We start from the raw sequence: 131,122 nt of genomic DNA, 5'->3' as shown, positions 1-131,122 counted from the left end.
ACACCCCACTCTCTCCCCACAGCCCCTAGCACCGTCACCTAGGGCTAACTTGTTTAAGGCTACAAATTACAATAAACACTAGCTGCAAATATCTGGGAATGTCCAGTGATATTTAGAGAAGAGGAAGGAAGGAGAAACATATACACACATACACACACAAATGATTAGGGGAGTAGGAGGCTAGGAAGTTGTGGCTTATTGAATATAAGGTACACTAGCTGGCCTATACCATATAAGAAGCTAGACCTAAGTTGTGTATGTGCAAGCATACACAGGTATGCTTGTTTATTCCCTAGCTTTAAGCCAGTGCTATGCAAGCTTAATAAAATACTTATCTAGTGCAGGTACTCTCCAGGTGACTCTGCTGAGGTCACAGGAGCTAACAGTCTGTTGGTAATTTTGATTTTATATTAGAACAAAATGAGACATTTGTAGGTCATTCAACAGTTAAAAGATTTCCTTAGCCATAGCAAGAGAGGAATATTCAACAAGAATCCACATTGAAGACACCTGGAGTTGATTCAGATAAGTGAAGCACCCTTACCTAAGGTTCCCATTGTAAACACCAGCCAAGCATTAAAGAGAATTCCTGGAGCAACTTGTGACCATTTTATTTTCAGACAACCAGGAAATGATGTCAGCAGCCTGAGCCTTTAGTCCTCTCAGCCAACCAAGTTCTTGAAGATGGTTTCAATACCTTTTAATGAAAAAATAACCTAATTTACATGAGGGAAATAGGATAATTGTTTCTATCACACTCCACCTCTGGTTGGTAACATCTTCTAGACCAGTTGTGTCAAATTCAAATTAAAATATGGCCACTTAACTGTACATAAAGATCCCTATGCACAGCATATTGACTTGGGACAGCACAATACGATTTTCTATGTTGTATTATATTTTTATTATTAAATATTTCTCAATTACATTGCTTTTTTCAGCCAGAGACAAGGTTTATTAAAGATCTACCATATTAGCCAGACTCAAAGAAACTGAACATCTGTGAGCTATTGGCTAGATTGTAAAAATCTGAGCCTTTGGCTAGATGTTAAGAATCTGAGCACCTTAATAGAGACAAGATGGACCTTACATACAGAAAAATTGTGGGAGGATCTGGATGGGAGTAGCCAGTAAGCTGGAGTGAACAGAACAGCCAGGGACCTGGACCACCTGGCTAAGGGAGAATGGAGTCTAGATAGGATTAAGGGAAGTGGCCAAGGGCAATTTCATGGTAATAGAAAATGAAAGGCCAGTTGATAGGATTATATCTGGTGAATGCCAGAGATTTGGCCAGATGGGAAAGTCCAGGGTTTTTCCTTGTTGGGGTCCAGATCCCAAAGACATGGTTTTTTCCTTTTAGGGATTCAGATCCCATCCTCATCATTCCCCCTCAAACAAAGGCGACCCAAATTCTTTTAGGGTAAAAGACAAAGGTCTTGGCTTCTGAAACTGCTTCCTGCTGGGCAAGGGGTGTAGAGCTGTCCTTGCCTCGAGGGGGTCTGAAAGAGGTTGATCCAGGGGATGATGGGGGGATATTGGCTGGTACCCACTGTTTGCTACCAACTGTAGGTGAATGGCCTGTTGTCTGGAAGACACAAATCTGACAGAAAAGACTGCAGGGCCCAAATATAGGGAGAAGTAAAAGTGTAAAATAATTTACATTTGACCTGCAGGATTTTCTGATCTTGTTACTTTTTCAAAAGTTTAAGTAACACTTTTGCAGGTAGAAGTTTTCCACCCCTGGGTTCAGTAGTTATACAAATGAATTTGCTACGGGCTGACTTTCACTTCAATTATCACTCATTCTCCTCCCCAAAACAAACTGGAAATGTTTCTGATTTAATTTCAGTTGTTTGGGGGTATTGAATGACTACACATTCAGGTCAAAACAGCAAGATCTCACACATTTGCATTGATCTTTTACTGACCACTTGCTCTGATTATAGAAATTTGTTATAAAAGAAAAAAGCAGGGACCAGATTTAGGGTCCAAATATTTCAGGATAAAACATCCTTAGCTCTGCTTGAATTCAGATAATTCAGTTTTCCAACCATGCAGTATCAAATCCACCTCATAGCCAGACTCAGGAATAGCTAGGTGGGTAGCATTTTTTTTCAAAGGAACATAATAGGGAAACTGAGCCATGAGGGTCCTCTCTTAGGCTGAGGCTAAAATTGTCCTCTCAGCTTTTCCTAATGCTGACTTCCAAACCAGTATCACATTCTCTCTGATTAGCTTGTGGCATTTCTCTCAGATGGTGGATAATGGATTATTATGACCATCAGACAACTCAAAATAAAATAATTTACGATCCCATGAGCTTTTACCTCAAACAGCAAGTTGCACTAATCACAGCTTAGGAAAAACTTCTCTAGGATTTACATCTCAAATTTAAGTTAGTCCTGGTGTAAAAAGCTAATCATTAGAGATTATTTCTATACACTTGCAAATTCTCAGCAAGCCATAACCTAAACAAGCTTTTTGGCAAGTTTACACATTAAAACAATAACCAACAATAGCCAAATTGTTTTAGCTGTAACCAAATTATGAAAATTTGTTTGACATAACTGATACAAAAAGTTCACCAATTTGAAACTTGAAATGAGCCCATTACTAATCAGGTGACTTCAGTTTTATTTAATGCATTTCCAAATTACTTTACACAGAAAATCAACATCTCATTATTAGCAGTTAAAACTACTATTTTAAAAGAGCGTGCTTACCCAAGTTTGGAGGTTAGCTTTCTTTTTTTTTTTTTATACCTTGGGCAGGATGTGGTGAACCTGGGTGATGCTTCTAGGCAAAGCTTGCCCCAGGGCCCAAGGCCATTGCCACTGAGGCCCGTGTGGTAGAGGGCAAATTCAGAAATGGGGGGAGGGGGGAAGGTGAAACTCCCTTGTCCTGTGAGAAGGATTAACAGATATCCCCTTGACTGAAGGGAAGGGAATAGGAGAAGGGAGTGACCAGGGTTGTGAGGAAATGTTTCAAAACTCCTTAATGATCAATCACAAAACTTCCAGAATCTGATAAAAAGTTTTTAGCTGTTCTAACTTCTCCCCGTAACCACCAAGAAGGAGGATTCAGGGGTGTAGAGAGAGGGAAGTAAGTAAGCCTCAGGGAACCAAAAAGCACCTGCAGTTTTCCCATTTCCCCATGCCAAGAGAATTGACAGAATTGGGCATATGCTTCTGGAAAAAGTGTCTGTCCTTGTCCTCTATGATGTGGAAGATGTACCCACGTCCATGGCCTTGAACCAAACCAGTGGACTGAGAGCCTGAGAGCATCAGGCCGAGTGTAAGACAGCCTCATAACTGCCTGAAAAATAACCTCCAAGCCTTCCTAGGTGCTTGGAGAGTGACCCCAACTGCAGGGCAAGAAAGAAAGAGGGGAGGCTTACATACCTTCCAGTCTTGGCTGGAGAACTTGGGGTTAGGCAGCTTCCCTGTAAGGGCCACCAAAATGTTGAGGTTTAGGGCAATGGGACCCTAAAATCACAATATGTGGGTCCTGCCCTAAAGAATTTGACCCAAGCCTTCTTTCAGGCAGAGACTGGGTTTATTAAAGATCCACCATATTAGCCAGACTCTTAAGGAATCTGAATATCTGTGAGCTATTGGCTAGATTGTAAAAATCTGAGCCTTTGGCTAGATTTTAAGAATCTGAGCCTCTCAATTACATTTTAATCTGGTTGAGGCTGCACTTGGAGCCCACAGGTTGCATGTTTGACACCTCTGTCCTGGATGACTTTCAAGTACTTAAATAAATTTTGAGGTATTATTGGTTGACCTTCTTCATATCTGCCAATGTGTTCTTCATAAGTGTCCAAGAAAAGCGATGCAGGCAGCACTAAAAGAGGAAGAGAAAAACCAAAGCAAACAGAGCAAAGACAAAACAAAACAATGTAACATCAACCTGAAGGAGTGACTGAAGCTTTTTTAAAAAGTCTTATTGATTTTACATTACAAACATTTGCATATTACTTCCACTCCTTGAGAAGTCTCTTATGACAAAATAAAACAATTAAACAAAACTAACAACCCAGTTACCTCATTTGAAAGTATATGCAACATCCAACATCTGTAGGACCTACCCACCTCAATGTTTTTCTAAAAAAAAATTTAATTAACAGAAGCTTATTTTCTCTCCCTCTACCCCGACCCTGGGGTAGCCTGGTTTGAGCACCAGGTCAGGAGTCAGGAAGACCTGAATTTGAATCCGGCCTCAGATACTTGCTACCTGTGTGACCCTGGACAAGTCACTTAACCCTATTTGCCTCATTTTCCTTCTCTGGAGAAGGAGGTGGCAAACCACTCCAGGGTCTTTGTCAAGAAAATCCCAAATGGGATCATGAAGAGCCAGAGATGACTGAAACAACTGAAAAAAAAAGTACCCCAACCTGATGGAAAAAAAAAAGAGAAATAAAATTCCCTTTTAATATATATTCACAGTGAAGCAAAACAAATTCCCTCATCAGCTGTATTCAAAAATATGTCTCTTCTGCCCCTAAATCCATCATTTCTGTTGTGAGGATACTATATTTCATTATTAGTCTCTGAAATCATCAATGGCCATTGTATTCATCATAGTCTTACAACTTTCAATATTGTTTATCTTTACAATGTTGTCACTGTAAATATTATCTGGTTCTGCTCATTTCATTCCTGATTAGTTTATATACATTTTCAAAATTGTTCAATTTTATAATGTTATGATATAAATTAATCTGGTTTTGCTAACTTCACTCTGTAACAGTTCCTACAAGTCTTTCTATTTATCTTTGAAATTATCTATTTCCTTATAGCACAACAAGGTTCATCACATTCATATGCTATAGCTTAACCATAGCTTGTTCAGCCATTCTTTAAGAGATGGGCAAGCCTTTAGTTTCTAGGATTTGTTTTTTGTTGTTTTTTTTTTAACCACAAAAATTGCTCACACACACACACACACACACACACACACACACACACACATATATGCATATATATGTTTTGCTATAAATATTTTTGTATATATATATCTATATATCTATATATCTATATATATCTATATATATATAAGACTTTTCCTTCTTTCTTTTATCTCTTTTGATGATAGGCCTAGTAGTAGTATAGCTGCGTCAAAGGACATGCACTTTTAGTAACTTTATGCTTTCCAAAATGGTTATACTCATTCACAGGTCCAATAAGTGCATCAGTGTACCCATTTTTCTCACAACTCCTCCAATGTTTATCATTTTCCATTTTTGTCATCTTTGGCACTCTGATGGGTATGACATAGATTCTCAGAACTGTTTTAATTTGCATTTCTCTAATTAGTAGTGATTTAGAACATTTTTTGTAGGGTATAGATAGTCTGGATTTCTTCCCTTGTCTCTAAATCCTTAGGCCATTATCAATTCAGAGAATAGCTCTTATTCTTATAAATAAACTTGAAGTAGTTATATATATATACATATACATATATATATTTATATATATACACATATATATTTATATATATATGTGTGTGTGTATAAATAAGACCTTTATCTGAGAAAGTGACTGCAAAGATTTACCTCTCAGTTAATTGTTTATGTTTTAATCTTAGCTTTATTACATTGCTTTGTGCAAAAACTTTTTAATTTTACATGCTAAAATCATGCAGTTTATCTTCTGCGATCTTCTCTAACCCTTGTTTTGTTTTATCCTTTTGTTTTATCCAAAGATATGATAGGTAATTTTTTTCATGTTTCTCTAATTTATTTATGATATGACCTTTATATCTAGGTTGCATATGAGTATGGAGCTTATTTTCATAGAAGGTGTGAGGTTTTGGTCTAAATCTAATTTCCTTCATATTTCTATCCAATTTTCCCTGTAGTTTTTGTCAAATCATGACAAAAAGTAGTTGGAGTCTTTAATCAATCTCCTTATTTTCTAACCAGCACTAATTTTTTTTTTTTTGAGAATTACTGCTTTGTAGTTTAGTCTGAGATTTGGTTCTGCTAGGATTTTTCCCTTGTCACCTCTTTTCATTATTTCCCTTGAAATTCTTGATCTTGATTTTTGCCCACAAATGAATTTCATTTTTATTTTTTCTACTTCTGTAAGGTAATCCTTTGATGGTTGATTGGTTTGGTGTTGAATAAATTCATTTAGTTAATATTTTAAAAATTTTAAATATTGATTTAAAAATTTTAAATTTTTAAATATTGATTTGTACTTTGCATATGCAATTAATATTTTCCCAATGACTTAGGGCTACTTTTGTAAACAGTGATTCATAATTGTGTTATATAGTTCTTATGTGTGTCATGGTAGGTCTAAGTATTTCTAAGTATTTTATACATTTTTTATATTTTATATTTATACTATAATATATAATAAATATATTATATGTAATATATTTATATTTTATACATTTTGTAGTTCTTTTATTTTTAACCTTCTAACAATTTATTTATAAATTTTTTTTGCTTTTTCTGGTGAGACAATTGCAGTTAAGTGACTTGCCCAGGGTCACACAGCTAGTAAGTGTCAAGTGTCTGAGGCCGGATTTGAATTCAGGTCTTCCTGACTCCAGGGCCGGCCCTCTATCCACTGGGCCACCGAACTGCTCCAGAACATTTTTTAAAAAAGATTTGTGTTCTGAATTTCTCTTTCCCTCTAGGCTCTCCCCTCCTTGCCTTGCCTTGAGAAGGCAAATAATATCATATCAATTATGCATTTGAAATCACGCAAAACATATTTCCACATTAGCTTTATTGCAAGAAAAATAAAGAAAGTAAAAAAATTATACTTCAATCAGCACTCAGAGTTCATTAGTTCTCTTTCTGGAGGTAGATAGTATTTTTCATCATGAGTCCTTCAGAATTGTCTTGGATCATTTTATTGATCAGAGTTGCTAAATCTTTCACAGTTGATCATTGTTATCTTATTGTTGTTACCATATACAGAGTTCTCCTGGTTCTGCTTACTTCACTTTGCATTAGTTTGTCTAAGTCTTCCCAGGTTTTTCTGAAATCATTCTGTTCATTATTTCTTACAGTACAATAGTATTCTGTCACTATTGGATACCACCATTTGTTCAGTCATTCCCACATTTTGTAGTTATTTTAAATGGAATTTCTCTTTCTATCTCTTCTTTGTGATTTATTGCTGTAATCTCTGCTAGTATTTCATTATAAATTTTTGAACCAATATCATTAGGGAAATTGGTCTAGTTTTTTTTTCTTTGTTCTTGCTTTTCCTGGTTTAGGTATCAGCACCATATTTATGTCATAAAAAGAATTTAGTATGACTCCTTTGCCTATTTTTCCAAATAGTTTGTATGGTATTAGAATTAATGGTTCTTTAAATGTTTCATGGAATTCACTTGTGAATCCTGGGTCTTGGGGATTTTTTTCTTAGGAAGCTCATTTATGGCTTGTTCAATTTCTTTTTCTGAGATGGGGTTAAATATTCTACTTCCTTTTCTGTTAATCTGGGCAATTTATATTTTTGTAAACATTTCTTCTATTCAATATTTTTGATCAATTATTTAGATGAAGACAGAGATGGTATGTTTAATCAAATCTGCAGATGACGAGAAGCTAGGTAGTATAGCTATTATGTTGAGTAACGTAATTGGGATAAAAAAAATGGTCTTCACTTACTAAAATGATGGGCAGAAGCTAATAAGATAAAATTTCGTATGCATACATGTAAAATCCTTCAGATGAGTTAAAAAGTCATCTGCACAAATACAGGATGGAGGAATTTATCTAATGAAAAAGACTGAGGGGCTTTAGTGGACTATAAGCTGAATTAGTAGTATCATGTAACAGACAAGAAAGCTGATACAGTCTCAGAATGTCTGAAGAAAGTGACCAGAAGGATGGTGGCAATAGTCTCCACTAGGGACGCTCCCCAGCCAGGCAGATATATCTATTCAGTTCAGTGCTATATAGCACATTGACAAGTTGGAGCACATCCAGAGGGCAGGAAGTGAAAAAAAAAATCATGCCATGCAAGGATTGGTTGAAGTGACCAGGGAAGTTTAGCTGAGAGAAGAAAGGATTTAGGAGGCGCCTGAGAACTCTCATCAAATATCTGAAGGGTTGCCTGGGGAAAACAGAGTAGGCTTGGTCTACTTGACCCCAGGAAAGAACTAAGAGCAGCGGGTGCAAAGAGGCAGATTATGGTTCAATATAAGAAAAACCTTCTTAAATATTAGATCTGTCAAAAAAACAGAACCAGCTGTCTTGGGAGGAATGGAATACATCTTCCTTAATTGATCGGCTTTTAGAAGGTTTACTCATGACAATCCACCCTGAATTAGCCTAGGTGCTCATGCATTAATGGGCCCGTGATGATTACCCCCTTTGGTCATTGTTGAAGCTGTGACAATTCTTCCCCTAAAATCACCCTTCAGATTCCTAAGGGTACTGTAATGGTGGCCAACCCCTCTTCACACAGTCAGTAACCACCAGCAGTGGATCTGTGTCTTCCTCAGGAAGTAAGAGCCACTATGGCCATTCTTCTTGCTCGCCTTCCTCTTCCACTTCTGCTTCAGGAAAAATGAAAAGCTGTAAATCAGAAGGTTCTTGAGGTTCCAAGATGAGTAGCAGTATGTTTTCCAGACAAGGGTATTCTGGGTCTAGCCAGTTAAAAAGTTCATCCCAGTCTGTAGGGAAACCAGGTTCTTCTCCCATTACCAAACATGGGTTCAGTAGGAGTTCTGGGAGTAACAAAGTGAAACCTCAAGGAAAGTCATCATCACTCATGAACCCCTCTTTGAGTAAACCAAACATCTCTCCTTCCCATTCAAGGCCACCTGGAAGCTCTGAGAAACTTGCTTCTCCAATGAAACCTGTACCTGGAACTCCCCCATCCTCTAACGCCTGCTCTGTGGGAATGGCAGTAGCCTATAGGACCAACCTACACCTGCTACCTAAAATCTGAGCACTGCCCTTCCTTGCCCTTACTAATGGCTGTCTGTGGACTAATCTACCCACTACCACATATAAAGGAGCTGCAATAGCACCCCTTTCCCATTCATCTCTAGGCCAACCAATTCCCACAGGCTTTCCCCAGGAACACTTGTTCCTTACCTTTAAGGTCAAGTGCTTAGTAGGTACTTAATAAATGCTTGTTTATCAATTGAGTAAATACATAGTGATTATTTTTTAAAATAGTGATTTATTTTTTAAAAATAAGATAACATGTAAAGAACTTTTCAAATCTTAAAGAACTGTATAAATGCTAACTATTAGTAGAAGGAACTTCACCATCACTTATATTCCAGAGCACTACAATCTGTGAACAGATGCTGGATTGCAAAAATTAGAATTTGGACACCTAATAGAACAGTGTCTTGTTATCAAAATGAGTGCTCACTCTGGAATTCTACCATGACACAGTTCTGAGGTAACTATGGTTTTTCATTCCTGTCTTTTTCCTTTGCCTCACACTGCATGTCATAATCCTCATAGTCAGCGACTAGGGGAATTAAATGTCACATGGGCCAGATTGCCACTTACACCACAGGCCGTGAAAGCAGTTAATAAAGGCAGGTTGAATTACTATCACTGCCCCAGGGATCCTTTACACAGAGGAGATTAGGTCTAACCACTCTTACAAAACCTGTGTATTGTGAGACTGCTCCAGAAGCTGGCAATAAAGGTCTGAGGCATGAACAGGATATAGCCAAAGCAGCAAAAGCATTTAAAACTGAGAGAGCTTCTACTTGTGATCTGTGTGACTTTGGACAAGTTATTAACTTTTCTGGATCTTGGCTATAAAGTGAGGGGGTTGGAAATAATAGAGAGTCATGGTTTCATATACAATCCTCTTTTGGGGCTGTTCTATGTACGTGGAAATGTTCAGGTTTTTTATGCTTGTCAAGGTCATAATAATTTTTAAAGTACAGTGAAGGGGTTGAAGTAGGTGACCTCTAAGGTCCGTCTAACTCTAAAATCTTTGATCTTATGAGCAAGTAGTGTGTGACATTGCCTGCCAGTTAGAATTGCCCTCCTCTGTTCTACTATGATTTGGATAAATGGGTTTCTTTGCTATTGTGTCTTCTCACTTTAGCTCTCATTCTCTTTCTTCTGGTCTCACAATTGGTCATCTTTGATACTGTACACTACTAAAAGCATGATGGTGGGTCACATTCAGGTTTTATACTAGCCAGGGTTGTAGAAAAATTCAGATACAGGTCATACCACTGGTTACAAGGGAAGACAGGCCTTTCCCCAGTGTTTTCCCTAATACATGTTTTTCTTATGCCCTTTATTATGGTAAGGGGAAAAAATATCCACCTTTCCTCACAAAATCCCGGAGTCAACTTTCCCTCTTCTCTCTTTTTTTGTTTGCTTTTGTTAGTTTTTAAAAACATTTTTATTTAAAGTTTTGAGTTCCAAATTCTGTCCTATTGAGGGCCAGAACTGGAAAATCTAAATATGGGATAAGGAATTAGAGCTTGACTCTTCCCTTTTCCTACCTGTAAGGGGTTAATTTTTCAGACCATTTGGCTCACCAACTTTCCCTGCCTAAGAGGTTACAATACTCTGACCCTTAGATCTTGATAGTAAGCAGGTGTGAACAATTAAGGATGCACATGAGGGCTGGGGTTAGTCAGGTAAGAATGGTGAGAATGCCTCGGGGATGATTATTAGCTTTCACTATATAATCCCGACCCTCAGAATAATAAATTGGCTCAGTCTTTCACTGACCCACCTGGCCCACGTCTCTTTATTTCACACTCCTCTGTTTGATGCAACACTTAGTCGTGGGTGACACTGTCCCTCCTTCCATCTGTCCCTCTCCTCTCCCCTCCTCAAGATGGTAAGCAATCAGATATAAGTTATACATGTGCAATTATGTCAAACATTTCTATATTAGTCATTTTGTATATGAAGACTCAAATGAAAGAAAAAAATTAAAGGAAGAAAGTGAAGAATAGCATGCGTTGGTGTGTATTCAGTCAATATCAGTTCTTCCTCTGGAGGCAGATAGCCAGTTCCAGACTGTTTTGATGATTACCACTTTGTAATACAGTTTGATATCTGATACTGCCAGGCTACTTCCTACACTTTTTTTTTCATTGATTTCCTGATGTTTTTGAACTTTTGTTCTTCCAGATGAATTTTGTTATTATTTTTTCTAACTGTATAAAATAATTTTTGATAGTTTGATTGGTATGCCACTAAATAAGTAGATTAATTTAGGTAGAATTGCCATTTTTATTATATTGATTTGGCCTACCCATGAGGAGTTAATATTTTTTCAATTGTTTAGTTCTGACTTTATTTGTGTAAAAAGTGTTTTATAGGTGTGTTCATATAGTTCCTGGGTTTATCTTGGCAGGTAGAAGATCAAGTATTTTGTATTGTCTACAGTTATTTGACATGGAATTTCTCTTTCTATCTCTTGCTACTGGACTTTGTTGGTAATATACAGAAATGTTGATGATTTATATGGATTTATTTTCTATCTTGCCAAAGTAGTTAATAGTTTCAAGTAGTTTTTCAGTTGATTCTCTAGGATTTTCTAAGTATAACATCATATCATCTGCAAAGAGTGACAGTTTTGTTTCCTCATTGCCTATTCTATTTCCTTTAATTTCTTTTCCTTCTCTTATTGCTATAGCTAACATTTTTAGTACAATATTAAATAGCAGAGGTGATAATGGGTATCCTTGCTTCACCCCCAATTGTATTAGGAAGGCTTCTAGCTTATCACCATTACAGATAATCCTTGCTGTTGGTTTTGGATAAATATTACTTATCATTTTAAGGCAATCTCCATTCACTCCTATGCTCTCTAGTGTTATTTAGTAGGAATGGGTGCTGTATTTTGTCAAAGGCTTTTTCTGCATCTATTGAGATAAATATATGATTTCTGTTGGTTTTGTTACTGATGTAGTAAATTATGCTGATAGTTTTCCTAATGTTGAACCAGCCCTGCATTCCTGGTATAGACCTCCCCTGGTCATAGTGTATGATCCTTGTGATATATTGCTATAATCTCTTTGCTAGTATTTTATTTAAAATTTTTGCATCAATATTCATTAGGGTAATTGGTCTATACTTTTCTTTCTCTGTTTTGGTTCTTCCTGATTTGGGTATCAACACAATATTTTGTTGTAAAAGGATTTGATAGGACTCCTTCTTTGCCTATTTTCCCAAATAGTTTATATAGTATTGGGATTAATCGTTCTTTAAATGTGTGGTAGAATTTGCTTGTGAATCCATCTAGTAGTGGGGATTTTTTCTTAGGAAGTTCATTGATGGCTTGTTCAATTTCTTTTTCTAAGATTGGGTCCTTTAAGTATTTTATTTCTTCTTCTGTTAATCTGGGTAATTTATATTTTTGAATTTATTATATATTATTATATATGATATATTGTATCATATACTATATATGTTATATAATACTATATTAAAATTGTATCATATATTATGTATGTGATATATAGCATACGCTACAATATATAGTATTATATTTTAATTTAGATTGTCAAATTTGTTGGCATATAATTGGGCAAAATAGCTCCTAACAACTGTCTTAATTTCTTCTTCATTGTTGGTGAATTCACTCCTTTCATTTTTGATACTAGTAATTTGGTTTTATTCTTTCTTTTTTAAAATTAAACTAACCAGTGGCTTATCCATTTTTTTTTATAAAACCAATTTCTAGTTTTATTTATTATTTCAGTGATTTTCTTATTTTAATTTTATTAATTTGTCCTTTGATTTTTGGGATTTCCAATTTAGTGTTTAATTGGGGATTATTAATTTGTTCTTTTTCTAATTTTTTTAGTTGCACACTCAATTCATCAATCTGCTTTTTCTCTGTTTTATTGATATAAGCAATTAGAGATATAAATTTCCCCCCAAGTATCTCTTTGGCTGCATCCCATAAATTTTGGTATGTTGTCTCGTTGTTGTCATTTTCTTTCATAAAATTATTGATTGTTTCTATGATTTGTTCTTTGACCCACTTGTTTTTTAGGATTAGATTATTTAATTTCCAATTAATTTTGAATCCTTTCCATTGTCCATTATTGAATGTAGTTTTTATCACATTATGATCTGAAAAAGATGCATTTACTATTTCTGCTTTTCTGCATTTGGTTGTGTGGTTTTTATGTCCTAATACATGGTTAGGTTTTGTGTAGGTGCCATGTACTGCTAAGAAAAAGAAAAAGTATATTCCTTTTTATTCCCATTCAATTTTCTCCAGAGATCTATCATATCTAACTTTTCCAGAATTTTATTCACCTCTTTAGCTTCTTTCTTGTTTATTTTTTGGTTAGATTTATCTAGTTCTGAGAGGGTAAAGTTGAGGTTCCCAATTAACATAGTTATATTATCTATTTCCTTCTGTAACTCATTCAATTTCTTCAAAAATTTAGATACTATACCATTTGGTGAATATATGTTTTAGTATTGCTCTGACTTCATTGTCTATGATACCTTTCAGCAAGATATAGTTTCCTTCTTTATCTCTTTTAATTAGATTTATTTTTGTTTTTGCTTTGTCTGATATCAAGATTGCTACCTCTGCCTTCTTTGCTTTAGCTGAAACACAATAGATTCTGATCCAGCCCTTTGCCCTGTGTGGATCTCTCTGCTTCAAATGTGTAAACAACATATGGTAGGATTCTGGTTTGTTTTTTGGGGGGAGGCAATCGGGGTTAAGTGACTTGCCCAGGGTCACACAGCTAGTAAGTATCATGTGTCTGAGGCCTGATTTGAACTCAGGTCCTTCTGACTCTAGGGGTGTTGCTTTATCCACCACACCACCTAACTGCCCCAGATTCTGTTTTTTAATCCATTCTGCTATCTGCTTCCATTTTATGGGTGAGTTTATCCCATTCACATTTATAGTTGTGATAACTAACTGTGTATTTCCCTTCATGCTATTTTTTCCCTTCTTTATCCCCACCCTCTTTCTTACCTATCCCTCTTTCCCTCCTCACAAGTGTTTTACTTCTGATCACCGTCTTCCCCAATATGCCCTCCCTTTTTATCAGTCCCTCCTCTCCCTTGTATGATCCCTATTCTTTTTTATTTCCTTGTAGGGTAAGATAGATTTTTTTAATCCAATGGAGTGTGTATGTTATTCCTTCTTTGAGCCAATTTTGATGAAAGTAAAGTTTAAGCTTTGCCCTCCCCACCATCTTCCCCTCCGTTATAATAGTTCTTTCATGCCTCTTCTGTGTGGGATAATTTACCCCACTCAATCTCCCACTTTCTTCTTCCAGTGCCATTTTCTTTCTCATCCCTTCATTTTGTTTTTTTTGGGGTATCATCCCATCAAAGTCATCTTATGTCCATACCCTTTGTCTGCATATACTCCTTCTAATTGCTCTTATAGTCATAAAGTTGTTAAGAATTACAAATATTATCTTGCCATATAGAAATACAAGCAGTTTAACCTGATTGAATTTCTTATGTTTTCTCTTTCTTGTTTCTTTTTTACCTTTTTATGTTTCCCCTGAGTCTTGTATTTGGAGGTCAAATTTTTATTCAGCTATGGTGTTTTGGTTAGAAATGCTTTAAAGTCCTCTATTTTGTTAAATATCCATTTTCCTCGCTGAAAGATTATATTCAGTTTTGCTGGGTAGGTGATTTTTGGTTGTAATCTTAACTCCTTTGCTTTGCTGTATATCATATTCCAAGCCCTCTGGTTCTTTAATGTGGAAGCTTCCAAATCCTGTGTAATCTTGACTGCAGCTCCATGATATTTAAATTGTTCTTTTTGACAGCCTGCAATATTTTCTCCTTAATCTGTGAGCTCTGGAATTTGGCTATGAAATTCCTGGAAGTTTTCATTTTGGGATCTCTTTCAGGCTGGGATTGGTGGATTCTTCCAATTTCTATTTTGCCCTCTGGTTCTAATAGATCAAAGCAGTTTTCTTTGATAATTTCCTTTTTTGTTTTTGTTTTTGTTTTCCCTAATTTATTTATTTATTTTTAGTTTTCAACATTCACTTCCACAAAATCTTGAGTTCCAAATTTTCTCCCCATCCCTTCCCTCCCCCTATCCCATGATGGCCTTCATTCTGATTCCCCCTTCACCTAATCTGTTCTCCCTTCTATCACCCCCCCACCCCACCTTTTCTTATCCCCTTCCCCTTCTATTTTCCTGTAGGGTAAGATAGATTTCTATACCCCTTTGCCTGTGAATCTTATTTCCTGGTTGCATTCAGAAACAATTTCTAACATTTGTTTCTAAAACTTTGAGTTCCAAATTCTCTCCCTTCCTCCCTCCCTACCCACCCTCATTGAGAAGGCAAGCAATTCAATTTAGGTTATACATGTGTAGTTACGCAAAACACTTCCATAGTAGTCATGTTGTGAGCGACTAACTATATTTCCCTTCATCCTATGCCACCCACATTTATTCTATTTGCTCTTTTGACCCTGTCCCTCTTCAAAAGTGTTTGCTTCTGATTATCCCCTCCCCTAATCTACCTTCCCCTCTCTCATCACCCCGCTCTCTTATCCCCTATTTGAAAGTCAATTTTTCTGTTTAACTCTGGCTTCTCAGAAATGCATTAAATTCCTCTACATCATTGAATATCAATTTTTCCCCCTCATTGATTACACTAAGTTTTGCTGGTTAGGTGATTCTTGGTTTTAATCCTGTCTCCTTTGATCTCTGGAATATCATATTCCAAGCCCTCTGATTCCTTAATATAAAAGCTCCTAAATCTTGTGTTATCCTGATTGTGTTTCCACAGTACTTGAATTGTTTCTTTCTGGCTACTTGCAATATATTTTCCTTGCCCTGGGAATGCTGGAATTTGGCTATAATATTCCTAGGAGTTTTCCTTTGGGGATCTCTTTCAGGAGGTGATTGGTAGATTCTATTAATTTCTATTTTACCCTCTGAGTCTAGAATATCAGGGCAGTTTTCCTTGATAATTTCTTGAAAGATGTTGTCAAAATTTTTTTTTTGATCATGGCTTTGAGATAGTCCAATAATTCTTGTATTATCTCTCCTCGATCTGTTTTCTGGGTCCATTGTTTTTCCAATGAGAATTTTCACCTTTTCTTCTATTTTTTACTTTTTAAATATTGTTTTATCGTATCTTGATGTCTCATAGAGTCATTATTTTCCACTTGTTCAATTCTAATTTTTAAGGAATTAATTTCTTCAGTTAGCTTTTGTATTTCTTTTTCTGTTTGGCCAATTCTATTTTTCAGGGAATTATTTTCCTTGGCAAATTTTTGTATATCTTTTCCCATTCCATTGCCTCTTTTTTTCATGATTCTTTTGCATTACCCTCATTTCTTTTCCCAATTTTTCTTCTACTTCTCTAATTTTTAAAATCCTTTTAAAATTCTTTCAGGAATTCTTTTTGGGCCTGAGACCAAATTCCATTTTTCTTTGAGGCTTCACAGGTAGCCATTTTGACACTATTGTCCTCTTTTAAGTTTATGCTTTGATCCTCCTTATCACTAGATAAATATTAATAAATCAATAAATCTTCTGTAGTCAAGCTCTTTTGGTTTTGCTCATTTTTTCTGACCTTTTTTGTGTTGGTGTTTTTATGTGAGAGTTGGGCTCTGGTCTTTCACTGTACCAGGTTTTTTGTGCTGGGGTTCTGGGTCTTACTAAAGGCTTTTACTGAGTTTCAGGGTATAGCTGCTTGGCTTCTTTGTTGGGTAGGTTTCCTTCTGGCTTGGACTAGGGGGTGGGGTCTCCCTGTTGGCCTCTCCTGGGTGTGGGGCCTTGCTGCTGGGTTGCTATGGTAACAGAGTTTCTGGTGGCTGGCCCTGGAGAAGTGATCTGGGTGCTGGTCTATTCCAGGGTAGGGTCGTCCTGCTGGGTTGCTATGGAAACAGGGTCTCTCAGTTGGTAAGTCCCAGGGGTGGGGTCTTACTGATGGCCAGCCCTGGGGCAGGGCTTCACTACAGGTGGAGCAGTGGGGTCAAGGCCTCCTTGGTGGCTTGTGCTAGGGGTGGCCTTGCTGAGCTGCACAGACTGCTCACTTGTCTAGGGGTCTGCTGGCTTGCAGGAGTGTGGGGCTTCACTGGTGGATTGCCCTAGGCTTGGAGCCTTGATGCAGGCCCCCTGCTGTGAGGCTGGCTGCAGCTCTTAGACCTTGTTCTCTTCCCATCCTAGTGAGGCAGACCTTTCCTGCTATGCTGGTAAACTGCTTCCCTGCTCCTAGGGCAGTTTTCTAGTTGTCTGGAAGGGATTTGGGGAGAGTTTCGGAGAGTTCCTTCCTTGCTCCGCCATCTTGGCACTGGAAGTCCAGAAAGGTTTTCTAGACTGCCAGGTGAATATCTACTTAGAATGTGTGCACGTTAGGACCCAAAATATTCATTCAAGCTAGATCTGTAGAGTTTAACAATGGCACCACTCCCACATGCCAACAGCTAAGGAGGCATGTGAGATTAGTCCACCCGGCATTCCTTTCAAACAAAGAACCAGAAGAGTTAGAGCTGGCATAGGTCATCTAATCCAACTGTCCTCATTATGTAGATAAAGAAATTCAGCCTCAGAGATCACACAAGTAGAAAGAGCTGAAATTCAAGCCCAGGTCTTTTGATTCCAAATGAACTAATGATGATGGTGATAATGATGATATCTATATAATAGTAATAGCTAATATTTACATAGGGAAACTATGTAGCGCAGTGGATACAGCTCCAGGCCTGGAGTCAGGAAGACTTGAGTTCAAATGTGACCTCAGATGCTAACTGTGTGACTCTGGGCAAGTCATTTAACCCTGTTTGCTTCAGTTTCCTCATCTGTAAAAGGACCTGGAGAAGGAAGTGGCAAACCACTGCAGTATCTTTGCTAAGAAAACCCCAGATGGGGTTAGGAAGAGTCAGACATGACTAGAAATGACTCAGCAACAACATTCATATAGTAATTACTATGTGCCAGGTGCTATGCGAGATGCTTTATAAATACTATCTTGTATGATCCTCACATTGCTTTCCTTTGCATAATTATAATGCTCATAGCATTTAATTATATGCTACCTGTTAGCCGTGTCCTATCAGCTAATCATATTTTATTGAGTACTTACAATGGACTAGGCATGTCGTACAGGATACTTCAGAAATCAAAGAAGAATAAGATAGACCCCTGCCACCCAGGAGTATGGAGGCCTACAGAAAAGTGACGAGGGCTCCTAAGGCCCACTCCCATCTTATCCAGAGTGGTGGCCCACACCATTAGTCTTCAGCATCCTTGTTCAGAGTCAAAGCTAGCTAAAATCATACCATTAAACAAGTGGGTTGCCTGGGGGAAAGGAGAGTCTGGGGGAGAGGAAGGGTGGGTAAGGTGGCATATAGGACAGTTCTACCTCAAGTACAGCTGTGCCAGGAAGGGACAGTGTGTCCTGAAGTTCGAAGTTGCACTTCTGCCTCTGGAGCAGGAGTTCTTTACTTTCATCTGTGAACTTGTTTTTCGAAAATATTTTTATAACTGTGTTTCATCATAAGTGATTTCCTTTATAATTCTATGTATTTATGTTATTCATTTAAAAATATTAATCTGAGAAGGGGTCTGCAGGCTTGACCAGATTGCCAAAGGAGTCCATGGCACAAGAAAGGTTAAGAGGCCCTAATCTAGAGGACCCTAATTAGTGTCAGAAAGTCTAGCAAAGAATTAGATGTAGAAGAAGAAATTCTGGTTTCTTCAAGCAAGGGAGTGACTTGTCCATCAGCTATGCTGCATTCAGAGGTAAACTTGGTGGAATGAATGTTTTGTGGTAACCACTTTAAGCTTAAACTCATTCTCCCCAGAAACTGAGGTGTAGAGGAGACAATGTGTCCTCCCAGCTCAGGTGAATCTGTCTATATGTATGTTCTTGCAATATCTGCTCAGTAAATATCTCTTCATAAAAGCTAATTGATGTTACTTGGTTAAATGTGAGAACTAATCAATATTATTGATGATATTGAAGAAATATTGATGGGCACTGGTTAGATGGTATTGAAGAGATAAATGGTGATTAATATTGGGGAGGTAGATTGGGCCTCCCTGCATTACCCTCCCTCCTTACCTTGCCATCTCCTCTGAGAACTTGCTACATCAATCACTCTCTTACTTTCTTTCATCTTTAGCTTCTCCCTCTTTATTGGCTACTTCCATTCTGCCTGTGAAATATGTTCAAGTTTCACCTAGTCTGCAAACACCTTCCTCCCCTGCTAACCTTTCAGGTTATCACCCTAGCTTTCGCCTCTATTGACAGACTTCTAAATATAATAATTGATGCTGTCATCACCCACTCATTCCTCAAACCCTGCAGTCTGTGACTTTCAACTCCATTACTGTACTGAAATTGTTCTCTTCAAGAAATTGTTCATGTTCCTTGACCTTTCTGCAGTTCCCTACCAAGCAGACCTTTTTGAAACACTCTCCTCCCCTGGCTTCCATGGCAATGTTCTCCTCTGGTCCTCCTTCCTATCTGAGCACTTCTTTACTGGCTGCCATCATCTTCCTCCCATATCCTAAGTGTGTGTTCCCCAGGGGTCTGTTTTTGGCCCTTTTCTCTATTTTCAATTCCCTGGTGGTGTAATTCTGCAACCCTTCCTCCAAGACTTCAGGGCTTAGTTCTATGTAGTTAACTCCTAAATCTCCCAAGATTACAATTCATATTGTGGACTCTTTATTTTACACACATTAATTTTAGTGTAATGGCTAAATTCTCAATCTCACTAGCAAGTTGATTCCCCAGAGTAAGACTACATTTCTCTCTTGGGTTCTGAGTACCCTTGAGCAGTTGGGGGTTGGTTCAAGCCTTCATTCTGGTACGTTCTCCCCAAGCAGCTTCTGAGTTCCTTCTAGCTCTAGCTGTATGATCCTGTGGCCTTCGTGAGCTCCCCCTTGCCAAAACCAGCCCTCCATCTGTACTCCACATCCTTTCCCTTGCTGTCCTCTATTTTTCTCTTTTCTTCTTCATCTTTTGGAGGTCTGGCCCCTTTTTGGTGACAGAGACAAAAGTCTACCCATCCAATTCCTTGAGATGCTACACAGTGTCCTCTTCATTTAGCCATTTTAACAGTTGGGGAAACTGAGGCCTAGAGAGGGAAAATGCCTTGCCCAAGGTTATACATGTAGTAGGTAGCAGTCAGGATTTGAACCTAGGTCCTGTGACTCTAAATGTAGTCTCCTCTGCCTCTGAATCTGTCCCACATTGTGTCAGGAGAGGTGATCCTACAGAGTAGATCTTAGGAATACCTAGAGCTCTTCTCTGAGCTGGCTGGAGACAAAGAGGATTACAAGTGTATGTGCCCTTTTCAGAACTCCTCAAGCTTGCAGTTAATGAAGACTCAACCAACTGGTGGTGCCTACCTGATCTCCATGTTGTCACACATCCGAGATGGCTCATGGTCAGAATTTATGTCCCAAGTGAAGGATGCCCAGAAGAACATTTACTGTATCTTTAGGATGAAGGTGTTTAAAGATTAGATTAGAGGACCTTGAAGGTCCCTGCCACCTCTAAATTGATGTTCCTTTGGTCCTTTGGTTAAGGGAAAGATTCTTAGAGTCCACCATATTGTGGATAAAGTTGAGACACTCAGAAAGAAGCTCAATGCAAGTGCTCACAATGGGCACACATGGGACATGCAACTTGATGTTTTGCTTGTTTTAAATTAACCAATCAATCAACAAGCATTATTCAATTCTTCCTATGGGCCAGGAATTGCACTAAGGTCCGGGGATATAGGCACAAAAAGACAAAAACACAGTCGCTGTCATCAAGGTGTTCATATTTTAGTGGGAGAGACACCATATGAAGTAATTGTGCATACAAGATATATATAGTGTAATCTCAAGGAGAAGGAACTGACTGTGGTGGTGAGAGTTGGAAGTGGTACACTGGGAAAAGCCTCCTGTACTTCCCCAAAATGTGGGATTTGGGCTGAGTCCAAGAAGTCAGAGGGATTTCACTGAGACACAAGCAATAGAATCTATAGCCCAAAGGGCTATAAAAATGTGCATATCTTTTGACCCAGCAATGGCACTTCTAGGGCTGTGTCCCAAAGAGATCATAAAAAATGGGATAAAGACCCACATGTACAAAAATATTTATAGCAACTCTTTCTGTGGCGGCAAAGAATTGGAAATTGAGAGGATGTCCATCAGTTGGGGAATGGCTGAACAAGTTGTGGTATATGAATGTAATGGAATACTATTGTGCTATAAGAAATGATGAAAAGGCAGATTTCAGAAAAACCTGGAAAGACTTATATGGACTGATGCTAAGTGAAGTGAGCAGAACCAGGAGAATGTTGTACACAGTAACAGCCATGTTGTGCGATGACTAACTTTGATACATTTAGCTCTTCTCAGCAATACGAGGATCTAAGCTATCTCCAAGTCTTAATGATGGAAAAATGCTATCCACCTATGGAGTTTGAATGCAGATCAAAGCATACTATTTGCTTTTTTTTTCTTCTGCTTTATTTTGTTTCTTCTCTCTTGTGGTTCCTCCTATTGGTTCTAATTCTTCTTTACAACATGACTAACATGAAAATATGCTTAATAGGAAGGTATATGTAGAGCCTATATCGGATTGCACACTGTTTTGGGGGAGGGAGGCAGGGAAGGATGAGGAGAGAATTTAAAACTCAAAAGCTTATGGAAGTGATTGTTGAAAACTAAAAATAAATTAATTAAAAAAAAAAGATGTAGTTGAGGAAGGTGAAAGCAATGAAAACAAGAAGAAAACCAAGATCAAAATGAAATCTATCAATCAGGAAAAGCTATGCAGGACCAGACCTATCTGAAGCTGCAACCATGATGGTATCAGGCAGGAGGATCCCAGAGGGTTAAATATGAGCTTCACCAATGATTGGGAAGACAGCAAAGAGAGTGGTGTCCTGAAAACCTAGAACAAAGAAAGGAAGAGAATATTGAGGAGGAGAGAGTGATCATCAGTGTCAAAGGCCATAGAGAGGTCAAGGAGAATGAGGATTGAGAAAAAGCCATTGGGTTTGGTAACTAAGAGATCATTCGTAAGTTTGGAGAGAGCAGTTTTGGTGGTATGATAAAGTCAGATGCTGGATTGTAAGGCATTAAGAAGAGTGAGAGGAAAGGAAGTAAAGGCACCGATTGTACACTACTTTTTCAAGGAATTTATCTACAAAGGGCAGAGGACATAAAATATGATAGTGTCAAGATATTCCAAGACACTCTATTTCCCAGAGCTAAGGCCCAGCAAGCAGGCTGTGCCCTGAGCGTGGCATATCTCACCCTCTGGCAAAGTGTATTGCTTTGACCAGAACCAGGTGTTCACTGAGAGATTTATGTTCCATATTAATCAATAACAGTTGTTCCATTATTGAAGCTCCCCCTATTTCCCCGGGGACCTGAGAGCTATCCATCTCACCTTTTCACATGCTTCACCAGTTTCTTGTAACAGCTTAGTGAACCGAAGCAGGTACTGCACTCCTGTTCCTGCCATGCTAACTCTGGTTCTGTTTGTGTCTGTGAGACAGTCAACTTGGAGACTGTTCCCACAGGACCCAGGAATGCCTGCATTGTCCACACATGAACCTGTCATGGTCCAACCCGCTTATATATATAAAGCACTGCCTTTGGCCTGACATGTTAAGCCCTCCTCCTCAGGAGGACTTCTGCTTACATGTGTTTCCTCACTTTGAAATTAAACTTCTGTTTGTGTCCTGACTCTCCTGTCTCTAGCGTTCTTTCTTCAGCTCTGGCTGTCCACAGGTTAGAGGACGGTTCTGGTCTGGTTGACAATAGCAAGTTTGGGAGAATCAAGTGAGGGTTTTTTGAAGATGGGGAAGCCATGATATATTTGTAGGCAGAGGGGAAGGAGCCAGTAGACAGGGAGAGATTGAATATAAGTGATAGATTGAGGATACTTGAGCAGGTAGAGGGGTTAGCCTTGGTAAGGACTAAGTCTCATCATGTGAGATTAGGGGTGAAGGAGGAGATAGTGGAAGAAGGAATATGACTAATATGAAATAAGGAAGAGCTCAGAGTTCATGGCCTTAGCTTTGTCTGTAAAATATTAGGCAAGGATCTCTGCTGGGAGAATTGGGGAATGGAGAGCCTGGTAGCTTTGAGGACGGATAGAAACGTTTGGAAGAGGGGGATAATAAAATGATGGGGGGATGTAGAAGGATTGCCTAGCAAGAGGGAGGGCCCAGTTGAAGCTGTAACATTCATTTGTAGTGGACCCAGTTAGAATGGTTGCATGATTTTCTCCACCTTTGTTCAGCAACGTGTGGATAGGAGCAAAGGAGGCAGATTATGGGAGTGATCTAAGGCTGGGACTTGGCAGGGAGCAATGATCAGAATGATAAGGGACTAGAGACTCAAAAGAAGAGGACAGCAGAGTTGAATTAGTTCACCAAGGAGGCAAGATGGCGAAAAACATGATCTTCCATGATCAGGATTGCATTATGGCTTCAGTCTTGCCTCTTTGGAGTTGCCACCTTTCTCTACCAATTTTTTCAAGAAGTGAAATGTCTCATTCATGGAAATAAACTCCAGGAAGAACTCAGAAGATTGTAATGAGTGGGGAGAATAAATAGCAGGCAAAATCTCCCTCATCAACTTATTATCCCACTCTTCACAACAGCTCTTCCAAACCTTTTCATCCCTTCTCAAAACTACCCTGGCTTCCCCTTCCCCCACCCTCTCAGCTGAGAACACTGCCTCATATTTTATAGAAAAAACTGAGGCCATTTAAATTTTGCGAAGTACTTTACAACATTATCTCATTTGATCCTCACAACAATCCTATGAGGTACCTCTGTGGGTAAAAGCACCGATCCCTCTGTGGCTTTTTCAAATTTAACTTGGTTGCTCTTTGGACAAGAGCCAGCCACTCTCCCTGTTGGGGCTGCATTTGAAGCCTTTTCAGCTTGGAGGATTAACATGTTAGAACCTGAGTTCTGATGACTAAGCTTTCAGGAAATCCAGGATCACCTCCAAGTCCCAGTTAGACATTGGAGTAAGTGTTTGGAGGAAGGTCATCATTAACTTTTATTGAAAGTCTACTATGTCCTAGGCACTGAAGACAAAAAATATGAATAACACACAATCCCTGCCCTCAAAGAGTTTATAATCTAGGTGGGGACATGGAATATATATACATATATATATATATATATATATATATATATATATATATATATACATATATATATGTTTTAGGCAATTGGGATCAAATGACTTGCCACACAGCTAGTAAGTATCATGTGTTTGGTCTGAGGCTGGATTTGAACTCAGTTCCTCCTGACTTCAGGGCCATCTCGCTGCCCCTACATGGAATATTCTTGTGAAGTTTTGATAGTATATTCACATAGCCTTAGGGGTAACATCCACAGAAAGGAAAAGAGGCTTTCTTCTCTTATTGTGTCTGGGGTTGTGGGAGTGATTGTATAAAATTTTAGCCTCAGGTTTTTTCATACCAAAAACTAGCAGAGTCATTACCTTCTCCCCACTTTTAACTCCTTGGATCACTTCCTAGTACTAGCATTATGGAACACCCCTAAGGGCATGGCCCGAGACAATTGCCGTAATTACCTTTTTGTGTGTCTGTAACTTGTTTCCACACTTAGCTATAAGCTTTTTGAGGGTAAGGACCATATCATATTTTTGCATCTTTCATAAAGCTCATAGCACAGTGTTTTTTTATATATAGGAGGTACCCCAATACGTATTTGTTGAATGAATAAAGCTGAATGGATCCAGCACTTGAGTCGCCATTTGTTTACATTGTGAGAGAGGAGTAGAGATAGAGCAAATCTAGGAAACAAGATGGGAATTAACCATCCATTTCGGGTTGGATTTCATGTGCTGCTGTAACCTCTTTATTCTAGTGCCTATACTCTCCTAGACTGTTTTTTGTTTATATTTTTCACTTATTCATTAACACACTCATCTGCATTTTAATTAAGCACCTACTAGGTTTGTAAGCACCTACTGTGAGTGGCTATGGGGAGTCATAATACTTGGCATTTTCTTAACAAGTACTTAATAAATAAAAAGTGCTTAGTGCTTGATTGATAAGGGTGGTTCTTGCTCCAAGGAATTTTCTGTCTGATAATTGTCAATAGTTTCTCAAGTCTCTGTGTAGTGCTGATACATTCTTCTAATTGATTCTGAGATCCTCAAACTAATGGCCCAGAATGGGGTGGTCTTTAGCCATGTCTTTTATCTATTTGATTATCCCACCTTCTTGCTAAAATTCTTTCAAAGGTTCAGTTAACTCCTGAACACAGTTTACTCTTTAGCCAGCATTCAAGGCCTCTGTGACTTGGCCTCGACCCACCTTCTGATCACTTTTCCTCTCTTCTACTAGGCAGATCATACTCCCTGATATTCCTTATACTATATGTGCTTTGGAGTTCCCCATCTTCATGTTTCTGGCTCACATTGGTTTTTCTGCTTCCCTGAATAGCTTTGCCTGTTTAATCCCTATCCATCTTTCAAGGCCCAGGTTAAATATCATCTGCTTCATAAAACCTTACCTGTGTCTCCCAGCAAGAAACAATCCTACCTGCTTTTTGGATTAATATCTCATTTTGTACCTCACATTGCATTTCCACATTCTACCACGTTATAGCTGTCGTATGTGTTGTCTTCCCCATTATAGACTCTAAGCTCCTTGAGGGCAGGTTTCATTTCTTCTTCTTTTATTTCCCAAAACATAGACCATAGAGCAGTTAACAAAAGTGTTTGAAGTTTTAATGGAATCCTATCCCTCTACTACCTTCTTATTGATTAACCTCCATATTGAGATCGCTGATTTCCATAGAACCTCTAGAAATACTTGTGCTGTAAGACAATAGCCAACCTTGTAGAACACATAACTGAAGAACTATATTATCTTACTGAAAAAAAAAAAGACACAGCCAGAGAGCAGTTACTACACCTCTCCCAGCATAGCGCCACTTTGAAAGCACTGAAAACTTGCAGACCCTCAGAACTAACTCTGAACAAGCCTGAACTTGGCACAGCGCCTCCCCCTACCCTGAGCTGAGCAGAGCCCGACTTAACATAAAGTTAAAAGTCAAGAAAGAGGCTGGAAAGCTGAGTAAGCAATGGCAACAACAACAAAGAGCCTGACCGTAAAAAGTTATGGTGATGACAGGGAAGATCAAAACAAAGGCTGCAACAATGGGGCAAACATTGTCGACTTCCCTGCCTTTTATTTTTTTTTCATATGTACAAGAGGAATACTGGCATACTGGGGAATGGATGGGGAAAGGGGAAAAGGAATAAGTATTTATAGAGCACCTACTATGTAGCCCGCACTGCGCTAAGCACTTTATAAGTATCATCTCACTGGTCCTCATGACAACTGTGAGATAGGTGGCATGATCGCCACTTTACAGATGAAGTTAACTGTGTCTAACAGAGATTGAGTGACTTGCCCAGGGCCACTTAACTTGTAAGAGTCCGAGGCCCATTTTAAACCAGGTGTTCTGGACGCCAGGCCCAGTGCTGTATCTACTGTGCCACCCAGCTGCCTCCAGCTACTGATGTGTTATGAAAAGTTCGGGATGTGAGCACTTATAGAGGAGTTGGTGTTAATGAGGTTATATGCTAAGACCTCTGAGGGTTTGACTCTAAGTAATTTGTAGCATGAATGACATGTCTGACATTTGCTTCTCTCCCATGTTATTTCCCCTGGATTGTAGTTATTTCAGATTGTCTTTGCCTATTAGAATATATTCTTTTTGAGCACAGGAACTCTTATTATTGCAACTCTTTTGCTTAGCACACCTGACACATAATCAGCACTTAGAAGCTGCCCATTCAGTCATCATCTTTGGTAATTTGTAGGCAGATGGGCAGAAAATGGCCAGGGGAAAAATTAGATCCAAACGGACCCAGGAACCCTTTTCCTCCTTGTGTGTCCTAGACAGTGTGTTTGCCCCACCGATGCAGTCTTTGGTCTGATCTTCCCTGTCATCGCAGTAACTTTTTATGGTCAGGCTCTTTGTTGTTGTTGCCATTGCTTACTCAGCTTTCCAGCCTCTTTCTTGACTTTTAACTTTATGTTAAGCCGGGCTCTGCTCAGCTCAGGGTGGGGGGGCGCTGTGCCAAGTTCAGGCGTGTTCATGCTGTTGCTTTCAGAGTCAGTTCCAAAGTGGTACTCTGCTGGGAGAGGTGTAGTAGCCGCTCTCTGGGTCTGTGAGCGAACACAAATGCTATTTTCTGCCCTGTAACTGCGACCAGAGTCTCTGCTTCCCCACAGCTAGGATCTCTAGTGTGCTGGTGTTCCTCCTCACCCTGTGACTGTGACCTGGAACTGAGTACAGGCAATGCAATAGAGCCCCGCACCCAGCACCGGCAAAAGGTCTCTTGTAGTCTCCTTCTGACCAGTTGTCGACCTCCTTACTGTCTGTGGGCTGAGAGCTCCAGAAGTAGTTGCTCCAGATTCAGTTGCCCCCAAGGCCTGCTGCTGGCTTGCACTGTGGTGAGGGGCCTCACATCTGGCTTGCTGGAAAGAATTTGTTTTGAGGAGTTATTTTAAGGTTGTTTGGAGGGGAAGTTGGGAGAGGTTAGGTGAGTTTCTGCCTTTACTGACTCTGCCTTCTCCTGATACAGTCTTAGTTGCAGAACCAACATGAACTGGTTAAACCAACAAGTTCATGGCTAGTCTCTAGACCTGAGTTATATCCTTCCAGGAAATAGAAGACTGAAAGGGATGGAGAAAAAGGAGTTCAGACATAGGAGAGAGAAGGTACAGACATGGATGCCATTTCCTGGAAAGAAAACTGCACAATCACACAGCAGTTTTCCTCCTCTCCACAACATGGAACCTTTTAGTTCCAGGGAAGCAATGGACAGAGGTGAAGACAGTGATGAGCTCCTGGGTCAAGATGGGCACTACAGAACATGAGCTGCTGCAGTTGGAGTTCTTGGACCAGTCTAATACTATAAGCAATTATAAGGTACCTAGGACATGTAGGAACTGTGTTAGGTGCTAGAGACACACACAAAAACAAAACAAAACCAGAAAATGAGCCATGGACCTGCTTGAAATTAGGGTTTCCTCCTTCTTTGCTTTCTCCAGTTCAGAAGGTACCCCACCCAGGATAGGGCTAAGACTATATGGATTGGTAGGGAAGACCACATTTCTCTTGTTTTCCTGGCTTTCTTTTTTAGGCAATTGGGATTGAGTGACTTACCCAGGGTCACACAGCTAGTGTCAAGTGCTTCACCTGAGACCGGATTTGAACTCGGGCCCTCCTGACTTCAGGGCTGGTGCTCCATCCACTGCGCCACCTAGCTGCCCCTCCTGGCTTTCTTTACTGTGTGTATAATGTGATTTTATTTCTGTTGTCCATAACTACAAGGTTGTAGTCTATGTTTGTCTTCTGGTGTTTTAATTCACCTTTCCTCTACTCAACCTTTTGCATGCCTATTACTCTATTGAAATAGTTCCCTCCCAGGTCACTGTGGTCTTCTTGGTTGCCAGTCACCAGACTTTTTTTTTTTCAGTCTTTATGCTCCCATTTCTCCTTGTGGCCTCTGATACCGATCTCCCTTCTTGAAACTTTCCAACTCCTATGATAGTACACTATCTTGGTTATCTTTTTTACATCTTTGACAGGCTCCCCCTTCTTGCTGTTTACCTTAAATGTAGATAAATGTTCCCCAAGGCTCTTCTCTCACTGAACTTTCTTGACCATTTCATCTCTCTCCATGGTCTTGTAAACCATTTCTATGTGGACATTACCTTCCGTTTACATTGTGTACAACTTATATGCACTATTCTTTGCATGTTGTCTCTCCCATTGAATGATGGTCATCTTGACATGCCCAGCATTTAGCACAGTGCCTAGCACATGGTAAGCACTTAATACATTTTCATGTCTGACTAATCCTAAATCTCTTATCTCCAGCCTTGAGCCTTTTTTCAAATTATAGTCCATATTTCTAACTGCCTGTTAGACAGTGGCACTTCAAGCTCATTTTGCAACAGGGAACAAATGATGTTTTTTCTTTTATTTAAACAGAAGAGTAACAAAGTCAGGCCTGTGCATTAGAAGATTATTTAGGCAGCTGTGTGAGGGATAGATTAGAGCGACAAGAAACTGGAAACAGAACAGTAAATGAGTCTATAACAATGGTTGAACTAAAAAGTGGTGAGGGCCTGACCTAGGTTGGTGGCAGTATGAGGAGAGAGGAGTAGAATGGTGGCAGACATGCTGTGGAGATAAAATAGGGGACTTGGCAATTGATTGGATGTGGGAGTGAAGAGGAAAAAGTCAAAAGATGAGATGTCAACCTTGAGTGACTGGGAATATGATGTACCGTCAACGGTAATATGGGAGTCAGGAAAAGAACCAGCACTAAGTGGAGGAAAAGCTTTCAGTTTGGGTCATATTGGAATGTCAGGTGTGGCAGGACATCTATCTAGGTGATGTTAAGCAGGCAACTGGAAATGTAGGACTGGCGCTGATGGAAAGAAGGGGCTAGAGATAAATATATATTTGGGAGTTAGGTGCACATACTGATAATTTAAGTCATGGGAGAGGATTATATGGGCAAAGGAGAAAGTGTAGAGAGTAGGGGACCAAGGACAGAATCTTGACTGAGGTGGAGAGTGGGTGTGTATGACACCTTTGTTCTCTTGGGGGAAGAAACCAGCAAAGAGAAAAAAGGAATAGGAGAACCAGGAAAGAACTTATCATGGAAGCCAATGGAGCAGGGCATACACAAAGAAGCAGGGCCAATCAATACTGACAAAAGGGACTCATCCAATCAGATCCTAAGTCCTTTTGATTCTACCTCTACAATAATTCTCCATTTCCATTTTCATCCTCTGTTTCAGGTCCTTATAACCTCTACAGAATGCCTTCAGCTCCACCTGTGTAATTTCTAGCTATACTAAAAAACTCAGTTCAAATGTCACCTTTTCCCAAAGTTAGTCAATACATGTTTATAAGCGCCAACCATGAGTGAGGCACTGTGCTAGGCACTGGGGATACAAAGAAAGCCCAGAGTCTAGTGGGGAGACAACACCCAGACAATTTTGTACAGATAAAATATATCTGGGATAAATTGGAGATAATCAACAAAAGCTTTCTTTGATGTGCCCATAACTACAAATAGCCTTTCACCAGAACTCTCATAATGCTTTATAATTTTCTAATGTACTTTCACGTTCTGTTTAGTGTCTTATCTTTTCCACTAGACTGTTACGTCTACTGGGGTGTGGAGTGCATTTTATTCATCTTTGCATTGCTCCCAGCACTTTGCACATATTAAGTGTTCAATAAATATTTGCTGAATACATACTAAAGGCTTGAAACAAGTAATCAGTGATGTTTCTTAAAACCACTGACTGGTTAAAAAATATTAAGTGCTGTTTAAAAAGGATGTTAATACATTATGCTTATTATTCAGTCTTTTTGCCTAAGGAAGAGGTCAGTCAACTGATACATGCCTGAGATGTTAGGAAAGTGACTACTTTAATGATAAACACAACACTGACTCCAAAATAAATCAATGCGGTAAACAGATCTGGGAGATCACATGCTTGTGGGTAAGAGATCTTAGTTTGTGAGAAAGTAGTGGAGCCTTTGGTAAAGGTAGATAGTGGAAGTGCTGGAAGTTTGCTCTGGTGTTTCCTCGAGGTCAGGGGCTTTGAACAGGTCCCTCTGTGTGCCCACTCTATTTCTCCTAATACACTGTCCATACGTTTACAGTGAGATAAGAGAAAGTCTTAGTTGCTTTATTTAATGAGGCTGGGTGCTATGACTTAATTATATAAAAACCTCAGGTGTTTTAACACATTTTCTCAAGCACCAATCATCAGTAGAGCCATTTCTTCCAGGACCATCTGGCCCCTTGAATAATTGCTCCATGGGAATTCCTACGGCGTGGAGGTAGTGTATTATAGTGGGAAAAGCAATGAATCTGAAAGTGGGAGTATCTGGATTTGCTACTTACCTCTTATATGACTGCAGACAAGTTCCTTCCTTTTTCTGGGCCTTGGGGAGGGTCATCTATAAAATGAAGGAGTTATGCCAGATGATTCCCCAAAGCTTCTCCTAGCTCTGAATCTATGATTTGAGGATAAATGCTCATAAAATTGCTGATTTGTATAATCCTAAGACTTTCCAGAAGGGATTAAAGAGGGATTAAAGAGAATATTCAGAGAAAGATACTGAAACAGAATTATGTTTCTTCATGTATCTCATGTGCTGGCTAGAGGCTATAGGGGAACTTAGTTGGTTTTGTTGGCCTTACAGTTATGATTTTTGCTGTCTTCTAGGCTCCCACCTCTTGTCCTTGCACTGTAAGATTAAGGTGAGAGCTTAAATGACCAATAGGCATACAGGACAGAATCGAACGAAAGTGTTCCAGCAAGTAGATGATCAATGAATGATTACCATGGTTTTTACTCCAAATCCTTCCTCTTGGAGTGGTTCCCTTCCAAATCCTTTGAAGATTCCAAGTTTACACATGACAGTATACTTTCTAACACTGAGAGATCCTACTCTCTAGATGCTGGGAGGTCAATATTCATCATCAGTCTACATTCAAGGGATTCCTGGGGTCAAGGTGCTTTCTAGGCTACCTTTTCATTTAGGTCTGCTTCTGATCAGATGTGAGGAGTCAGTTTGAGTCACCTCAGGCCTGCCATAGTATGAATCTGATATTCTGAACTAGAGAGGAACATGTGACTTCACAATCTGAACTTCCTAGCATGGTCTGGAACCAAACTAGTCCCCAGGGAAGTTAGGGTGGGCAACAAATGATCTTCTTAGTGATGTCTAAATTGCTTTATGAACAAGTAGTGAAATAGCTAAAAGGCACGTGTCAACATATTTACAAATGGAGCAAATAATTTACAAATGAAACAATTAACCCAGAAGAGATTACGTGCAAACACCAAATTCTTAAAAAAACAAAATAACAAAACAAAAATAAATGAAATTTTGTTTTTGGTCTACACACGATTTCCATCTTTTTAATATTGTTCTCTTTTTGCTGGTTTGCTAGAGAGCATCTGAAGAATTACAAGTTGCAGGCTATGCAAATGGGAAGGGAAAGACACCCCCTGGGGATAAAATGTGTGTGTGTGTGTGTGTGTGTGTGTGTGTGTGTGTGTGTGCGCGCGCACGCGCATGCACATGCACTTTATTGGTAAAGGACTGTACAACAGAAGTGGCGTTAAAGATATTTTATGACTCACAAAAGGAGATGAGGTAGTTATGTAGTGACCATGAGGGACAATGAATGGTTGGACTCTGTCCCCTGTTGGTACTTCCAGTGGAAGAGATAGGGGAGGACATGAAGAGGAGACCACAGGATGCAAATGGCATGGCTGGACTGCATCCTGCATCTCTGTAGGGAGAGTTCCTATTACAGAATCACAGGAGCACTGAGGAAGCCCTGTAATTTTCCACTTTTGATTAGAATTCATTTACTGAGGACATGAAATTATATGAATCATATTGCAGGAGGTGACACTTAAATGACATAGTAAGAAAAAGATGATTTTTGAGGTAGTTTCCAAAATGTATGGCATATGTTTTATAAAAATTAGATTCATTAATGTTATTAGAAGGTTATAGCTATCCTCATTAAAATGCACAGTACTTTTATATTTGTAAACATTTATTCTTCTGAACTGAAAAAGGCTTGCATCAGCACACATTGTACAGCCTTGCAAATTACACAGAAATTGAAAAAAAGGTTGCTCGTTCTGCAGTGCAATGAATCTTTGATGTCCAGTGATCCTCTGCAAACAATGAAAACAAATTTAAACCATTTAGGAATTTTCTAGCACTTGACAAATGTATTTCCTTACAGTCAACAGAGATAAGATCCATATGGAGGGGAAGGCAAATAAGTGGCACAGTTATCTGGGGGACATATATTTAAAGATTCATCATTTTTACCCTTTGACTTAAAAGAAAAAGAAAAATAGAAATGATTGTAGTTAACTTTGTTCCTGTTAAAGAAGGATTCCTATTCCCCTTAGAGAATCTCTCTGCTAAATGGTTTGATTAAAATTAGTTAAGAACATAATTTATTTACAATTAACATTCACATTGTCTGAATATATTGAATGAGGAAAGGACTTTGTGAACAAATTCTATCATTACTGAAAAATGTGTGGTTGGAAATTCAGAGGAACAGGAATCTTCTATGTAAGGATTCTTTTCATTCACCCACCAAGAAAAAGAGAATGAATAGTTTTGGCTCAGATAATCTACCTCTTTCATCCTTCCCACATCCAAGATGGGTCATAGTGTCCTGGCTGCAAAAAGGATAGGAAATACAGCTTCCAATACGGCTATTTGTTGTGAAGAAAAATTTGCTGTACAATAGAGCTTTGGATCTGATACAAGAATTCAGAAATATAAAACAAAACAACTATAAAAGTTAGCGGCATTTTAACAGCATTCCTCAGAGAAAGCTGCTACTCTGTATCAGGTTGGTATGAATTCTGGTCATCTGGGGTCAACTGTGTATCTCTTTCCGTCCACCTTACTGGATCACTGGCCTTTCTTCGAATGCTATCACGCCATGACCAACTGTCCCAGGAGTCTCTATAATGTTAATAGAAGCTCCAAACATCAAGCTAATCAAGGACGGCAGAAGACAGAGGTGTCATAAAGGCTGACGGTCCAGTAGTAGATCTGCTACTGAGAACTTGCCCTTTCTAGGATATGAAAGTCATAGTGCTTCTTGCTTGTCCTCAGCTTAAACTTGTTAACTGAGTTAATTTGTTTCTTCAATGCATTTTGGGCAGCTGAAATGGAGGGGAATGTTGCTAGAACTGTGTATGTGGAGGCCAAGTCACTAGGTTTAGATTGTTCTGTCTTCACTGTGCCATCTCCACTGCCACAGTAAAGAGAATGGTGGCGCAGCGGTGTCTGAGACTGGGGATCCCGGAGCCAGCGGATCTTGGCACCAATTTTAAAGAGTTCTCCAAAAAGCTTCTCAGCTTCTATACGGGTTATCCCATCAGGTAGTTCTGTAATTTCTAAGACCTTTCCAACAGCTGCAATGAGAAAATTAAAGTGTTTTTGTTACCAAATGTGGAGAAGACTGCTGAACACAAATTCTGATCATGAGAATGGTCAGCTTTTCCAGATTAATCAATCATTCATATATATATATATATACATACATACAGATACATTATTTATATATGTATATATACATACATACAGATACATTATTTATATATGTATATATACATTTATATATAATTGCAAAGTACACCCAATGAAAGCCATCATTTTCTATCAATCCTGCTCAGTGCTTTCATACATCATGCTAAGGGCACTGACTCAGCTGCCAGTGTCATTTCTGTCACAGATGATGCTGGAGACCAGGGATTTTTCATCTTTTCTGGGTCATGGACTCCTTTGGCAGTCTAGTGAAACCTGTGGGCAATTCTTGGAACATTTACAGAAAATAAAATGCATAGAATTACAAAGAAGCCAATTATGTTGGGCAAGTTATCAATACACACCCCCCCCCCAAAAAAAAAAACCAAGTTCATGGACTTTTGGCTATAGACCAAAGGCTGGGGAAGTAGGAAAAAAAAAAAAGAAAAGAAAAGAAAAATGGAGTTGAGTCAGGAGATCTAAAGTCTTGTTCTTTCATTAAATTAAATAAATCAGATTTGTGACTCTGGGCAAGTCATTTATTCTTTATATACGTTTCCTCATCTGTAAAACCCTTATATTGGTTCAAATATGATCCATTCCCAAACAGAGTCCATAGCTCTAAAATGAAATCTCTTTGCAAGGATGAATGGAGTCATGTGCTGAAAAATAACACCAATGTTAGACTGCAGCTGAGTTTTTAACAAGTCAGATTTTGGGAAATGAATTGCCTGTTTTTAGACCAATATGGTAATACCTGTCCTAATTACCTCAACAAGGTTATTTTGGGATGGTCTCTTTTAATGACTGCTCCACCAGGCAGCAACAACAAAATTATTCCCAATTGCCCCCAAATGATCTACCTGCTTCTCCTGCGCCAAGGTCAGTGGAAGCAGCCTTTTTAGCTTGTTTCCTTCCTCGATTTCCATGCCTGCTTGCAGGCTGACACTGAAAAGTCAGAAATAGATCATTACAAACATTACCAACTTTTCAGAAAAAGTATATGTTCTTAATGTTTCAAAATAATGCAAGCTTAGGAAACGGTGTAGATCTAAATGAACTTTGGATTAAAAATTGTTTGGGAAAATAAGAAGTAGAAATTATATTCCTTCCATTCAAATCCAGGCCTTCCCTCCCACCCCTGTCTTAGTGGAAGGGCAGCTTCTTTCTTTCCCTATTATTAATGACCTCCCCTATGATATTCTTCATATTCTTTGGCTCCCCACCACATGGTAAGGCTGTGCTTCAAGCTGTTAGCCATAAGCAGTAAGTTTGCACCGAGCTGCCTCCACACCTGCCTCCCCGCAGCACCCTGCCCTGGGCTAAGCTACTCTCTTCCCCACCTGTTGGCTCGGAATGTGTCCATGCAGAATAGAAGGAGGGTTGTATTGCAGTGGTTGGCCAAGTAATGGATATCTGGAATCACCTGGAAAGCAATAAGAATTTTTTTTTCTATTTTTCTTTTTTAGATTATAATACCATTTCCAAGCTTTCTAATTAGAACAAGGGAAGATATTTTTTGATAGAAAAAGCATTGTAATATTGAAGAGAAAAATAAGTTAGGGTAAATAAAGAGGGGAAAATCATAAGGAAAAGCATGGTACAAATTCTTCACTCCGTCAGATGCCTGTTCCTCCCTAGGTATTACAGAAATGGTAGCTATGCAGTTCACTGACAATACTCAATAGCTATGATCTGTTGGTCTCTAGCCCACTGGCCCTGCAGCTCTGGTTGAAGAACACACACAGGCAGGCTTAGGTCAGAGAGGCATAGTTGCTGGCTAGGTAACAACTTCGGGGCAGGAACAGTGAGGCTGTAGTTTTTGAACACACTGAAGATACTTAAAATCAAAGTCAGAAAAGACTTATCTAAGGGTCAAAATGATTTTTTTTAAAACAATAAATATGGTTTAAAGAAGAAATAGACAAAGCTTCAAGAAAATTCACAAAACTACTGGACAAAGTATCTGAAGGTGAATTCTTTTTTGGACTGGACTTGTGTTATCTGTAAAAGGAACTCCCTAAACCCATGCAGAACGGCATCTGCTCTGCAAAACTTGGAGAGTGCGTGGGAACACTGAGAAATTAATCAGGCAGTCACAGTAAATAAACATTAAGCTCCTACTCTGTGCCAAGCATTGGTGATACAAAGAAAGGCAAAAGACAGTCCCTACACTTGAGGAGTTCATGGGCTAATGGGGGAGATAAAATGCAAATGACTATGTACAAATACAATGCAGTCAGGACAAACTGGAAGAAATCAACAGAGGGAAGGCATTTTAATTATGGGGCTTCAGGAAAAGCTTCCTGTTGAAGTCAGGATATTAGCTGGGATATGAAGGAAGCCAGGGAGGCCAGGAGGAGGAGATAAGGAGGGAGAGCATTCCAAGTCAGTGCTTAAAATGCCCAGAGTCCCTTGGGAGATGGAGTGGTTTGTTTTAAGAACAGCAAGGAGGCCAGTGTCACTGTAATGAAGAGTAAGTTGTGAGGAGGAAGCTATAACACTGGAAAGGGTGTGTGTGTATGGTGTTGTATTTGATCCTGGAGGTGATACGGAATCTCTGGAGTTTACTGAGGAGGGTGATGACATCCTCAGACATGCCCTTGAGAAGATCACTTTGACAGCTGAATGAACAATGGACTGCAGCGGGGAGAGAATTGAGGCAGGTAGACTCAGGCTATTGCAGGCTATTGCAATAGCTCAAGAATGAAGCAATGAGGGATTGCACCAGGGTGGTGTCAGTGTTAGAAGAGAGAAGGGGGAGTATTTGAGAGATGTTGCAATGGTGAAATCTACAAGCCTTGCAACAGCTTGGATATGGGAGGTGAGAGAGTAAAGGTCAAGAATGGTGCCATCAATAGTTATAGGGAAGTTTAAAAGAGAGTAGGATTTTTGGGGAAAGAAACTAAGCTCAGTTTTGGACATGACGAGTTTAAGTTTAGTGATCTGCCCAGGGTTGACCAGTCAATATGTGAGCGGATCTGAACTCAGGTCTTCTTGATTCTGAAGCTGGTTCTTTTATTCGCTACATCCTGGTGCCTCTCCTAAAGAAGGCAGTTAAGAACAGTGGCAGAATTATGTGACTATGGAACCACACAAAATCGGAATAGATTATTCTAATATAGAGATAAGAAGTTTTAAAGAATGTCAATTTGCATATGAAAGAGGTTTAAGAGCCATAATCTGAATATACTGCTTCAGGACAACAGATTCCAAAAACAAGAAAGAAGGGCCTCCTTTCAGTGTCTGGTAAGAATGGCACACTTTCTAGGGCACAAAACCCTGAACTGTCTTTCTCCATCTCTAAAAATAATACTAGGCACATGATGTGATATATCAGAAGATGTTTTAAAACAACAAAGTCATTTCTGATTTTTAGGGAGAAAGTACAGGGAGGCGAACAAAGATTAAATTAATTCAGGGTCCACTTGATGAACTTTGGAGTAACAGAATTTTAGAGTTGGAAAGAACCTCAGTGACTGTCTAGTTTAACCTCTACCTGAAAAGGCAGCCTTGCCACTGAGAAGTGGCCACCCAGCCTCTGTTCAGAGACCTAGAATGAAGGGAAACCTGCTATCTCCTGAGACAGACTAAATGGCCTCAGACGCTTGGGGTGTGCCCTAATTGTTAGAACATCTTTGACAACAAGGATAAATTTGCCTCTTTACAGCTTCTACCTATTGCTCCTGATTCTGTTATCTGGGGACAAACAAAACAAAGTCTAATTCCTCTTCCGTATGGCAGTCCTTTAAATACTTAAAAGAAGATCACCATGGCCCTGATGCTGGGCACCCCCAGGACTTCCTTCTCCTTTCCAGGTCAAACATTTCCAGTTCCAGCAACATGTTCTCAGATGACATGGATTCAATGCCCTTAATCATTCTCACTGCCCTCCCCTGGATACTTTTTAGCTTATTAACAGCCTTCTTGAATGGGATGCCCAGAACACAATACTCCAAGATATGGTCTGATGAGGGTAGAGTACAGAAAAACTCTTGCCTCCTTATTCTCCTAAGTTACTCTTTTCCTGGTGCATCTTTGCCTAGTAAAGTAGGTTAGGGGACTAGACTGGGGTGCTATTCCATTGGAAAATAAGGTGCTGGAGAAACAGAAGCATAAATGAAATAAACAACAAATTATTTGGTCATGGTAAACTTTAAGTTATCCAAGGCAATAACTACTTGTTCATGATCAAAGACTTACCTTGTCCAGGGACAAAAGGTCTAGAAAACTGGGGTACAATGGAAAGAGGTGCTAATGTGGGACAGATATTTTTCATATTGGAGAGCTGAGCTGGTGCTGGTGACTGGGCTGGTGAGGTAACCGGGCTACTAAGTTGAGGGCTGTGCTGTAACTAAAATGTGACAAGAAAAGACATGGAAAGATCAGAAGTTTAAGTAGCAAAAGAGTATCTAAAACATGAGAAAAAAATGGCCATAGGTTGTTAATTTTGGAAACATCCCTTTACAATATATGTCATGAATTGTTACAGCAAATGAGATGACATACAGTGCTTTGTAAATTGTAAAGATCCATAAGAAGTAGGCTATTATTGCTATTATTATGCAGTAAATATAAATGTTACAAAGTCAGCATCACCAGGAACAATGAACAGCAAACTTACCTGGACAACAGTTTCTAAATTGCTAAATTCTACTGACTTTTGTCCTCTTTGATGATCACAGTAGTATTTGTTTTGCTTCCACTGAGGGGGTGAGTGGGCTCGAGGTTGGGAACTGTTTGGTATATTTAACTGCATCATGACCACTCCTCCACCAGGTGGCGGTACAGCTACAAAACAGAAGGAGGACTCTTGGCATAATGTTCATTTTCATGTTTTGCTTACATTAAAAAAATTGGAACTAGGGCAAAAATTTAAATATCAGAACGAAGTGTTCTTAAGTGCTGTTATTTAATTGTAGATAATGAGAATTATTAACAGAATGTGTTCGGTAAGAGAAAGTAAAATTGATGAAGTAGATAAAAGTCATGTTTACCCTAAAAAACAGAATGTTCATTGTAAGTATGGTAATTTTAAAGCATGGTCCATTATTTTACTGTAAGACCCAACTGGGCAACATTAAAAAAATATTCAATTCAGTTGCACAAATACTGAGAAGGTACTACATTAGGTGCTGTTGACACAAAGACAAAAAAAAATGAAACAGTCTGTACTCTCAATTTAACAAATGTTCATTCATTCACTTAACATTTATTTACTATGTCAGTTTTGTGCCAGGCACTGAGCTAGATGCTTGAGGATAGGAAGTCAAACAAAAGGGAAACAGTTCCTGACCTCATGGAAATTACATTCTACTGGGGGAAAATAACATGGCCAATGATAAATACATATAAACAAGTAAATACAAAATAATATTTTTGGGGAAGAGGATTTGAGAGCACTGACGTCAATGGAAGGGAGAAGTAAGAGAGGCCTCCTGAAGACAAGGACATCTGAGCTGTGCTTTGAACGAAGCTAGGAATTTGGGAATTGTAGTGGGAGAAAGACAGTATTTCAGGCATGGTTTGGATGATGGTGTCCTTGACAGAAATAGGGAAGTTAAGAGAAGGGATATAGTTTAGGGGAAAGATGATGAGGTAGGTTTAGGGTTCTGGACATAGTCAGCATGAACTACTTTCGGGACATATAGGTGGAAGTATCCAGCAGGGAAAACACTTTAATAAAATAAACTTGAAATTAAATTTGCTATGGTCAGTGTTAAATACACCACCATTTGTAACGAGAAAAAAAAATGAAAAAATGAGAAACTTAAAAAAAGAATCGTTAAGCTACAGAGAGATTGGATCCTGGCTCTGCTGTTAACTTCTTGTGAACTTGGTAAAGTTAAGTAATTTTTCTGGACCATATTTTCCTTTGTCTCACTCACCATTTAAACACTTTCTAAAAAAAAAAACCCAACCCAACAAAACAAAAACAAAACAAAACACCAACACAAAAACCCCCCAAACACTATCTAATGTTTTTTTTTTCTCTCTCTTCTGGCTTACTCTTCTCATCATTTTAAATATATGTATTCATGGATTTGTACATGAGTGTAGATGAAGAGGGGAGAGGGTTATGCCTACATTTCTGGTCTAAATTCTGCTTCCAGGTACTCATGTTGCTAAGCTATAGAAGCAACAATAGTGAATGGTGCCCTTGGAGAGGCTGCTATCCTAAGTGACTATCTTCAGGGGCTGATTAAGTTTACTGGGTCTGGATGAATGTTGACATAAGTTATCAGATATGTTGCATAGTTAACTAGAATGGGTGCAGTGATAGGCACATTCTTTGTACGAATATGGGAGGTAACAAGATAAGAGTGGCTTTAAAGTGTTAAGAGTGATTTAGATGGCACCATTAATTGTATTTAAATTTATACATTTCTTATTATATATTCAAATTAATTTGGCCAATAATTATTAAACACTTACCCATTGTAAAGCACTAAGCTAGATGCTAGGATTAGAAAGATGAAAAAAATAGTCACTGCTTTACATCCTGGATATGTTGCATACATATCTTGGGAACTGGGGGACATGACCTGATATAAATATAGTACAAGGTAGAGTGTGCTAAAAGGGGAGGAGAGATGCAAAGTACTGTAGGAAAGAGAGAAAGAGGAAGAGAGAGAGAGAGAGAGAGAGAGAGAGAGAGAGAGAGAGAGAGAGAGAGAGAGAGAGAAAGACAGAGACAGAGACAGAGAGAGACAGAGAGAGACAGAGAGAGAAAGGAGAAACACTTTTTTAGTAGAATCAGGAAAATTTCATGGAGGTGGTAGTAATCAAGGTGACTTTTAAAGGAAGAGAAAGATTCTGGCAGATGGGGATTAAAATGCTTCAGTCCCTCAAGATACATTCTAGGCAAGAACAATGGGTTTTCTAAAATTTTAATGCATTTCATTTAGTTTTTCTTTTTCAAATGTGAAAAAAATCCCTAATTATAATTATTCAATCATCTTTCCATACCTGCACATTGGTGGCTTTGAAGCTGTTGGGAACTACATGGTGAAGAGGTTTGAGGAAACTGTATCTGATCTGATCCTAAAGGCTGCAAATAACCTACAGATGAGCTAGAAAAAAAAAAAGAACACAAAAGTACAGATGTGGGTGCTTTTACAAGATGTTCTGGCTTAAATTAGAAATTCAGGTAAAGACTTACTGAAAGTTGGCTTTAAATGCCAAAAATAAACAACTTTGCTATTCCTCCTCAAGCTACAAAGATAAAATATTATAAAAGCGCTGCATTTCATTTATTGTTTCAATAATTCTTTCAAAAAGCAAAACAATTATAAAAACTAAATATTAAAAAGCACTAGATATCTGAATTTAATAGAATATTTTTCCTTTAAACTAATAGCTTCCTATAGTATATATGGAAAATTACTTTAACAAAATAATGAGGTAATATAATTTAAAAGAATTTCCTAAAAATGCTTATCAAGACACAAGGTGCCCCTTGAATAAAAATGACAAATGTACTTCTTAATAAATTGTATGGATTATATACCTAATATCACTGATATATCCTAATCACTGATATAACTAATAATATGATTCTTTTAAGTACATTTTACTGGAAACCTGACACAAATGATGAAAAATTGTTAGATTAAGCAATTTATACACACTTTTTCTTTTTTTTGTATAGCAACTTCTACCAGGTTCCCTACTTCTGGAAGGTAGCCAACTTCAACTAATCTGAGATTTATGATACTTTGATTGTCATTAACCTTTGTTTTAGGAAATCTTTTCCTCATAGAAAGTCCAAATTCATAGTGTAAGCAAAATCACCAGGTATATTAAAATTATCTAGAACTATTTTTAAGAAACTTTAAATACTTCAGAAATACTTATTTATCAACAATGTATGACTTACAATAATTCTTACATTTTATTAAAGTACTCTAATCTCTACTTGGCAAGTTCAAGTTACTGTATATACCTGAATGTCACATAATTGTACTGTTTTTTAAAATTCTATAACAAAAACTTAATTTTCCCCAATTAATGTGCGTTATTGAGTTTTTACTGAATTCTGCCAGTTGTAATCTACTTCAATTCAACAGAAAAACCCAAAGGGAAAAGTAAAAGAGTGTAAATGGAGAATCAAGCTGGTAATTAATTCTATGAGCAAGGGTTAGTCTTGACAGAGGACCAAAATATTACCTAATTTGTTTTCTACAAAGACCTTCAGCAGAGTGAGAAAAGGTTAGATAAAAAGGAAGGCAAAGCAAGCAACCTTTAAATGACATTCTCAGTGTAAAGTTTTAAGTATTTTGGTTATATACTAGAAAAAGCTGACATTACTGTATGTAAGTATGACATCTAACATTTCTTGGGAGAGGGTGAAAAGAAAGGGAGAATTTTTAAAATGTAAAGGTCCAGGTCTCTCAGGGACTTCACATTACATAAAAAATTAACACAACTCCTTAAGGTTTTATGTTGTCTTCTCTGAACCCCAAATAATCATGTGAGTTGAGTGCCTCTTGAGACTGAGATAAGTTAGGGGATTTGTCCAGGGCTGAATAGCTATCATCAGAAGTAGGACTGGAAACCAGGTCTCTCCTGACTCCCAAGTCCAGCATTCGTTCCATTCTTATCTAGGAGTATTCAGCTGGATCTAGGAGGTTATCAATTTGGATGTTTCCTCCCAAGACACAACTCATTCATATCTGATGACTCTGTACAACTCCTGTTCATATTCTCCCATAAATTAACCACAGGATAAATTTCATAAACAATTCGTCTGATGGGCTGCTAACTTTTTTCACTTTCTCCTCACACCAGGAGGATACTAATGAAGTCCTCAAGCTATCTATCATCCCTTGCCACATAACCCCACCCATCTCTTGGTGAAAATGTCCCTTAATAAAATTTTATTCCTGTCTTCTCTGAAGTTTTTTATTTGTTACACAGGATGTCCCCAAAGTCTTAGTGTGCTTTAATAGCTCAAAGCTATTAATCTTCCATCATGTGCTTCTCCATTGTCTTCTGGGCAATACTCATTTTCAGTTATGTAGAGGCTGTCCATGTCTTGCAGTTAAAAATCACAGAATAATGGTATTATAAAAGTGGGTATTTGTTTCTAGAAGTCTGAGGTTATTAAAATTAAAATTTCCAGTTTCCTGAAGGATGGAATCTAGCTTGCTCTGCCCCTTCTAAATCTGCGACCAGTTCAGAATCTACCTTCTGAGAACCAGTCTAGCTAAGTTTGGAGAAGAATATCAATCAGTCACTGGCCACGAATTCTCAGCAAAGATAAACTCAAAAATATTTTTCTTCCTTAAGGCTACAGGTTAATAAGATAACCTACTCAAAGCCAAAGTGTGATCATAAATTTCATCCCACCATGTGTCAGTGATACTTAGGTCAATATTTTCCATGACCTTAGGGCAGGCCTGTACAACTTAAGCTTGCAGCCCACCAAAGGATTTCAGGTAGTCTGTGAAAAATGCAGAGGATGTAAAAGTAAAAGTGTAACGAGTGCTTTGTCTGTGCCCTGCTTAACTTGCCTCCCAGTAGTCACTACTGTGCCTGTCATGCAGCTTGGTGGTGGGTTGCCACTTGCTTACTATCTCCTGTTTGTCACATGGCCTGTGGCAACCAACCATCGTCAGCCTGTCTCTGGTCTGAGAGGTGCGAGAGTTGTGTCTTTTTTTTTTTTTGGCTAGGCAATGGGGTTAAGTGACTTGCCCAGGGTCACATAGCTAGTAAGTGTCAAGTGTCTGGTCTGAGACCAGATTTGAATTCAGGTCCTCCTGACTCCAGGGCCAGTGCTCTATCCACTGTGCAACCTAGCTGTCCCGAGAGTTGTATCTTTTTGCTGTGTTTTCGGTAATTACTAAATGTAAACAATAAGAACATCTGAAAAATGTATTAAAACTTGTACCACTTAGCAAAGTAATTTTTTAAACATTAATGTGATTTCATGATAAATAAAAATGTTAAGTAACAAGTATAATTAATTGGTATTAATTAAAATTTCCCTTTTTAAAAATATGGTTTATCTGCAAAATAGTTTAATCATTAATTATACCTTTACTTGGAAAGTGAACCACTAAAAACCTATCTGTAGCCTGAAGAAGTTTAGTCTATTTTAATTTTGGCTCCTACCTCTTGCCAAGTTGTGCAGGTCTGCCTTAGGGGGTCAAAAAAGTCAAATACAGAACACTACTAACTCTTCTTGCCACTTCTACTAGGTATCTTGTCAAATTTTTCAGCAGCCACATATCAATTGTATCTTTAGTAGATCAATGGAAATTAATGGCAATTTTCTCATTACTGGGTCTCCTGTGATGTTTATGCATTCCCCTTTCCATACCATTTAGGAATTGCTCTTATATGTCAGAAATTCATTACTATATTTGAGAAAATACCAAATGTAGTAGAAGCTTTATATTTCAATATATTCATCTAATCTCTGATAATGTCATTTTCTTCAGTATTCATAAACGGATGGCTTCTCAGCTAGAAGAGGTAATGACATTCCATTCACTTTTAGTTTTTTTAAAAAAGTTTAACTCTTTAATTTCTTTTTATAGTATATGACAGGAAGAGGAATTCTTTCTAGGTGATGAGATCCTCCAGATGCTCCTGTTTGCAGACGACATTGTGCTGACTGCATCAAACTCCAGAATTACTAAATCACTTCTTTAATCACTCACCTGAGCTTAGCCTAATTATCCACAAGGGCAAAACCGAGAGGATAAAGAGTAAAGACTACTGTCTTGATAACCAGCTGGCCCATCAATACATATATCCTCAACAGGTACTGCAGATGGACGATAAAGCGGGCCCAGAAAAGTACAGGTAATTTGTGGAACTATGCAGTACTTTTAATGACCTAAAGTACATTCTTCACAAACCTCAAATTTTAAAACACAAATATTTTTTATGGTGATGCTCTATGGCTTTGAAATATGGAATACCATAATATCCAAATAATAAAAACTGTAGATCATTTAAAGGACAGTGCAGAGATGCACGGCAGGCATGAGAAACTGGCCAGTGTATTACCAACAAGGAAGGTACACAAGGCACCAAAAAAGTGATCTAGGAGATCATAAGATGCAAAAAGGAGGTGGCTGTCCATGTTACTGGTGTTGCTTGTTGTTCATCCTTGTTCTCGAAAAGGACCAATGACATCATGAGGGTGATGTTTTGATTCACAAGCCAATTGGATTTAAGTGAGGCAGAGCCAAGCAAAGTCATCGCTTCACTCTCTCCTCCAGAGTTATAGGAACCCAGTAGTAAGACATGTCAAGACCAGAGATGGCTTGCTGGTCATGTATAGAGAGAGGGATGACAAATGGAAACCTATATGATGAACTGCTACCCATATAATACCAAAAGACTTCAATGTAGGGCTCTAGTACTTTTGGGGGACCTCTTTGTAGAATTCTGGGAGAGCACGGACAATAGGCACACAGGATTAGAAAGAAGTACTCATAACAACGAGACTATAGACCTACATTGGTACAGTTTAAGCACAGTATAAGGAATGAGTTTAGGTTCATTCTTCTATATACTATTAACCATTTTTCACCTTAATATTTATTAAATGATCCCTTCTCACTTCTCCACATGCCCCTGCCTGTGTCCACGTCTTTATCACTGTTTTCTTTAACTACTGTAATAGTTTCTTAAGTTATCTCCCTGCTTCCAGCATCTCTCCAATCCAGCCTGTCCTAAAGTCTAGGTTTGACCAATTCGATGTCTTCATATGATAAATTTCAGAAGCTCCCTATTACTTTGAGGATCAAATGAAGTTTCTTTTATAGTATGACTCAAGTTATCATCTCCTACCTCATGTCTTATCTGATCCTATTTGTTAGTGTTCTCACTCTTTTGTTTACCTATTAGTATACTTTAGTATCCCTCAGTAAAACAGAAATTCCTTAAGGGATAGGACAGGACAGCTTGTTATTTTTGTCTTTGTACCTCCAGTGCCTAGCCTTAAGCATGGTAGCTGCTTAACAAACGCTTTTGAAATCCAACTGACTTTCCTTGGTGTGTGTTATTTCTAATTCATCAAATAGTAAGTAACTGCAGGATTCTTATTCTACTTGGGGGATCTTTGTTCTATTGGGCTAACTTTTTTTTTTAAGGCAATTGGGGTTAAGTGACTTGCCCAGGGTCACACAGCTAGTAAGTGTCAAGTGTTTGGTCTGAGGTTGGATTTGAACGCAGGTCCTCCTGACTTCAGTGCTCTATCCACTGCGCCACCTAGCTGCCCCTAATTTTGGTTTTAATATTAATCAGTTTTGGCAACTTTCACTTTGTAATATGTCTGAATTCTGATAAAAACTTAACCCAAAAACTCTCTGTCATGCTTCCGTACTCTGATGTTTAGATTTCCTCATAAGTATACTGCCTTTATATATGGTGCTACTCCCCAACTTCCCACCAGCCTTTTACATTCTCATCCAAAGCCAGGGTCTGGTCAGAAGTTTCAACCCACTAAGTGTAAGTGATTCTTAATTAGGTGAAATTTGTCCCCTTGTGTTAGGACCCGTAAGTTTTCTTGTTGCCTAAACGTAAGGACTTTATTTTGCTCTTTCCTTGGTTTTTATCTCCTATGAATCTGTGGGTATCCCAGCTGTTAATCTTCTTCCTTCTTTATGTCTACAAAGGAAGTATTTTCCACACTCCCCCAACCATTTGATTAAATTTAAAACCCCTTTAAGTAGGTGATAGTCCCTCTCTACTCAACCTTGATCAGACCCCACTTAGAGTACTAAGTTAGTGTCCAAAGGAGGGTAAATGGGACAGTGAAGGGCCTTATGTCAATGTTAGAGTATCAGTTGTAGGAGCAGGGCATGGTAAGCCTGAAGAAAAGGGGGGGGGAGAGAGACACGGCTGTGTTAGAGTATGTGAAACGTTGACATCCGTAAGAGGGATTGAACTTGCTATGTTTAGCCTTAGAGTGCAGAACCAGGAGAAATGCAAAGCAACAAATGCAGACCTGATGCTGGGAAAATTATCCCAATAATTAAGAGTTATATAAAAGTAGAATGGACTGAGAGGTGGTCCCTTTCTTGGACATCTTCAAGCAGAGTCTGGATGAACACCTGTCAAGTATTTGTTATAGCATGGATTCCTTTTGCGATGGGATGGACTAGATAGCCATTTATGTTTTTTCCAACGCTCAAATCCTGTGATTCTGGATTGTAATCTGCATGGTTGGATGGATGAGGTCATAGGTCTATTGTGGAGCATTGGAGAATTTCAGTAAGCCACTCTTTTTTTTACACTGATCATCACATCTTTCTGTATAGTAAGGAGAAATGGTGTTGACATTTTACAGGCAGATTTTATACATTAGGTAAACACTGTTCTGAATGTCATGATGCCTCAAACAAAGTATAATTCTCATGGTTTCCGGCAGTTGACAATATCTAGAGTCCACTCTACGAATATAGTACATTTTAAAGTCAGAATAATACCTAGTATCTCTGTGTATGCGGCAAACTCAGTATATGTTTCCTCTTCCTACTCTTACTTTTCACTTAACTAATCTCAGACAGCACAAAAATTAGCACCTGTCAGAAATAATTCTGACTACAGATTAAGTGCATATAGATGATGTAGCCTGAGAAAAAAATTAAAATTTATTTCATAGATTGTGTTGCATTGTTCCTTTGTAACCAACTGATAGTGATGTAAAACATTTTTAGGAAAAATAAAGGATAAAATTGAGTTGTAACAGCAGCAAACCAGTTATAAATAATTTGCACTTAATCATCTCTCCTGGATGAAGGTACACAATAATATTTTAGTTAGATAATAGTCTTTTTAACACACTTCATGCTGTATTTGAGACCAACCAGGCAAAATACATGGACATCAAAATGTTTTCCCTAGCCACAGAAATTATTTACAAAACAATCAATATAGAAGCTGCCCAAGGGAAATGCCAAACTCCTTGAATGTTCAAATTCTTTGCAGGGCATCTTCATTAAGCCTTTTTTCTTCCTAAATCTAGGTCAGCCAAGCTCAGGGGGTGGACTTCCCTAATTGTCCAGGTTATTTATGGCCTGAAGAAATCATTAAAGGAAGAGGAGGGGGAGGATTGGAAGTTTTCCCTAAACAAATATTAAGCTACCTGGCTACAAAGCATATTTTCTTGCTCTAGTGAAGCATAAATCTCAAAGTCCTATTTTAAACCAACAGCAAGGCAATAGCTTGGTTTTGGAAAAGAACAATTTTGGACTTAATTTAAAATAATTTAAAAAGAATAAGGTCTTTAAAAGAAGAGATAGGAATGTCAGCAAACAAGAAAGGCTATTTTTTAGTAGGGGCAACAATAAATGAACAGAGGCTGGACCACATATAAGGAATACGCAGGACTATAAACAGACTGACTTGACAGAGCAAACTGTTCATGAGATAGTAATGGGATGTGGATATATAAGTCTAAGCGGAAGTGATTAGGGCAGACTGATCAAGTTAAGCAGATTCTCCAAACAACTTGATAAAATTATAAGATATAGGTCATTTTTAGGCCCTGATTAAATTGAAGAGTTGCCCAACCAAACTGATATGACATATTAAGCTTCTAGTGATTGACTGAAGAATCTGCTACCCTTCTTAGTGGCCTATAAAAGCAGAGCTCTTGACTCTTGAGATCTTGTTCTTTACCTTTCTAAGAGTTTCTGGGGCAGCACTCTCAGCCCTGCAGTCAGGAAGACCTGAGTTCAAATCTGACCTCAGACATGTGACACTTACTAGCTTGTGTGACCCTGGGCAATTCACTTAACCCCAACTGCCTCACCAAAAAAAAAAAGTTTCTAAGCTTGAGCATTAGGGCAATGGGAATTCAAGAAAGATAAGATTTCCTGATGTAACCTGCTATTAGGAGAAGGAAAAATACAGTCCATATTTTTCCTATTTGGTATTTTACTTGGAGAGTAAAGCCAATAAAAGTTACCTGTATGGTAAAGGTGTGACAAAAATGGAGTTTGCTTCTTTAGCAAGCTCCAAAATATTTCAAAGGGAGTCTAAGCCACAGGAAGGCAATTACAAGTTTTGGATGAACTGTGTGGGACTTGACTAGAAGGACAGAAGGTTGTCCTGACAATAACTGCAAGTTCAATTCCCTTCTATGGGGTGGTAATGGGTTGAACAGTTTACAATTTTGTATTTATTTTTCATGGATTCCTGTGAGTACTTGGCATCCTATGTATTTTCTATAGTGTGAAATGAAGGTTGTCTTATACTAAATAATCATCTGGTACGCTGAATATCTACGCAAGCTATGACAATGCTGCCACTCATGTTTGTTAACCCGTGGACATAAGCCATACTAGTTTTGTTTTAGAGACTTTCTAGGATCAATATAGGCGGGGGCAATGAATAAAAGATCAGTTTGACCCTGAGGAATTAAGCCCTCAGGATGGGACCCAGTTTGTGTGAACCCAGAGCATTTGGCTATGGGTTATAGAGATATATTAGGTTCAGATGACAGTATTCCTCAGATGAAGGTTTATTGGTGGTCTAAAATACTATATTTGCTTTGTTATTTTTCTAGGCGGCTGGGTCTACTCTGATTTCCAGGCCCTCAGCAGAGGTAAAACAGAAAAGGCCATACAAAACTGAAGGAAATTTCACTTTGCCTGCTTGTAGGTAAGAAGATATTTTCCAGGTGAGTTTTATAACTAGATCCTGATTAAGGAGCTGGAAATACTTTCATTCTTTTTTAGGTGTAATATTTACTGATAGATCCTAAACCTACCAGTTTACTCATTTACAAAATGAATTGCTTGTGACTCAACTTGTTTTACTACAGAGTTACCACAAGGATACTTAAGTGTTTTGTCATAACTAAAATAAAGTTATTCCACAACAAGAAGCAACAATTATGTAACACTTAAAAAGTTACAAAACACTTTACATACATTATTTCCTTTAATTCGAAAAATAACTTGGTGAAATAGGTACAATTGGCATATCATCTTTATTTGATTGATGAAGCAATTAAGGCTCAGGGATCTAAATGACTTGTCTAAGGTTATAAAGTGAGAGATCTAGGATTGCAGTCTGGATCTTGGGGGCCAAATTCAGATTCTTCTCTATTATACCACAGTAGCTTTCCAGTATTGTCATTCTCACGGATTGACAATAATTTTATTTAAAAGGCACAGCTTTTAGTACCATGTTTTTAGCAGATATTTTGCCTATTTAAAAAACGCCCTAAAGTAACTGTCAGGTAAGCACTTCTGGCTATGATTCTATAAAACTAACTGAAGATGAAACAATTTTTTTGAAAAGTTAACGTACTGGATGGTAACACTTTCCACTTTAGAATAAATTTCTTTTAGAACTAGTTTTCCTTCTAACAGAGGAACAATGGAAATAAAACAGACTTCTCATGGGAAAATGATTCAATTAAACAGTTTGCTTTGTAATAATTATTTCAAAGGGTACATTAGAAAAGACATGAAAGCAACAGCATGAGGAGAAATAACAACTATTTAAGAGAAGAGTTGAAAAGAAAAAGTCAATAAATATTAAGTGCCTACTATGTACCAGGCACTGTGCTAAGAAATGGGATAGAATGATGGGCACTATGAAGTGCTATAGGTAAAGATATAAATAGGGAATAAAAAAATCAGAAAATCAGGCTGAAAAAGGAGAAGAAAAGAAATGAAACTAAAAACTTCGGTTTAATTTTTTTTTACGTTGTCTGGTTTTAAAAATAATAGTCACATTCTAATAGCACTCTGCTATTTACTTTGGAGACATTTGTAGCAAATGTACATTATCCTTTGTATTTATAAATAAAACTGAGAAAAACCATGGGCAATAATATATGGATAATTAATTACTGTGAAACCTCAAAGGTGCATGGAGGTGAGCCAAGGTTCTCAATATCTATGCCAGCTGTTCTGATCACTATTTATGTCTGTTGTGTGTGGAGTATGGAAATTGTCCTCATCGTCTTTTTCTTCTTCATCCTCCTCTTCCTCCTCACCCCTCATCATCATCATTTGTATGTATATACCACCTACTATGTCCAGACACTGTGCCAAGCATTTTACAACTATCTCATTTGATCTTCATGACCCTGGGAGGTAGGTGATATTATTATATCCATCTTACAGACGAGGAAGCTGAGGCAACAAAGGTTAAATAACTTACCCAAGATCATGTAGCTAATAAATATCTGGGGTCAGTATCTGAGTTCAAATCTCAGGTTTTCTGGATTCCAGGCCCTGCACGCTATCCACTGCACCACCTAGCTGGTTGGCTCATAAAGTGATGAAAACATTTTTTTTGGTGGAGGAAGCATAGGAGGGGTCCACAGCAACCCATGAAATGGATAAAAATACAAAATGTCTCTCGTTGAGAAGATCTTTTACCTCCCAAATTCAATTCAACAAACATATGCATATATGCATCTAAGTTTGTGCATAACACCATGCTGGGTATTAATTGTGCTTACAGTGACAAAAATTAAACAGCTCCTGCCCTCCAGGGGCTTTTGTTATATTAAACTACTGCTGTAAAGCCAGAAATAAAAGAATACATTTAGAGTATCATTAGGGAGTTTTGACAACAGTTGAAATGATGATGAATTTCTTCAATGTTGAAACAACAATTTCTAACACAGATTCTAATGGAGTAGCTATGTCAATCCTGATTCTACTACCACACTGGAGACAAATGAACCATTTGTAACCATTATGACCTGACAGCAACTCTTATCACCTATCACGTCTTAGTTCCCCAATCTGTAAAATAAATGAACAAAATGCCAGCTGCCCCTCTGGCAAACTCATAGGAACGTCATGGGAGTGGAACAACATGTAATGTGTTTTCAATTCCTTGGAAGAACAGTTCCTGATCTAATGCATAACTGCTATTTTTAATATAGCAGGCTTGCCAAAGAAGCTTTCTCTTTTTCCATACAACAAATCTGATTATGACAATACAATCTCCTTTCAGAGCAATTGTTGGTATATATTATTTTTCTAGTTCTATGTAAACAATGAACAAAAGGGAGAAAGTATGCTAATAGTAAAATGACCTTGAAATTAGTGGACACTGATAAGATTAGAGATCCAAGCTGATACTGATAAGGCAATGAATAGGAAACTAAAAGAACTTAGTTCAGTTATTCACCTTAAATTATTTTGTTGACCAGGTGGGATGACACTATAGTAAACTGGCATTCCTGTGGTGGGCATAGGTCCTTGATTAGATTGATTAGGTATTATAACAGGCTGCTGATAAGTCTGCTGAGGCATTCCTTGGGAACCTTGAGGCAGTGAAACCTAAAGTTAGTGGGGGAAAGAAGAAGTTCTTACTTTAGAAAAAGAAAGAAAACAATTTCCTCTTATAAGCCCTGCTCTGTTACTTTCCACTTTCAAATGTCTGTGAAGATACACAGCAGCACCATGGGTCACTGAGATTCTTTTATTATACCACCACCAACGAATTTATCCTTCAACTCATTTGGTTCTTCTTTTCCTTAAAAATTTAAATAAACTACAATAATAAAAAGACTCATCTAAACTTCTAAATCACCCAACCAAACACAAAACAATATGAAAAAGACCCAGAAGCAACACAATAAACATACATGCTAAGATGGTAGAATAGGGTCCGGATGACAATGTAGGCCCCATACCTTTTGTTTTCTCTTTATTAGATTCAAGTTTAGCACTAAGAAAATTCTTTAACAAAACTTTGGATGCACCAAATTCCTTAATAACTGGATTTGAGCTGCACTTACCTTCCAATAATAAGTTTATTAATTTAGGCAAATTTGGACTTCAGGACAATGACATAATTTTCTCCAGAAAAAATTAAGTAAAATTTCATTAGCTCTGCTTATTCACAGACAATTTAGGCTTCTAAATTCCTAGAGTGCAGGGGCTGTGCCTTACTTTTCTTTGAATTCCTTGTAGCACTGAGTACAGTGCCTAGCACACAGTAATCACTCAAAAAGAATTTACTAAATTTAATAGACCATGGTGGATTATTTGGCAATATGCAATAAAAGAGGTTGGATTCTTATTGTTTGCAAATGGTAACAAATGTTATTAAGGCCTCTCTAAGCTTGATCCTATGTTCAAAAGTCATTTTAATAGTTCAACTTTGTCATCTAGGTTTTTTCATATGATATGTTTCTGAAATAGAACTAATCCTTCCCAACTGCACTGGAATTTCTTAATTACATCACCACTAGATAAATTATCCAAAACAAAATTATTGGGCTGATTTTCTACTCTACATAAAGTAACATAATCTAATCTTCCAAGAACGAAAGTAATTTAATATATTTAGGTGGCACTTTTGATTGCATCAGATTTAATATTTATGCAAAGATGATCTAAGCAAAATGAAAGACAGCTAAATGATTCACAGGATTAGAATAAATTTGTAGCTTAAAGTAAAGGAAAAACAAACTACTAAGAAAGGCACTTCACTGTGCTCAAGAAGAATGGAATACAACCCACTAGGGGAAGGCAATTAAAAAAAATAACTTCTCAGCTCAAAGTTCTGCTTTCTAAATTTGCTGTCAAATTTAGAAGCCAAAAATATAAAGTGACAGCTGAATGGTTTCTATGAGCTACCATTTGCTCATATGAGATTTTTTTTTTCTCTTCCCTGGATTAGGTGGTAAGTTAAGGGGACTGAGGAGCACAGTGGAGAAAAATAGGAGTAGGACAAAGGGAAAAAGCATTCATTGGCTGAAACCTAGACTGGGACATGACTGGTGGAGAGCAATAGGGACTGTAACTGTGTGAAAGAAAAGAAGAAAGGATGGAAGGAAGGAAAGAAAAAAAGGGAGGGAGGAAGGGAAGGTGGAATAGAAAGAGGAAAGGGACACTTATTCTTTATACCTCAAAGTAACCTTTGTTGGCTTTATTTCTAAGAACTACAAGTCTCAGTGCTCAAATGCCTAATGAACGCCACTGATTTCATCTGTTTGTTTCATTCATTTATTCCAATTTTTCAATGTTCCTGTGATTACACAGTACACATTTCTTACAGGTGAAAAATGTGTTGCAATATTTAAAAGGCTCATGGACAGAATAAAAATTCTATTTCTTTACAATTAACTTTTAAATGGGTTTCAATATAGACCCTGTGAGACAAAATAGTCCCCTTGCTAACTGCTCATTATCAGAACTGTAATTTGGTTATGCTATTATTTTTGCTGGGAATACCCTTCCAAATTCCCAATTCTGAACCAACTCCATTAATTTCCTTTAAGACAGTTAAGGAATTACAACTTCTTAAAAGATGCTGTTGTTCAATTCCTAGCTTATTATATTATAAGAAATATAACCTACATATTCATTGTTTCTTATACTGCAGGGAAATTATTTTATATTCATATACTATGGCTTGTTCAGACATTCCCCAATCCATCCAGTTCCTTGCTACTATGAAAGATACTAGAAAAGATATTTTGGTATATAATTTGCCTTTCTTTTTATCATTGACCTCTTTGAAGCAAATGCCTAGCAGTAGAATCCCTAGGTTAAAGAGTATGGACCTCTCCTTTTCTTAGGATAATTTTAAACCGTTTTCCAAAATGATTGGACCAATTCACAGTTCAGCCAATAGTCTATTGTATGTCTGTCTTTCTACAAGCCTTCCAACACTAATTACTCCCATACTTTATTATCTCTTTCAATTTTGCTTAGAATGAAGTGACACCTCAGAATTGTCTTGAATTATATTTCTCTTATAATTAGTGACTAGGTCCACTCTTTTATAGTTATTAATAACATGCAATTCTATTTTTTTTGAGAGCTGCTTATTCATCTTTTGGCTGGGGAATAGCTCTTGAAGTCTCATATGTTTCTGATAGTTGCTTATCTATTTTGGATATCAAAACCTTATCAGAGATATGTGATACATGGGTAGTTTTTTTTTTTTTGCTTTAGATGCTTCCCTTTTTATGCTCAAGGTACTGACTTTATTCATGCAAAAGTTTTTCAATTTCACATAATCCAGATCATCTACGTTGTCTTCTGTAATTGCTCTTATCTCTTGATCAGTTAAGAATTCACCCCCTAGGCACAACTGTTAAAGGTACCTGATCTGGTTCTCTTCTAATTTTTAAATGACATGACCTTTAATTTTTTTTTTTTTAAACTAATTTATTCAATTGTCAAAAATTCATTTTCTCTCCTCCCCACCTTTCCCACCCACTGGAGAAAACAAAAACAAAAACCTTGTCATATGGTCAAGTAAAGCCAAATATTACTTACAAATAGAGTAGCATCATTTGTAAAGTCAAAGCTAAGTCATTATTCTGTCTGCATTGGATAAAGGGAAAAGTCTTTTTAGCTATAGGAATGTCAGTCTTTTTTTTTTTTAAAAAAGAACTGCTAATGAAAATAGCTTACTGTAGCCTCATTTCATGATGTCCTTCCATTTCTATTACTAAAATTTAGAAAATACTAACACTAGACTTTCATAGTCAAGTAAAACAAATTCTCACATTGGCCATGTCCAAAAAATATGTGTCTCATCCTGTACCCTGACTTTATCACCTCTCTGTCAGAAGATAAGTAGCATGCTTCATAGGACACATATTCCATTTTGAGTGTATTGTCATATATAGTGTAAAATGTTGATCTGAATCAAATTTCTGCCAGATTTCTTTCTAGTTATCCAAGTAATTTTTATCAAATAGAAAGTTCTTTCCTAGATAATATGTTTTTGGGTTTATCACACAGGGTTTTAAAATTCTCTTATTTCTGATTCTTCCTTGTCAAGTCTGTTCCAATGACCTACTTTAAAATTTTTTTTTTAACCAGTATCAAATAGTTTGGAAGTGCTATTTTTCTTTATTCTTAATTTTTTCCCATTATTTTGATTAATATTATAGATCTTGTGTTCCTTCAAGTGAATTTATTATTTTAATCCTTTCACTTTACAGATGAGAAAATTAAGACCCAGAGAGGTTCAGTGACTTACTTAAGGTACCACAGTAGGATGAAAAGCTAGGAATTGAACCCAGATCTTCTGACACCATATCTAGTACTCTTTCCACAGTACCATGCTGTGGTGATACTTTCACTAAACAAACAAACAAACAAAAAACAACTTCAGAAATATAAGATAGGGAGGTGTGGCCAGACAGTTCATCTGAAAAAGAGCTGAGAATTCTAGTGCACTACAAGACTGATATGAATCTAGAGTATTATATGGCTGCCAAAAAAGTTAATGTGAAGTCAGGCTATATTTAGATTTGCACAGGTTAGGGAAGTCTTATTATACTACTATATGCTACTAGTGATATATTCTCTCTCTCTCTGTCTCAATTTTCATTGGTAGTTCTGAAAAAAAAAAGACCACATGACTCCTATAGTTAAAAAGACTTCCTTTTGTCCAAAGAAGACAGAAAGATGACCCTTAGCTTTGACTTTATAAGTGTTGCAACTATATTTAAGTATTATTTGGTTTTATTGTTGTGTTTAAATTCACTTATCTATTTATCCAAAAGCATAACCTATTAAGATAAGTAACATACCTGATAAGATGGCACCGAAGGGTATGGGACAATCACACCTTGAATTTGATTTCCAATATTGTTTTGCTGGCCACTGACTAGATTTTGATTTTGGGATGGTTGAACTGCAACTATCCCTTGGTAGTTTTGCTGTTGCTGGCTGGGCATAACTTGGTAACCTGTAATGATATGAGGGATTAAATACTGCTTTAAATTTAAATTCATTATGTAGAACATTACATATCTATGTCAAATGTTGTCATAAAACAAAAGCATTTAATTAAGACAGTTCATTAAGTGGTGGCATTTTCTTAAACTCTCTCTTCTAAATGCCAGCAACTTAAAGTCTATTGTTCAATACCTTGTAAAAAGTTAAACGTTTTATTTGAAACACTTTGTAATTTTTACCACCAAAGGTTAGTGACTAAAACTATATATCTCCACCCCCAGAAATTGGGTCCAGTTCAATTTTACAGGGGAAAAAAAAAAGAGTCCTAGACTTTACACAGGACCATTGGCACACAAGTTATGGACTGTCTGATGATATTTAGTGCAAACTGTTGTGGTGCTTAATCTTTGATTAAGGATTAACTGAAGTAGCACAGAAAAGAAACGTCCTTGATTGCTGAAATGTTCTTTCTGGAAGGAAAGGATGAGCTAAGCTTTGAGAAGATGCAGATCTTCTGAAACAGTAGAACAGAAAGTAAACAAAAACTTCAAGTCCTGTTTCTAACTAGGAAGAAAATCCATATTTGTTGCCACAGTTTCTCATTTATCGTAAACTAAAAGAGAAGAGTTTGCATTTTATCAAGTGTTATCTAATTATTTTTCGGGGCATTTTCTCCATGCAAATGTGAAAGGTAAGTCTAAAATATAAATCCTACTCGAGAGCAGTGGAAAAAGAGGTGGCACAGAGTCATTAGGTAAAATGTCCCAAATTACAAAGAAAATTATATTTAAAATAATATAATATTTAAAATCTTCTGCAAAGATGAATCCAGAATAGAGGAACCTAATGATGTTCAACTCTGAAGGAAAGGCAGAAATCCTTTGCCACTGCATTATCAAGTATCCGTTTAGCTATATTATTAACCCAAGTATTCTTGTTTTGCTACTAGTCTGCAAGGCAAGAGAAGTTACAAAGATTCTGTATCTCAGATGTTGGTACTCAGAGATGATAACATCATTGTGTTGGATGGGAAACTTACCACCATTCAATTATGCTGCTCAATGATTAAATAATTAAATTTAGCATTCATCTACTCTAAAGCTAGTGGAGTGGGGGATGAGAATAGGAGAAGCAGTCCTAGGAACCAAGTAACAGGTGTTAAAAGTTAAAATACAAAAGATAAACCAAAATACAATGAACTGAATTAGCATTCTATATAATAAAGGCATTTCCATAAAAGGGTTTTGCCAAAATGATTTTTGTAATGGACGATCCTATACAAAAATTACTTTCTTTATCTTTATGGATAATAATCTATGTGAAGGACTAAATTCTATGGTCCTATGAAACTAGTTATATGTTGTTCAGTGAATGTTCTTCCCTTTTTGAATTCACCATAGAAAGCAAACCTGGAGGCAAGGAAAAGGGGAAGCAAGCTTTTCCTAATTTTTTTGGTTCCACAATAATCTTCAAACTCCTTCATACTACTCCATACCACAAATGCCCCAAACTATATACCTCAACACACTATCACATACACAAAGATCTAGGAGAACAAAGAAAGAAAGGAATGGTGATGGAAAGGGATGAAGATGGAGGTATGCAAGATACTACCTCACTTCCCCTATGTTAGAAATGACTTTTTCTGCTACCAACCTCAGACAAAGAAAGCCTGGGCTCAGCCTTCTGAAGATCAGGAATGTTATTTCAAAGCAATGTACACATCACAGTCATATTCCACTGAAGAAAAACAAAATGAACAATAACACACTGGAACGCCCTGTGGAATTCCCTGTAAAAAGATTTCATTTCTGTAACAAATTTAAATCACTGCTTTCTCTCCTCAGGTGTTTGAAGTACTTTATATTATTTTATCAAGTACTTTATTTACAATTGTGTATGAGAATTAGGGTTAGTTCAAATAATAATCTGCAAAGGTAAAGTGTGCCTTGAATTCCCTGCTGCATTATGATATCCTCCTCTATTACTATTTTGAACAGTTATTTAGATCCTGTTTATTTAGAACCTTTCACATTTTTATGTCCGATTTCCCAAATTAGATTGGAAGCTTCCTAAGGGCAGACATGATGTTATCTTTGTATCCTTCAAAGCAATTCACATATTTATTGTCTTGCACATTTTACACATGTCTAAGAACACTGCTGTAGAATTACCTGAATATATCATGAAGGAAACACCTGAATGTCATTATGATATTCCATAAATCAAATCTAATTACTATGAGATACTTGAAGGTAAAAGCTTTTGAAATTAAATCACATTATCTATCTAAGCACACACAAAATATATTCAAATTGTATTTGAAATTGTGAAAAGAAAATGTGAGCTTTCTTTCTATCCCCAGTGGTTAACACAGTGCCTGGCACATAACAGATACTTATACATAACATGTTAGTTGATTAGTTAGGTAGATAATAAAAGAGTATAGAGGCCACTGTGTACATAGTATAAAGCATAGTACAAAGGCCTCAAGAGTTAAAAAATATTTAAAATATTCACATTATTCATTGCAAAAGGATAGTAGTTGGCCCTGGTAATGTAGCAAGAACAAGAAATATGAGATGGGCAACCCAAGAACTGTTAATGATGCCCATGTTATGGTATAAGACCTATAGGAAGAAGCCTTCTAGCTCACTGGGTTAATTTTTTATGGCAGAATACAGACAAGATCACACCAGATTGAAATGTGAGAATGAATCTATACTGTTAAAGCAGCGTTTTTAATATTTTATGGGTCATGAACTCCTTTGGAAGTCTGGCGAAGCCTATGGACTCTCTTCTCTGAAGAATATTTCATTGCCTAAATTACTAACTGAAGGGCATGCTAATTGTTTCCCCACCTAAGTTTATGGACACCCTGAAATCAGTGCATGAACCTGGATTCTTGATTAAAAATCCCTGTATAGGAAGGAGTAGTCAGGAAACCAATTTGAGGAAACCACTGACCAACTGAAGAAATGAAGACTATTTACTAGAGACTTCTAGATTTTTAAACAGAAAATGACCAAAATTGTCACTTCAGTAAAAATGAGTAAGCACAAGCAAATGGATAGAATATTTTTGTACAATGGAAACATGTGGCCACTCAAGATAATGTCATTAGGAGTAATTCAATCTACTAAATATTATTTAGGTACCTTCTCTGATCACAGTACTTACTATGTCAGGGCTTGAGATAAAGGGGGGAGAAGAAAGGATACCTCTAAACTCATAACAAATGTATGTTGATGACTATAATGCAAAATAATAGCCAACTGCATTCAAGAAGTGAGAAAAAATGTTTTCTGAAGAGAAAGATTGTTCATTATTGATTTAGGGAAGACTTGAGGAAGGCTTCATGAACGAGGTGGGCTTTAAATGATGGGCAAGAGGGTAAGACAGATTAAAGGAAGGAAAGATATTAGTTTTGGTGCGGGGCAGTGTAAGTAAATATGGAAGTGTAGCCATACAGGGACAGAAACTAGTCCACTTTGGTTGGCAGTATAGTGTTAATGGAGTAGATTTAGTTTGCGATAAGGCTGGAGGGTGGTTCCCTCAACATGGAAGGCCTTGAATTCCAGGCAAAGAATCTGAATTTCCCTCTGCAAGCAAGAGGAAGCTATTTAATAATTTTGTGTAGAGGATTACCAAAAGGTTCAAAAGTGGCAAATACTTTCTTTAAGAAGCTTTCCTCTAGTAACACATTATGATCATACTGCTTTTGTGGGAAGCTATTCCTTACTCTCCTTTAGTCATTACTGTGTTTAGTCCTCAATCATGTATAAACTTGTCAATTACATTTACCTCTCCTGTGGAGGGTCAACTCCATGAGGATCAAAACTGTCCTTTGTTTTGGCTTCCCCAATGCCACTATATACTAGTATGATCTCTTGCCTATTGTAGGTACTTAATACATTCTTGTTAGATTGGACTGGATTTACCTTACAAATTCTTTTTAGCAATTGGTTCATAGTATAGCATGCATTTTTTTTCTCTCACTTTAAATGTTCTCTGTTTTGTGTATGCTTCATGAACAGGATTTTTTTTCAATCCTTCCATATTAACTAGTGTATTGCTAATGAATTAGCCCAATAATTTTTTTTAAACAAATGCTTCCTGCATACTATATTTTTTGGGGGGATCAGATTTCTTTGTAGTTCTGTAGCTTGTCCCTGCACATTAAAGGGGTGCTGTTCTTACACTATAACCATCCCACTGCATATCCTGTTAGGCTGTGTGACTTGCCCCAGGCCCTGAACCCTTGTTCTGGTTTAATAATATGGCTAACACATTGACATGCCAATCTACAAAATATCATCTGTAGCTCTGTAGGTTGTCCTTGTGCATCACAGGTGTATTGCTCAAAAATGAGGTTCCCCACTTTTGACAGTGACACATGTGATCAGTCTACATGCAGGTTTCATTTCTTAGTGCTTTCTTAAACAGCTGTTCACGTGGTCAAGTTATGCTAACCCTCATAGTTGATTCCATTTCTCCATGGAAATCCAATTTCACAGTTTTGTAATTACCCCTATGTGCTGGTTAGAGGGTTAGAGGGCTTAGGAACTGTACTGGTAAGAGAGACTATCTATCATACCAGTGTGACCCCATGGATTTTGAAGTACTAAAGTAATATGATCAAAAATGGCATTTATAGGCATTTCATAGTTTAGAAATGACTTTCTTCCCAACAACCTTGTCAAAGAAGTATGAGGAAAGTGATGATCAGAAAGATTAAGTGCCTAGCTCAACGTCACATGACAGGTACAAGAGGAAGTTCTTACAACAGGCAGAGCTTACTGATAGACTCTGGGAGAAGCAATCAGCCCTGTTCCCTGTCCTCAGGGAGCTTGTGCATCTTCTGACTCTAACTCCACACACAAGGCAAGAGTGCTCTATGATGGACATTATTTTTAATGATTCCACAAAGTAAAGGTTATTTGCTATGAGAATTATAGTTTTCATAAGTGACAAAGAAATGCTTGACTTAAAAGAAAGTCAGTGCCTAGTTTGCATGGAGCCTGTCCTAACAGAAGACAACTGGCTTTCCTCACATAATCAGTGGTAAGTGGAACAGTAAATTTGCCTTGTGAATCATTAAGATTGTTATTTTTAAGCTTGTAGTGACAATTATGGTTCCTACTAGGAAGGTACTTGCTATGGCTCCTGGCAAAAAATAAATATATAAATAAAATCTGTTTTGAATCAAACTGCTTTTAGTCATTAAAGAGCTAAGTAAGGTTTCAAATAAACTATTTTTACACAAGTTTTGAATCTAAGGAAATGATTAAGGAAGGGTAGCGATTAGTTTCAAAGACATGAAGAAAGCAATTTTCAGGGTACACAGTAAGACACACCAAGTGTTACACAGTGGCACCTATTATATTATAGTTAAGGTTTCTCAGATAACTGTCCAATCACTCTAATGTAAGCTCAATAACATAGCTATTCTTTCCATTGAGACAGACTGCAACCCATCCATGTTTGTCTATCCTCTACTATTCACCAATTCACCACAACGGTCAAGCCAATGTGTTGTGTTGGGGGTAGATGCTTCTATTATTTCTTAACACTGTGTAGATATCAATGGAACACGTGAGTTAGCCATGGTTTCTTCCTCCCTTTTGCTATGAGATAGGCCAACATTTCTCTTGTTCTATTCTTTATACCATGTCTGTATAATTCTTACTTTGCAGTGCTGCAGTCTGCTCAGACAAAGCATGTCTCTCTCCAATGCCCTTTGGGTGATCCTCAACTTTAATTCTTCTGAGAACACAGTACTCTAAGACATGTAGTCATACACGTCACTGGAAGAATATTGGTGTTGAAAAGACAGGTTTTTGTTTTAGTGAGGTTGGGATCATTAAAAGTATTGTGCAGTTTCCAAGAAGGAAATGTAGCCTGTCTTCCTTTTTCAGTTTAACTTTAGGACTAGTGTCTAATTGCAGTATCTGTCAAAAAGACATGAACTAACAGCTGACCTCCAGACTGCAGACTGTTCTTCCATATGTGTGGTAATCCTCATTAGAATGTGTGTTCCTTGACAACAGGGACTATCTTATTTTTCTAATTGTATCTCCAGTGCTTAGCACAGTGCTTTGTGTATAATAAGCACTTATGTGCTTTTTTTGGTTTATTTATTCATTCAAGAGTATACCATGGTCTGGACAATAGGCACTCTTCATCTACTTATTTTTTTTCTGGGGAGATATGTATGTCAAACTTACAAATGATAACAGATCTCTGCAAATCATGGATTTGAAGCTAACTGCAAAGTACCATCCAACAAACAGGAGTACTTGGAAAGTCTTACCATCTCTAAGGAATTCTTCACATTGGGTCTATGTTGGACCTACTCCACAGCAGGGGCAAATACCTTTGGGAAATATACATTTCCTTGTTTTATGTTTGCTTGATATAAATAATCAAAGAGTCAAACCAAGTTATTGCTGTTCTGTCTTTTCAAGATTCTGACATATGCATGGGATTATAACTTGCTGGAAGACAGCCTAAAATAACTTACTGCTCTACACAAAATCAAATGCTTACATTTTGCCTAGATGGGAAAATAGGCACATAAGTGAGATGTTACTGACATCCTCTAGGTCAGTTTCTTTTGGGTAATAATAAGGTCCAAGACTTTCTCTCCCTCATTTCTTTGGTGTCCTTCCTTCTTTCGTATACTTTGAGAACTAATATCTCAATTTCAGTATGTTGGGCAGCCTCAGTGTGCACTTGGTCTAATGCAGGTATTTTTCTCATCCATTTTCTTTAGCACCTGAAGAAAACGATATCCAGGAGCAGCACATCTGGAAATGTAATGTTAGAATCCAAATGTGGCAGCTCCACTATCCTTGATGGGGGAAAGAGTTTGCTATAACATTTTTTTACAGATCTTTTCCATTTTTTTTTTGGTCTCATGCTTATGGGAGGATATTGTTTGGTTGGACAGGTCAAACTGGGCATGCACAGGCTACAATGATTACCAGATAACATCAGAAAAAATTAACTTGATTATATATGTGTTAAACATAGGAAATGACTAATGATGTGAGTCATTCCTAGAATGACTTGTTGAAGGAGCAATGGTCAAAATTAATACAAAATCAGAAGAAAAAAGTAAAGAAAAAAAAAGAGCTGATGTATACTTAAAACAACTACATTTTGATCAATTCAAATAAGTTGATGCTGAAAAAATAGAAACTCAACAAGGAAAGGATTATTCGTTATCAAAATTTCACAGAAGAACTGTGTGAACAAACTACTGTCATGAGTAGAAAAGGGAAACTACCTCAGTTATCAAATACTTGATCTGCTCGTTTATAAAATCTTTTGAAGAAGACTGCCTGGTATATACTAGAAGGAGGTCAAATGCAGAAAGGCCTCACATGCCATGTATTTTTTTTTTGTTAGGCAACTGGGGTTAAGTGACTTGCCCAGAGTCACACAGCTAGTAAGTGTCAAGTGTTTGGTCTGAGGTCAGATTTGAACTCAGGTCCTCCTGACTCCAGGGCTGGTGTTCTGTCCACTGTGCCACCTATCTGTCCCTTCTTACATATATTTTGAAAAGCACTTTTAAATAGAAAAGTACTAGAAACAAAATAGATGCCTACCCACTGGGTAACAAATTCTGGCATGGGAACATGAATGCAACAGAATATTTCAATGCTCTAAGAAATGATTAATGGAAATAATTCAAAGATGCATGAGAAGACTAAAATGAATTGCAGTGTGAAATAATCAGAAACAGGAAATCAACAAAAATGACAACAATATAAATGAAAATAAACAAAACAAAACAAAACTGAATTCTAGATAATTATGATTACCAAGTATGCCCTGAAAATGAGGTAAGAAATTGAGCCCCTTTCCTTTCTTTGCAGAGGTAGGGAACTTGGGTGGTGGAACATTTCATATACCATGGATTCTTAATTTAGGATCTATGAACTTTTTATTAAATATTTTGATAAATGTATTTCACTGTAATTGGTTTCTTTTGTAATTTGACACAGAAAAATATCTTTCTGAGAAGGGGTCCAGAGACTTCAGTAAACTGCCAAAGGGATCCATGACACAAAACTGTTTAAGAACCCCTAGCACATACTGCCAAATTTGGTTGCTGAGTGGTTTGTTTTTGCTGGATTTCTCTACACTACCCTGCCTTTGGCTTGCTACAAAGGAGAGTTTGTTGGGAAGGTGAACAGAGAGGCATCTATCTGAAAATGAAGATGGTACAAAACCAAAAGAGAATAAATTTTTTTTTTAAATTATGGAGGGTAGGGGAAAATTAACAACAGCATTACCTCAAAAAAATAAAAAAAGCAGTGTTTAAAAAAAAAGTTTTCTAAAGAAAGCTTTGTCAGGGACCCAATTAAGCCAAACCTGCTAACTATCCAAATCAAAAGGAAAAGGAAAGTAAAGTCCATGTAGCTGCAAAAGTACAGAGGGAAGGAAGATCTACTATCAGGGGAGAAATTCTTAAGGTCCTGTAAAGAGTGAAAAGGATAAGAAATAAGGAGCATAGCACAACATTCCACAGTAGGAAAAGTATTTCAAGGTTTAAAAGTCTATAAAAACATGACACAAGCCTACTCATCTTCTTAAGTTTCTTCCTCAAATGTTTTCAAGTCAATATTTGGGGCTGTTTTTTGAGTGTGATAGGCCCAGTTTTTACACTGCTAACCAAACAGAAAACAGGATCCCTTTGTAGAAATCTGTTTATAGCCAGTATAGCTGAAAGAATTCATTCAGGAGAGTAAGGACAGGGTAGTCTACCCAAGATAAAGCAAAAATACCCAGGCTTTCTGTGAGATGCCATCAATATTGATATTATTTAACTGTCATTTTCCTTTGTTAAAAGACTACATTGCTGAAATATTATCCTATTTCTCCTGGTACTTTCACAGACAAGCACAATCAATTCTGTAAAGCTGAGAGAACTGGGACAATAGGAATTGATGGCTGAGTCACTTCCCTGGAGGGCTCCAAAGAAGATTCTATTTTTAGGTCTATTTCACCTCAACAGAGAAGACAGCAGTAAAGTAATGCAGTATTCAGCAGAAAAGGGTTGAACTGGTTTTTACTTTAGAGATTTAATCTGAAATAACTTCTATCATTACTAATTTTAACAGAAAACAATCTGGAAGACACACAAAATATTAAAAAAGAATATTTAGCCAAGAAAGCACTAAATATGAAGTTGCAGATTCACTAGTCACTGTTAATATTTTTAGAAGAATTCTAATTCACTTGTGCAGAAAGATAAAAGGGCAAGGTTATATGAAAGGCAAAATATTTTACTTTCTCTAAGACCTTTTATTTGGGGTAATGTATTTCACCATAAAGGACTACCTAGAAAAATTTGATTAGTGTCAATGAGTTTATACATACCTTTCATGGATCCATGGTCTAAAGTGTTTTATTTCTAAAATTTTTATTTCAGATTTAAAGTTTCCCTAATTACCATAAAGAATATAGACACATTTAACTAATATGAGATCACTGGGGATTGTTTTGAAGTCCAGAATGCCCATACTGTCAATAACTCTGCTACTTTTCTCTCATTTCTCCCTGATAAAAATGTCAGAATACAGGTTACCCCATAAGCTATCAGGCAAATGTCATATTACTTCACAGGATAGTTCAAGATGGTTTGGGAATTCTTACCAGATACTTTTGCTCTAGATTTCAGATAAAAGACACTTAATTGAAAAAAGAAAAGGGATATAAGGAGAGCTATAATGTAAAGCCTAAATCTGTACTAACTTCAAAACAGATGTATAATGAATGTTTATTCATTAATCCAGACAATGAAAAACAGGCAGTGACCAAAAGTTGTCTGAAAGTTACCCTGAAAATCAGTTGATGCACCCTGGGCATGGAGTGCCTCCCCTAAAAAAAAAAAATCAAGAATCTGGGTCAATTCCTCTTTTTAAACTCTATCCTACTAGCTCTTCAAGACTCAACATGCAATAGCTTCTATCAGAAAAGATGTTACAATCATTTGTAGGAAGTTATAAAAAACATACTTCATAGTTAAAATGAGAAATTCTTTTCAGTGTGCTATGGAGGAAGGGAGGACTTTTAGCTCTTGTAGCCACACAATTGCACTGCACATCTTGAAGGAACCAAGTGATAACAACACATTAAAGTGTGCCAGGCTGATCTGGTGTGCTACACTGCAGGGCAATTTGCCTGAATAGAATTCTATAGCTAGAATGGAAAGGAGAAAGTTGATATTTCCTAATGAGTCTGACATAAGTAAGACATAAACCTTATTAGGTCAGCTTCAAACCAAACTGAATCAGTCTTGAACTGCCTTCTAAACCTGCCTTGGAAAAGAAATCAAAGCAACAGCTTTCAGGGATTTTAAAAAGCAAATTAAATCAGTGGTAATTAAAATTCAAACAGTTGTTTTTGGACTATGTTGAATTTGATTAAAAGACATTACATGTTAGGAAAATAGCAGAACATGTTAATATTTTAACACAGTATTTAAAAAGCATTGAAACCTGAGTAAAAAGAAGCCAGGAAGCAGCTGAAAAAGAGACCGGTTCACTGTGAGAAATGTAAACCTCTCAGACAGTGCTACGGCCCCGAATCCAACAGCTCACAAATAAGGCCAATTATTCCATAATATTAAACAAACACGGTTAAATGACAAATTCTTTAAAAAATAATAAGGGTAAAACCATCTATTAAAAAAAAAACAACACCCATGGGATTACACACCTAAACACTGATACTATAATTATTTCATGGGGAAAGTTCTTTTTTTTTTTTTTATTATTTACAGAGCTATATTCTGCATATCAAAATAGAGTTAACTTAGTTATTACAAGGGGGAAGATATCACGTTATAACCAAACTTATGGAAATGGCTATAAGTAAAACTATGTTTATTACAATAATATATTAATTTGCACTTTGATTTATGACCAAATGTATTACATCTCATCTACTGAATCAAGAAATATGTCACTCACTAATCCCAAAAGAGACATTATTCTGAAAGGCTTAGAGAAACACAATACCTTTGGTATCTATTTCCAGTTCTAACCTTGCTTTGAGGGGCCTTAATGTTAAATCTTATAACAGAAAAAAAGACAGCACATTAATTCCCAATATTAAACTGATATTAATCTCTTTTCTATTTCCATAATAGCCTTGGATGTCCTCTCTTACTGAAATAAATATCTATGTGCTCAGATGAAAAACATGGCTGGACAAATCTTTTATATACTGAGGGGATTCCTGCACTTCAGAACTGAGGAACACCAAAATGGGAAAACAACTAGAAATGTGTATTACAACTGATCATATCCAAAATGGCCTGTAGAGGCGATTTTACTTTTCAGGGCTAAAATTCTTGGTCATATGCTTAAAAATATCCTTTATACCACCTGTATCTGTGTATATAAAACAAATTGTACATCTATTAATGTTCTCAATATATTGTCTAAGACTTAAGCCACACTGAATCTTTTTTGTGTAACCAAATTCCCTCATAGTAACTTGCGTGTCTCCCAGAGATGGAAACAGGCTATTACTTGTCACTATACGGATTGATAACTAGGTGACTAATAATGGAAAAAAAAAAAAGAGGCAGGGATGAATGTACCAAGCTACTTACCATCTTAATCAGACAGTGATGGTGCAGTGTTGGAAAAATCATGTTTTAATAAGTTAAAAATAAACATGAAATATCAATTTTACATGTGAAAACGGAAATTAGTAAAATATTACAATTCTCACAATCTATAGTTAGCAACAGAAAATTTTTTGCTCCTCCAGAATTCTGACTTTTCTAAAAAAAGGCTCATTATTAGAATATATTTGTGTGTGCGCACACACACACACACACACACACACACACACACACTCTCTCTCTCTCTCTCTCTCTCTCTCTTATACTTTTCCTCCTTCAAACTTTACTTGAAAAATGACCATTGACTAATCATATCAAGTTCAATTCCTCCAATCAAAATAGGTCATATCTATATATCATATAGAAGGATAAAGAATAATATTGTTTGAAGGGAAACTGCCTGTTATAAAAGTGTAGGATTTGGGCGGTGGGGACAGGCTTCTTCTTTGGCTAACAAAAATAAAATACCTTATTGTGCTCTTTCTTAGAGGTTGTTTATCCTTCCTATCCAAAATGCACGAAAATTTCATCTCCAAATAAAGTACCTCGTCTTTAAAATACGGATTGATAGGACTTTAATCATGGAAACTCTTTCCATAGACATACATAGATATACAAGTTAAGGGAATTGCCATGATTATGTAGTTAATATGTGTTAAGAAACAGGACTTACACTTAGGTTTTCCTGACTCCAAGGCTGGCTATTCATCCACTATGGAGAGAAGAATACTTTTGTCTGGCTATTATAGTCACTTCTTGGGTTTAAAAAAAAGTAATTAAAAACTATACCATCTATAGATTATTTGGCACTAACTTTCTTCCCACCTTTGGATAAAATTTTTACAGTAATATCAAAGTACCAAGAAAGCATATACTAAGTTAAAAAATATTAACTATTAAGTATAATATGTTAGAGTTCTAGGAGTTCCCAAGCATGGGTAAAATATAAATGACCGTTAACCATCAGTTTACCTGTACCAAGTGACTAAAAAAAATGTACCTCGACTGTCTTATGATTATAGAATAGATGAAGGGCTGTGCAAGGCTAGGGGTGAGCAATGCTGATCAATGAGATGTTATCAGAAAGTTCCACTTCTCCAACCAGCCTCATGTAGAGAGGCCCTATAGAGTGCACTCTGCTGTTTTGTATGGGCTATGGTAACTTTTAAAAGTCCCACATGAAACTGAAGAGGAATCAGCCAACCCTTGCTTCCTATTTGACTAGGGTGAACCACCACAATGTTAAGCTCACCTCCTCACGTCCCACAGGCATTTAAAATGCTACTGTCTCTACTACTCTCCAAGCAAATGACAGTAGGGTGTTATAACAACACTTCAAGAAGCTGACTGAAACTTCCAATTTAAATAATAAAAGAAGAGCTCCAGCGAGAGACGAGGTTATTGCTATACATCTTATTGAAAGGGAAATTGCTTGCATCAGAGGTTTACATGTCATGAACATAAAAGCTAGTAACTTATCTCCAAGTGCAATTGTTTCCATCAACCGTTTGATGAAAAGGTGAAGAAAAGGTTAAGAAGAGTTTCCATTTATAGTTAGTATATTTAATAATAAATTGCATTGTTTTCACTTAATATTTTATTATTTTTCCAATTACATTTAAAAACAAATATTTATTTTTTTAAAAAAAATTTTGAGTTCCAAATCTACCCCCAGAAGGCAAGCAATTTGAGATTGCACATTGTTTGAAGTGGTCTCATATCAAAAGGCTACTAAGCTAAAATATAAAACACCAAAAAGATATGTACAAAAAAGGCATACAATTTATGAGGCTGCATTGGTTTTTCCAAAGGTAGCCCCTCCTAGGGAGCTGCTGCACAAGACAGAGACTGCAACGGGACCTGTCACTGCTTCCATCTCAATTGTTGTAAAAATTCTGACCTTCCCATGCCATTCTGCTAGGTTACAATGAGGAGCTCCACTATGCTGGCAGTGCATATTATGCCCTGCTGCTTCTCGCATTAATATCCTGTTACTGGAACCCTTTTTACACCACTCTTAAGGCTCTGGGTGATATTTGACACCTGTGTCAAACAGCCCCATGGCTTTATCAGGAGCACGCTGCATTCTTCCCCACTGTCACCCAGGCTAGTTTAAGCACTGAAATGTATTCTACTTACGAGTTACTATATGAACTACATTTTTTGTTTTTGTGGCTGAGATAAAGAAAGATGAGAAAAGTAGTAATAATGGCCAAGATTTATGAATTAAATGCCACTAACCTGTTTGCTGTGCAGGCTGTGGCAGTGCCTGATTTGGCTGTGTGTTATAATGGACGGAAGCAACTGGGCGATACTGATGTTGACTGGAGGGATACTGCCCTGGAGCACAGTAACACGCTGGCATCTAAATCAGAAACATTTTAAAAAGTCACATTTTTGTATCAATATCATAATCCTTTATTACTGAATATCTGAAGGCCTACAGTATGATGGACAATATGGAGAAGAAAAATAATTCTTCCATTTGAATATCAGAGAAACAATTCTCAAAACTTTAAAAATGTTCTTTTACTTCTTACCTCCTTTGTTTTTTTGCCCTTTCTGATGTATAACTAAAAGCCAAAAAACCCAAGTTAAATGATTTTATCTCTGTGAGAACAACTTAAACCAATTCTAGATTTCTTTTGACCTAATCTGACCATCTCTCCAGCATATTCTTTTAAGGTAAGAAACAATAAAGAGTTCTGTGGGTTCTTCTCTAGGACTTATCTCCTTCATGAAGAAGCCCTAGGGATTCTTGATTAGCAAAAAAGGGACTTAGCTGAAATGGCGCTGGTCAAGGAAAGGCTTCATGAGACAGTTGTAGACCACATTCATTTCTGCATGACTAGGTTATGACTAGCTGAATAAATAAGCATTTATTAAGTGCTTATGACATGCCAAGCATTTTGCTAAGCACTGGGGATACAAATAGAAAAACAGTCCTGGCTCTCAAGGAACTCACACAGTGAGGAAGGCAGCACATAAAAGAGAATGCATCTGTGGAGTGGATAGGAAAATCTGGAAGGCTTAAGGATTCAATGGCAAGGTAGATGGGCAAGCCCCAGGGGTTACGACTAAACAGCCATAAAGCAATATTTAAATTCCCCTTGATAATGTATCTCTATGTGAAATAAGCAAGGAAAGGAAAACCATGTACCAACTCTTTTCTCATTCATAGTAATTTTGAGGTTAAAAGTTGAAATTGCTTTTAAATAGTTTGAGTCAACAAATTCAGTCAAGTATCTTTTTTTAGACATAGATGTATACATGTGATTATGAAGTAGCAAACATGGAATCAATCTCTACTTCCCCATTTTTTATATATATATATATATATATATATATATATATATATATATACACACACACACACACTAAAATATGTATAATGACAAAAAGAGAATATGACATGTTTCCCAATACACATATAATGACAAAGAGAAGAGATTAATTCATACATAGGTTTCGTTATATCCATATCTAAATAACAAAGTAAAGAGTTTGATATTTAATTGAACAAATTAGCCAATTAATTAGAGTTTTTAACCTTTTTTTGTATCAAAGGCCTCTTTGGCATTCTGGAGGAGCCTACAGACCCATTTTCAGAATAATGTTTATAAATGCATAAAATATAATATGTAAAACTACAAAGGAAACCAATTATATTGAGATGTTATTAAAATATTTTTTTTAAAAACCAAGTTCACCCCCAGGTTAGGAACCCCTTAAAAAAGAAGAATCACGCTTACTCCAAGAATGTTGTCTTTCTCTCTGGAATGCATTTTTTTTAGTAGCATTATTCATTTTCCTAGAAAGTAACAATTAAGCTACTGTTTTAACTCCATTTTAGAAAGTTTCTATATGACCTAAAACATATTTGGCTATAGCTAAACAAACTATTCTTTATCTTTTGCATGACAGTCAGAAGTAAAACAAACCTGTGCCTGAGGTGTAGGTTGCTGCACGTATCCCTGTTGTTGGAGCATCTGCTGGTTTACTGGATGGCCAGAGGCAGAATAGCCAGTAGTAGGGGCTGGTTGGCCAGGTGGGAGGGGTGGTGCTGGAGGAGGGGCTGGTGCCATAATATATCCAGATTGCTGTGACGGCTGAAGGACAACAGTAGACTGGAACATAGTAGCATGAGGATCAGGAGCATCAGCAGATGGCTGGCGGACAAGACTCATATGGCTAAACTGGGATCCAAGGTTGTCCTGCTATAGGGAAGAGATTAGAATACATTAAAATAACCATATACATGATGGTATCAAGAAATTCTAAATACATTCTTTTTGAGGAATTGGATTATTATATGAACATTTTATAACAAATAAAGCACACTCTCATCCAGTAATTATAAGTGCAACACTGGAAAAATGAAAGGAAAAGAAAAACTCTAAGACAGGATTAAAGTAATTTAGTAATTGTAGTTATTTTTTTAACATGTTTAGAATAAGATGAATATTAAAGTAAATTAGAAAACAAAGGCCTCTAATATTTGAAATTAATGGGAACTTTTTCAACTGGAGACCTAAATGAAGCCTTAACAATAAAACAAATGATTATGATACTGATTTGCAATTTAAATTATACTGGCATTTGGAGCAAGGACTTCAAAGCCAGGGGACGAATATATCACTCAACTACATGCGAAGTATTTTTTAACTTAAAATCATGTGCATAATTTCCTCCTTAACATCCTGCGGGAACCCTCCATCTCCCCCCCCCCCAAAAAAAAAGGGCCTGATGAAGTTTTAGCTATCATTTTCTTGAATATTTGTGTGGTTCCTTCTGAAGCTATACCATTTACAACTCTATAGTATTGATTTATAATACTACAGTATATTTAAAGCTATGGACAAAGTCCTTACCATTAGTAACTTTCAAGATAAACAGAAATTTTTCTGTATCTGCCTTTTGTAGCAATAGAGAGCACTTGGTGTAGAAGTTGCATGTCATCTAACAAGTGTTTTACTGAATGACTGATTTAAAGATTAGAACACAGTCGAACTTGTTGGCTTTGAAAACAGAAGTGAAATACACAAATAGGGGTCCATCCTGCCAAAGCAGAATATGGCAATAATAAGCATATTTTCATTACTAAAGACAACTTTGAAAATAAGTTGATACTAAAAAGATGACTTAAAAACCATTAAGTTGAAGCTGAAATAATAAAAAGATTAAAATCATGAACTACATTTGGGATGAATGGAAGATTGGCAAGGGATATTCTATATTTAGCAACTGAATAAGTTTGATTGTGGGAAATGAGTTATACCAGTGCACTGTTGGTGGAGCTCTGAATTGGTCCAGTCATTCTGGAAAGCAATTTGGGATTACATTAATATCATTGCTTAAAACATTTTTGGAATGTTTTTTGGCACACTCTTTGTAAAAGCCTCAATGGTTTTAGAAAATCATCACTTGAGAGTGGATTGGATTAAAAAAACAATAAACTTGGGGACAAGTGTAATATAATAAGCCAGGTGCTTAAGCTAGGCAATATCTACTTTGGGGAAAAAATATGTAATCATTAAAGTAATGAAAATGACTTTGTTATGTAGCTTACAAATATGTCTCTGAAGAGTGTTTTATATAAGAAGTCCTATAAACATTTTGAACAATGATAGCATTTTACTGAATAACCAGATAGGCTCCTAAGGTGCCTTACAGGGTCAACAGTTATATGCTGACTTATCAAAGTCCCAAACCAGAAGAAATCTACAATTCCAATCGCAACATAAGATTGTTATTACCATGACTGGGAACAAAAATTAAACAAAATCTAACATCTGGGAGGAAATAATTTGAAAAGTGTTATTTTATGAGAAGGCTGGAAAAGACTAGATCGAAAGTAATCATTGACAAAGTGATTAATGCTGTATTTTAAATACTTAAATTTTGGTCTATAAGGGATATGGGTACTTCCTAAAGCTCACATATGTATCCTTTAGTCAAAAAAGTTAAGAAGGTATCTTTGTTTTACGCTAATAACAACAGAAAAAACATACATTGGCGTTTATCACACATTCACCCACAAAAAGAATGCAGGAGGTGAGTAGAAGATATAATACCACAGTATATTGCTGGCTAGGTGAGACTGGCAGGAGCGGGGATGGGTAAGGGACTGTAGAGTACTGAACAGGCTGTGAAGAAGACTGCAGAGGCCGAGCAGGCTGAAGAAGTAACAGGTTTACAAAAAGTGTTAATGTCAGAGTAAAATAAATGCATAAAATGGAAAGTTACAATATTATACAATAATTTAAAATAATTACAACTTTTCAAAACACTACTGAAATAATATAAAAGGCAAAATACAGTATTAAGTGAAGAAATGCTACTGAGTAAATACTTTAGGGAATAATATACAACTTCCCCAAAGTCTTTATAGTTATTATAGAACTCGGATATTTTATAATAAGAGTATTTCTTAAGATTCTCAGTTCATTTTACTCAATAAGCAATAGAGGTTTAATTGAAATAGGTAATTTATTTAGTAACTTTAATTTCTATTTTTTAAACATCATTTTTGGTTTCAGACATTATGAGAAAATTTATTTATTCTTAACCCTTGCCCTGTGGAGGGGGCTTCTAATTAAGCTACACAATTAAAAAAAATTATAGCTCCTACTCCTAACACAAAATTGGTGAAAACTATTTAATAGCTTGGGAAAAAACACCTGGGATAGCATGAGTCTACATTCTAAAGTAGTAATGATTTTAAGTATTAGCCTCTTTCATATAACAAATGTAGTGTGACATGTATGTTATGAGAACAAATAAACTAGGTAATTATGATTAAAAAAAATATTGTCACCATTTCCAAAGCATATGGAGTATCTGCAAAGAATACTAGATTGTACTTTGCCCCACCTTCTATTTAATTACTATCTCTCAAAAACTTGAAAGTATGAACATATGTTACCAATCATTCTACTCATTTTACAGACCAAAAAATTAGACTAAGGCTAGTTAAAAAACTTGGCAAAGGCTAAGTCCAAGGAGTCACATTTCTAGTTTAGTACTTTTTACACTAGAATACCACAGTTAAAAAACCCTACTTTTAGTTGGAAAATGTGTATACAGAACCTCTCTCCTCTGGAAGACACATCTCCAAATATAGTGCTTAAAAGAAATCCACGATGAACAAGTTTAAGAAAAGTGGTTAAGGGCAGCTAGGTGGCACAGTGGATAAAGCACCGGCCCTGGAGTCTGAAGGACCTGAGTTCAAATCCAGCCTCATGCACTTGACACTTACTATCTGTGTGACCTTGGGCAAGTCACTTAACCCTGACTGCCTCACCAAAAAACCAAAACCAAACCAAAACAAAAATGCATCTTAAAAAAAAAAGTGGTTAAGAGAACCATCTCAAAAAAGGAAAAATTATCTCAGGATGAGCATAAACATAAAACAAGAAATAAAATGAGTAAAATGTATTTTTACCACAAAAGTAATATACTAAAAATGTGTAAACAAAAACAAACACAACCTCTTCCCACCACTCCAAGCTACCACCAAAACATTAACACTTTGCTAAAGTATCTGCAGAAGAGTACTTGGCTGTCCTACAAATTTCTGAGGTGGAAAAAAAAAAGGGATGACAATATGCCTCAGACTGAACTAACTGCCTGACTTCTAAGTGCAGGCTGCTTAAAAGGATCTTAACTTAGACATCCACTTAGGCATAACTTTTCTCCAGACATCCTGACCTATTGTACTATTAACCAGATGAAACAAAGCTTTAGTTTTTTGGTGATTAAAAAAAATGCATTAACACAAAAATGTGTGAATTTGAGGTTTCTCTAGTTTCAAATACTAATGGGAAAATTGTTGGCTGAATGTAACTGACTGATGAAAGAAAAATTTTGACATCATTTAGAAGCAATAATACTTTATCTTATTCCAACTGACTTTACACTTAAAAGTTGTCTCCTTGGGCAATATTATTTTAACAATGTGGCTCACCTAAAGCCTTCAGAATTTGTTGGACTGCTAGATACCAGTAATCCTAGAGATGAATCATATTACAATGTGCAATAAAATATTTGTAGAAGTAAAGAGCAAATAATATCACTGATTATATATGAACACTAAGTGGTTGGAAAACTTCAACATAGTCCCCAGACTGGACAATAAGATAAACATTCATGGCTCTAGTATTCCAGATACCAAGAAGGATACTGGAGGGTCTCCATACTCATTGGATCTATGGCTGTCTAACTAACTTCATACATTGTTAAATACTTGATGTTACACCAGGAAAGCTTGTAACACATTTCATGGCACACTATGGCTTTGTCTAGATTGTGGCTCTTTAAAGAATCTGTTCTCTCATTGAATTGTTTAACTTGATGTATAGCACTATATCTAGTATCTATGACAACTAATGGTTATGGCTTAGAGATATAGACTAAACATGAACAACAACAAATCAAACTCCAGTTTCTTAAAGTTTCTTGCTGGCTTTTACCTGTAACTTCAGCAAATGCTGAGAAATGCACAAGTCTATACAAGGTGAAAATCTGTCTCTTAAATCTCTTAACACAATGCTAAAGTTGTTTTAAGGGCATGCTAAATCACTGAAAATATCGTTTAAAATACTTTTTGGAATTTAGGATAATCTAAAATTAGCATTAATTTGGTCTGGCACACTGAAAAAAAGGACTGCAAGATACCAAAGTCACAAGTAAATTCCTCTGATACAGGGAGAAGCATAGGGCTACTGATAGCCAAAATAAAGTAACAGAACTGGTCTACTACATGATTCTGTTCGGAATTATTATTATGTAATGGACAAAATACAGTCTCAGAAAATCTTATTAATGGTTCAACAGCTGAAATAATTACATATTCTAGCACTGTCAGTCTTTGTTAATAGTAGAATATTTTTGGTGCTCTTTGCAATATTTAACCAAACTTCCAAACTGCTGAAATAAGCTTTTCTAGCTACTTTGATTCAAATAAAGAGCCTAAAAATCCTATGTAATAGCTTTTACAGCATAAAATTAAAAGTAATTTATTAAAAATGTAATTAGCTCTTTCCTACAGGCAGAAGGGGCACAGGGAAATAAAGTTTTACTGGGTTTATTAAACAAACAAACAAACAAACTAGGATTAGTTAATTCAGATCTAAACCAGAGTATATGTCAGACATTGCAGAAGACTTGGTACAATTTTACCAAATTCTCTCTGACAAAGGACATGTGATATTTTGGTGATAAAGCAAAAGAACTGTAGGCTTATATCTGTAAACCGAGTTCTACAAAGGTGTTGTTATGGAATAAAATTTTCATTTGTGTTCTCTTGAAGGGTCTGGATTTGGCAAATTAGCCAGAGAGCCTTTGGGAATTAAAATTAACCGAATTCCTGAGCCTGTGCAAATGGGTTGTGTAGTAAGGAATAAGGATGGCTTTTCATGGGGAATTGAGAAACTCAACTCAGTTTCTTCTAACTGCTTAATATGTTGAATTATAGTAGCAAACTACTCATATGTACTTTCTTTCTTTTTGTTTTTAATTAGGCAATTAGGGTTAAGTGACTTGCCCAGGGTCACACAGCTAGTAAGTGTCAAGTGTTTGGTCTGCGGGGCCGAATTTGAACTCAGGTACTTCTGACTTCAGGGCTGCTGCTCTATCCACTGCGCCACTTAGCTGCCCCTCATACGTACTTTCAATCAGCTACATCTTTGCTATCTTCTCCTCTCCCTTGCTGGCACTGTGGCACAAGGGTTAAATATTTGTTGTGTAGACTGATGAAAAAAAAATACTATTACTTCATACTAATTCGCAAGTATTTAGCTGAGGAGCCCTGAATGTTTTAAAACTTGGTTTCTCTGAGAGTAATGAGACATCACTTACAAGTAATTCTGTGATATAAGCAACTTCTATGAAGCAGAAAATGGTCCAGCAGTTAATGCTGGGTAAAAAGTCTTTGCAATACTTGCAATGGAAATATGAGATCTTCCAGAAAAGAGACAGGGTTAAGGTTCTAGGAGACCCTCACTTTCACCAACTTAAAGTTAGTGAATCTACCCCCAAATTAAGTGAAGGAAGGCCAACATGACATCCTGTAATCTAGGATATGTGCACCTGTGATATAATGTGATTGGCCGCTTGTTGTTGAGATGGCTGGGGAGGAACAGGCTGTTGTGGAGGCCCAGGCACTTGAGTTCTAACAGGTTGCTGAGTCATGGGAGGGTTATACACAACTGGACTGCCATCTGGATTTATAAAGGGCTGACCTAAAAAAGGAGAAGAAAAATATCTTACATTGGAAAAAGAGGACTTAAAACAAGTATATCAAAAGTATTTTCTACCAATACACTGCCATATTAGAAAAAAAAATCATTTCAAAAGGTAAAGGCTATACTTAGAGGGATAGTATCACATTTATAATCCATTCAGCATGTAAAGAATGGCAAAATCTTTGATACAATCAGCTGCATGCTCTATTTAAATTAAACATGATTTTTAAAAGACAAATAATACCTGCAACTTATTTGAAATTGTTTAAATGATATTATCAAAAGTTATTTTTAAAGCTGACTAAAAAAAACCATACAAATTATCTTTAACCTCCTCTCTACCTTGCCTTTCCAATCTGGAATTTAAAATAACTGGGGGGTTAAGTTATTCAGTATTTAGTGAAAAGTAGCACTCACAACACAATTACACAAAGCAATTAACCAAATGCTACATAGTAAGTACATCAAAAACATTAAAATCAGCAAGAACCACAACTACTTTGATTTTCTTAAAGAAATATTGTGAACTTCTTGGCAATGACCATAAACGTAATTAAATGTGTACCAATGAAAAGGCACAGCACCTTTCATGACATGACAAAAAAGGAGTGTGTATTCTTCTAAGAATATTCACCATCCCTCTTAAATAAAGAGAAGCACTCCTTAAACCCTTCCAGGTAAACTCTCATGGGTTTTCTTTCTTGGTCCCAGATACAGCTGGAGAGGTTTCAGCTTTGGTTCTGTTCTGCTACTTCATTTATTGCTGATGAAAAGAGGCACAGTTTAAATGCTCTACATTAGCCAAAGCAGATATGGAGAAAAAAACTCAATGTTCAGTTCAAGGTTTGGCGCCTACTGCAGTAGATCCTTTGGAAAAGGCTACTAAGCCACCTCCTTACTGAATGTATCCTCCAATTAGATTAGAAAAAAATAGAGAACACAGGTAATTATGACAAGTAACAGTCATCTCGTTTTATTTCCTATAAAGGGGTTTCATTTTATGGTGGATCTTTTCCTCACTGCTGCTGGATTAAGATTAAGGTTTACACTAAAGTAACAAATGCCATGTATTACAGAAGAAAAATCTTCTATAGGGAAATAATTCCTTTATGGTCTCCAGCCTCACTAATTAAATTTTTTTCTTAATGACATAGGAAATGTACAGATGAATAATAAGAACACAGCTATTCTTACTTAAGATCTGCTAAATCTGTTTTAGTTTCCAGATAGTCTAGAAAATTTCTCTAGCACAGTTTGATGTATGCTGATGATATAAGCTATTCTCATAGCATAGGAAAGTCACCTTCAGAGAAGGGTATGTTTTAACTGGGAACAACATGCTATTTTTAGTTAATAAAATTTGTTTATAATCCAAGTACTATAAAATAAACTCTTACATTCACCTGGCAAGACACTAATCTGTTATATCTTGAAAGGAAAAAAAATAGCAGGTACAATAAAAACAATGGAAATATACTTATACACGCCTTATAATTTTTATTTAGTTGATCCATTTGTATATATTTTACTTCCTTATCAGTTATTCTATAAGGGCTGTCTTCTTTTGTACTCCTGTTCTACTTCCAAAGGTATCTAGAATGATGTTTGCACATTAAATATTCACTAAATGAAATTAATTTTTAAATAAACAAATACATAAGTCGCATATAAACATAATGGCCTATGAGATGGAGGTGGGGATTAATGAATTATGTGTAGGGCTTAAGTATGCCATATTCTTCGAAAGTAGCATATGTGCCAATAAAGTATAGCTATAAGAGAATAACATCACTACCACTTAGAAGACTTCATGGTAATTTATGAAAATGGTAATTAATTATACATATTTTTGCATATACTTTTGAGTCACATTAAATTTTGTCTGGAGGAAAAAGGTACTTTGGGAACAAATTAAATTTAGTAAGATTTGCTTTAAGGCACTTTGTTTATTTCTAGGGTACAACTTACTCTTCCTATTCTGATTTAAACCATCATTCAGACTAGAATAAGGAGATGCCATGAAGTTCACACCGCAAAAATATTGTTACACACATTTAAACTTTTTAAAAAAAATCAACGTCTTAGGAGGAAATAATTCATGAAAAATGTAAAGACGGTAAAGACAAACAGAAAAAAATTCATAAATGTGTTTAATTTATAAATAACTCCTGAGTTCTTGACTAAAACATACATCCACATTTGGATACCAACCTGTTTGTGGGTTGATCAGAATACTGCCAGGTGGTATGCCTGCTGCTTCCAAGGGAAGCAAAAAGAAGCTAGTGCTAGGAGGTGCAACTTGCCCACTTAGGCCACCATCAAAGGAAAGAGAATTACTAGTGCTGACAGTTGGATAGACGACAGGGGGGCCATGAGAAGGTTGGCTGAGAGCTGTAACTGGAAGAGACTGCTGGATGTGAGAAAGAGAGCCCGTGGATGACCCTACACTATTAGAAGACTCAGAACCTAGGAAAGGAGTAATGAGAAATTGATGTTTTATTTAGATATAGAAATATCAAAGTTATTTAAAAATGCAGACTTTAAAAATTTATCATATACATATATCATAACATGCAGTTACCATATAAAAATGCTAGTTCTTTTGGATCGTCTGTTAAATTATATACTTTTCTTGAGCAAGTTTATTACAGTAAGTAGACTACAGAAGCTATTTACAATAATAAACTTACATAGCAAAAGCATGCAATTCAAGCAGTCTGCTAATAATACCAGAAAACAAACAGCCTAAAAGCACATCAAGCAAATTTCCAAATTGGCATGGTTTACCTTTTAGACAAACGCCAAAGGAATGTATGTTATAATTCCTTTTGTAATAAAAAGCATAACATATTCAAGAGCATGAGAACTTGTATCTGAAATCTCTTTATGTAATCCAGAACAAAGAAAGACCAAGTTAAATGACATTACATATTCTTGCAAATAATTTTAAGTTATTCCCTAAGAACTGCATTTGGAATTCATATCATCTCCAATAATAAAGTCAACTCTCCAATTTTCCATGAAAATAGTAGACAGGGATAGTATATGAAATTAAATTCATAGAAACAGTAAATAAATCCTATTAATCATTAGTTTCAACTTTTCCACACTAAAGTTCTAAGTAAAATGCTAAACTAATTTAATTGAGTTTCCACAATTTCTCTGTCTTTTGTCCACTTTCTAGGTAAAAATAATCAACAAAATGGCTAATTGGGAGGCAACTGGATGGGAAAATTGAAATGGCTGTGGATGATCAGCCCCTAAAAAGTGAAAGTTGACTGAGTACATGGAGAATTTTTTTTTTTCAGGATAGTGGTATAAGAAGTATGTAAATTAAAATTTGAAGAGTAGGAACACTGACATAAAACTAGAAGAATCTCAAAGGTTGAGATTTTACATTTTACAAAGAAGGAAACTGAGATCTAAAGTTACATAGATGGACAGTGGCAGAGCTAGGATTTGAATCCAAGTGTCTGCTCTCAAATCTAAGTGCATTTTCAGGATCCCATTCCAAACCCAGTACCCTTGTAGCTACACCATTAAATAAAATTGTAGTTGTTTAAACTATTACAACCAAGCAATATTTATTAACAGTGGTTAATTGTTCTATTAATTTTTCCTTTAATGACAAAAATTAAATTGTTATTTCTTTTCTTTTGAAATAAAGAAAACTTACAGAAATTAGTTCTACAAAACATATAGCATTTTCAAGGTTCATTTGCAGGTGATTTATTTATTTTACCTGACAGTTCAAATTGTGATAGATTTTTTTGGCTAGCATGTATTTATTATATAAATAGGTTTCTTATGGACAGAAACTCTTACCAATCTTAAACAGTATCTTTTCAAGTACTCTACCATTAATATATTTTTATTTGTTTTCTGAAAGAAGAACTGGCAAAGATAAGGTTAGAGAAAAAGTGTTGTTCACTAAAATGAGCAATTTACAGTAATGACAAAGTCAGGTTTTAGAAAAATTTTGTCATCTCCAAATATACAGGTCCACCTCAGATCTTTAGCTCCAGAACTAAATGTCTAGCCTAAACTGAATATTTGTTCCACACAGAATGATAGTTCTGCTAACTTTTATGGAAATTTTAGTTCAAGAATAAAGGCACACAAAGGACTTGACAGATGTGTAACTCAATCAAGTTGGAAGACAAAAAACAGAGAGGGAAAATGGTTACGAACCAACACATTGTTTAAAAAAAAAGGGGGGGGGATATTGTTAGACTGCTTTGGTCATTTAGAATATCACAAATTCTAGCCTGGTATTATATTCCTACTTTCTATCTACCCTAAGAAAACACAAACATTTTTCAACAACCTTTACTCATTTCAATTTAGATGAAGAAAGACACTATAATATAAACCTAAACAACAGTCTTCAGGGTTCACTGGAGAATCGTTAAAAAAAGAACACTGCCAATATTTGTTATTCAGTTGCTTCAGTCATGTTTGACTCTCTGTGACCCCATTTAGGGTATTCTTGGCAAAGATACTGGAGTGATTTGCCATTTCCTTCTGTAGCTCATTTTAAAGATGAGGAAACTGTGACAGATATGGTTCAGTGATTTGCCCAGGGTCACACAGCTAGTAAGTGCTTGAGGCAGGATTTGAACTTGGGTCTTTCAGATTCCAGGCCTTGTGCTCTATCAAGTGTTCCACCAAGGTGCCCCACTACCAATGCGGTCAATACTTTATATTCTGGCTGAATGACTCTGTTGAACTCAGGCCAGGGGATTGAATTTTCAAAGAAGTTTAACTTTAACTCATTCCTTAAAATTAGACCATTGTGTATTTCAAAATAAAAACTTTATTTTGGAAAACGTTTTAAAATCTGCCTGTGCTATATATAGAAAGAATTACTGCTTTTAGGGACACTTACACACTATAACCACATGTAATAAGCCAAGACATTAAATTACCAAGAAAGTTAGTATTTTGCTCCATAACTCTTTAGAGACATTTATACCTGTTTTTGAAAGCCTGCCTATGCTTTTGCTGCTTCCAGAGCTATCCCCTCTTGTCAGAACCGAAATTCCACTGAAGCTGCTGGCTTTGGTTACAGCTGGCTTCAAATTGCGGAGGGAACTATCAGAGTCTGTACTGCTCCAGGGACGGGGCTCAGAGCACCTTAGCTCGTTCTCAGTGCTGCTCTGATGGCTGGTGGCTGATCTTCCAGATGCTTCTTTATTGACTCTGGAATTTAGATAATGAACTTTGAAAACACACATGGCTTTTAAAAATGTAGGAAAAGGATGGCAAAACATGTGTGGGGGACCTTAAAGGGTATTTAAAACAAGTGTCAAATACCTAAATATCTGGCGTCTTTGTTGTGTACTATTTGCTTCCTCCTCTTGGATTCTGTTGGAATTTTAAGAAGACATTAATTGATTACTGTCAGCAGAATTCAGATAATGATAAAAATGAATGCAAAAACATATTTACCTTTTGTCAGTAAGATAGCTCTCTGGAGAACACAGGGACTATAAAGAAAGGACAAATATAAAATGCTGAGTTATGGCCAAATACATACTGTATCTATAAAGAAAAAACCTCACAGACAACAAAGAAACATTCAATTTTTGAAGCTTTTGCCCAATAGCAGTGGTGAGGGTATAAAAGGGTTCTACAAAGTAACAATCAGCACAACTTTCAACATTTTGAATTTGTAAGTTTATATTTAGTTTACATACATCTTGGGCAAATATTCGATCTCTAGCTCTCTGATATTCTTCTTCTCGCTCTTCTATAGATTTGCTTCTTCTGTCATCTTTTAATCGTATTCTCATCTAAATGAAAATAACAGTAGTGAATATTTACACTGTGAAAATGAATAAATGCCATAGTCGGAAAAATGTTCTAATTACAGTTACCTGATTATCATCTTTGTCTAAACTAGAGTTATCTCTTTTAAGGATATAACGCTTCTGAAAGTCTTCACCTTTATCATCCTTGATATGATCGTTAAATTTCTGATCTGGTCTAAAAAAAAGAAAAGAAGAAAAAGCATGACAATGTAGGTTAGCATTAACCAAAAAACACTCATCTTACAGACTACTTTAAAAAGTATTCAAATTACAAAGAACTCCTATGTATAATATTTATTTCTATAATTTGCGCTCCATGAGACTCTGGGTTACAGTAGAAAATAGCTGTTCCAAAGGTTAAAATTGTGACCAACTGTAATGGTTTGGCAGAGAGGGTGTATGTACCATAGAGGCTGAATAACCTACCTTTCATTTGAAAGAATATCTTTCATTTTACTACTCTCCCCTTAACAGAGACGTAAAGAAAGTTCTTAGCAAACTCTAAAGCATTATATAAATGTGAAAATTATTATTCCAACACAAAATCAATACTGACATTGCTCTTATAAAACAGACTAAATAACTTGAGGAAACTTGTTAAATGAAACATGTGAATATAAACTAAATTAGTGAAAAATTTTAAAAGATTTAGTTGGACAACTGGAGTAAGGGACAGATCTTAATATGGACATGTCCAGAGATGTAGAAATAGAGAAGGTAAAAATGTTTCCTTAAGTCAACTGAGAAGAGCCATAAGTGGGTAATCTTTAAAAAATCAAGTTTTTTTATAGCTATAACAATAAAACCACTTTACTATCTTAAGTCATGTGATTTTTCAATATATACCTAGGGACAGCCTTATGGATGTATGAAGTTATATCTTCCCTCTTTCTACATGACTCAGGGATTTTATGTTTTAGTAAGTATGCCCTAAAGGAAATAAAGTTGAACCATGTGCCTTGCAACTTCTCTAAGAGCAGCTGGATTTCCACCCCAAGTAGCATTAGCAGGCATTTCAGCTAACCTTAAGACTGTCTTACCTCTTTCTTTTACAGGTGCCTGAATTTACTGCCCTGCAATCGCCAACTTCCCGCTCTACTGAGACACCCCAGTGTGCACTGGGTTGTTGACTTCCATAACACCACAGGTTCAACGCTGGAGCGGGGAATCTGCCTATGAGGAAAAGGCAAGTTTGTTTTTATTCATTGGAGTAGATCTCTAAGGTTTTCTGTTTTAAAACCTCCTTTATATCCCAGAAGATATAAAATAAGAATACAGTGTAACTTCAATGATTTGAAATTTCAGTTATCCACAATCATGTCAATGTTCTATACTATTAAAATGCATGATATAAAATTTCAAATTAGTTAAATTTTTTTGGTCTCAAATTAAAAAACCCTAAAACTTTCTAACATGACTTATGACATTCAAATGACTGAGGTTACACTGTATTGAAAACCTTAGAGAATCATTAGTCTAAAGGTTAGTCAAAATGCCTGCTAATGAAGATGTATTTGGGCATCCAGCAACTTTTAGTAAAGTTGGAAGGTATCTGGTTAAGATAATTGTGGTTCACCTTTAGTGTGACTGCTCTTCAAGCTTATTCCCCTAACTCAATTCATATTCTTTCTAAGCTTGGACATGACTGTAGTTCCTAAGTGATTGAGGTACAAAAAAGCAGTTGGGGAATAGGCAGGAAAAGCAATATATTTAAATAAAGCTAAAATACTTAGGCTCTAAAGCAAAAAGGAACACCTTTCAAAGCCGTCCATACTTTGTCAGTTTAGTTCTAATTGTGTTATGATTGTGAAAAACAACAGAAGACATTTTTGTTAAATTCAATCCATACTTATCAGAGATGAAGGATTTATTGTAAAGTGAAAAATGAATTTTCAAAACCCCAATTCGGTACCAGGTAAATACCTTAGTGGACTATAATCAAAAGGGATAAAAATAAATATAATATAACCATGGGCCCTGAAATAAAGGATTCAAGGATGTTAGGGAAACAATTTAGAAAAAAATTAGTGTTTTTAATACTTCTTCAAATCTATTGATGCTTACTACCATAAGATGGATGACTGCCAGCTAGATAAGTTGGTAGGTTACGGCTAAGGACTCAAGTTTGTCGAGCCAATCCAAAAGAAGTCTTCTGGGATAGTCCTATATATGGTCAGTTCGAGAGGGTGACATAGTTGAAGACCTAGAAGAGTAGCTCTTTCTTTAAAATATCAATATTCCCTGGCTGCCATTCTACAATTCTGGCTGAACTCTTCTAGGAATTCAAGGCTTTTCCTTGTTTAAAAGTTTATCTTATTCTTAAAATGCACGTGCATTTTAAGTTTTTTAAATGCAAATGAATTTTAAATTTGCATTGCCAGTCGGAAAAAGATAAAGCTTAATTTATAATTAAACTACTGAGTAATAATACCTTAGAAAGGATGAACAACAATAATCTGGTATTGCAGAGGAAAGGACTTGGGCTAGTAATGGGAAATGAGGGGTATCTGGAAAGCAGGTGGAAGGATGGGCAAGAATGAAAGAGAAGGACATAAAAAAATAGATTTTGCCCACTTGATACTTTTGTCTGAGTGTGTCTGTCTTATACATGCTGATGTATTCCAATATCTCGTTGATTCTGGATACCAGGAGTAAAAAAAAAAAGACTCCTACTGGAGAGTGTGCATTTTTGAATTATATACCACATTTACATAGCAATTTCAAAGATATTAATTCAACACATAAATTTTTCTTCATCTGCTACATTTAAGCTCAGATTGAAACAATCTGTACTAGTGAAATAAATGATCTTTTGATTATTACTATAAAAAGTCATTCAAATGTTAAATCAACTAAACTGATAAAGCACTAGGAGAGGCTTATGTGAAAGGTGCAATAGGAAGAATTATTCAAACAATACATATAAAAACATTTGTCCAAATACACAGAGACACACACTCTTTTAGCACTTACATTCTTGTATTGCTAGTTTTGTTCACTATGACCGACTTCCCACTCTGATCAACATTGTGGTCTAATCCAAAGTAAGCAGCCACTCTATGTAATAGCATCCTATGGTAAGATGTCATTGGGGGGAATTTTTTTCTTGGAGATCTAGAAATAAAAAACAAAAGCAAGTTTAGCAAAACAATAAAATTGGTGTTGGCAGTTTTGTTTCTTTTAAAATTTCAGAACTTACTCATTATTACCAATGAAATCTAAAATTTCTTGTTCTAATTTCAGCAGCATCATTCTGTCCCTGAAAAACAAAATATAACAATTTTCATATGAAACCTAAAAGTGAAGCAAGCATAAATGTCACTGAATTTAAAAGATACATGGTTGACACATTTTCTTCTAAGAAATGAATTCTGGGGCTTGATCACCATAGGATTCCACAGCACTGGCTAGTTTTTCTAAAACTGTCATCTTTTAAAGAATGAAAACCTTGAGTTTTATTAATTTGTTAGATAGCCTTGTACCACAGGAAGAATGCAATGAGGCAGAAATAGAATATAAAAATTTCTCTTGTTTTTATGGCGAAGTACAGGAAAGATAGTAAAAATAAAAATCTTTGATTATGTTTACAATGTCATCACCATGTAGGACACCATGGAGCAAGAAACAGACTATGGAATGCCAAGAACAGGACCGTTCCTCAGGGAATCAACTTACTAGAGGAATTGATCATCACAGGATAATGGCATCAGAAATATTTATTGCTTTAGTTAACTGTGATGAAGGGGTAGTGGACTTGGACCTCGTTTTTATGAAACCGTTATACTTTCAACACAGAGTTTTAGGTATTTTTTCTTTAAAAAACAAAACAAAGCAAAAGAAAATTAAACAAAACAAAAAACCCAATGAGAGCCATCCTCTTCAAGCATGTAAAATAAACGAGAACCCTTGGGATCCTGCATAAGCTCTTTCAGACTACTATGATTTCAGTTAGTATGGAGACTGTAACTCACTTAATGATACCCTAGTGGTCTAAAAAAGCAGTCATAGATTCCCAAAGGCCTCACTTTATGTACTGGGAATAGAGAACCAGAGTCATCTTTTTGTAGTCACTAGAAACTTCATGTATTAAGACGAATACTTAATAAAAGACCAGTAACATTAAAACTGAACATCCCTGGAAAACACCATAATTATGTGTGTAATAGCAAAATTGCCACATCAACACACAGAATAACTCTCTCTTTTCTGCCCTTTTAGGCTATCAAAGCAAATCTGACTGATGCTCAAAAATGTAAAGGTCTTACTAAAATCTTTTAATGGGTTGTATTCACTATTGTATTGATTCTTTTTATAATAAGTCAGAGGTAATGTCACACTTGCATTAGAACACTTTTGGAACTTCCTGTAGATTTTAAATAATAGCTCTAAATATTTCCTTGATTTGGGACAGGGTTAATTTTCAAATAGGAGTAATTCCAAATATAAATCACAGTAAGTCACTGATCTGATCAGGAAGAACAGTTAGCTCATATTTATTTTTATATACGCAAAAAAGTTCTCAGATGTTATTAATCTCTCATCATTTTAGAGTGAGAAATGATCTTATATATCATTTAAAAGTTAAGAAATGTGCTATCCACTGAGGTTTTTATCCCTTTCTATTCCCCAACTGTTAACTTGACTTTCCACTGTTAACTGAACAGAGAGAAGCAAATTTCTCCCTAGATGATTGCTGTGAAAATCAAGCACATTCAAGAAATATTTATTAAGAACCTAGTATATGCCAAGCCTTGTGCTTAATGCAGTGCTAAGTCCATTACTTGTGATGCAAAATCCCACACATAATTTTCTCCAACCCAAAACACATTTGAAAGTTAGGATTCTTCTTGGTGGAAAATGAAGTATGAATACCTGGTGGTTTCAATCCCAAGGGACGAAATTTGGCATTTCTGACTACTTCTATGATATAGAAAGTTCTTTTATTCTCTCCCTCTTTTTTAAAAGAAGTTTTAGAATTCTGCCTCACAAGGTTGTCACAAATAATGCAGCCATTTTCACAACTATAAAATCACATTGTTTTCTCGGGTTTTCCACCTGGCAATGGTGTATTTAAAATAGTTTTTTGTGTTTCAGCCTCAAATGCAGGACAGATTAAATTTTCCTCTGTGGGCTAAAATCTGCAAAGAATTTTGTTTTCCTATGAGAATGAAAATGAAATCTATGAGTCCTAACACACCTAATTCACATCCAGGTCTGTTACTGGATTAATTAGGGTCTGGTTTATAATTCCAATACTGTTTTAATCATGTTTTTTCTTCCAATTTCTATACTTATTTTTAAGTTTTACAATGTTTATTTCATTGTGCTCAGTATTTTTTAACATGCTAACACTTGTGATCAAGGTACAAAGTCTTGTCTAAGCTTACAAATGTAAATTTTACTGAAAAGAGCTTTATAAAGGATGTTAATGTTATTTACAGCTTCTGATGAATATCATCCCTTGATATATCAGAAGTACTTCAAAATATATTCACTTAAAAAATTAAATTATTCAAAGTAAAAATTTAAAGTTAGTCATCCAGATCTCTATAACCTGTTTATAAAGAAAGACTAAAAATAATGGATCAGATCTCACTACAAAGGAAAGCAATGCCTGGGAGTAAACTGATCACTATTAAAACTGTATCAAATATTTAGCTACTAGGATTCAAGTCACTATTCCAGAACTAATAATTAATTAGGTGCGTGAAGAATACATATGTATATTTTTAAATTATCTGTGCCAAAGCAAAACATCTGTCTTCTTCCTGCCCATCCAGAAAGACCCTGGCCATCTCTCCCCAATAACAAAAAATGTAAATTAATTTTAACATTAGCCTAAACCAATTATAATTAGGATAGTTCTACTGTTGAAAGAACAAACTATATATCACAAAACTTTCTAAGAGTCAAACACTAATGACTCTGGAATTACTGAATATTTGTAATAAGCCATACCATGCTGCTCTTCCAATATGCAGGTTGAAATCAATGGTAATAAGTAAAATAAAGCATTTTAAAAATTAAGGCATTTAATTCTGGGTCTAATTTAGCAAATGGAAGCAAAAGGCTATTGTTTCTCTACACACTACTTAAGTAGAATTTCTTGGAAATATTCAGACAATGATTAAAAAAATGTACAAATTTTTTTTTTTGGTTAGCACATGCAATTCCTAAGAGAGTCACTTATGAGGCTTAGGAGTTCATCAGCTGCTGTTGCAACAGTATCTAGAAAATTTTTTTGTTGGTTGCTTAAAAAATACGCTTCAGATAACTTTCAATTTAAGTCATAATCATTGGATTAGATTCACTCACTCACTGGCCTAAAGATGAAAAAAATCAGATTTGATACTCTAAAGTGGGAAATGGAAAACTCTTTTGGACCAGGCAATTACATATCTGTATTAATAGAGAAAAGCAGAGATGTGGATAAACCAAAATGAATTGCTATCTGGCTTTACGCTTACATTTACATAGGAGTGGGTCTGATTTTCTAAGCATTTTGGCCTTTGGCTTAATTCTTTGTTTCTGTCCATGTTATAAGTGGCTATCACCCCTTAGATAGATGCAAAACACCAAGTTACGTAGAACTGTCAGTTATCTCACTCTACAAATTGGCCATTTTTCTGACTCATACCTTCCATGGGACGGCAAAAATGATTTGTTTAAAAGGCCTTCCCTGTTGGGCTTTGGCCTATAAATTCAAGTAAAATTAAACGATAACAATCCTCCATAGAAAAGAAATATAAATTAGTATAGATGATAAATATCAATTACAACTTCAGGGCAAGACTACTCAAAAGTCAAAGAACATAAGGGATTGATGATATACTGGTACAGATGTCAAAGTGTAATTCCACTTTAATATATTCTGAACATCTAGGATTTTAAACACTAAAGAACTAAAAATGGCAGAAATATTCTCAATTTGATGAAAACATTTACTTAAACAGCCCTTACAACAAACAACCCCAGAAAGAAACTCACAAAAGCACTATGTTTAAAACTTATAAAAGCCAACTTCAAGAAATATTTTACATTATATAACATTATATTTTATGTAGCAGAGTATGTTATGGTGAAGCAAAATTTTGTCTCTATCTTAAACAACTAAATGGAGGGTTAAGTATCACGGTGAAAAGTACTATCAAAATATATCTACATAATGCACATACTGAACATCATCTTAGTTATAGGAAACAAACTTTCTACCTTCATTGAAATCTCTAGCTATATATACTCATAACACTTTCAGTAGTCAAGACAGAAAAAGCAAGATTATGGTACACTGGAAGTGATTTAATTTAAACCTTTTTATTTATTTTTACCTGGGATTGTTTTTTAATGTATTTACTAAAAATTCATGTAGATCTATGCCAGTTGAATCTGTGTATTCTTGACTGGAATCTAAAAAACAACAACACAAAAACCCAGTATAAAGTTGCTTGAATTATCCTTTTGTCCTTATATACACGATGTTCATCTTTATTTTACTGGATAAAAAAGATGTTCCTCACATAGAAAAAATGATAAACTAGGAAACAGGAACACCAAAAATAATTTGGACCAACACAATTCTTCTTCCATATAATTTCTGCCAATAGCAATTCATATAGTTACACAATCTAATCTAACAAATAACAATTTAACATATTTTCTGACTTTGTGAAAATTCCTAATATGTACTTACCACTCTCCTCATGCTCAACATGTCTTCCTTAAAAGAAAAATTCCAAATAATTTAGACTTAAAGATTTCTATTAGAAGAGATAATGCTTAGTTCAGTTTTATTGGTGTTACTATAGACAGAATTTTGGTGTAGCGAAGGAACAAGAATTTTAATTATGGGGAGAGAAAAATACTTCTAGGTTCAGTCTATACTAAAAAAAAAGTAAAACACATTTCATTCAGGGTCTGTATACTGTAACTTACTGGACAAACTGTTTTAAAGTACTCATGTTTACATGTTTCTTTTCAATATGCTCAGGCTTCCAAAGGCTCACTGAGATTATAAAAACTGGCTATCCTACTTCAGATACTAGTTGACAGTAACAAACCATATTTAAAAAAAACAAAACAAAACACATGGAAGGTACCTATAAAACTTAATCTTGAAGCAAAACCAATAGAAAAGTCTCAGGGCTTTTTTTGCAATTAAATCCCTATTAGTGTACTATGAGGGGTGCAAAATATTAAACAGTGATAGTGATATTTAAAAGACTATTGTACATTTCTTGCAAGTTAAAAAGTAAAAAGCATGTAAAAATGATGACAAAGTAATAACAGAAACAGAAAAAAGTAATTCAAATCCTAAGTGATTCTACACAGTTGAAGCTGACAATATTTCTTGCTTAATTAAAAATGACAAAAAAGATAAAGATAACTATTTTGCACTAAAACACACTTTTTGGATTAATTTGTACTTCATGTTTCTTTTACACTGATTTCTTTCAAAGTCCACTTAAAAATGGTTTGTTAACAGATCAAACCACCATTTAATTTTTGCTAATCATTAACTAATATTATATGTTGTTTGCAAGTGGGTAATTTTTGGAATCACATCTTAGAAAATTCCAATGAGTTTATCAAAAAAGGTACCTTCACCTTTTCCAAATAAAATGTAATCTTGGAAATTTCATTTTATACGTTTAGGGAATCATATTTCTACAATATTTCCCAAGTATTAAAAGGCTTCTTTGCAAATATTTTATAAACTGGCTTGTGAATTCATCCTCTTGGATTAACATGTTCTCTATTAGCTTGGTGACTGATCAATTAAAGACACAGGCCCAAATTTTTAAGCTAAGTGTTAAAATTTACTTCAAGTGTTGTTGTAAGGATTTTAAAACCTCATACTCAGAAATTTAATATTTTGGGCCATATTTTTCAGAAGGGAAATATTTTACTTATTTAGGCTGGTGCTCCTTACAATCTCTTATGTATGTTTCTCTTGAAACTGTGCTTCTGATATTAAGATTTTTGCAGTAATATTCTGAGGAAGAGTGCACAAAATATAAATATTTCAATATGAAGACACCAAAGACTAGGAAACATGATCCAATACCATTATCACACTGACTGTGGCCTTTAGTACTTTTGCTGTCTTTTTTGTAAAATGTTTTGCTGGATTTGAGTACAATTAAATTATCTGCAAAAATGATTTTACTACTTATACAACTCACATAGACTTTGACCTGGCATAAATAAAATGCAACTTAGAAACAAAAAAAACTAGATTGCAAACCTCTTGATAACATTTTTCTGGGCAACTTATCGCCTTTTTCTTTTTCTCCTTCATCTTTGGAGGGTTTCTCATCTTTTTCAAATGATTGTGTTAACTGGATCTGGATTTTTTCCTGCTGAAAGATGAGATAAGTCATTTGTTAAAAACTAACAAATTTAGGTACGGTGTAATTTTTTAGTAATGTAATTTTATTCTTTTTTAAATGTTTGAGTAATGTAAACTATTCTGGATTTTTAAAAATGCTCTTCTCTTTCTGAAGAAAAGGATACATTAAAAAAAGTCAAAATATAAAATAAACACATTATGAGATATACAAGCATGAATGCGAGATATCAAAGATGATACTGTAAAATATTTTGGTTTGTAAAGTATTAAAAACTTAGTTTATGACAGATTATATACTATGTTTTTGTCAAATTAATCATTTACACAATTTTAACCCCTGAAAATATATAAACAAAGAGCTTCAATTCTGTCCAGTGTTACTAGGTCATGTACAAAAAGTTAATTAAAAAACCACTGATAACAAGGCCACATGGCATAACAAATAAAGGGCTGATTTTGCAGTAAGAAAATTGTATTCAAGTACCACCTCTGGGACATACTGGATGCCTGGGCTCACACAAGTCACTTAATCTCTTGGTGCCCCAGGCCATGTGCTCATACTCTAAGTTACAGAACAGTTGCTGATCTAATACTAGCAGAATAAATTTCCTCACGAGTAATTTTCTATAACAATAAAATGAGAGTTCTGGACCAAAAATAAATGATTTTAAAAAACAGCTATGAAGTCATATTAACACCCCAAAATGTTCAAGATGACCAATGGACAAAATCTTATCCAAAGCCAAATATAAATGATGAATTATCCGTTATAAGGAATTTCCATATCACTTCTTCCAATCTGCACAAAGAAGAGATATGACTAGAGTCTGGAAAGGCTTCCACAACATTTTTTTTCCCTTTTTTATCCCACTTAGTTTGTTACTGGCTTTAAATTTTCACCTAATCATCAATAAGCATCTTTTGAATGCCTACTAAGTTCCAGGCTCTGTTTTAAGTACTGAAGACACAATGCCAAAAAAGAAATGACTCTGCTTTTATGGAGCTTACATTCTACAAGGGGTGTGTATATGTGTGTGTATACTATATATAACAGACACATACAATTAATCTAAATAAAAGATAATTTTGGCAGTGGAGACACTAGCAACTCGGAGAGAAAAATATAAGGAAAGGTCTTTTTCTGGCAGTGCCATCTGCGCTGAACTTTCAATCAACTAAGGGCTCTAAGAGGCCGAGGAGAACAGAGATTACTTGCCAGGTATGGACTATTTTAAGATGGTAAGAGCCTGAATTACAGTGATGGTCATGACAGTGGAGAAGAGATGTTTTTGAGAAATAAATCAAGCTTAATACATTACAGTTTACTTCTCTGTCACTGATGAAGGCACCACCTTTCTTCTATTCACCCAGGCTTGCAACCTTGTGTCATTCTTAACCTCCCTCTCACTCTCAGACTATATTGCCCTACCTGTTGTTGCCAAGTCATGTTGTTTCTACCCTCAAAATATCTCTGAAATATTTCTCCTTCTTACATAGCAACTAGCTTGGCACAGGCTCTTATAATCTCATGCCTGCACTACTGCTTATAGCCTTCTGGTTGGTCTCCCTTCCTCCCTTTGCTCTGATCTATCTTCCACTCTGCTGACAAAATGTTGTTTCCGAAGGGAAGGTCTGACCAAGTCACCCCCATCTCAATAAATTCCAGTAACTTCCTATTACCTCCAATTATCAAATACAAAATCCTATTTGTCTTTTAAAGCTCTTCACAATATTGCTTTTTTTCCTCTCTCTAGTTTTCTTATACTTGATTCCATGTTCTCTATGATTGAGGAACAACAGCCTTCTTGCTTTTCCTCAAATATGACACTGGATTTCCTGACTCAGTGCCTTTACAATGACTATCTTCTAGGCCTGGGATGCTCTCTCTCCTTATGTCTGCCTATGGGCTTCTTTGTTTCCTTCAAGACACAACTCAAACTCCACTCTGCAACAGGACTTTCCATTCCCTTCCTCCCTCCCACCCCACTACGGCCCACAAGTGCCTTCCCCTCTCACATCAGCTTTCATTTCTTCTCTCTATATATCTTGTATGTACAGATACTTGCATAGTGCTTATTTTTTCTTCCATTAGGATGTGGGCTCTTTGAAGGTAGGAACCATGTTTTTATTTTCTTTGCATCCCCAGCATTTAGCATAGTGCTTGGCACATAGAAGTGCTTAATAAATGTTTGTTGACTAGCTAAAGTTAAATAATTAAGCAGTCAAGTATGCTTTTGTTATTACTTTAAAAACTGTTTTAAAAGCAATTTTACCGTATGTATTTAACTAGAAGAATTGGTAGAAATAGCTTCTCACCAGGAGCTCTCTATACTAACGAAATCGTGAGTCTAGTGTCTATCCCTATTTAATTAAAAAATAAAAGCATTCAAAATTAATTTACATATCATGGGCATTTATATTCATATGACAAGGGTTTGAAACCTGGTTTTGCAATTTACTACTTAGACAAGCCATTTAACTTGTTTGTATCCTAGTCTCTAAACTTGTGAAATAAGGTCTTATTTTCAGGTGATTTCTGAAGCTGTTTCTGTCTCTAAAAAGTATAGCCCTATATTCTGGAAAGTTAAAGAGGAAATTATTTCATTCAGTCAGGAAAAATGATGAGAAGAACGGAAGCAATTATTCAGGTTATCATTCCTGAAGAAAAGGTTGGATTCTTTTTCATCTGAATTAACTATGGCTGTTTCTATTGATCAGATTTCCAGAAAATATGTCCACTTCGCTTTGTTTTGCTTTTTTTTCCTCCAAGGAATCAATACTAAAGAGGAAAAGGGATTTAGTGCTCTCAACTTAAGGTAAGCAGGATACATATTAAATGGGATTTTAAAAAAATCCAACTTTTCAAAATTAATTTTCATATTCGATTTTCATATAAATAATTCTCTATTTCTTGCAACTTTCATTCTCCTATTCTGCCACATCTACAGTTTCCCCATAAATCTGTCTAAAGTGGTAGGACAAATTCTAGGTATTTATAATTTCCACCAAAGTAAACAATATTTTATTTCTTCTCCCTTGAAGATACTGTCTCTTTTAAATGATTTAACCACTTGATGCTTAACCCTCCCCCCCCCTTTTTGAGGAATATCTGTTATTCAATTAGGTCTTGGGTTGATTTTCAAAAGATAATCATCTTCTTACAGAAAGTTAAATTTTCATGACTCTTACCTATGTATTATTCACCAATAAGCCCATTTCAAAACCATAATCCTACTGAATCCAGCAAAAGGAAAAAAAAGTTTTTACATGACAATCTCTTGTATTCCCTTTAGACTTTTTTTTTACTAAGTATTTCTTCTACATTTTAGTATCCTAGGAAAATGTGAAGTGTAACTTAGAGGTTTAATACTTAATACTTCAGTGTTTAAGTATGATTATAACTGGAATTTCAAGTGCACATCAACTAGAAGTCTGAAATTGCTTCATTAAGATAAGCTAGAATTGACAAAGCTAGAATTGACATTCCATTATATAGTAAAGTTACTTTTTTCTCACAGGTCACAAACTACATTTGAACTTTTCAGATCTTTAGTTATGCAACCTCGAAAAAAAATCAGTTTTCCAAGACAAGTGAATTAGCAGGAAAGTATTTAAAATGGTATCTATCATAGAAGGTAATGACAATAAGGTTACTTAATGAATTTTTTTTATATGCCATCTACAAGTTCACTTATAATTTTCTGTAAGTTGTTCCAGAATGAAGAAGAATAAGATTAGGACACAGAGGTAAAGGTGGGTTGCTCTCCAAGAAGAATGGCTTTCAGGGCTATTAAAAGGAGTTAACACCTCTGGAAGAAGTCTGAAACAGAACCACTGTCTTCAGATTCATTCAGACAGCTTCATTTGTTTCAACATGTGTTTCAAGTCTGATGGAGCATAAGCAAGAAAACTCACTTTTGAACAGCAATGTGTTATAATTACATATGCACCCAAATACCTGAGACTTTTTTTATTTTTATTTTAAGTTTTTAGGCAATTGAGGTTAAGTGACTTGCCCAGGGTCACACAGCTAGAAAATATAAAGTGTTTGGTTGGAGGCCACATTTGAACTCGGGTCCTCCTGACTTCAGCACCGGTGCTCTATCTACTGCCCCACTAGCTGCCCGAAGAGGTTTTTTTTAAAATCTAAATTTTCACAGGTAACATGTTTATAACATGTTTATAACTATTTTCATTATCTGAAAAAACTTCTTTTAGTAAAAATCTTTGAATAAAGTGAAATACTGCTCTAAGAGATCTCCAGATGGATGTACTTTACTAGTTCAATGGTTTTTATTTATGAATTTCTCTCTTTCTTGGACAAAACTCAGACTAGGAACTTGAGAAAATTTAACAATTTAATTAATATTTATTGCTTGCTGTGCTGGGGATACAAAGACAAAAAGAAGAAGAAAGGCAAAGAAGAAACAAAGGAAAGAAGAAAAGGAAGGGAAGGATGAAGGAAAGGAAGAAAAAGAAGAAAGAGAAAACGTGTTCCTATACTCAATAGGTTCATGTTCTATAAGGGGATAGCACACATATAGGTAAACAAGTACAATATAATTTGGTGGGAGAGAGGACTTCATGTAGGAGGTGGTACAGGAGCTGAGCTTTGGGATATACTCCAGGTTTGTGGAGACTACTAATAAACAACAGGAGATTGAGGAAGGCTCAGTTTGGGGCAAGAGTTTGGTGGTATGTTAAATGTGCAAAGGGACAAGGTATAAGAAATAGGTCCAGAAAGGTAGGCTGGATCTAAATTGTGGAAGGCTTTTAACATTATATCGAGGAGTTTGCATTTTATGCTAAAGGCAATAAGCAGTTATTAAAAATTTTTGAGTGGAAGAATAATATGGTCAGACCTGTGACACAGGAAGATTATTTCCATAACTGTATGGAAGATGTACTGAAGAAGTAAGAGACTGGTAGCTCTGAGACCAGTTAGGAGGCTGTTACTGTAGCCCATGACGAGGGCCTGAAGGAAATAAAAGTTGTGTGAGTGAAGACGTATGGAGGTAGAACTGATAAGATAATGTAACTTAGATGGTTATAAGATAATAAATTTTCAACCATTATGTACACATTTCACCCCATATAGATACATAGATGTAGTTATCTTCTACAGTTAGGCACTGCTTATTTCACTTCCAAGAAAAAGCTTTACTTGCTTTTACTATCCACTACTATAAATTATAAACTGCATTTTATCATACTTTTGTGATAACACAAAAACAACTCACATTAGATAATAATGCTCTCTTGGGCTATTAGGCAATGTTTTTATTTAGGGGTAAGTTCCATCTACTACTGACTTGAGAGTGACCAAATAACACTCCTTTTTAAGTAATTTCAACTTTTAAAATACGGGTAGAAAATATTCCAGGCAAATGTGCCAAAGGAAGTAAACATAAACCTATCAATTCTAATGAACACCACCAAATTTTATTCTGAAAAAATATAAATGAATGAATGTAAATATACCTTGGTTACCTGAAAGTTCACATCTGATTACAACAGTAACGTTGCAAAGATGGTATCTCTAAGACACTGACAAGGGTGGCTGGGTAGCTTAATAATAATAGTAACGATAATGACAACAATAATAGCAAGCATTTGTAGTGCTTTAAGGTTTGCAAAGAGCTTTACAAATATGATCTAATTTTATCTTCACAAGAACTCTGGGTATTATTATTATCCCCATTTGATAGATGAGGCAACTGAGGCAGACAGAGGTTAAATGACTTGCACAGGTTCATGAAGCTAGTAAATGTGTGAGGCTGAATTTGATCTTAGGTCTTTCTGACAATAGGTCCATTTACTGTGCTCTGTTTACTGTGCCACCTAACTGCCTCTTAGTTGTTTGTCTCACAGTAGTAATGGATTTGTGATGTATCTGTATCCTTTTTGATCAATTACATACACCTGCAGTATAGATAGCTAATGCCAGAGGGATATGTGATCATGGAATATTGGCTTTATCTGCATCAACCTTTAACCAAATATGACACCCAGTTACAAACAAAACTATGTTTCATCTAATTGTTTAACTGTAGGGAATAGAGTTAAATTCTATAGGTCAAGTAATTAAAGAAAAAAGGAAGGCAAGGAGGAAAAAAGCAGTGGAATGCTTAAAAAAAAAATCCTTTCAAATTCTGTAGCCTATGTTCCACGTAGAAAACATCCTAAATTTGCTGTCTACTAGATAAGAGGCAGTTGGCCTAGCAGGCTGAGAGCCTTGCCTGAGAGTAAGATCTGGGTTCAAGTCCTACTTCTGACACATTACTGAGTGTTTTGACCTCAAACATGACACAAACTCTCAGTGCCCTAGGTGCCAATATTTTTAAGTAGAGGAATGAGTGTCAAAATCAAATAAACAGAGGGGCCAGATTCCTGCAAGTGCATACTGACTGAGAAAACCACATATCAACCTTATCTATGTTATATTTTATTTTAAAGATTGTTAAAACATTTCCCAATTAAATTTTAATCTGATTGAGCCCACAGTAGGAAAAGCTATATGCCACCACATGTTGCAGGTCACATATTTGGCACTTTAGCTTTGGGCAACTCTCGAAGACCATAAATTGAAGAATAATTGTAGATCTGCATTGGTGGAGATTCCTTGATGGAAGCTACCTATAGGAACAAAACCAAAGACCAAAAAAGTAAAGGGCTCCATTAAAAACCGTTCTAATAAAGGTTTACAGGGTGATACCCACAGCTCAGCCAAAGTATACAAATGCCTTTTCCTCTCCTTTCTGAATTAAATGTTCATCTCCTCCTGCCCTTTATGAAACCTTGCCCATATCTTCCTGCCAGTCATTTAAAGAATGTATCAAATACTTATCTACTGTGAATATACTGAGCCCTACGTGGTTTTTCACCTGTTTTTATGCTTACAATATTTATGTTCACATATATTTAGTTCTTGTTTATTCCCTCTCCTTCACTGGATGTTAAGGCTCTTTGGGGCATAAACTATGATTTTTAGTCCTGTATAATTTAACATAGGACCTAGATTATAGGTATCTAACTTAAAAGTAAGACCTCAACAGATTGTGATTCATTTAACATAAGCAACATGTGGAAAATTCTTATTACTGAACAACAGCCAGATATAAAATTAATGTCAGTATGGAATAGAATCTAAAAATAATTAATAGTTTTTAAGCTAATACTCAACTATCAGTGCTATTATAGAATACAGAATAATCAAAATTAAGAGAAAGGTCCCAAATTTCATTTTATGTGATAATCTTAATCCCACCCTGCCTGAAACTTTTAAAAAATTAGATCTACAATAAACAGAAAAATAAAAAAGTACTTCAATTTTTTGTTCCCTTGGGAGGAGGTGCCAACCAAGTAGGGAAAAGGAAATTATAGGAAAGAGGAGAAAAAAAATCTTAGGCAATTCACAAAATATATCCTCAACTTGTTTGGGGGTGGTAACAAATAGCTGCCAGCTATGGTTCCCATGGGGAGGGAGTTAGATGGGGAAGAGAAAGTATAAGAGGGGCAAAATAACGGTAAATGGCAATTAGCCAAGTAGAGTTTGAAACTGACTAATAAATCTCTATTGGCCTGTTGGGAGGCATTAAGGTAAAGAATTCAAACTTATCTCTAAATCTCAGGAAAACTTTAATTCTGAAAGTATGATCAACATCTTTGTGCTAGGTAGGCTTACCTTAGATAAACCTACAACTTGTCTTTGGGTTATTCAGCATTATATCTCAGCAATTCATATTTTAAAGAAGGCATAGAATTCTGAATGGGTTAACATGCAAAGCTTTATTATGAGACTTAATGCATTTTATCCTATAGTTCAATTAAGTAACAATTAGTTGAAAGGAAAGGAAATTCTATGTGTCATTCAAGAATTTTCACTGGTAAAATGACAATGTTTAACTTTAGATAAAATAATCTCTCCCTTTCATTTAAAAATTGTAATAATTTGTAATTGTAACAAGCATACTCCATAACTAAACCAAAATATCTAAGGAAGCCAAACTCAAATAGAAATGGGCTGCATATTGACTTAGAAAACCACAACTAAACATAATCTTTATTGTACTGTTTCTTTATTTGTTTTAACATTTCTCAGTTACATTTTAAGGTGGTTTGGGTAGCTGGGGCTGGGGGAAGGACTTATAGCTGCATGAAGCTGTGAGTTTGATACCTTTGACCTAGAGAACTTAGAATTTTACAGTTGCAATTATAACTCATTAGAAAAAGAAAGAATTCAGTTACTACTCAGGATAGTTAAGTAAAAATGTCAGAAATTTTAGCTCAAATCACCAACATATCTAATTTAGCCTCAGACCAACAAGAGGTCTTTAGCCAAGCGAGTTTCTTACTCACAACTAGATGGATATGTGGCTTACTGAAAAAGAGAAATAAATCAACATACTTTCTGAAGATATCAAAATCATTTGGAATTGACTGTGGACTTGTCAGGAGATTTAGGTGACTTGACCTTGGAAAATAGAATAAAATATTTAAAGGATGGATTGTTTAAATTTCATGAGTTCTGTATTTTACAGGAAGAAAAAGGTGAAGAACTTCAGATAGCACAAGTTGAAAAGAAAACAAAAAAACCAAACCCACACTACTATAAAAATTGCCTTATAAAAAAGCAATTTACCCACTCAGTGGAGGTGGAGGGAAGAAGTGTTTGTGGTAGGTGAATAATGATTTAGGGTAGACAAACAGCAAAGGAATCTGAGCTCTTTTGATCAGTCTTCATACATTTTCTGGAAAAATGTTGTTGTTAAAGAAAAGGAAGGAGAGTAAATTTTTAGTGCTTACAAATATTAAACAGTTTTTAAAAGGCCAAAGTGAAAACAACAACAAAAATTAAGAACAATTCTTAACTAAGGCTGTATAGCTGAAATGTCCATTTAATATTTTAAACTATTTTTGTGGCAGTTTATAACACGTAAAATCACAATCATACCTCATATGAGTTAACCATTTTTTTCTGAGAGACACTTTGAGCTTTAAGACAAGACAGATTTTTTTTTTCAAATTTTCACCAACATTCCATGGTAAAAATATCAATTTGGCCTGTCTGCTAAAAACAAAACAAAACAAAACAAAACAAAATCCAGTCCTTAGCTTTTCAAAAAGCATTCTCCAGGGAATACATGATCTCTACCATGCCTTCAAATTATAATAATTTTACCTGGTTATCATCCTGTGATATCTCCGCTGTGGGAGGCGGTGGAGATTCTTCACACACTGCAAGGCTCCGAACTAGCTTTAACTTTGAACTTGACTAAAGAGAAGTATTTATAATTAACACTACATTTCACAAAACTAGGGCATATCCAAAACCCCCTAAAGAGGGCCTTTTGTATTTCTTTATAAATAGTTTCTGCCAAATATAAAAGTAGATGAAATGTACACAAAGTTAAATGTATCATTAAGCACCACTAATACCTTTGTTAAAAGGGAAAACAAAAGCAGTTGAAGCTTTGAAAATCACACAGCAGCAGCAATGGGTATAATTCCAATTTTTAAAAAAGCTAACAAAACCCAAAGAATGGTAGGAAGCTACTTTCTCTTGCTATGGATAAAATGCCATCAAAAATATAAAAGCAAATGCACAAAAGCAGACAACTAGGCAAGACAAAAAGCCCCAAAAAAACAAAATAAGCTTTCTGCCAAAAACAAAATATGGCAAAACTAAGTTTGATGTAGTTATTTTATGAAAACAAGAATTCATCAAGCATGAAGGAAGGCCCTTGACATGCCAGCACACCCAAGTATTTACTATACCTTTGACCTTTTTCCTGTCTGTCCAAACGACTGCACTGGCCGCTGAATATTGGGTATAAGAGAGGTTTGTATTAAATTTTACAGTGAAATAGGAGGAAGTTATTAAATATACAAGTTACTACAGAAGAACTAACCATATGTAAAGAACAGCAAAGGAGGAAACCTAATATTGTCAGTCCAATGTTGATTTCTCCAATTGGGTATATATTTTTTCAAATGTTTATATTCTCATTCAAAATAGTCTTATAATTCATAAATGATCACATATCAAAAGGTTTCAGAAACATGTTGTATTCTAATTCAAAAGTAACTTTTTTTTAGCTAGGCAACTGAAGTTAAGTGACTTGCCCAGAGTCATACAGCTAATAATGTCAAGTGTCTGAGGCTGGATTTGAACTCAGGTCTTCCTGACTCCAGGGTTGGTGCTCTATTCATTGCGCCACCTAGCTGCCTCCAAAAGTAACTTTTTAAAGATAGCAGCACAATAAAATTTTTTGTTTGTATTTTTCATCTATCATAATTTGGTTAAATTCCGTAAAATAAATAATTCTGTAAAATAAAATAATCAATTCAGGAATTTTAAGTAATAGTGTGTACCCACACAGGAACAAAAATGGAAAGTAAAGGTTGTGGAAGTAAGGATAAATTTCTACCGGCTCCTGTGAAACTGCCTTTAGTACATCACTAATTCACCAGTGATTAACTTTTTAGAGTTTTTAAACTGAGGCAGTGAAGAGCACAAGGCAGAATGCTCATTCTTCCTTTTGTTATGACCAGCTGCTAGAAGTGGCCTTTACTTTGAATCACATAGTTACAAACCACAATGGCAGGGTTTCCTTAAGTAATTTGTCTATGGACCACTTATATCTGGATTGAAAATTATTGCTGGGACTTGTAAATACTGGTTTTGAACTTATGTAGACACAAGAGTTTGGCAGAGAAACTTCTGAGCAAATTAAAAAAAATTACAGTAATAATTTCACATGTATGTATCTCATTTCATATTTAAACATTAAAAAGACAAGTCACTAGCACAATTTTTTAAGGCAGTTCCTGTTCCTAACAAATGAAACTGGGGAATGCTATGTTCAAATAATAATTCTATGATTGCACCACGTTTCAGTTTGGGAAACTAGCTGCAAGGCTAATGGTTTAGAGTGAAAAAAACAAAACAAAACAAAAACCACACAGGATCCAACTTCTAGCTCTTGCAGGCAATATTAAAAAAAAAGAGCATATTCTGGAATCAAGACCCAAACTTGCAAAATCTAGGAACAAATATGGTACAAAAGCACACCAAGTACCAAGATAAAAGCAATAAAGTATGGATTAATGTATTTTTCACCCTTAAGAACAGGTGAGGTAGCATGTTGTAAATAAATAAAACTAGTCGTAGAGTCATGAGTCATAAGTCTGAATGCCTGGCCAAGGGTATGTAGCCTATTTTGAGTTTTAGTTTCACCATCTGTAACATGGCATAATACTTCCATTACCACTATCTACGTCACCAGGCCATTGTAAAGAAAGTGCTTTGCAAATCTTAATGTGCCATATGACTTATTATTAATAATATAATGCTTCACTATTTCACTCTAAAACACAAATAACAATAAACCTCTTTTTGTCAAAATAGTTACATCACTAAATTCATTGTTCAATTAGGAGTTGAAATTTATTCCTTAATACTGCTCTTCATTCAGGGAAACCAAACTATACAAAAAACCCCTAAATCATCACCAAATTATCCTAGTTTAGAATAGGCTTTCAAGTTGTTCCACTGAAATCAAAAGTAGTTTAAGAAATAAATTATATTAAGTGACTTTAAATAAATGCACATAGGTGCATGCACATGCGCGCGCGCGCACACACACACACACACACACACACACACACACACACACACACACAGAGCATGCGCTTAGCAATGTTGCCAAGAAACTGCTTCTATATCAGTTACATTTAGTACCTTCACCCACTCTTCTTATCCTCCCCTTTAATTTGTACAAAGAAGATTACTAATTGTTTGGAAGTAACACTTGTATCTAATATTAGAAGAAAATGGAGGAGAAATTTGATATCTCAGGGTCAGGGTTTAAAAGAATAACATTTTTAAAAAAGAAGGATATGTTGTTGCTAGGAAAAGAGACATCATGATTAATGTACTTATTTAAGCCCCAAGGGAGTAAAAAAGGTCAGGGATATAGATTGGTCTGTACTTTCACTTAACATAGAAAAGGAAGTAGAGAGAAAAGAGGATAGATAACTCATTATTTTTACTCTTTAAACAGATATAAAAGAGACAACTGCTATGGAAACCATAAACTTAAAAAGAGTTGTGTGTCCTCGAAAATTATTGCATATATACTTGCTGAAACAATTTGAAGTGACACAAGAAAATATGCAACAAAACAGACTGCACCAAGACATAAAAGCATAGTAAACTAGCTTGCCTCGGTTTAAATAAATGGCTTTTGTTTCGTCTTTTTGGTTATGGGTTCACAAGCCAGGACACTGCTAAAAATATAAACCTCTTACATTTCATGTCACACTGTGCAGCCCAACTGTAGTGCCCACTTTAACCTTAAAACTTAATTTCACCGTTTTAGGGATCAGAAGCTTTTCTAAAAGGTTGAGGTAAAACTGCTAATTTTCAGGTGATATCCTTTTGTTTCATATTGTGGTATGAGGGCAGGAAGTAAACAATATGAAAATACAAAATATTCTATAGACCTTAATTTGAGAATGATGCTAAAAATTGTTCAGAGTTACTGGTTACAGAGGAGAATAATGGTAAGTATCAGTAAGGAACTGTTGGAGTGCAATCAATCTAGCTAACATTTATTAAGCAATGATTATATGAAAAGCACTGTACTAAGTGCTGGAGTCTAGGCTAAGTATATAATCTTAATTTATTATTATATACTTTAAAATAAGGGCAAAGAGATAAAAAGATATTGTGTTAAAATTTATAAATTTGTACTCTAATAAAAATCTTGTTTGGTTAAAGGATTTATCATTTAAAATTATGCCAACACACCAAATTCATTTCAAGTTGAATTTCAGATTATCAAGGTAGGAGTATCCTGGCTTGCCTGTTGCCCCTTCACGGGCAGAGTGACTTCTGAGTCACAGCATTGACCATGAGATGAGTTTGTACTAGTGAGTATAAGAATACAGGTAAGAAGTACTCAGGACAGAACCATTAATGAAGAAACACCAATCAATTAGACAATTGAGGGTAGTAGGATACTGTCCTTGTGATGTTCATTATTTTTCATCAGTGATATGGATGAAATCACAGGTGGCATACTTATAAAATTTGTAGATGAGACAAAGCTGGGAGGAATAGTTAATGCGATGGATGACATAATTAGAACAAAAAAATCTTGACAGGCTAGAATGATAGGCTGATTGTTAAAATATATATATATATATATATATATATATATATATATATATATATATATAAACAGGTATAATTTCAAAATTCTATACTTTTATACCTGGATTAAAAAAAACAAACCAAGACAAAATCTTTTAAGATGAGGGAGGCAGACATGAGTTCTGAGCTGTGGTTCTTTGCTTGGTAGTGATCAGCAGCCTGCCTTTGCAGAACCATTCACAGATCCACCTATTTCCAGTTCCGGGCAGGAATTGAACATGAAATTTGTGGGTTGTGATAACAGGGAATAAACATAGGTGAAAATCAAAACTGAAGAATGTGTTTTAGGCTGGCAAGACTTCCAGGCAAGCAAAATCATTCCAAAGGGATGGAAGGAAGGAAAACAAAAAGAAGAAAAATGGAAAGATATTTACAAATTATTATAACAAACCTTTTCCCCCCATCAAATAAAGTGGAACCACTCCTGAACTTGCTTATAGGGCATACAGAAAAAGCACTAAAGAGAACAAAGATGAAAAAAGCAGATGGATTGGACTGAATGCAAGTGTTCTATGCTATAGGTGACACAATCTGAGGACTCTGATGGATCAATACACAAGGAAGTTAAAAATAATAAAAGCATGGGAAAAAATCTTGACCCTTATTAACACTGAAAAAAAGGAAAATGAGAGAACACTGATGACTGACATACATGTCTAGCCTTCAGTCTCTAAAGAATTTTTATTGGTTCTCTATATGCAAATTAGGACATCTAGAACATTACTAGTAGAGTACAAGCAAGCTTTCAATAAGTGATATTTAACCATTACCATCTAATGATTTACCAAGTGATTTACCATTTTACAAATGATAGAAGAATGTAGAAAACAGAATATCCTTGTGAATATATTGCTTGTTGACAATGAAAAAGCATCTGATTTGGTAGAGCAATAAGCTACCTTAGAAGTTCTTTTCCATTAGTGTCACACGAAAAAAAAAATGCTGTAAATCACTATTGATTAGAGAAATGCAAATTAAAACAACTCTGAGGTACCACCTCACACCCATCAGATTGTTTAAGGTGACAGAAAAGGAAAACGACAAATGTCAGAGAGGATGAGGGAAAATAGGTGCACTAAAGTACTGCTGGTGCAGCTGTGAACTAGTCCAACCTTTCCGGAGAGCAATTTGCTACTATGCCTAAAGGGCTATAAAAGTGTGCATATCCTCTGACCCAGAAATACAATCACTATGTTTGTATCCCAAAGAGACCAAAGAAAAAGGAAAAGTACACATGCACAAAAATATTCACAGCAGCTCTTTTTGTGGTGACAAAGAATTGGAATTTGAATGGATGCCCATCAATTGGGGGATGGCTGAACAAGTTATGGCATATGATTATAATGGAATACTACTGTGCTATAAGAAATGATGAAGGGGATGGTTTCAGAAAAACCCTGGAAGACTTACATGAACTGACACAAAGTGAAGTGAGCCGAACCAGGAGAACAATGAGCACATTAATATTAATATTGTTGAGGATAATCCACTATGAAAGACTTAACAACCTTGATCAATACAATAATCCATGATAATATCAAGGACTAATGATGAAAAATGTTATCCACCTCCATACAGAGAACTGATGGATTCATGAGTACAGACTGAAGCATTTTTTTTCCTTTTTTCTTGTTCTTCACAGCTAATGTGAAAATATGTTTTACAAGATTTTGTATGTATCCTTGGTATCATATTTCTTGCCTCCTCAATGGGTGCAGGAGGGAGTGAAGGGAAGAAAATTTGGAACTGAAAATAAAGATTAAAAATAATTTTAAATTAAAAAATGTCTCCTATCCATACATCAAAACCATTCACAATTCCTAAGAAGGGAAATAACTCTAGGGGCAGCTAGGTGGCGCAGTGAATAGAGCTCTGGCCTTGAAGTCAGGAGGACCTCAGTTCAAATCCAGCCTCAGGCTCTTAACACTTATCAGCTGTGTGACCCTGGGCAAGTCACTTAACCCCAATCGCCTCAAAAAAAAAAGAAGAAGAAGAAGAGGAGAAATAGCTCTCTTCAGTCATAAACATCAGGTAAGGCATAAAACACAGAGATAGAAGGGTTTTTGCCACTATGAAGAAGATTCAGCACAGACTTCAAACTGAAGAGGGAAAAATCTGTGGCTGATGAGCTCTCTTCAGATACTTCGGTTTGAAGATGACTATGTGCTGATTACTTCAAGCCTCAGAACACTCTTAAACAACTTATAGAGTTTGTCTATCAGTATATATGGGAAAGACAGTATAGACAGACAGCAAGTTGGTCCCAGAATTAAAAAGGATACCTTAATTGGAAAGGTTATAAATAGTGTTATCCAGAAATGTAAAATAAACTGGGATGTGGAGTTGGACATAAATGTATATAGAAAAAGGGCATGGAGGAAGAAAATATGGGGTAACAAGTAAACATTTTCCATGGCTTATAAGTGATCCAGAACAGGAAAGAAGTGGGCCATTTTTGTGAGACCCATTATGACTGAATTCCAGACTTAGGACAGGGACAGATCCTTAATAAAATATAGACCTTCTGCTGTCCAAAGTAATGATGATAAAGGCAATATTTGCAAAGAGCTCATAGACTTCTTGACTATATCTTCAGAACTAGTATAGGCTTTTTGCAAATACCCCTGTATTGTCTAATTATGTCAGAGGAAGTGGTGACCAAATAAAAGATCTTCCACATTCTTTGGTGTCCTGTGGATGGCCTGTAATAACAGAGGTTCAGAACTCTGTTTTGGGCTTCCCCTGGAGACACATAATGGCAGCAGCAGAAGTAGTATAATCTCGATATTAACTTCCTCTCATAGAAAGAAGGAAAGTGATACTTTAGAGATAAACACACACCCCTCTTTCCTTTCACAAAAGTGGGGGACTGTGGGTGTGGAACCAATGTTGCATATACAGTTAAGACATGGCTAATAGGTTGGTTAGTTTTGCAGAACAGATTTCTTTTTTCCTACCCCTTTTATTCTTTATTACAATCAATGGCTTTCTGGAGAGAGGAGAGATGAACATAGAAAGAAAATAAGAGTGACATAAAAATAAAAGATACCAACAAACATTTTTTAAAAGAAAATTTTAAAGTTGAATAAAAGTATGAGTTCGGAAGATGTAGACAAGAAAAAGTATTCGCCAAGTATAAACCGCAGTGTTTTATTATGCGCCAACTCTCCAATCTACATCTTTATTGAGTCTTCTATTCATAAATGAAGGGCAACCTCTACCAGAGTATTAGTACTGAACATCCAAGATTTCACAACGGGTACTCAACAATAGACTATTTCTTTACCATTTCAGAAATGACTGAAGTGAAGTTGATTTCAAATCCTGCCTCAGAAATATTTATTAGTCACCTAACCACTCTGAGCCTTAGTTTCCTCAAATAGAGATAATAATAGTACCTACCTCATAGGGTTGCTGTGAGGATGAAATGAGATAATATGTGCAAATCTTAAAGTGCTATATAAATGTTAGCTATTACAATGACTATTATTATATAATTAATAAAATATAATTACTACAACTATTATTAGAATTATTAGCTATCATACTAATAACAATTATTAGGATAATTATTCTATTATTAGAAACAGTAACAGGCCAGGAAACAAACAAAATGACAAGTTCTAAAAATACAGTCAGAAACATTAACTAGTTACTTGTTAGAAACACAAAATTTAGTAGTGGGATGGGTTTAGTAGATCTTAGTAATAGAAAATATGCCACAGGCAGATGGCTTTTTCAAGTCTGTTTTACATATATAGAACTGATCCACAAATAAGTATTAGATATGACTGATATCAAACAGGAGTCTTGGAAAGACCTTAGTTCACTTGTCTATCTGTAAAGTTACTTCAAAATAAATACAATTTTACTAAAAGATCTCAGACTCTGATAACGTTTCTAACTATAATGTTATCCTATCTATCTCACTATTTTCATTCACAGGAACTATTCCACTTTTATTATAACTTCCAGGCCCTTGAAGTGTTCCAATTTCTCCCACTTGCCTACCTGGCTTCTCTTGCTTCTCCTAATCAGCCTGGACCCCATGGTAAACCATTACAAGTATTTTAATTTGAAAGAAGTCCATGACTTCATCTTGTGGTTATATTCCTTTCAATGAGGTAGATTTCAATTCTTCCACAAGGTATTATCCTGTGTGATTCTTGTCCAAATTTTATTGTATAACTTTCACAGGATTTATCAAATATATGAGAATCCTTCGTTTCTTTTCTTCTTTCTGTATATTGGGGTCCCAATGTACTACTCAAACTGCCCACTTAGTTTCCTTTATTCGTGATATATGACTAGCCCACCTCCTTTCTAGGCAACTAAATTCTTGGTAATGTCCTTTATATCACTTTTTATGCGTAAATCACTGTTGGCAATAAAGAGATAAGCTTTTGTAGGAGTGGGCAGTTTGGGATCTTTGAAAGTATAGCACAATTTTGCATGTGCAGCCCAAATTACATTCTTCCTCTTGCTCAAATCTATACTAGAACACACTCAAAGATACTGAATATGATATGCTGAATGTGATATCTATCTGCTTACACTTACATATGTGCACTGGCAAGCCTAATCTGGAATGGCATATTGAAAAGATTAAGAAAGTCACTGGGGGTAACAACAACTTGTTTAGAAGCTGCCATAATAATCTTGATAAAAGGGAGGGAGGAGAGAGACTGCTAAAAGTCTCCTGGATCTGGAATTATAGGATCGTAAATTCGGAACTGGAAGGGGTCATCAGATCCAATCCCTTCATTTTATAGGTGAGGAAACTGAAATCCAAAAAGCTTAAGTCACCTGACTTGAGGTCACACAGAGTAACAATTATCTGAAGTCAGATTTGAGCTCAGGTCTTCTCATCCTAAAGCCAGTGTGCTCTTTTTATTATAATGGTAGGGCTTGAACTGATTTATCTCTGCCAAGCTCAACCTCCTAGATTTCAATTAAAAATAGGACTTGTTAATCAAATGAGGCAACTAATGTCTTTAAATTTATGGTCACCTGGCATGTGAATTATCTAAATGCCTATTTTAGAGAAACAGGCCCAGCTCTTAAGAAATTAAAAACAAACAAACATCCCTGTTAATTCATCAATCTCTTTAAAAGATTATGGACAGAATACAGAGAAAAACTAAAAAGAAAATCAAAATGAGACATTCCTCTTTTTTTTTTGTTTTCTTTGAAAGAAAAAAAAGGTAGAGGTAAGCAACACTTTAGAAGAATTACTTGTAAACAATGATGTCAACTGGGGCCTATTGGTCATTTAGATGATTTTTGTATGCCTGCAAAGTTTTCTTTATATGACATATATAAAGTGCATTGCATACTTTAAAGAGCTATATAAATGTTATTTGCTGCTGCTATCATTAGTTATTCTCATCTGACGGAATTACTTTTGATGTAAACTTAAAAAAATTTATTGATTTCTCTTATTCTTACAACACCATTATTTCCAAAGATGTTCCTTCCCCATTTCTTTTAATGAAAAAAGGACAAAACAAAAGATGTAAAGCAGTTTATCAAAAGCAATACATTAACCAAGTCTGAAAGGATATGCAATATTACACACACTCATAGTTCTCCTACTTCTACCAATACTTAATGAAGAAAGGCGAGTTTTTTCTCATTTCTTTTTTTAGGACCAAGCTTGGTCATTATACTTACACAACATTTGGTTTTATTCATTCTTTCCACTTACAGTTTCCCTAGTTCTGCTTATTTCATGTTAAATAAGTTCATTTAAATCTTCTTGTTTCTTTGTACTTTTCATACCCAATATTTCTTATGGCACAGTGATATTAATCCCATTACATTCATGGAACCACCATTTACTTAGCCATTCCCCAATTCAAAGGAATACATTAGGTTTCCAATTCTCTTTTGCCAAAAAGAGAAAAAAAATACTGCCATAAATATTTTGGCTTATATGGGACCATTCATTCTTTATCTTTGAATTCCATTAGGTAGTCACCTAACAGGAGGACTTCTTAGTCAAAGGTATGGACATTTTAGTCACTTTCTTAGCATAATTCCAAACTATTTCCAGAGCAGTTGGACCAATTCATGGCTTGACCAGTGTATCAATGTCTCCATCTTTCCACAGCTCCTGCAACAGTGATTATTCCTGTATTTTTTCACCTTTGCCAATTTGCTGGGTGTAGGGCGAAACCTCAGTTGTTTTGATTTGCATTTCTTTGTGTTTCATAACAATCTTTCATGATATAAACTTTTAACAAGCAAATAAATTACCTTGTTTCTACCTCAACAAGAAAATAACATTCCTTAATTAAAAAGAAATGAAATGCTCAAAGTATTATCAGGTAAGTTCTTGTTTAGAAATAGAAGAGCTTTTTTTTTTAATCACATATATATCTCTTGCATGAGGCATATATTTACTTTTTCTATCCCTCGTTACAGACTACCAATGCCACTGCTATAATCAAACAATAGGAAAACAGTGAATTATAGATTTTCAACTAGAGATTTATAGCTGGAATGAACTTTAGAGGCCCCTGAGTTCAACTCCTCCTCTCTCTCTCTCTCTCTCTCTCTTTTACAGGTAAGGAAATTGAAGGTGATGTATTTTATGAATAAGTAGAATAAAATGGGCACATATGTTATTACTCAGGGTAAGGTTAAAGTGGGTTTAACTAGTGGGGTATTTAAAAAAAAAATCTGACAAGTATGAAAACTAGGGTTACAATAATGACTCTGAGATACTTCTGAATCACCAGAAGATTAAGTTATATTTAGTTATGAGCAAAATGTTTTATTAAATTTTAAATTGGCTATTTCAGGAATGGTATCTAACTTAAGTTCTTATTTTTTCTAGCTCTACTTTATCTTTTTTTTTTGGTTATTTTTTTAATATTGCCTAGATTTCTCCTTATTTCTTCTGGATAGCCTTTCCAGTGCCATCCCTTTTAAAGATTTCTTTTAAAAAGAAGAGAAAAAAAATCAGGAAAACTAAAAACACATTGCAAAAAAAATTGACATTTTTATGCAATGCACCATAGGCATGGACCTCCTATCTCTGCAAAGAATTCAGGAGTAGCTATCTTTTGCTATCTCTGGTTTGTGACCAAGCTTGTTCTTTATACTTTTGCAACATCCAGTTTCAACTGTTTTGTGGTGGTTCTTTCTCTTTACGTTATTGTAATCAGCGATGTATATAGTGTTTTCCCTGCTCTGCTTGGTTACATTTCTATTAACCAGAATATTTTATTATCTAGATTCCTCATTCCCTAACCAAGTGGGATAAGAGAATATACTTTATGTGATTTTGAGTTATTTAATAAACACAAGAGGATTAACTCTATTATGTAATCAAAATTACTTATTTTTCGAGCTAAAATTTTGCCTCATTTACTACAGCATTTATCAGGGTAAATAAAAACAAACAAACAAACACAAAATATATAAATATATGTATGTATACACCCACAAAACAGTTCAAAGGGTAAAAGTGTCACAAATTTGCAGGATCATATTGGCGTTCAATGAACTTCACCAGACACCAAATTATTATTTCATATAAATTCAGTGAAAAAATTAAACTAAAAAAAGAAACAAAACACCTAATCACATCAATTTTATATTTATAGTACTCTTCCAGAGCACTATTTCTACACATGTCCATCTTGAAGTCAATAATTCCATTTTTAGCAGCCTCCTTGTTTGAATACAACAAATCACTATATGTAGCAATTGAGAATGCTATGCATAGCTCGTTAAAATTTTTTCTTTTGGATGTGGATGGTTACAGAATCCCACTCTTTTAAACTTTTCTATGTGACATTTCATTTGAGAAAACCAAGTCCTAAGATTGGGGATGAAGAATTGTAGGCTGATTCTCCCTTGTCCTATACTACACCAATGAATTATACTATTGAGATACTAACAGTCTCCTGACTATGTTTCAAGGGCTGCACAATGCTAGAAAATAAACATTTGGTTATGCTGGTGAGGGTAGAGTAAAATTTCAAATTCTTTTCTTTCACTTCTGCTGTGGCAAAAAAGTGAAGCAAAGTTTCATGGTTGACTTAGGTTTTCTTGATTTGAGTCCATCAAGACAAACCGAAGTCCCTGTCATTAATGATGCATACAACTGTAATAGTAATTGTGCTGTAGCTGACAACTTGTTTAATAAATGGCGATAGCTAAGTGGAAACATTTTTTTTTCCCTTTTCTATTTCAAGAGGACCTTGATTTTGAACACAGAAATTATAAAAGAACTAGGATCTGCTCTGGGAAAGAAAAGTCTCAAGAATCTAAAAAAAAATATCTCTTTAACTTTCCAGAAAACCCTTACTTGAATATACTAACCACTGAGGTGATATACTTATATAAATGCTATGACATTTTTTGTTGTTGATTAAAAATGTAAAACCATATGTACTTTAATCAAATACCTGACGCTACAATTCAGGTATGGTGTTGCCTGGTGATGGTTATCAGTTTGCCACAGCCACTATGGTCAGCCTGAAAAGCATATTCTTACACTTTTCAATATACCTCACCACTAAAATGGCTAAACTTAAGTATTTTTAAAAAGTAATATTTTAGAGAAACTTAAAAACCCAAATTGCCTAAGGTGCAATTTACTACTGTTTCTCATCTATCATTATGCATCCTTTATCCACACATCCTGAATATTAGCTTCAAATCAAAAGTTCTTTCTGGTGGCCTGTCTTCAACTCTGAGGCAAGCTCAGGGTGCCAAGAATCCCTGGCTAGCTATTTATCTTTCAATAGCAATTATGACAATTCTTTTTTTTTAACCAGAGGTGATTTAATTCAGGATAGAACAGTCCAATTAAGTAAAGAGGTGGCTTCGGTTGCCTTTTCAACCCTTCTATTCTCAGAGAACTCAGGTTATATAAAAGCTAAGCCTTCAGAAACCAGATACTCTGAGACTCTGATAAGAAAATGTCATTCTATTTTTTTAAAATGACCAATAATTTTGAATACATAATGAATGATACAACTGGAAGAAAGAATTAGCACATTCATATCCAACGGCTGGCATGGTCAGCAGCAAACACTTAAGGAGAACACCAGAGTTTTGAATGATGAATATTATATTTCACATGAAAAGAAACAAAAATATTCACTGAAGACAACATTTGATGCCAGTGGGAAAATTCTTCTTACCTGTAAATCAATTTTGCTGTCAATACAACGTTCATTCTTTTCTGCTGAAATCTTCTCATAGTTTTCTGATCTGATAAGATTTTCGACTCTGGTTGCATCTTTCATTTCTGCCTCCAAACCCTTCATTGTATCAGTTCCATCTTTTACAGTAACAGTATCAGACATCCTCATTAGAGAAGGTTATTTTAGAATCCTACAGGAAACTTGAAGCCTTTGAAGGAGGAAGGAATACACAATTTTTTTTTTCACTCCTTAAGGTGGAAATAGTTCTCCAATTTAAACAGTATCAGAATAGCATATGTACTATGAACTAATCAGGAATTATTTGTCTCTCGTGTCTAGAATAAATAATTTTCTCCCATTCTAGCTTTCATGAAGATTTTTATGATTTGGAATTTCCTTCATTATTTTTTATTTCCCTTTTAGCTATTTTACCTGAGGGAAAACTACTGAAAGGCAAGGTTGCGCAGCAGCTAGGTGGCACAGTGGATAGAGTACTGGCCTTGGAGTCAGGAAGACCTGAGTTCAAATCTAGTTTCAGACCAGACACTTGACACTTACTACCTGTATGTCCTTGGGCAAGTCACTTAACCCCAATTGCCTTGCCAAAAAAAAAAGGCAAGGTTACAACACTTCACATTAAACAAAACAAAACAAAACAAAACAAAACTCTAGAAGTGGATAAAGTAGCAAAATAGCAGCCCTCTAACTCTTCCTTCCCCACAGTTCTGAAAATTCTGGAGTGGCTATCAAATGGTGGTTGTTCAGTCATTTTAGTCATGTTTGACTCTGTGTGACCCCATGTGGGGTTTGCTTGACAAAGACGCTGGAGTGGTTTTGCCTTTTCCTTCTCCAGCTCATTTTACAGATGAGGAACTGAGGTAAATGGGGTTAAGTGACTTGTCCAAGGTCACACAGCTAGTAAGTGTCTGAGGCCAGATTTGAACTCAGGAAGATGAATCTTCTTGACTTCAGCCCTGACACTCTATTCACTGTGCCACCTAGCTGCCCCTATCAAATGGCACTCCAATTTAATTCAACAAACCCTTATAGCAAGCACCTAAGATATGAAGAGCACAGTGCTGGGCCTTGGGATAGAGGCAAAGTTACTAGCTAAGATATGGTCATAGCCTTCATAGAGCTTACAGTCCAATACGGGGAAATAATAAACACAAATAAGTATTATGCATAATTATGCCTAAGTGGAGAAGGAGAAGCAAAGTACTGTTTGAGTTCTGACAAGGAAAAGGCAATTACTGATAAGAAGTAGGGAAAGCAGGAAAAGCTTCATGGAGGAAATAACATTTGAGTCAGGTTTCAAAAGAATGAATAGTAGGAATTCACTATGTAGAGGTTGAGAGTAAGACGTTCTAATATTCACTACATGAAGCTGGGAAAAGAATAAATAACTAGAAAATCAGACAAGGAGCAGTGAAAAAGTAGTTAAACTAGAGGAAGGGCTATGGTAAAAATTAAGAGGAAGAAAATATTTAGGTCAATAGTATGAAATGCTACATGACATCAGAGGAGTAGGACTTTTAAAAGGCACCAAATTGGATTCGGTGATTTGGAGGTCAGTGGTAATTTTCAGGCAGGAGTTGAAGTTCAATGTTGGAGAGAAAAGCTACATCTCAAGAGTCTGATCAGTCTGTCAAAAAGCATTTATATTAAATACTTAAGATGTGCCAGTCCCTGTGCTAAGCTCTAAGAATACAAAGAATGGCAAAATCATGGTTCCTACTCTCAAGGAGTTCACATTTGAATTAGGAGGAAGACAGGCTTATTATAACAATAGCTACCATTTATATATTAACTTCAAGATTTGCAAAGTGCTTTACAAATATAATTTCATTTTAACCTCAAAAGAGTTCAGGAAGTCATATATGTATGTACAAGATTTATACTGTGTAAACAGAAGGTTATCTTAAAAGAAAGGCAGTAAGGTGGTGCTGAGGACAGGGACACAATGATGACTAGTAAAGGCCTCTTACCAAAAGATGGGATTTAAGCTGAGTCTTAAAGAAGGCAGAGGTGGAAGGTACATTTCAGGCATATGAGACAGCCACTGAAAGGGCACAGAGGTCAGAAGATGCCATGTCACATCTGAGGAAAAGCAAGAAAGCCAGTGTAGCCAGATTGCAGAGGACACAGAGGGGAATAAAATATAGGAAGACTGGAAAAGTGAGAAAAGGACAAGGCTGTGAAAGATTTTAAATACCAGAGGATTTTTGTATTTGATCCTGAAGGTAACAGGGAGCCTTTCAAGGTTACTGAATAGAGGAGAGATCTGTGTTTTAGGAAGATTATTTTGGCAAATGAGTGGTAAATGGATTGGAGTGGAGAAAGACTTAAGGCAGCTAGAGCAGCTCCAAAGGCTAACGGCAATAGTCCAGGCACAAGATGATGAAAGTCTTCACCAGGTTGGTTGCTATCTGAGGAGACATATTTGAATAAGGTTATTAAAGTGGCAATGACAAATTTGGCATCAAAATGAACATGGGGGTGACTGTGAGGGAGAAGTTGAGGATGACACCAGGACGTGAGCCTGGGTGACTTTGGAGGATGGTGATAACCTCAACAGTAATAAGGAAGTTAGAAAAAGGAAAGGATTTTGGGAGAGAGATACATTTAGTTCAGATATCTAGTCTGAGATGGTAATACAGGCAGCTGGAGATGTGAGACTGTAGGTCAGGACAGAAATTGGGGCTAGATAATAGATCTTCACATAGATAACTGAAAGCATGAGAGCTGAGATCACCAAGTGAAACAGTATAGAGGGAGAAGAGAAGGCGGCCCAGGAAAGAGCCTTCCGAGACCACTATGGTTAATGTGTGAATACTAGATAAAGATCCACCAAAGGATACTGAGAAGGAATGGAATAAGTAGAAGAAAAACCAGGATAGAATAGTAACAAAAACTTAGAGAAAGGAGAGTTATCAAGGACATGTGGGTAAGCATCATTATCAACGGTTATAGAGTAATGAAGAAGGATGAAGATTGATAAAAAGCCATTAACTCTGGCATTCAAGAGTTCATTCAAGAGGAAATTGGGAGAGTAGAAAATAAATCTTGTTAATTAAAAACAAAGTTAAATTTAAAAAAACTATATCATTGGTAACTCTGGAGAGAGCATTTTCAGTTGAATAAGATCAGAAGCTAGACTGCAGAGGAATTAGAAAAGAGGGAGAGGAGAGGAAACAGAGGTACCTAGTATAGAAATCAGATGGTAGCAATTCCCCAAGGTTGAGGAAATAGCAAAAGGACAGGAGTGTGAGGAAGTTTAGGATGGTGGCTGAGAATCCTTAAAATGGTAGGGTCTAGGGTTAAGGTTGGATATGGAAGCAAATGAAGTCTTCATTTAGTATTCAACAGTGAAAACCTCAAAAAAAAAATCAAGGCTGAATATGTTCTCCACAGAGATCTTGAAAATCCAGGACTGTTTTCCTTTGGAAAAAAGAATTTGTCATATAGATGTTAATTTACATTGAGAAATCCAAAAACTAATTTCCAGATTTTTAGAGTCAGAAGTAATCTAACTGAAAATCTGCCTTTCTTAAACTAACATTTTTTTCTAATTAACTGACTTACACTTGAAAATTATTTAAAAGACATACGCAAACTATATTGATGATGTAATGAAAGAGTGAAACAAAAATATTTTATTTTAAAATCTTACCTCCTGTCTTTAATATTTAGGATTTTAAAACAAAAGTAGTGGATAACACAGTACACCAATACACACATTTTGGGGATTTAGGGAGGTAAGATTATTACCTGATGTGTGCTATAGATTTGGGATTGTGATCTTCCACAAAAATAAAAGAAAATAACCCAAGGTTCCTTTTCACAGTTGTCAGCCAGGATGTCAGTTGTATTGAACCATCTGGAATCTGGTAGGAGGAGTCCCATGTCCTTGTCAACAGTGTAGAGTTCTGGACTGAACTGGACTTTCTTGGATCATATATATCATCACTTTTAGTGGCCTAAAATAAAAAAAAAACTTAGTTAAAATTCACCATAATGGCTTCTACAGCAATATTCCTATAGTAGTGGTTCTTAACCCTTTTATATTATGGACCTCTTTGGCAGTCTGGTGAAACTAAGGGACCCTTTTCTCAGAATGCTATTAAATACATAAAATAAAATATCTATGATTACAATGGAAACCAATTCTATTTAAATGCAGTTATCAAAATATATTAAAAAAAACTCAACAAGTTCACAGATGTCAGGTTAAGAACCCTTGATCTAAGGGAAATGGAACACTTCAGAGTAATTTACAATTTTACCACTATTTGTTAAAGATCATATGATTTTTCTGTTTAAAATAATCATGTAATCCTTATTATGAACTACAATTTCACTGAGAAAATTGCAAAGCATTAGATAGAAGGTTATAATATACCACACAGTTATTAAAAGAAAAAAGATCCCTGGTTCTTGGTAACTTTTGAGGATATACAATGAGTAGAAAAACCATATTTTTAAATGCCCACCTGAAAGCCAATAACTAGAGTGTTAAAAAAGGATACTATAAAACCAAGTTATAATGTTCAATCACAATTCAATTAGTATATATGTGACTAGCTACGTAGAATATTCTTTTCTAATTACCCCAAAGTCACTCTCTAAGCCATGTTTTCAAGGCGTCACCATTTTAACCTTACTCAATATAAGTAGCTAGCTTGCAAACATGCTACCAAAAAGTCTGTAATATTTGTCTCTGCATTCTTTTGAGAACTGTTATGAGTGTGTGTATGTATATAAAGTTGTTGGCAATCAAGCTGAAAAGCTCCCTAAAACACAGGTGAAGTATCAGTAATCACAATACAAATATAATAAAACATGAAATACAGCACTGAATAATACACAAATAATTTTTACTGTCTCAAAAGCATCATGAAGCATCAAAGTCCACGGACACAGCAATATTTTAAAATCAATCTCCATTTTTCAAATTGCCAACATTTCAATATAGGACTGAGTAAAAACAATTAGGAATTTACAGGAACACAAACAGTATTGTTTTGAACTTTTTTCTGTCTCTTAATGACAAATTTAATGGTAACTTCCTCATACAAAATATACAAGCTTTGTTTTATATTATATGCCTACTATAAAAGGGACAAGTAGCAGAATTCTGTGGCATTAAAATTGAATTAGTTGATACAAACATAGAGTTGAAGGATTTAGTCACTACTTATGAAAACAATTGCTACTGAGACGCAGCCTGACGTAGGGGAACAGAAAGCCTGGCCTGGGGGCAAGAAGCTCTGGGTTTAAGTAATACTCTTCTCATATACTAGCAATGAATCCTATGGCAACTTTCTCAGATTATAAATTGTAGAGGTAATCTTCTTCCCAGAAATTCTCTATATTGAGCAAAGTCCAATTTTAAAAGTTGCTGCCACAAATTAAAATTTTCTTTTCTTAAAAAAAAAAAGAGAAAGACTTGCACTGTTAGAAAACTGTCATCTGTTTTTAGCTTTCTCAATTTATTACTAGGTAAACCATTCTTTATTCTGTTGTTTTGCTTAATATAAGTAAAGTTTTTCTATTGCTTTTTAAGACTTTTAAATTGTAAGCTTCTGCTATTGAGTTTTTGTGATATTAAGCACTTTTATGAAAATCTATGTGGTGGGTGGACATGAGATATAAAACAGCATGGCATGATTTAAAAAGCATTAAATAGAATATGGAAACCTGGGTTCTAGTGGTGAAGCCTACACTTGAACTTGAGGTTTTCATACTCTGTTTAGTTTTCTTTCCATCTTTAGATATAACTGACACATAAACTTTTATAAATGTGAGTAGATAACGTATGCAAATAGAACAGGTGCAATATGACGTACTTGAAAACGTTATTGTCTCTGGAAAAAAAAAAGGCAAATGAATAAAAGTAAAGACATTGTCAGGGCAGCTAGGTGGCACAGTGGATAGAGCACCGGCCGTGAAGTCAGAAGGACCTGAGTTCAAATCTGATCTCAGACACATGATACTCACTAGCTGTGTGACCCTGGGAAAGTTACTTAAACCTGACTGCCTCTCAAAAAAAAAAAAAGACATTGTCTTTGATTATCACTATTTCTTAGCCAAGTCTGAGATGGATATATATATATATATGTTTACACACACACACATATACATACATATATACATATAAGTATATGTATAGCTGCACAAAGCAATCCAAAAGAATACTGAATATGCCTCAGTTAGCAAAAGTAAACTCCACAATCAGAGACAGAGAGCACACTTAAGAGTAACACTGGCATACACACTTCATTTGTAAAACACTTCAGAGCAGGCAACCCTTACAAAATATGGTAAAGTAGCACAGAAGAAAAAGCCTTCTGGGAGCATGAGACCCAACTAAGCCACATTATCCCAAGACTGTTTATAGATAAAACTGGGAGAACAAAGAGAAATGAAGTACTTCACAGCTAGAATTTGTGTTGTTATCTTCATCTAAAACAGTGCAACCACACTTGTACTTTAACAGTAGTTTTCTTCATCTCTTGAATGTGGGGGTTGGACTAGATGGCCTCAAAAGATTTCCTCCAGCTCCCAAATCTATGATCCTAAGTGGAAATAGCACTTAAATTCAGTAGTAACTCTTATCAACACAATTCAACACCAACAAATCAGCCACAATTCCAAAAGACTCATAATAAAACATGCTATCCATCTCTAGAAAGAGAAATGATGGAGTGAGAGTGCAGACTAAAGCATTTTCTTGTTTTTTCTTTTTCTTGCCTTTTTTTGGAGGAGAGGGGAGAAACATAGGCAATGAGGAAATATGTTTTGCATATCCATACATATTTGTATTGGGTTTTATTTTTCTTGCTTTCTTAATGGATAAGAGAGAGAATTTAGAACTGAAAAAAAAATTGAATTAAGAAAAGGAAAGAGCAGTTAAGACATGTAGAATCCAAACCTGACTGAAGTGCATATACAAAAATCTGTGTTGGATAAAAAAAATTTTTCAAAGTACTCAGGAAATGATTTTCAAGGTGTCTAAAAAGGGAAAAACTATAAAAGAACTGAAAAGTTCAAAGATGGTATTATCAAAGAAGATAATTAAGAAAACATGCAACTACAGCCCCACGTGTAATTATGAAGAGTATACTTGTGGAAAATCTGAAGGAAGACAGAATTCTGGCAACTGACTTTTTATACACATTCACAGGTGCACCAAATTGAGAATTATAGAGATATAAAGTTTCTTCCATGTTTACTGCTTGTTAATGACAAAAGCATTTGGATTGATGGAACAAAATGAAAAACCTAAAACAAGGTATTTTCTCAATGTTTTTATGACCATACAGATAAATTGGTTACATAGTAAGTACTCTGATAATATTAAATGAAGTATGAAAGAAGAACAGCAGGATCAAAGAACCTCAGAGTTGGGAGGCACCTCAGTTACCACCTAGTTCAACTTGTATCACAAGACTCTATCTCTAGCTCATGGTCATTCAGCTGCCACTGGGGAAAGGGATGGCCATTTTCTTCTAAGTCTTCTCTTTTCCAGGCTAAATATATCCATTTCCTTTAATCACTATTCACATGTTCTCATAGTTCTTTATCATATTGGTTGCCCTCCTGTGGATGCTTTCCAGATTACCAATGTCCTTTCTATAATGTGTTGTCAAGAACTGAACACAATACTGCACATATGGGTCAGGTAAGGATAAATAATAATATGATGATTTCAAGCTACGTCACTTTTTGTGTATGCTCAAGGGAATGGGGTGAAATGACCTGCCCAGGGTCACACAGCTAGTAAGTGTCAAGTTTCTGAGGCCAAATTTGAATTCAGGTCCACTGCTTCATCTAGCTGTCCCAAGCTAGGTCACTCTTAATACATTCTAAGACTATATTAACTTTTTTTTCTTTCTGCCATATCAGAATGCTGACTCATATTAAGTGTGTAGTCAACCAAAACCCCAAGATCCTTAAGATAAATTGTTATTTAATCACGCTTCCACATCCTATACTTCTTAGGCAAATTTCTGGAACCAAGTATAACACTTCAAATTTCAAAGTTCTAGTCTTCCAAGATCTTTTTCTGAAGCTTAACTCCGCTCTACCAGATCTGTGTCAGCTGCAAATCGATAAGGATGCCATCTATGCCTTTATCCAAGTTAATAGTATAAATGTTAAACAGCACTAGGTCAAGTGTCTGAATATGCCACTGGGATTCTTTTAAGCTGACACTGAACCTTTAATGATTATTTGAGAGTCGGGTCTTTAAACCACTGCTGAATGTAACTGACTATCATTTAGCTGACAATGACCTACCATTCCATGGGAACTTCATGAAATGCTTTATCAAATGCATTGCTAAAATTTACGTAAACTATATGCACAGAATTCTTCTGACCTACCGAGTAACCGATTCAAAAGTGGAAATGAGGTTAGTCTAGTATGACTTGTTCTTGATTAAACTTTTCTTTGGGGAGTGCTTTGTCATTTTCTTTTCAAGAGGCTCAATAACCACCTTCTAAGTACAGCCTGCTGATTATGTTCTCATTATCTTAGAAAGGAAAAAAAGAGAAAACATTTATTGTTCTTCAGTATGGCAGAACCTCTTCCATCATCTGCCATCTTTGCTAAGCTACTCTCAGTGATTTTTGAATCACATCTTTCAGTTCTCTCAGTCCTAGACAGAATGTAATTGATCTGGGCAAGTGATTCAGAAAGGTCAGCTAGGTGCTCTACTATTTTCTTTTCTTACTCCCGGTATCAAAGTATCAGCTCCCTAATTGGTTACTTTTGTTCTTCTTTTTCCAGTCTTCCTTGGTAGAGAAAACAGAAGCAAAGAATTAAAAAGCTCTGCCTTCTTTCAGTCATTATTATTGTTCCATCCATTCTAAATAATTATCCTACTCTTTCCCCTGCTATAGTTAAAAAAACAAACAAACAAACAAACAGACAAACAAACAAACCAACCCCAAACACTCCCCTTAGCTTTCCTCATCAGCTTCTGTTCATTGTCTACTTCAGTACTCCTGAGACCTGGCACATATCATGCCATGCTTTTGTACTGATCCTTTGTTGGCTCCCTTTGATTCCATCTTCTTTTCTTCTTTTCTTTTTTCCAGTTTATCTTGGCTGGTCAATTTCCTAAACATCCCTAATTTCAGAATTATTTCTGTCTTCAAAATTTCACTCTTGAAAATATCTCATCCCTCAAAGGCTAACTTCCCCTGTAGTGAGTGAGAGCCTAAGAATCCTTTCTCTAAACCCTTTGACATCTGCCCACCTAAAATTCTAGGGTTCACATCAGGATATGATTTTCTTCTCTTTTATCAAAAATTCTAAGATAGAATAATCACTTTGCCCCAAGGTTCCCACCATTTCTACTCTAGCAATCAGTTCCTTTCAGTTGTTGTGACTCAAATTCAGCATAGATTCCACTCCACTCCCCCTTTATATTAGTCCTGCTGCTATGCCCTAAGGACCCTAGATACTGCAGTCTGGCTACAAAGACTACTGGGCTTTGTCATCAATCCTGCTGTTGTACCCTACAGACCACCAGATCTTTTCAACCTCCCTGCAGCTGAATTCTTCTAAATATGTCATTTCCTCTCATTAGAATGTGAGCTTCTTGTGAGCAGGGACTGTCTTGCTCTTTATTTGTATCCCCAGAACTTTAAACAGGGCTTGGCACAAAGTAAGTACTTAAAAATGCTTTTCTGTTCCATCCTTTTTCCTTGTCAGCTCCTCTGCCTTCTCAAAGATGAAATTATCAATAAGGCAAGTTAAGAAATTATTACCTGTTCTGTTTTTGGCAGTATGCCGGATGCAGCAGATGTCCACATATTTCAGGTTTTTCATCACCACTATATATCTTCAAGCTTGCCTCACCATTCTCCTTTTTACCCTCCCTCTCAGTTGAGAACTTAGCTCTGCTCTAGAAAGGATAAGTAGTGGAGGAGATAAAGTGCTAGACAGAGTATGGAAGGATTCAAATTCTATCTCTGCCACTTGTTTGACTCTGGGCAAGTAATATCTTTGGACCTTAATATCCTCATCTATAACATAAGGGGTTAGACTCAATGACTTCTAAGGTCCTTTATAGCTATAAATTGATGATTACTCTCTTTATACTTAAACAACCCTTGATATCATTTCCCTTTTTCTTATTCTTTACTCCAGACTGATCAAGAGGTGACCCTTCTTGCCAAGACCAACCCCTTGGTATATGTACCCTTGATCTTACTCGCCCCTATCTTCTCTAGAAAATTATTCTCAAAATCATCCCCTCCCCTCATCTTCAGTCACTTCTTCCCTATCTGCTGGTTCATTCCCCGCTGCCCACAAACATACCTAAGTATCGCAAAAAAGAAACAAAAAAACCCCCACAAAAAAGCCAACAAAAAACTTCATTAGATCCAACCATTCCCACAGGTCACTGTCCTATATGTTTTCTCCCTGTCACAGTTAAACTCCTAGAAAAAGTTGTTTATAATCTGTCTCTACTTCTTACTCTCTTCTCAATCCTTTGAAAATCTGGCATCTGACTTTATCACTCAAATGAAAATGCTGTCTCCAATGTTACCAATTATCTCTTCAATAAGCCTAACAGTGTTTTATAAACTGTAAAGCATATTGTTATTATTATTATTGTAGTTGTTAAATTGCCAAATCTGATGGCTTTTTAACAGTTCTCATCCTTCTTGACCTCTCTGCAGGGCTCTCTCAACACAGCTGGTTATCTTCTACTGCATGACATGTTGTCCTTTAGTTTGTCTCTTACCTATCAGATAATTTCTTTTCAGTCTCTTTTTGCTGGTCCATTACTGGTATTCTATCTGTGAATCTGGGGGATATGCTAAGGCTTTGTCCTGGGCCCTCTTCTTTTCTCTCTTACTTAATTACCTCATTATGTGCCATGGGTTTAACTCTCATCTCTATGAATCTCTATGTACCAAATCTATACGTCCATCCTTAGTCTGTCTCCTGAGCTCCAACTGCACATCTTAACTGTTAATGGATATTTCAAATGGATGTCTGGTAGGCATTCTAAACTCTCTATGTCTAAACCTAAACTCATTATTCTGCTCCTCCTCTACTCCCCCCAACCTACCCTTAATTGAACTTCCCTTTTTTGATCAAGGCCATCACTGTTCTTCCAGATTTAGAATTGGGATATCATCCTTCACTCCTCACTTTCTTTCCCTTTATATATATTCAGCCAGGTGCCAAATCTTGCAATTTCTACCTTTACAACATCTCTCCTCTCTAACTCACACTTCATTAGTCCAGGCTCTCATCACCTTTCTTGGACTATAATTGTATAGTCCAAGCTGGAAATCAGTCTTCATGCCTCAGGTTCCTTCTATTCCAGTAGATTTTATACATACCTGCTAAAGCGATTTTCCTACAGCACAGGTCCGATCCTGCCACTCCCCTACTCAATAAACTCCAAGAATTCCCTACAGTTTTTAGGATCCAATTTAAACTCCTCTATTTGGATGATAAAGCCCTTTACAAAGTTGTCCTGAACCATCTCTCGAGTTTTGTTTTACATATTGTTCTCTCTGCCACAGTTTAGCCAGACTAGCCTTGTTCTTCACACAGCGCATTCTGTCTCCTGTCTTCATGCTTTCCTTTAAACTGGCTATTATAACTTGTGCCTGGAATGTGTTTGCCTGGAATGTATCTTCACCCAAGGCCTTAGAGTGTAAATTCTGGCCCATATGAAGATTTTTTTTTAGGTCCCTTAGCAAGGGTGGAAAAAAATGGAGAAGAAGAAGGAAAGAGAGGGACCAGCTGAAAAATCTTTACATGGGTTTGGATTAATGTACAAAAACAAACACCCCCCCAATCCAAAATCCCAAAAATATACAAATGAAATATGAAATAAAAAAGAAAATATTTTTAAACAACAATCTAAAATATAATTTAAAGATATAAAAAAACTTAACTTGATATCCCATCACATTATTATAATTTACATTTTGCTAACTATTTGAAACATACGACCTCAGAAATTGTAGCCCTTTGAAAATCACAGAAGTTGTATAATGCAACATTTAATACAGTTAGAAATATTTTAAAATACTTTATAATGATGAAATATATGTACAGACCATTGAATATTTTCTAATTAACTAAAACTTTAAATATATAATCATAATTGAAATAAAATTATACCCCAAATCCCCAAATTGCAACTTTATTCATTTAAAAAACCCCACTACATTGTAAAAACAACCAAGCAAAGCCATGGCTGTGCATAATAAATTAAGACCGAACTGTCATATTGTCAAAATTAATGTTCATTTATATAGAGTTGGAAATACTTGGAAATTCTCTGTTCCCAGCACAAGTTCTCAAGTTGTTATTCTGAACTATGCATGCACTGAACACAAAATATATAGTGATGAATTACATTAAAATTTAATTGTATTCTATTCTTGATATGTGGAATAGCATTGATATTGGCTAATAACTGACAGAATTTCATGTCATTTTCTGTGACACCAATTTTACAAAGTACAACAAAAATAACAGACAAATAATAAGACAGAAGAAGATAAAATATTTGCAACATAGCTAGGAACTACTGCTAGGACCTGGTAATTTGCACGGCCTTCCTCTCTCTCTCTCCTCTCAATACCTCCATCTCTTGGCTCCTTTCAAAGCTCAGCTCAACTGCCACCCTCAATGTGGAGCCTCTCTTTTATCTTCCATTTGCTAGTGCCCTCCCCACCAAACTACCTTGTCTATGTACACCTCACAGAATGGAAAATCCTAGAGGGTAGGAAGTGCCCTTTTGGTCTTTATAGTCTTAGAATTTAGCATAGTCTGGGGCAAAACTAGGAGGCGCAGTGGATAAAGCTCTGGCTTTGCAGTCAGGAGGACCTGAGTTCAAATCCAGCTCAGATGCTTGACACTTACTAGCTGTGTGACCTCGGGCAAGTCACTTAACCCTGACTGCCTCACCCCCCCCCAAAAAAAAACCTTAGCATAGTCCCTGGCAATACCAAGTACTAAGTAAATGACTGCTGACTGGTCTGATCATGCCTCTGTATAAGCTGGTTGCCTATATGCTGAACTCATCTATATTCTCTTTCTGCCTGACTGGTCTTCTATAGGGGCTGAATTAATGAGCAAGGAATATATCTGCACCTAATATACATAAAACTTTGAAATCACATTTTCTCAAGCTTTTTTTATTTAACTTTATACTAAGCTCCTTACTATGGATTTGGTGACAAAGGCTGAATATACTTTGTATTAGGAACCATTCTTTACTACAGAATTAGTATGTACCTAATGGAGACTTCAAGAAGATAGACGAATAAATAATTCTTTTGTGATAGCAGTCTAATTTTAATGTTCTTTTGTATTTCAAACTCTCACTTTTTACCTAACTTCATTTGGAAAATACAGTTATAGTTGTTGACAACAATGAACTGACATGTATATAACTTTCAAAACTCTAAAACTTAAAGTATCACATAAAATATGAACTATTATTATTTTATGACAATTTAAGAAGGTGATAGATCATTAATCTTATGTTAAGTTAGCATAATACTTACTATCCCATACACACAGACACATTATACAGTACCCTTTGTATGTCAGAATAGAGTTATATTTATAAGTATAAATTTGAAATTGCTTTTTTTTACAAGTGGTAATAGGTTGCACTAAGCCATTTAATTATCTTTATTAATCTCACTTCTTTCCCCTTTTCTGTGTGATCCAAGGCACAAATTTGTGACAAATCTTAAGGCTGCAGTGTGGTTAATGAGCTGAGTTGAAGATAATTTATATGGGGATTCTGCACATTTTTCTGACCTAGATTGGCAGAGCAGGATAGGATTATTCCATTGAATGGTGAATATACTTTTTTTGTTAGTTATAGATGGAAACTCTTTGTTTTTAACATGGCATTACTATTTCAAAGAATTCTCAGATAATTCTCCTTAAATCTAAATTTCCTATACCACAGGCAAAAATTATATTATGCAGACGAAAAATGAAATATTCTATTTTCTCTCAAAACTATGATCATAGTTGGGTCTAAGTTGGCAAAGTATTTAAAAAAACCCTATTATTTTAGTGAATCTAGTCCTTAGGACTGACTTTTCTATATTATATTCTATATTTTTTTATATTAATTTTACATTAAATACATTTATTCTATATTAAATAAGTTTAAATGTCATTTTATTAACACTACTAGACCCATATATAAATAGAATTCAGGACACTTTTTCCCTTTACACTACCTAGCTTTATTCGATGCCTTTTTTTTCCCTACAGGGGAAAATTAATGCGTAAGACTGTAAATACAATCAAACAATGTTACATAAAGAAAATTCAATGGACAAACCCAATACATATCACCTTCTTTCTGTCTAAGGGTAAAAATGGATACAATCAATATAACTGGCCAAGGTTAAGCATCTCTAGAGGAAGGCAAGTACACACGTTTCCTTTCTAAGTCAGAAATGGTGGAGACTAAGCATTCTAAGAATCAATTATTTTTAGTCACTTGAGAAAGAATCAATCATTTTAGTGAGAATTTAAGAATCAATATTTAACAATGATAACCTTTCAGGTCAAGTTTTACAGGTCAGCCAACAAGTATTCATTGAGTACCCAAAGGGAACACAACAATGTCACAGAAGCCTGGGGCATGACAAATAGACACTAACTTCCTACCAAGACATTTCCAAGCTAAAAAATGAAGTAAAACAAACATATCTCCAAACAAATGTAGCAATTATAAGACTGTTGAAAAGAAGCAAAGACTATGATGCTGAGACTATAGTCTCAGACCATTGAATGTGAAGGTGTCATTAAGTAAATTTATGAGTTATTTTTGAGGACATACTAATAGAAAAAAGGAAACTCTCCCATGTATAAGAGACCACCTGAAAGATGGTGGAAGGATGGAAGAGGCAAGGAATGGCACCACAAGAAGTAAACAGGGGTGGGATCT

The 131,122-nt window shown here is 35.9% G+C and overlaps 1 protein-coding gene across 12 annotated transcripts; it reads right to left on the bottom strand.

Moving 5' to 3' along the window:
* Positions 1–32,546: 32,546 nt before the first annotated feature.
* On the bottom strand, positions 32,547–120,014 carry R3HDM1 (R3H domain containing 1). 12 transcript variants are annotated; one of them, XM_021009437.2, is made up of 26 exons: positions 119,926–120,014; positions 116,152–116,362; positions 103,549–103,590; positions 102,953–103,045; positions 93,667–93,781; positions 91,751–91,829; positions 87,622–87,681; positions 87,396–87,536; positions 84,489–84,597; positions 84,309–84,404; positions 84,061–84,098; positions 83,926–83,976; positions 83,585–83,811; positions 80,821–81,075; positions 78,455–78,606; positions 74,440–74,541; positions 72,307–72,582; positions 70,607–70,730; positions 56,571–56,728; positions 52,196–52,347; positions 41,039–41,142; positions 38,694–38,860; positions 38,273–38,423; positions 35,413–35,495; positions 34,933–35,017; positions 32,547–33,957 (listed from the first exon to the last, which is right to left on the bottom strand). In XM_021009437.2, exons 2-26 carry the CDS (start codon positions 116,320–116,322, stop codon positions 33,596–33,598), a joined length of 3,393 nt encoding a protein of 1,130 aa, XP_020865096.1. In that variant the 5' UTR covers positions 116,323–116,362; positions 119,926–120,014; the 3' UTR covers positions 32,547–33,595. The 12 variants fall into 12 exon arrangements, with proteins under 12 accessions (XP_020865096.1, XP_020865098.1, XP_020865101.1 ...); XM_021009439.2 differs by having other exon boundaries at positions 93,667–93,778; XM_021009442.2 differs by lacking the exon at positions 74,440–74,541.
* Positions 120,015–131,122: the final 11,108 nt, after the last annotated feature.

The sequence above is a fragment of the Phascolarctos cinereus genome, unplaced genomic scaffold (genome assembly GCF_003287225.1).
Source record: "Phascolarctos cinereus isolate Bilbo 61053 unplaced genomic scaffold, phaCin_HiC Scaffold_726;HRSCAF=1367, whole genome shotgun sequence".
In the NCBI taxonomy this organism is placed as follows: Eukaryota; Metazoa; Chordata; class Mammalia; order Diprotodontia; family Phascolarctidae; genus Phascolarctos; species Phascolarctos cinereus.
Note: the sequence above shows the minus strand (reverse complement) of the source record. Positions and strands in the feature narration are given on the sequence as shown.

Excerpts from the sequence above, each read along its gene's own strand:
- R3HDM1 (XM_021009437.2), bottom strand. The coding sequence starts at position 116,322 with ATGAGGATGTCTGATACTGTTACTGTAAAAGATGGAACTGATACAATG. Across the intron at positions 83,977-84,060 it reads AGCTATCTTACTGACAAAAG|AATCCAAGAGGAGGAAGCAA; the intron begins GTAAATATGTTT and ends AAATTCCAACAG. Across the intron at positions 41,143-52,195 it reads GGTCAACAAAATAATTTAAG|CTCATCTGTAGGTTATTTGC; the intron begins GTGAATAACTGA and ends TTTTTTTTCTAG.